We start from the raw sequence: 115,632 nt of genomic DNA, 5'->3' as shown, positions 1-115,632 counted from the left end.
TGACCAATTGCATGCTTAGATAGTAAAATACATGAGTGATGAGTCATGAGTATATGGCCATCCACTTTTATTTATTCGATTAAAAGCTTAATATGTGTGGGAGATTTAGGTTGAGGATAAAATTTCGGGCAATTATAAAATATTACAATTTTCCATCATAAATTAAAAAATGTCATCACTTATTTTTCAATTATAAAAAGGTTATCTCGTGCTCCTCTCTATGTGTCGGCGCCTCTCTCTCAAACCCTAGAAATTGTTGGTGTTGTTTGATCCTATCCGGCTGCGCCTCGATGCCGGCGATGGCCTCTGGCCTAGCCGGTGCAGAGTTGTGTGGCCGGATGGGCGTTTGTCGGCGTATCTCAGGTCGGGAGGATAAGGTCGAGTTCGGTTCCCTTTTTCTAGTTTAAGAGGATGGTCGGGGAGCCGTGGAGTGGGCGGAGAGAGATCAATGGAGATCGGAATATGGGTGGTGCTAGGGCTATGTTGTGTCGATGGGGTTTGTTTGTTGGCTCGGTTTCGTGATTGACAGCGACGCTCACTGGTGCAAGTTGGCTCTAATGGTGGATCTCCATTTTGGGGACCTAGGCCTCATGGCGTGCTTGAAGGTTGGGGTTGTCCTTGGGGGCGGTGCCTATTTGATGCCAGGGATGTTGTGGTTCCGTCGTTGTTGCGGTGGTCGGCTTGACTGAGTCTTGGGCAGCAAAGGGTGGTCATGGGCCAACCTTACTCTGTTGGGCCTGGATACTGCTTGATGGCCCGATCTGGGCTGGTGTCTTGGTTTGGGCTCTCATGTTGGGCCATGTTGTAATAAGTTTGTTGCTTTTTCATGTTTATTATATTTATCTAACTATTTTGTTGTGTTTTTTGTTTGTAATAAGCCCTTGTTTAGAGCGAGTCGGGTTGTGTGTCCGTCCGGCTGGGCACTATGTGTGTCTTGTTTGCTCTAGGTAGGCAGCGAGATCCTTGTTTTGTCAAATAGTCGTTGCCGCCTAGTGGCAGGGTGAAACTAAGTGTCGTCGGATTTATTTTCCGGCGGCAACATAGTTGGAGAGCTATTTTATTATACATTAGGATATGTAATTGTTGCTTCATCGTTAATTGGGTTACATATCGACTACTCTCTCCACCATGTCACCATTGTTCGAAAGCAAATAGAGTCGTCATTAGTATGGTACTCTTTACTAGTTGGTGTTGTGTTAGGTACTTGTTTGTAGGGATCTTTGATATTTTGTCAGGTCTTTGTAATCCGGGGTTTAGGCTTCACGTCTCTCCTTGTATTCAACGGTTTCATTAATGAATACTTGAGGGCAGTCGCACTAGCCCTTACATAAAAAAACGTTATCTCAAGTGATTATAAATTAGAAAATAGTTAATAAACTTGGAATAAAATTAAAAAATAGTCACTTTTAAAATATTTTCCGGACAATATTGTCATTTCCCTAACTATTCTTTTTCCTTTTTCTTCGAATTCCGACAATAACTTTGTCGTCTGGTGATAGATTTGAGCATAGTTGGCACCATTGAATATATATATATCTCTCTCTTCTTTCAATTGATACCATACACACTATGAACCGACCACCGTACAAGGCGCAGCAACCCTGACAAGGGACTACCGCCGTCCATGGTGGTACTCCAAGCTATTCCGGCGAAATCAGAGCTGAAAGCTCTCCAATTCTAGTTTTTCTCTTCATTATGAGCATACTCATACCAATCTCTTTTGAATTTTAACATCATTTCATATATTTAGACATTTTCTCTCGGCATGTCACATTCGTTGTTACATTACCTATCACACCTCTTGTCACATCTACTGTGACATCTTTTGTCATACTACCTGTCACAACCCCGCTGTCACACTTGCTGTCACACTTGCTGTTACAACCATTGTCACACCTACTGTCACAACCGCTGTCACACTACATGTCACACATGTTGTCACAACCGATGTCACACTACATGTCACACATGTTGTCATAACCGCTGTCACACTACATGTCACACTTGTTGTCACAACCGCTGTCACACTACATGTCACACATTTTGTCACAACCACTGTCACACCTGCTGTCACACTCGTTGTCACATTATTTTATGTGACTGTTGTGAGAAGAAGAAGAAGAAGAAGAAGAATAAAAACTGCTATGGGCACCTAGAAACTACTTTTGGGCACCCATGTCATCAACATCTTCTTTTTCTCCGACTGCTCAAACACATCTGCAATTCCATCTTTGCCTTCACATTGTCGCCGTCATCTACTATTGCTTCCAAGTCGAGGGATTTCTCATCCATGAGTCCAACTTGCATAAGAGTTGTCAGACCAGATTCAAATATAAGCATCAGTGGCACTCGTGTAAATATTGCTAGAAAAAACTGACTTTTTTTCTAATTTTACAATCTTGCTCTGACTATTTTCTAATTTCATGTGTCAAAATAGATTTTTTTATAAGAAGTCCTAAAATCTCAGGAAAAGTTTTCATTAAAGACCTTATAATAAGGACTTGGTGATGACTTTCAAATGGATGATTAAATGACACTACTTTTTTTTCAGAGCTTAAATATTTGTTATGGTAGTCTAATATGTAGGGTGGCTATGCAATTCGAGCTGGTGCATATGTACTTGTGTTTCTCGCGTTGTAAGATTGTCTAGCTTGAGAAGAGAGAAAAGAACATATCACCCCTTTTTAACCACATAATTGTATGCTATATCTAGAAGAGTGATCTAGCCTGCATATTGAAAAGTATGAATCAAGTTTTTGGCCAGAAAAAATTATAGGAAAAGCAGTGGCAAGAGTAATAAAAAGGACTCAAGATCGATGTTGATGTTCACTTTACACTTCACATATGTATATGGAACGAGGGTTTTGATCAGGAGCAGCTGTCGTGAACATTGAACGATCACATGGACATTGGACGCAGATCAGATCAGATAAGATCAACTCTATTCTCTCGCTGTTCAAGTTAATTTTTCAGAACAAGTTACAGCCAATTACCTAAGTATGTTCCCCCTTTCCTTCCCTCACCAGCCACAGTTCAAACTTTGTCTGCAAGAACCGTACAGAAACACCACCCGTTGTTCTGTGAGGTCTGTCTAATTCTTCATGCGTAATGCCCTTAGGGTTTCCATTGTTGCGAGCTACGTACTCTTCTTACTCACGTACCCCAACAATAATAGTATAATACCACGTTCATTTTCGTGATTTATGGGGAAGTAAGGTCATCTCCAAACCCATGGGCTATTGTACTACAATCGGGGAATTATAACACACTTCGTCTCCAACTTATAGACTAGTGTGCCACAAAAATATACCAAAAACAGCCCGAAAGGTAAAGTTGAAAAAAAAAATTGTGGTACACTAGCACACATGGGTCACTCTTAAAAAACTACATTTTTATCGTTGTTTTGGTAAATAATTTCATAAATACTAACATTGTTTAGTGGATATATATATTTCATTATTTGAAAAAGAAAATTGTATTTTTCTTTGTTGAAATAATATATTATAATACTAAATTCGAATTTGTTCCGGGAGAATTACTATTCTACCCTTGTATGTGTCTTAGCCTAATAGGTTTCCTGTTAGGAGATAGATTAGCATCTCCGTAATAGATTAGGACTCCGAATCCTACGGGATTGTGGTTTTGTAAATGCCTATATATAGGCCACCATATCATTCAATAATACACAATTTTTCATCCTGAAACACGTTATCAGCACGTTGCTCTAAAACCCTGAACTTTTAGAGCCCTAGAAATTTTTTCTCTTCTCCACCGCCGGCCACCGTCGTCTCCGGCCTCCGACATCTTCCCTTCGACGTTTCTCGTCGGTGCAGCCCCTGCTCGCCGTCGCTGCAGCCCCCCCCCCCCCCCGCTGCTACCTCTGCAGCCCCGCGCGCAGCCCCTGCATGCTGCCCCTGCAGCCCCTGCATGCTGCCCCCGCAGCCCCGCGCGCAGCCCCTGCATGCTACCCCCGCAGCCCCCGCAACGCAGCCCTGCACGCACGCAGCCCTGCTGCCCCCCGCATCGCAGCCGCATACAGCCCCGCACGCAGATTCTGCCCTGCGGCCCCTGCTGCCCTGCAGCCCCTGCGACCCCCCTGCTGCCCCTGCACGCAGCCTCCGCAGTCCTGCAGGGTATCCTCCGCATTCGCTCCGCAAAAACATCTTTTTACCCCGAAAAACCCCGCATCAGAGGATTCAAAATTGCTCCTCCCGCATATATACGCAATGAACGCGAACTGCACAAGCAAACTCTTCGCTCAAGAGAAGCTACTCCCGTCTTCTCTACCCTTTTGGGCCTTTAAACTATTTCTCTTTTTTCCTTTTTATTTTCCTATTGCTTATTAAATCGTTTATTTGCACGTTTTCGTTTTCTAACTATGTTTCACGTGCTTGCATAGGAAAAGTGATCACTCGTCGTACTATGGTGATGACATTCATGCCGAGATGGACGATACTTTTGTCATCTACATATGATTTTGATCGTATCCTCCCAAGATTTTTATGTCATCGGACGAAGATCGAAAAGGAATTCATCAAGCAACTTCATGCATGACAATCGATTTGCAGTGCAATTTAATTATATGCGGTCTATTTGGCAGACCAACAAGTATGTTTTTCTTAAAGTTGCTGCTTTTGAAGATATATATATAAATTATCTGGCACTATTAGCCTTTTTCATGTCTTCTTTTCCGGCCTTTCTTATAACACCGATGAGACCAAAGAGGGATATGATTCCCCTCTTGGTCGACGTTTTTCGTGTGACGGTCCTGGGGGAGTCACGTTATTATTTAAAAAGGAAGATATCGATTTCGTGTGGTCGCCTGAGTGCACCGCTGTTTTGGGTGCGATCATGAGAATCGCCGATATGCATCGATTATTTTGTGACCATATACATCACAACACTTCTAATTCCGGTTACATACTTGAATAGTTTCGATTATTCGAAACCTATACAACTCTCGTTTCTTATGGATGCGTCGTCATCGCGACTGTTATTTGAATGTTTGAGTTTCTTAAACTCATGTCTATAAACGATAATCTCAAGGTCTACGTACTCATTTATTTGAGTTGATTCATTACTCTGATGCAGCACTATTTGCTGACAAACAGATCCCAAAAATAACGAATTCTATGGGACACACTTAAAAGTGATTTAATGAACGTCTATGACGACATATTACCAGAGTTGACCTTGAAACATGCTCCACATCCGAGAAACACATGTCATTTATTGGCACCTGTATCTATTTCTCGAGGGAATTTTGGAGATGGAAACGTAACATTCTTGCATTCTCAAGTAAGCACATTTTTGAGCCTCAGGCTAAGGCTCTGCCCAATCAGATATACAAGATTTTGTTGCTACAGACTTTTGATTAGTCAATTTATTTTGACTATGTCTTCTGCTTACTATTTTTCAAGTATGACGTTGGCATTGCCATGATTATTGCTCGACTTTAGCTTAAGTCGTCTATTGGAATTGGAAGCTTGTTTTTGTTGTATTAAATATTGGCATATTCTATAAAATCTCTCGTATTTCTTGTTTACAAGATTGACTCGTGAGAATTTTATTTGCCTTGGCTTAGCATGCATGGTCAACGTTGCAACTAACGTGGTTTTTAAATTGGCCGCTTTTGGGTTACATGGGACCCCAATAGCAATACATTGTGATTTTGGACTTTGAAATTTGGAAAACGGACCTCGGAACGTCAAAATTGACACCGTTTTTCCCGGTTACTCTTCCGGCGTTTCCGGAACGTTTTTTGACGTTTTACCGGCGTATTCGCCGCATTCCGGCCATATTCCGGCGTTTCCGGCACCGCCATCCATTTCCGGACGGCGTTCCCTATCGGACCTGAAGTTATGGCCTCCATACCGGCCAGGTCCGGCCACTGCCGGCCGGATTTCCGGCAATCGGTGCCGCCGGCTTCCGACGAGTTTTTCTGACGTTTTTTTTTTCGTCGTTTCTCGTCATGTTTTCCGCATATTTCAGCAGTTCTTGCTGTCACGTTTTCCCAGTCCAAATTTCACCCGGTTTTGAGTTAATTTGACATGGTTTTCCGGTTAATTTTCCGGTTTTCTCCAAGTCGTTTCATAGCTCAAATGATTTTATTATTATTGGTGACCACCCGCACCAAATGGAAGGTTTTCCACCGTATTGTTTGGTATTCAACTGCTCCAATACCATGTTTTTCCAACTCTTGAGTTGAAGAATGTAGTTATATTGCCATATGATACATTCGATGGGATTGCCATTTGTTTCAATCCCCTCTCTTACAATATCCTACGGCGTATTGTGTAAAGAAGTTCACCGCGTTGTTGACTCTCTTAATCTTCATTTTGAGAATGTCCCGCCATGAAATCGAGTGTCTTGCTAATTGCGTAACCACCCACACTGTCCTACGGCGCAGGTAGTTGTTTTACGGATCTCGTACGGAGATTGTATTGTATATCTTCGTGCCTTGCTAAGTTTTAAAGGCCATTCATGCCAATGATGGATTTTCATCTTGATATTTGTGTTAAGAATGGAGAGGAATAAATCTATCTGATTTCATTGACAGTATCTTTTTCAAGCTTCGACAGTAGCTTTGTTAGCTTGTAGACATAGTTTTGCTTGCCTGCAGCGGTAGTTTATGTAACTCAAGATTCTTTGAATCATGGGTTCGGTTTTACTGTCTTCTCGGTTTTGACATGATCGTTTTTTGGTCATTTTGAACAAAATATGATGATTCGAGTTCTTTGAAATTCACATTATCATCTATTTTTCATGTTCACGAAGCGATTGGAGGACCACCTCACCCATGCTCCACACGGTGAGGCCGAGCCTGCCTATTTCGGCGGCTCCATGGCATTTAGGCCATCGGTGGCGGCATCCCATCCTTCACAGGAGCTTTGTGATGCCTCCCGTGTTTCCTAATGCCTCCATGGTGATCTCTGATGACCATCGCTCATTTTCCAAAGCTTGTTCTTTTGCTAGATTTCAAGGAAGTCCTTATTTGCTAAGGCTCCAACCGAGAACATTCCATTCTTACAAAGTATTTAAGGTGACATTAGTGGACCCTATCCAACCGAATACGGACATTTTTCGGTATTTTTATGGTATAGGTTAAGAGCATCGACGCGTTGGTCACACGTCGCTTTGCTTTCCACAAGAAACGCTGCATTCGCTAAAGTTTTTAGCTATGATCATCATACTAAGGGCTCACCACCCTCCCCATCCTCTCAAATCTATTTGATTGGATACCGTTGGATAGTTCACCTCCACGACTTTGATGATTTCGTTTTGCATATCTACTGGGATCGTCGTTGAACATAGTTCCTCATGTTCATTCACTGCACGATCTAGCAGAGCTCGGACTTGGTTATGTGTACTAACCTACCGATTTTTGCATGGGGATATGTAATGATGTTGCATGCAGCGACACTTATTCGTTTTAGACCCACAACTTGCCAAGCGTTTAGTGCGTACCAGATGGTTACTGGATACGATCCCAATGTTCTTTTCCTTAAACGCCTATTTGGTTAAAGTTGTTTATGTGCCTCTATTGTAGTTATCTCAATGGGTCTACTTGAAACGATTAAGTATTCTGGTTGGTTATGATTTATGAATCACCAACACTTGTCCGCTATTTCCAATCTACAATTGTTGATCTCTATCCTGCGATATTAGCAGACGGTCACTTTGATGAGACATACTTCCCGTCGTTAGGGGGAGATATGGAATGCTCCCATTCTGGTTTTAACGCCAGGAATTGACGTGGTGTGGCACTATGTCTCAATAAGATCCCGCACTACTCAAAGTGAGCAAATGTGCAACGCATTATCGACCTCCAAGATTCGATGCTCAATGACTTTACCGATATTGCGAAAGTGACGAGATCGCACATAAATGCTGTGATGTGCCGGTAAGGTTGGAGCTCTCAGAATATGAGAGAATTTCATATGACCTGGTCCTAGCACCGTTGCCACCATCCCTGATAGTGGGAAGGAGGCCGGCGATGGCACCATCGTACGTTGTGGTGTTGTCGGCGCCCGTGGCATTGCACCACAAAACAAGGGCGGCAAACGAAAAGATGGACTAGTAAGGGTCATAGCTTCGGTCTTGGCTCCTGCCTAGATGAGGGGGAGACCATTATTCTCTAGAATCAAATCTAGAAAGAAGCGAACTGCGTAGGCACAAGTATTTCGCCCATCATCAAGAGATATCCTCTAAACATGTGTATCAACTAAGTTTCTGTGGGACGCTACAGACTCCTTTTGTTGATGTTAGAGAAGAATATAAATCTCACGAATTGATCGTATACAGCGCGCGCGTGTGTTTAATGTATTGATCTCCCATGATTGATGATGTATTCGCTTATGCTCTTATTCTGTTGTAAAGCATCAATGATGAGCAACTTGACCGAAGTGGAAAGAATCAATACATGCTGAACTAGACTTGTTATGTTGGTCGTTGTTCGTAAGTGTAATGAGAAAGATGAAGTCATGCGATATACGCAGGACTTATTGCGCAAAGATTGTCTCATTATCCTAGTATTGAGTACGATGAGTTATATTCTCTCGTTATGGACATAATTGCTTTCCGCTACTTGATCAGTAGTAGTGTCCATGAAAACTGATTTGCAGCATATGATAGTGGTCATAGAATATCTGTAAAGGGATCTTGACGCAGATATGAGAGTGCCCGAGGGACTTTAAATTCCTCCAGACCACGGAGAGCTTATGTAATCAGATTGCGACGTTCGAGAGAACGTAGTACAATCGGTTGCAAGAACTCATACCCATATGTGTTCATATGAAGCTAATTCTTGATTCTCTATTCCGTCTAAGTATAGATGATGAAGAGATTCAATGAGCTATACATTCATACATGCTAGTGTTGTTGGGACACTATTGCTTTCATTATGATGTGATTAACTATGCGCCTATGCATTGTCATTGGACTTGCATTGCTTCTTTGACATGGGTTTAGTTCTACACTTAGTGAACCAACACAAATCCTATCCACACCAACGCCGCCAGCAGCTCCAGCAACATCAACGTACGCCTTGGTGTAGCAGTCGACATTGGTAGCGTAGAGGATGCATACGGTTCCGTCTTGGACCAAAATCAGTCATTCATTGGTCCATTCCCCCATTCTTTTTGCGAAAGACACATTGAATGTGACAAATCAGAATCTGTCCAGTTTCATAGGTCAACTTCAACGAGACTTACAAGACAGCTCGCTCGATGAAATATGGTGAAATATGTGTTTACTTTCCAGGGACATCAACCTTTCTTCATAGCTATCATATTGAGTGCGTTATGGCCGTTTTAGCAAAGTAGGACAGTCCTGTCCGGAAATTTGCAAGTCAGTCAACTTCGACAGAGCATTGTGAACTGGTCCGATCGGATGAGGTTGTGAACCTTATGTCACTGGAAAGCCACGGGTGTCTACTTTTCATAACATTTTACGGTTTGCTGATACCTATTTTGACGAAGAAGTTATGGCCGTTTAAGTGAGTGAAGGTCCTTCTACCCGAGAATCTGATTTTCATTGCAAACTCTTGTTTTGAGTTGTTATGCAATCTTGTTTCCTAAGATCTAAGTTTGGCTAAGTATAGCATGGATGATCTAAGGATGTGTGGCTAGATTAATGATTAATCATTAGCCCAAAACTACGTTTGAGAAGCATGTAATGAACGTTGTATACGTTGTTCTTTGTACTCCATGATTATGGTACTAATCAGGGGGAGTTGTTTCGTAGACTTCAGCGAGAGTCTACCTCACATGATGCTATCAAATGTAGACGGTGCGTTGTGCTCTTTTTCCCTTCGATCAAGCTTTTGTTTTTACCCAAGAGGTTTTTATTTTGCTTGACAAGGTTTTTTCCGAGGCAACGATGTGTGCACCATGCAACCTAGGCATGCGACACAAGGGGGAGTGTTCCGGGAGAATTACTATTCTACCCTTGTATGTGTCTTAGCCTAATAGGTTTCCTGTTAGGAGATAGATTAGCATCTCCGTAATAGATTAGGACTCCGAATCCTACGGGATTGTGGTTTTGTAAATGCCTATATATAGGCCACCATATCATTCAATAATACACAATTTTTCATCCTGAAACAGAATTAAACTTGTATTTTTTTTAGTGTAATAACCTATTAACCATTAAATATAATTTATGAAATTTAAATTAGTTAAGTTGTCATGTAATTTTAATTTTTATGAAATAAGATAAAAAGTAATAGTTTATTATAATATAATTTTTATTTTAATTAGTTAAATTTCATGTAATTTTAATTTTTCATACTATATTTAATTTTATAATTTATAAAAATAAAATTGTAATTAAATGATAGTATATAAATTAAAAAGTACATAACACATTAAAAATTATTAAAATGTTAGACTGTAACACACTTAATACTAATTTAGTGTGCTAAATATAGCTCAGGAATTATAAATAGCAATTTGAGTAGGAGATGACCACATAAGAAGATAAGATGAATGATACAAGCACATACAGAGAGCTAGTGATCGATAACTTTTGATTCTTTTCATAAATTTCGATAATAACCCATCTCGAAAATATATTCTATCCACAGCAAAACGAAAGCAACTTGATCGATAAATCTCTCTCGAAGGTCCTGGTGTGTACGGTGTGTACAAACTCAAGCATGCTTTATACTAAAAAGGATGGCAGGCGACTAAAAGAGGAGAGCACCCTATTCATCTATCTCTCACTCTTTTGAGGCTCTCTTTTGAAGGTCTGTTTCAACTGTTGTATATTGAATATGGGTGCTGATTTTGGCACACCTTATTTTACAAACGGCACACCCTTAGCTTTTTTAAATAATTTGTTATTCATTTGATATATTTATCTTCCAAAACTACTCATCTGTCTCTCTCTTTCTGGCTTCCTCCTCTCTGCAACTTCCTCTGCAAAATAGCACAGCCACAACCCTTACAGCTTCTTACAAGTTCCCTGATGCCAAAGACCAAACATCTCAACCATCACAACCCGAAACCCAAACCCGATATAAACAAAGAAGCCACTCCTCCACACAAAACCCTGTTGATTTCCCCCTGAAATATCACCAACAATCCCACGCCAACCCAAATTTTTCAATGAATCCAAAACGATGATTACGTTCATAACCACTCATCTTGTTTCCATTGGGATTGGATTTCAGTATAGAATGGAAATTAGATTGATCAATTTGTAGACCCTTTGCATTCGAGTGGAATTCTTCGAAAATAAAACGGATCTTTCCAATTAAAAGAATAATAGAAATTGGATGAGCAGAGAAGAGGGGATTCTGGAGAGGAGAGGCACGGGCCGTGGAAAAGGAAAATCTGGAAGAGAAGATTAGGGGTGTCATTGATTGGCGCTGATAGGGCGGTGAGGATAGAAAATTCAAAGGAGTGAGACATTGAGAGAAGGTGGTCGATCTAGTACGTACTCGATCTATATATTAAGCTTGAGTATCGATCATTACATACTAATGATACTATTCCTTTCTTCATCGTATTGGATTAGTGACATACAGATTATGTACACTGAAACTCGAATTGATCAAAATAAAAAATAGTTTAAGCCACGTACATTGTTACTTTTTTGGTCAAGTTTCTTAATTCTTGCCAGATTAATCAATATAGACTTACAGAAGGGATATTGTACACGCCGGAGATCGACTTGTTCGGACTTCAGACTTCTCTTTTGATCTTATTATTAGAACAGATGGTGGCTGTAAGGCTTATGGTGTTATGCCGATGAAATTTCGAGTCGTTTGAAGGTAATAACCAGAGGCGGATCTAAGTGGTAACTTGTCTGGGCTCAAGCCTAGATAGAATTTTTCTATATATAAATTTTTAAGTGTATTTGGATAAGAAATGTAGGCTTAGTTTAATTGATTAAGTGACTGATTCATCTTCCTCCGTGTGTGATTGAGGGAGGATTCTCCCTTCACTCATTTAGTTTTCATTTTTTTAAAGCTTTATTAACATGCAAGATTTTTTTCCTTTCTCATTTTCATAATTTTTTTCTTCCTTTAAAGATTTGACATGCAAGATTTTTTTTTCCTTCTCTTTTTCTTCATCTTCATTTAAAAAAAATTCACTTTCATTCGGTATCAACATTGAAAATAATTAGTTCATTATATTATTTTCTCTTTCTTAAATTTTTTTTAAATGACAATATCGTCAAGCTTTATACATATTTAGCTACTTAGCCAGCTCTTTTGGACTTGGCGGGGTCTTCTTGGACAATGCCAAAAGCAGCCTACCATGTTGATCGGTAATGATATTTTAGGTGAAAAGAATTATATGATGTTTTGGTATTTTGTGTATTGACTTGTCCTATCAAATTGAGTGTGTCCTCATTTTGTTGTCCCCGCAGCTAATCTGCCCTCAATTCTTTAATTATTGTAGGCTGTCAAAATTGTCTTCATCACATCAGTGTACTTAATCCAACATATATATGACAGATACATGTCAATATGAGTTCTTAATGATAATGCATTACTGCATTAGCATTCACATCCTTAATTTCATGCTTGGCCACAACTCCGACTTAATTTCATCCAGCAAATTATAACGCTTTGCTCGGCACATGCATCATGCATGCAATGAGACTATGAGAGGTCAGGCCAACAGCTAGTAAATTTGTTTCCTTTTCACGTTCTTGTATAATCCTGTCAAATTGTTTAACTAGAAAAACAAAACGAGATTGAGAGAAAAAGAGAATGTATAAACGATCAATATTGATATTCGATATATCCGTATGGCTAAAGTCCGCTAAACTATCCTTAAATTCCAAAATGAATGTTTCAAGGATTTCTGTTCAATTGTGATTACCAACAAACAGAAAACTTCAACTCAATGAACCAATATCACAAAGTGGGGATTAAGTCAAGCAACATGCATAAATTATTAGACTGAAAGGATGAGTACGTAGACGAGTAGTATTGACTATGACTTCCAAAAACCAAACCAATTGGTTAGAATGAATTTAAATTCGACTTTATAATATATTTTATCATGATTTTAAAACCAAACCAAGTAGTCTATGTCACTCTATCCTTTTTTTTTGTACGGGGAATTTATTGCATAGATTTAATACTTATAACCATTATCCCCAATGCTTACAATCGAAGCAAGAAAACGAATTAAGAACAAAAGTTCTCAATCGAGCACACTCGTATACAAATAAACAATCTCGTCTCCTACGAACTAATGGATCTAGATTAGCTACTTGTTTGGATTGGTTGGCGGCGGGGAATGGTGCGGTGTAGTCGAAGGCCGTCTGTGATTAACGATCTAATGGTGGTGTTGGATAACTCTGAGATTATGGTTTGGATCTAGATCAATTTTCCTCGATTCGATCTGGGGAAGGTCTGGATTTTCTTAAGAGTTCTTTCATGACACCATGAGGAGGGAGTGGTGGCAGCGGTCCACCAAGATCAGAGTGATGACACCGGCGGAGATTCGTTGGGGGCGGCAGGGGTTTCCGGCATACGGTCTTCTATGTTTTTACTGTTTTTATTATGTTATGTTAGTTGGGTTTACATTCTTGTTTTCAATAAAAGGAAGTGGGCTTTTTCCCGGTGTTTGCACTCTTTGTGTCTGGTTTATTTTAGGTAGGCTGTGAGTTCATTGTTTTGTCAAATGATCGCAGCCTCCTAGTGGTAAGATGAAACTTGTGTCACTGGTATTTTCTAGTAACAACATAGTAAGAAAGCTGATATACATGGTAATTTAGTGCTCGGCATGACCATTGCCTTTCTAGTATGTCGTCGAATTTATAAAACAATTGATTGTGCTAATGGTATACAACTTGCTAAAAGGTGCTTATTACAATGCATAGGTTATGTAGTGACGTCTGATATTATTTCGGGATGTTCTTACAGTATGGGGTTTAGGCATAATGACCCTTCTTGTATTCTGCGGTTTAATTAATAGATACAACATGAGGGCAGTCTATAGTCCATTAAAAAAACATGAACTAGTTTCATTTTGGCATAAATACATGATAATTTTTAAATTTTCATTAAAAGTGGAATCTGACGGGATTAAACATGACTTGAATTATTCGTCCTATATCCCATTTCACCATAATTAAACGGGACGGGATTGTGACGGAATTGACATTTTTAAATTTCAATTTAGTTCCACCCTGATAAATTTTCGGGTGGGATCAAGACGGGTTCGAGATTATGGTAATTTATTCCCACCCCTAAATACATTAGCTTGTAATTGCCATCGTTCTTCCATTCCCCAAATTGCAAGCTTCAATTTCGTAAATGAACATAGTTCTACTTTAGTCGCATGTTTACGTCACCGGAATAGAATTGTATTCCCCCATATTCGATTCCATTCTAGTGTTTACTTGCATAAAGGATGAGAATTGTGGTGGGGGCCACCTTTTAAATTTGGGATAAACCCGGATTTGTATTCCAGGTCAGAATCAGAAGGGGAATAGATTTGTGGTGGGGCCCATCTTCCAAACTCAAAAATATCCTCATATTTTTAACAAATTACAAACCTACCAAATCCCAAGGGTAATTTAGTATCAAGCTACATTTAATTTCAACTCCTTATTATAGATAAATAAAAACAATCGTAATTAGTTTCATTCTCATTCTTTCTATATTATTATATTCCGTCTCACATTCATTTTGATTTTATTTCAGATGACTTTTATTCTTAGTAAATAAAACGCGCTGTAAATTTTTATTTACTGTATGCGATTAAAATGATAATCTTAATCATGTCGATATTATTTTACAACGATGATGTAGCAAACTCAGTCGATAAAAACAAAAAATCACAACCATGTTTCAGGATGAAATAATTATGTATTATTGAATGATATGAGGGCCTATATATATGCATTACATCACCTGAATCCCGCAGGATTTGGAGTCATAATCTATTACAGAGATGTAAATCTATCTCTAACATGAAACCTAATAAGGCTAAGACACACACAAAGGTAGAGTAATAATTCTCCCGGAACACTCCCCCTTGTGTCGCATGCCTAGGTTGCATGGTGCACACATTGTTGCCTCGGTAAAAACCTTGTCAAGCAAAATAAAAACCTCTTGGGTAAAAACAAAAGCTTGATCGAAGGGAAAATGAGTACAACGCACCGTCTACATTTGATAGCATCATATGAGGTCTCCCCCTGAAGTCTACGAAACAACTCCATCTAATTAGTGCCATAATCATGGACTACAAAGAACAACGTATACAACGTTCATTATATGCTTTTCAAACGTAATCTTGGGTTAATCATTAATCATTAATATAACCACACATCCTTATATCATACATGTTATACTTAGTCAAACTTAGATCTAAGGAAACAAGATTGCATAACAACTCAAAACAAGAGTTTATAATGAAAATTCAGATTCTAGGGTAGAATGACCTTCACTCACTTAAATGGCCATAACTTCTTCGCCAAAATAGGTATCCGTGAACCGTAAAATGTTCTGGAAAGTAGACACCCGTGGCTTTCCAATGACATAAAGTTCATAATGTAATTCGATCAGAGCAGTTCACAATGCTATGTCGAAGTTGACTAACTTACAAATTTCCGGACAGAACTGTCCTACTTTGCTAAAATGGCCATAACTCACTCAATATGATAGCTATAAACAAATGGTTGGTGTCTCCGGAAAGTAGACACATAGACATTTCCAAAGGTACTAATTTCACCATATTTCATTGAGCGAGCTGTCTTGTAGGTCTTGTTAAAGTTGACATATGAAACTGGACAGATTCTGATTTGTCACATTCAATGTGTCTTTCACAAAAAGAATGAGGGAATGGACCAATGAAGGACTGATTTTGGTCCGAAGCGGAACCGTACGTATCCTTTACGCTACCAGTGTCGACTGCTACACCTAGGCGTACGTTGATATTGCTGGAGCTGCTGACGGCGTTGGTGTGGATAAGATTTGTGTTGGTTCAGTAAGTGTAGAACTAAACCCATGTCAAAGGAACAATACAAGTCCAATGACGATGCATAGGCATAGAGTTAATCACGTCATAATGAAAGCAATAGTGTCCCAACAACACTTACATATATGAATCTATAGCTCATTGAATCTCTTCATCATCTTTACTTAGACGGAATAGAGAATCAAGAATTATCTTTCATATGAACATTTATGGGTATGAGTTCTTGCAATCGATTGTACTACGTTCTCTCAAATGTCGCAATCTGATTACATAAGCTCTTTGTGGTCTGGAGGCATTTAAAGTCCATTTGACACTCTCAGATCTGCGTCAAGATGCATTTACAGATATTCTATGACCACTATCATATGCTGCAAATCAGTTTTCATGGACACTACTACTGATCAAGTAGCGAAAAGCAATTATGTCCATAACGAGAGAATATAACTCATCGTAGTCAATACTAGGATAATGAGACAATCTTTGCATCATAAGTCCTGCATATATTGCATGACTTCATCTTTCTCATTACACTTACGAACAACGACCAACCGGCTGGCGGCAGTCGGAGCTGGCCCGCAAGAAGGCCGGGGCTGTTGTCCGACAAGGGACGCCGGCAGGAACCGGATGGTGGCGCCGGAAACAATGTAAGTGGCCGGAAGGAGGCCAAAACGCCGGAAAACGTTCCGGAAATGCCGGAACAGTAACCGAGAAAAACGACGTCAATTTTGACATTCCGAGGTCCGTTTTCCAAATTTCAAAGTCCAAAATCACAATGTAGTGCTATTGGGGTCTCATGTAACCTAAAAGCGGCTAATTTAAAAACCACGTGAGTTGCAAACATTGACCATTCATGCTAGGTTTAAAGCAAATAAAATTCTCACGAGTTCATCTTGTAAACAAGAAATACGAGAAATTTTATTGAATATGCCAATATTTAATACAACACAAACATGTTTCTAATTCTAATAGACAACTTAAGCTAAAGTCGAGCAAGAATCATGGAAATGCCAACGTCATACTTGAAAAATAGTAAGCAGAAAACATAGTCAAAATAGATTGACTAATCAAAAGTCTGTAGCAACAAAATCTTGCATATCGGATCGGGCGGAGCCTTAACCTGAGGCTCAAAAAATTTGCTTACTTGAGAATGGAAGAATGTTACGTTTTCATCACCAAAGTTCCCTCAAGAAATAGAGACAAGTGCCAAAAAAATGGCATGTGTTTCCTGGATGCGGAGCATGCATCAAGGTGAACTCTGATAATACAACGTCACAGACGTTTATTGAATCATTTTAACTGTGTCCCATAGAATTCGTTATTTTTGGAATCTTTTGTCAGCAAATAGTGCTGCTTCAGAGTAATGAATTTCAACTCAAATAATTTAGTACGTAAACCTTGGGATTATCGTTTATTGACATGAGTTTAAGAAAACTCAAACATTCAAATAATAGTCGTGATGGCGACGCATCCATAAGAAACGAGGGTTGTATATGTTTCGAATAATCGAAACTATTCAAGTATGTAACATAAATTAGAAGAGTTGTGATGTATATGGTCACAAAATAATCGATGCATATCGGCGATTCTCAAGAACGCACCAAAAACAGCGGTGCACTCAGGTGACCACACGAAATCGATTTTTTCCTTTAAATAATAACGTGACTCCCCCATGACCGTCACACGAAAAACGTTGACTAAGAGGGGAATCATATCCCTCTTTGGTCTCATCAACGTTATAAGAAAGGCTGGAAAATAGACATGAATAAGGCTAATAGCGCCCGATAATTTATATATATATATATATATATATGTTCAAAAGCAGCAACTTTAAGAAAAACATACTTGTTGGTCTGCCAAATAAACAGTATATAATTAAATTGCTCTGCAAATTGATCGTCATGCAGGAAGTTGCTCTTGCGTGAATATGCGGGAAGAGCAATTTTGAATCGTTTGATGCGGGGTCTTGCGGGGCAAAAAGATGTTTTTTGCGGACCGAATGCAGAGGAGACCTTGTGGGGTTGCGTGCGAGGGCTGCAGGGAGGGGTTGTAGGGGCATCAAGGGGGTCGCAGGGGCTGCATGGCAGGAGTTGCATGTGCAGCAGGGGGGTTGCAGGGCAGAGTTGCAGGGGCAGCAGGGGGTCGCAAGGGCTGCAGGGGGTTTGCAGCGGCGCCGAGCAGGAGCAGCGGCCGACGGGAAGATGCCGGAGGCCGGAGACGAAGGCGTCCGGCGGTGGAGAGAAAAAAAAATTCTAGAACTCTAAAAGTTTAAGGTTTTACGGCAACGTGTGTGATAACGTGTTTCAGGATAAAATAATTATGTATTATTGAATGATATGAGGGTCTATATATAAGTATTACATCAATTGAATTCCATGATTCGGAGTTCTAATATATTACAGAAATATAAATCTTTAACAGAAAATCTAATAAAATTAAAACACATAAAAAAGTATAATAATAATTATCTCAGAAAAAATTACGTATTTTTAAATTTTAACTTGAAATCAGATGTCTGATCCGTTCAATCCGTCTCGATATCTTCAACCCCCTCAAAAAGGCAGTCATTAACGTGCCGTCAGATTTAGTTTCAAAAACCCAGGACATCAAAAGTTGTTTGTTGTAGATTACTGAAGTACCCCTCCAACTTACCGCAAACCTCAGTCCTTATACGAGAACAGGAGGCTAACTTGTTTAACAATGCGAAGGGTAGTACCGGAAGTACAGGTAAGTATGCAAAAGTCATTTCAACCAGTTTCACCTTTTTCTCTGTCTCTCCTTTGTTCTGTCTGAAAGAAGCTAATTAATGAAATGACCCCCGGAGTTACCTCCTCACGCGCCTTACAGGAGATTGCATGTAACTTTTTCCGTCGTTATACATATATTACATTGAAAGTTAAATTTCCTTTGATGTTTTCAGTAGGGTACTAAAGTGAAACTTATCAACATGCCATTTTTCTGCTGTATCATAGCAAATATTTAACTGTTTCTGTGTCGAATCATACAAATAGAACGGCTTTGTTATATAAAATATTCTCGATATGATGATAATATGATGTGTATTTCATTGAACGTTTGCGTTTTTCGACTTAAATCACTTTTTTCCTAACTAGTATAACTCTGCCGTTATTTGTAACTATTAACTCTCTCTTACGGATTTTGTTTATACGTCAGTCAAAATTTTCATCATTTGCTTGAAAATGACCCTCTCTTGGATATGAGTTGTGAAATCTTTGTTGACCTTGTCAAATTTTAGCATGACTGGTTTTTATTTTCCATTAAATGTGAACATTTTTTTTCCATATCATAATATCATTTGTGAAAATGAAACTTGGTGTTTAGCAAATGGAATTGGAGGTTGGAAATTACGTGGTGAGTTGGGAGAGTGGGATTGGATTTGACTGACAGTAACCCTAGATGAGAGAGATAACTACGTCTACAGACAAAAGCCACATAAAAGAAAATAAATAAAACCCTTTGATTTTGTTTTTTGAAAAACAAAAAGAAAGAGAGAGGAGAGAGAGAACTCACTTTACCACTTTTATATGTTGCACGCATCCACATAGCAGAAAACAGAAGGAAGACGAAGTACTTCTCAAAGGCAATTTCAGAACACAAAAGAAAGAAAGAAAACGTACCCAAAGCGCCTAAACCCATTTTCAAGCAATGAAGAAACAGAAGATGGTTCCAACTTTGATCCTTCAGCTTTGAGTTTGCATCCTCTTCCAAACTGAAGCAGCAGCACCCAATTGGATCCCAAGGTGTTTTGTTCTACTGAAATCTCGAACTCTTGAGCTGTGTATTGTGTGTTTAATTAGCCGAAGTGTTAAAATTTGGGTTGGGAACTTGTGGTTTAGAGAGTTGGAGCTCTAAAGTCTGTGTCTTTAGTTGTGTTGTAGCATTGTGGGGTGGTTGGTCTCTTTTTTTCTTTCTCAAGCTGAGATTTTGAAGTGAAGTCAGTTGTCTTTTGGGTCGTTCTTGTTCTTGAAAGCTGGAGGCTTTTGGGTTCTTGGGTTTGTGGGTATCTTTGTTAGTGGTGGTTTTGTTAGATGAAGGCCATGCCCCCACCCTTTGAGGAGTTTCAAGGGAAGGGGGTGTTAGATTTCACTTCTAGTTCTTCAGATTTGTTGGCTTCACAACCACCACAGGGCCACCATCAACAGCCACAAAAGTGGAAGAGCAATTGCTATGTGGGCAGCACTGAGCCCACTTCTGTTCTCGACACAAGAAGAAGCCCAAGCCCTCCTACATCCTCTTCAACCACTCTGTCTTCCTCCCACGGCAGCAGCGGCGGCGGGAGTGGGTCTACAGGCACCACCACTGTCACCGGCGTGGCGTCGGCTCCGGCGGAGAACAAGACATCTGAGGCAGCAGGAGGAGGTCTAGAGGAAGCGAAATGGGGACAACCACTTGGAATGGAGGATTGGGAGAGTGTGCTGTCTGAGTCACCAGGTCAAGAGCAGTCTATTTTGAGGTTGATTATGAGTGACATTGAAGACCCTTCTCTTGGATTGAACAAGCTGTTGCAGAGTGGAGGAGGTGGTTCTCATCATGATTTGGGGTTCAACTTTGGGGTGGAGGATGAAGGTTATGGCGCCTTTGAGGAACACAACAACAGTGGGAGTTTGAATTTGGGGATGAGCAGCATTGTTGACCCTTCACTACAAGCAACATCTTGTTCCGAGATGTCTTTTAATGGCGCAAATGCTACTGCTTTTTCGGCAAACAATATGTTCCAAGGTGCAATGCCTCCTGGTTTGTTTCAACAGCAACAACAATTGGTTGAACCTTTGGATGAGAAGCCGCAGATTTTCAATCCCCATATGGGGATGAATCAAAACCAAGCTCAATTTAATCAAAACCCTGCCATGTTTATGCCTCTGACGTATTCCCAAATGCAAGATCAGTATTTCATGTCCCCACCTCCGGCGAAAAGGCATAATTCCGGTGGCTTTGGACCCAGTTATCCGGTGCAGCGAATGCCATTTCTGAATCCAAATCAGGAGCTATTGGCTCGAGTACAACAGAAACATCATCATCAGCGGCTTCCAATGCTTCCACAACATCTCCAGCACAGGCCATTAATGTTAGCCACCAAGGATAAATTGATGAATAATCTGGAAGGGGATAAGGAATTGATGAACAACCACCAGCTTCAGCAGGCGATAATTGACCAGCTTGTCAATGCAGGAGAGCTGATCGAAACAGGCAATTCGTTACTCGCGCAAGGGATATTGGCGCGGCTCAATCACCAGCTCTCTCCTATTGGTAAGCCTTTTCAGAGGGCTGCTTTCTATTTCAAGGAGGCCTTGGATTTACTACTTAACAACTCTCACTCTTCTGCTAATTTGTCTCCGTTTAGCCTCATTTACAAGATTGCTGCATATAAATCATTCTCTGAAATTTCACCGGTTCTTCAATTTGCCAACTTTACTTGCAACCAAGCAATCCTTGAATCTGTAGAAGGCTTTAATCGTGTCCATGTTATTGATTTTGATATTGGCTATGGTGGGCAATGGGCCTCTTTCATGCAAGAGGTAGCTTTGAGAAATGGTGGTTCGCCCCCTTCTTTGAAAATCACTGCATTTGTATGCTCTTCGATGCACGATGAATTTGATCTGGCTTTCACTCAAGAAAACCTCAAGAACTTTGCTCGTGAGCTCAATTTGGCATTTGAACTTGAAATTGTAAGCATTGAGGTATTAAACTCTGGTTCTTGGCCTACACCACTTCATGGCTCAGAGGGTGTGGCAGTGGCTGTCAATCTCCCAATTGGTTCCTTCTCGAATTCTCCGTTATCACTTCCTTTGGTACTGCACTTTGTTAAGCAGCTTGCTCCCAAAATTGTGGTATCCTTGGAAAGGGGCAGTGATCGGCCTGATATTCCATTTCCCCACCAAATCATTCAAGCGCTGCACTCTTACTCAAGCCTTCTTGAATCACTAGATGCTGTAAATGCAAACCTAGATGCTCTGCAAAAGATTGAGAGGTACTTGCTCCAACCAAGCATCGAAAAGATTGTAATGGGTCGCCATCTTTCTCCTAAAAGGACACCGACACCTTCTTGGAGGACTCTGTTTTTGTCATCTGGGTTATCCCCATTGACATTCAGCAATTTCACTGAATCCCAAGCTGAGTGCTTGGTTCAACGGACTCCGGTTGGGGGTTTCCATGTTGAGAAGAGACAGTCTTCACTTGTTCTCTGTTGGCAGAGGAAGGATCTTGTGTCGGCCTCAGCGTGGCGGTGCTGAAGGACCAGCATTTTGACCTCGGTTCTACCTTTAGTTTTCCGTCTCCAAGGTGCTTCGTAACTTACTGCTAGTTTCGGATCCTTATGAGTTTTCTTGCTTCTATGCTAATTGTCTATGGTGCTGTAGGCCTATTTGTTTCTAATGAAGAAACCAGACATTCAAAAGTAACTCAATGGCTTTGTACAGTTTTTTTTTCTTGGCATTTCTAGTTTATAACTTGAATTTCAGTATTTCTATGGTTGCTGTTTGTCAGAGCTAGATTGTGAATGTTTGTTGTACACCATCTAACTAAGAAACTTATGTTTAACTGATCAAACTTTTGAACCTTCAAATACATTTATGACTGGAAACTGTATCTAAGTTGGTCAACTTTTCTTGCTTAACCATTACTCTTGTCCATATTGTTGCATCACTTGTATGCAATTCTTTTAGCCTGACCTGGAAAGAGCATTTGGAATGTTAATCATAATTGGCTTCAAACTTAATTGTGTTTTATGAATTATGATCATGGCACCAGTGGCACAAGTGCACAACCTCCACATTCCTTTTGTTTTGATTTTGAAGATTGTCTACAACATGGTTCTGTCTGCTGGCGTCTACATTAGATGTTACACTTTGCAGCTACAATATAGCAGTGCAAGTCATGAGATATTTATATTTAAAACTGTCAATACACTGTCTGAAATATGTTGCATTTCTTTTTATATCTGGCCAGAACACAGTTAAGTTAGGTATGCAGTTCAATCCAATATTTGAGAACCACACTATGGCTTCAATGCAGTAGGTTATGTACTTGGGTTGTTATTATTCAAATAGATTTGTGTATTTAGTTATGTTACTATCTTACTCTAGAACTTCCCCTGATTTAAAGGATCTCAAGAGGTTAATATGTTGCACCAAATCTTAAACCCCATCTCCACAGTACAACTAGATTAACTCCAAATCTTTATATATTAGGTTTGTTATCAATCATAGATTATTAACAATAAATTCTGGTAGGTACTCCATAAGTTGATGTATGACATCGTCTAGTTTAACAATTTTTAAAGGGTTTGAAGGATAGGATGTTGTCGTAAATTAGAAAATTGGCCCTAAATTAGCCTGAGCATTCATGCATTTGTTGGACTTGATCAATGCTTGTTATAATTTTTGTGCTGAATGTCAATCATGGTTGGTGTATTAGACACCTTTATATGCATTAATATAAATTTAAACACAATGTATCGTACACTAATGAATAATGCATGTATTGTCTGTTCTGTATTAATATAGATATGATAATTGCTTATGTTTGTGTGTTTAGTATTCTTTTTGTGAGCTTCCCCTAATGAAATCACATATTCACATGGGTTGTGTTCCTATTGTTCCCCTCACATGATTAGTTTAGACTCTTTCCTTTTAGCACCTTCGAAGGCCTTCATTAAACTAGGATTTTGTTTTATAGTCTAGCCTAATATTAAATCATTGAGATCATGATGCATGAATTGTTTCTCATATTAAGTATCCTCTACAAGTTTATACATTGCTCGACCAAAAGAAGAAGAAAAAAGTTTCATTATCACTTGGCTATGTTATGAAGAAACCAATACTTCCATACTGTTATAATTCTTATCGATTATGATCTAATTATTGTCACGATAAGGTATTAAGGTGTAGGTGTTAAACTATTAGATCATAGGGGGAATTCTCGAACTAATTTTTTTTTCTTTACCTTCTAAAATCAGGGAGTTATCCAAATTGGAGAGTAAATCACAATCATTACAAAATGGTCAAGCAGATTACTATCACATTCTACTTTCCTGTCACTAATCAACTCTTTGTAGTCTCAAAGCTACAACCTTCATCTGATTTAGTTTTGAAACAGTGCCACTTCCTCTGTGCCCAAATAAACAAGTGGTGCTTATTGCTTGTCACTCCCCCATAGCCGGTAGGATAAGCGATCATATTTGGCCACAACAACCGTGATTCCATGAACCACTCGGCAAGATCAATGATTAAAATTCGGCTGACAGAGATATATCAGTAATTGAAAAAGAGCAATATAAGAAATCAAACAAGGATTATGTGGAAAGAAAATGGGTGCAGACAATGAAAATTATATTGTAAGAGCATCTCTAAAATTGCTATTGTAATAAAAATGTCAAATCTAGCAACATTTTTGGAGTAACTATGGTCCAGCAGAATTGATTAAAAAAAAGATTAAATTTAACAATTGCTAAACCAAATTGACAAATTTGTCAATTCTCTCTCCTAATATATCTAACCTAAGCCAATTTTTTTTCAACGTTCATATTTTTAGTAATATATTTAGCAATCATTGCGGGGAGAGAGCTCATGTAAGGGATTGTAAAATTTGACTTTCAGTGAAATTTAACAAAAATTTTAACACTCAATGTTGGAGATGCTCTAAGATTTATTTTGGGAAATGAAATTTGTACTCGTCATCCTACAATGCACACTCAGTGTTTCTTTTTATAGTGATCTAACTTTCAGTTTTAGAGATGTGTTTTGGCTCCATATAAAATTTTAACTAAATATAGAAATGAAGAACGTAAATTGTAAAATGAAGGAGTAGGTGTGAATTATAATATGAGAAGAGCAAATTTCACTCCCTTTCATTTTAGTGAATTTACTATATAAATCAAACTTTAGTGACAAACATGATAGTACGTCATCCATATGTTTTGTAATTAGTGATGGGTCCGATATCACGGTGCTTGTAACCTCTGCTCAACTTATATTGTAGAGCTTGACATATGATGTAACGAGCATTCTAGCCATTATTTTAGCAATACAATTTATTGATTAAAAAATTCCATCTCTTTTGAGCAGTATGACTATTTTCTGTATAAGCATCAAATATGTAACAACTAACAACTGATTGATCGGTCATTTACCTCTCTGTTGTAGCCAATCTGATTACTACTTTTATGAGATCATTTGAAACCCTGCTGGACTATGTGCCTAAATTGATAGAATCACAACTCGAGCAACAACTAAAGCAACATATTGTAGAATTTTGAATGTTGTGGTGTAGACGTGTAGTGCTTGATCAGACCATGAACCCATATTATGCTTCTGAGTTCTGACAGCTGGATTCTGTTGATCTCTCTTCGTCTTCTTCATGATGTCTTGATTCACTTTGTTTCTTACTTTAATTGAAGTGAGCATGGAGCTCTTTCCCTCTGGTGACTCGCAGTTTATACTCATTTGAGTATTTTCTACTGAGTAGTGTCTCCTTTACATCATATCAGAGATTCCCAATTTCTTAACATGGGAAAGCTTCAAAGGAGTGCTGTTGGAGATTTGAAGTGTTTTGTGGTCCAAGCAATCGATTTTTCTTTCAACATTTTTCTAGCTGATGTCAGCTAATCTCTCGCTCTATTATTTGCTTCAGCGTACTAGGGTTTTTCTGGAGAGATTTTTTTAACCATACAAGCATGTCTTGCATAATAGCTTTCGGGCCGAGCTTTACGCACAAGTCGTATACGATAGGTTTTCTGTGAGTAAGTTAAACCCCAAACTACTACCAGTAACTGAAGAAGCAACGATTTTGGGGTCGCAAATGGAATTTTATTATCCACGATTCCATAAATAGGCATAAAAAAGGAAATGGAAAGGCATATTTCAATCTCAAGCAATTTACGTAGTATTTAGAGGAGTTGGAAAAATGGCCTCCACGAATTAAGTTCAACCCCACAAATGCCACAATGCATCAAAGCCAGGAGTAATTTTCAGTGTGCACATATAAAGAACTCTATGGACCAAACCCTAATAGAAACCATTTTCTCATCGTTTTTAAAACAGAAAAACAAACTTGGTGATGAAGATATAGAAATATTTACTAGTATGGTCCTTTGGGGGTCCTTAAGTAGGCCATTTGGTAGAGAAGATCTGAAAGGGAAATAACAGAAGCAATTTCAAGTGGAAAACAACCTTTCTTTTAGCCACATATAGAATTTTCAGAAACAAAACTAAATCTCAACCCCCTGTTGGACATGGACCTGCCTTCCAATATTGTTGCCTGTCACTTCCATATTTGAAAGCAGATTCTATGAAGAGGGAGAGACCAGTCTAATGAACTAATGAAGCATCTTCTCTTTAGATATGGAAGCCCATAAAAGCAGCAAAACTTTTTCAGAAGAAAATGAGAAAGAAAGAAATCAAAACTTCCTCGGAAAAGTATATATACTGATAAACAACTTTTATTAAGGAATTTTAGAGATTAACACTTTTGTCTTGAAGAAGCCTCCTCCTGGGAGTGAGGGATTCAATTATTTTGAAACAACAAAGATATGCTAAAGACATTTGACAGCTTTTGTCCTCTTCAAAGTTTCAACTAAAATCGGGTAGAACATTACATAAAGCATGAACTCTAATTCGCACAGGCCAGCCATGCATGCATTCTCAAACCAGATGCAAACCCACCACCCCACCATCATTATCAATCTTTCTTCACTAGAGGTTACAGAAAGCATATAGAAAAACAAACAGACCCCAGTTCTCGATCAATCACTTACTGATCTTCTTCTTCAAATCGGATAGAAACTGGTCAATTTTTGCAAGTGTGAGATATTGATCATGAAAGTAAAAGGGGATAGGAAACAATTATTTAGGAGAATCACATTCCAAAACCTGTAGAGTTTGCCACATCGATCATGTAACAGCTCAAACGATCGATCTTGTTCTCTCTTTCATTATGCATATCCCCCTGATCTTTCTGCATCAATCATTTCATGCACGGCTCTCTTTAAATCTTTATACATCGATTCTTCTCATCATCAAATTGATGTTTCCTTAGTAGCAAAGAAATGAACTGGGCCATGAATTCAATATGCAAGTAAAATAGGTAGTACAGAAAGAAAAGAAATGACAATTATTTTCCAGGGATTTTATTTTCCTTCCCTTTAAATATCAATAAGAGAGAACCAAGAAGAAGCAAAGGCAAAACCATGTGAGCATCCAAGGGAAAAATGGGCAAGAAAAGTGACAAAAAAAAAAAGCAGTATGAGGTGTAAGATGGAGTGGGGTTTCAGAAATCTACATGTTTGTGTGTTTTAGGGTTTTTGTAATCAGTCAATCTTATTAGCTCCTATCTATCTTTCTGTCACCTTTTACAGATGCTTGCCCATCATGCATATCTTCCAAGACACTCAGCTCTCTTTTCTCTTCATTGTTATTGTTTTTTTTGTTTCACATATTTTCTCTCTTTCTTTTCTGCTTCCATTATCTCTTTCTATTTTCTTAATTTTTAGTCAGCTGCTTAGATAGAACGCGTTGTTTGCATCCCACACATTTTCATTTATGCAAAGGCCTTAGAAAAGTTAGCACTCATATGATTGTCAAAACTCAAAAGCCAATCTCATGCATGGTAGGCCACTCTTTAAGAAACAAAATTGACACTACTACTCTCACCAGTCACAATCATATTACCCAGGAGTAATTATCCCTTAGTTTCTCAGTACACAGAATTGGTGGTTTTGTGGCTCCACTACTAGGGCTTTACATGGAGGAGTTGACTGCAAACATCCATTTCCAGGCAGCTGTCTTCTTTTTAACCAATGAGGTTCGATCATTCTCCATCTCTCTAGTTGTATGGAAATCTCATTGAGCTAGGTCAACTCCTAACATTCACTAGCTTCTGATGTCTCGTTCATGCTTTGCTATATTTATATCTAAGGATAAAATTGCATAGAGTTATTCATGTGCTTCATGCTTTGATATATTTTGATCTATCAGTAACGACCTAAACTTACATGTGTCGATATTCTTTTCTAACTCCATATGTCAAGTAGGGATTTGTTTTTTGCCGAAACAAAAAAAAAGTTTTGTTTGGATTATGAACACAATGCCCGTATTTTCCCTCAGTTAAAACGACTTCATATATATTTGCTTAAGAGAGCTGCAATAATGCACTATTTTGCGTTCTAGCAAACTAGCCAACACTATCTACAGCAGTTCTCGTCAGTCTTATGGTGAATAAAGACGCGAAAGAAGTTGCGATACAAATTAAGAAAACACTTGCATATTAGTAAATTGCTAGGATGCATGAAATCGGGTGCGGGTACGGGGAAGCGAAACGTTTGGAAACGCGGAAGCGATTTTTTTCAAAAATTAAGAAAGCGGGTACATTTTAAAAGCGTTTTTAAAATAATATATATATCATATACTATTTTTATCTTTTATTTTTTAATTATTTTATCAAGTTTTAAAATAATTTGATAATTATTAATAACTTCTTTTTTTAACCATGATTATCCTTGGTTATAGCAATATTAAAGTTTCATTTCAATATTCAAACAAAAGAAGGTCCAGTATAGTGTGAAGGTGTTTGGCACGTGCAAGTCAAAGAGACATCACTGAATGAAATTGAATAAAAAAAGGTTCGTCTTCTCTCTGTCTCGTTTAGATTTTCTTCATATCTCTCCCCAACTCTTTCTCTTTTCTCTGACACATATTAGATCAATTGATGATATTCATCTTTAATCGCTTGAAGAATTGAAAGAAGATGAGACGACAAGAAGAGACTCAAAACATTGATTGATGAAATAGAGGAATGGAAGGAATCGCGCTTCCAATTTGGAAGCCAACGCTTCCGCCGCACTCCCAAACTCTCTTTTTTTGGAATCGCGCTTCCGTCGCGTTTCCCCGCGCTTCCGCTCCCGCTTCCGCTTCCGAAGCGGGAATTGGTCATCAAGGAAACTTCCGTGCTATGTAGGTAAATTGTCGATGTTTACACCTACTGCAAGTACACCGAATAAACAATGACCATGTTCACTCGTTCAATGAATTTTCTGCTCATTTTGGCATACATGTCATTGATATAGTTGAAAGTTATGTACTTTCCTCATCATTCTATAGCATTAGATCGATGTGCATCCCAATATAGTTCAATGAAACTAAACAAGAAATTTATTTGAATATGTGAAAGGTGAATGTGACCGACTCTATTCTCCTCCCCAAAACTTGAAATGCAAGAAACAACTTGAGTAAACAAATCGGGGAGCTTATTCCAAGCACCAAGGTCCACTTGTACCACCCATATGCAAATCACGTGCTCTAACAAATCTGCACCATACGTTTAGTTCGTAACTTTGGAAAAAAAAATTCCACAGTATGAAACCCAGAATTGCTGGCCCCAAACTAGAGGTGGCAAATTGGCCCAAAAGCCCGCCCTTTTTAGCCTTGAACGGTCCGGACACGATAAATTCATGGGCCAGCCCGTTAAACACATACTTTTATATTATTTATATAAGTATTTAAACAATTATCATTATTAGACTTAAATATTAGACTTTTTAAATTAAAATCTCTTGATTATTTCATTATTTTAACTACAATATTTCACAAATATTATCAAAGTTGTGAAAAAAACGTCAGTTTTTGACATACGTAATGTTTTAGAAAAAGATTATGAAATATGTTGTAGTATTTTATTTATTTTATTATTCTAAATAGTTATATTGTTGGGTTTTCAACCCATGTGTTTTTTCTAAGATGATTTTTTAGAGTATGGTGTTCCGTAAGGATAGAGAATCCTTATTGGTGATGATTTACCTAGAAAAAGAGGATGCTTTACAACCTACCACTATTAGCTATATAAGGAGGGATTATGCTCTAGGTTTAGACATCGCAGAGACAAAGAGCATAGTGTGTTTCATTCTCGGTTAGTGGGTGAGAAAGGGCAGAGAGGAGAAAGATAGGAAGAGAATAGTCCTTGTTTTTCTTAATCTTTCTTGTGTACCCATTATTAATATAGTGGAAGTGTGTGTTTATGTCCGGTGGATGTAGGTAAAGCTATTTGTTGAACCACCTTAAATCTGTGTTCTTATGTTCTTTTCTTTGTGGTTGTTTCTCTTGACTTGTTGTGCTTATTCTGTTTCTCTGACTAACTTGTTGACTGAACAAGTGGTACCAGAGCCTGGTTAAAGGTTGGGTTCGACTGAAATCGATGTTGTCAGAATGGATGATGATGTGAAAGGCACAATGATCAAACTCACCCACAAGAATTGGGTGATGTGGAAGCCAAGAATGGAGGATATCATGTATTGTAGGGATATGCATGAGGCCATAGAGGGTGTGGCTGCAAAGCCAACCAATATGAGGTGGCGAAAGTTGCACCGGAAAGCAGTTTGTACGATAAGGCAATGGGTTGATGATAACGTCTTTCACCATGTGTCGAAAAAAACTGATGCGGAAGTACTCTGGAAGATATTGGAGTCGCTCTTTGAGAGACCGCTGCGAAGAAATCATTCCTTATCAAAGAGATGGTCAACATGGAGTTTGATGATGATACTAGTGTGGATGTGCACTTGAATAATTTCCACAATGTGACCAACCAGTTGTCGACTAATGGGTATGAAGGTAGATGATGAGCTACTCGCATTGCTGCTGCTAGGAACTTTGCCAGATAATTGGGAAACTTCGGTGGTGACCTTGAGTCTGCGTCTAATGGTGTGTTGTCTATGGATACCGTTAAGGATAACATGCTTAACGGAAAAAAAAAGTGTTGGCACAGATAATGAGCACGCAAGAGCCCTTTATGTGAAGGGTAAAGGCAAGAATTCGGGTCAAAAGTTTAGTGGTGATTGTCAATATTGTGGTGAGAAGGTACACATGAAGCGGATGTGTCGAAAGTGGAAGCAAAACAAGAAGAAAGGTAAGTACCAAAATGGTGAAGATAATGGACATACTGCTTGTATTTCAAATGTTTCGGATGAGCTTCTTACTTTACAAGAATGTCTATATGTGGGTGACAAGGGTCATGATTGGTTCGCGGGTACGGGTGCAAGTTGTCATGTTAATTCCAATTTGGAGCTCTTTTCTACATATAAGGCAGGTGGCTTTAGGATGTTAAAGATTGGCAATACAAGCTACTCCAAGATTTCGAGAATATGAGATATTTGCATCAAGACTAATCTGGGTTACCATATGGCATTGAAGGATGTGAGACACGTTCTTGATCTACGTGTCAACATATTGTCTGCAAGTGCTCTTGACAGGCAAGGTTTCCACCAGTTTATTGGTGATAGGAAGTGGAAGCTTACGAATCGATCGTTGGACGTTGCTAGTGGAGAGTTTTGTCGTTCTTTGGACAAGACACATAGCTTGGTGTATAAAGATGACTTGAGTGCATTGGGTGATACTTCTTCGGACATACGGTGTCATGGTGACGGCCATATAAGGAAGAAAGACGTTCTAGAAAAGTGGTCCCCAAATGTCCTTTTCCAATGGGTTTTATGTCCAGGGTGAAGATGATCAAGAGTTGTTCCACCAACAGGGACATGGTGATGAGTTGTTCGATCAGGGGGAGTTGCATGCTCTAACCACATAGTTTTGCATCAAGTCAGCTTGGGCGGACTCTTGGTGATGGAGCCGCACCGGTGTACCTCGCTCATAGTCTGGAGGGGGAGATTGTTGGGTTTTCAGCTCATGTGTTTTTCCTAAGATGATTTCTTAGAATATAGTGTTCTGGTAAGGATATGGAATCTTTATTGATGATGGTTTACCTGTAGAAGGAGGAGGCTTTACAACCAACCACTATTAGGAATATAATTCATATTTGGTGAGGAAACATGTTTGTGCTTATGGCTATATAAGGAGGGGTTATGCTCTAGGTGTAGGCATCACAGAGACAAAGAGCATAGTGTGTTCAATTCTCGGTTAGAGGATGAGAGAGGGCAGAGAGGAGAAAGATAGGAAGAGAAGAGTCCTTATTTTTCTTAGTCTTTCTTGTGTACCCATTATTAATATAGTGAAAGTGTGTGTTTTTGTCCGGTGGATGTAGATAAAGTTATTTGTTGAACCACCTTAAATCTGTGTTCTTGTGTTCTTTTCTTTGTGATTGTTTCTCTTAGCTTATTGTGCTTGTTCTGTTTCTCTGACTAACTTGTTGACTGGTTCACAAAAAGTTGAATTCATAGTGACACCCTAAGCATCCTCCCTCTCAGTCAATGGAAGTCCAAAGAACCAAATTCCCTCATGAGACCTTCCTATCTGCTTCTCAAGGACGAACCCATATCCCAAACCCCATCTTTCCATAGCCACGAGGCCATTTCACCTTCTTCCCAATTCATCGTGTTCGTCGTCGTCATCAATGGGGCTAAGCAGACCCTCCATCCACAACTCCAACGTGTTCGGTCTCCTCTCTACCTCCCTCTCTTACCTCCTCCTTATTTCAATTTCAATCCGATAAGATTCAGTCATTCATATGTGGAACAAGGATGATGAACAAATTGGTTGTTATTAAATTGAGTATAAGAGGCAGTCTGCGTAGAGAGAAAGAAGAGAGATTATATGATGTTTGACCAATTTTCTTTTTTTCAACATTCCTAACTCTTTTAGCATCGGTGTAGGGATGGCAAAAATACCCAGCGGGTAGGATACCCACGGGTATTCGACCCTAATGGGGGAGTGTTTCGAGTAAAATCGGGTAACGGATACGGAGATTCCCGCTATTCGAATAGCGAAAAAGGGTAAGAGGTGGGGATGATATTTCGATCCCCATCCCCATACCCACTCATTAATATATTATATTTTTAATATAATTAATTAATATATATTCACTCAAATCAATTAATAAACAAATTAAATAAATATCAAAATATATTTTGTGATTATTTACACGTACAACAATTTTATACGTAAGGAGATATTTTTATCATGATATTTGATTTTTTATTTCAGTATTATATTTCATGTACTTTATTAGAATTTTTAAATATTAAAATAAATTACTATTAACAGGTATTGAGACGGATATGGAAACTTAATCCCTTAAGGGTATGGATACAGGGAATACCCAATATCCTATTACAGAGATCAGAACGGGTACAGATATGTAAACGGACTTAGGTATGGGTATGGTTTTTCAATCCTCTAACCTTACCATCCCCATTGTCATCCCTACATCGGTGTTAGTGCCCTAAAAAGCAAGATTAATTGTATGGCTGAGATTGGATTAATTGCTGTTGGTTCAATAACACCATGGTGCCCTGAATAATTTGTTATGCCTGGAGAGGTATTAGACGTTTTTGATTTATTGTACGGTTCTGTGAAGCACCAACATTATCATGATCATTTGTTTACAAACTGCAAACGACTAAACTCTCAGAATCAAGTTGAAATTGGACAACTACCCATTTTCAACTGGCATAGTATATGAAGGAAGAATAATTATTGGGAAAAAAGAATTAAATTAACAGAATCCATTACCAATCAGAAAAGCGTCTTTCACAGTACATGTATTGAAGAAAAAACCCAGAGAGAGGATATGGGTTTCCAAAAAATGATGTGACTAATTTAACATTGAATCATTTACTTATTATTTATTACAACAGCAGATTGTAGACGCTTCAAAGTAATATTTCCCCACATTATATCAATCACAAGCAGGGATTGGCGTCATCTAACAAACATGGATACAAATAAATGATAACACTAAGTGTATAAAGGAGCACACGGAGAGAACTAGTGATAATGGCTTAAAGCAGCTTTTACTGCAGATATCAACAATCAATAACCAAAGTTGCTTCGACTATATGTAGCTAGTTTGAAGAATTCACCAAGAAAAACAAGTAGATCTCTTGAACATGTAAATGATATCAGTACCTGGTGAGTCGGGCCGTCAGGAAATGCAGTCTGAAGATCATTAGGTTGAGGGGCACCTTCTCTAGCTTGCAATTAGTAGATTAAATTAAACAGAAATTCTCAAGAAACTCCATCTCTGACACAAGCAAACAAAAGTGTCTGCCTCTCCAACAATATTGCAGCTGATCATGTAAATTCATGCGTCTCCTTAGGAAATTCACTTTGTAATGACCATTAATTTCTTCTCTGATCTCATTAAGAGTCCAAATATGCGCATCATACTCCATAGAGTGGCAAGAAGGTTTTGACAAAAGAGTAGGCAAGTGCACCCGTGAATATGTAACTGTCCACTCTATCCAGTATTCCACCTGCATTAATGTCAATTGATATTATTGAAATCAGTTACACAGATGAAATAAGACAACTTATTAAGTGAGGGCAGCATACTTGTATGAACCAAAGAACTACGGAAACTGGGGCGAAACTATTAGATTTTGAAGAACATAGGCTAAAATGGGCTTTTTTTTTTTTACTAGAAAACATGAATTAAACCAACTTGAGTGAGGGGAGAAGCACATACTGGGCCCTATGTAGGCCAGCCAGTGGGTAATATCAGCATGCAGTTCGTATGTAACTCAGTCATCTAATTTCATCAGGAAACTACAGTTTATAATCCCAAGAATAAACTGAAAGCCGCTTCATCAAAACATTCAAAAAGGCCGATATTTAACACAAGATGCAATATGTGGAAAGTATTATTACCATGTCCTGGTATTAGAGATCCAGAGTCTTTTACGCCCGCATCACGTTTGATCATTGATTCAGTAAGATCACCAAAGACAGACCCAAAGAAGTTCAGAATGCCAAAAGCCATGGCACTGACAACACAAAAAAAAATACTTACATTAAATATCTGTCAAAAGAGCTGTAATAATATTGAGAAAGAAGCTCATACGATGTAGTGAAATTTCATTTTAAAGCAAAGGGGACCTCCAATTGGTATAAACATGATGAAACAATAATAATTGTAAGTCATACAGTACCAGGTAAGCAATCCTAAAAACTAATTACATGCATGAGTCCATCACGTAATGATATTGTCACACAATATAAGCAACACCTCTATATCTTTTACGTCATTTTTAACGGGCATATACAATAAAGAATCATGTTACTTTCCTAATTACTATTCAATCTGCTACCCTCATGTGTGTAGTAGGTCCCTGGCCGATAAAATCATAAAAGAAACTACTTTTGTGTTCCACATTTATCCTCTTAAGATCCCTAGAAATAAATTGAAGACCTATTGACTTTTTTGACATGGAATATATCAAGAAAACCAGTATCACGTCACTGCTTAATCAAGATATAAGATTTCAGTTACTGTAAAGATTGCATGCAGGAAAACTGATACCTTAACAAAGATTTTGGCCAGCAAAAAATATTTGATAGTACTACAGTAGTGGCAATACAACCACATAGGCCTGCAATTGTTCCTTCCCATGTCTTCTTTGGACTAACACTAGTAAGCGGTGTCCTACCAAAAGCCTGTATCAGAGGACAGATCTCAGAGCTTTATCACAAGCATGAGGCCAACAAAAATTAAGGAAATCCTTCACAATTGCATCAATTTAACTAAATAATCAAACTAAAAGCAAACAAGAATTCCACTTTGACACACACAAACTATCATCTTATAAATTGAGAAGCTAAGCTGCTAAAGTAGAATAGATACAATCAAGGCTTTCAGAAACAAATTAACACCCCAAGGATGTGGTAAATGGAACATACTAAACTAGTCAACCCTAGCTAAATCTGATTCAAGATAGAATGTATCCAGTCTTCAAATTTTTGAAATACAGATAAGAAAGCTTTTAGCGCATCTATAAGTCACAAAGGAATCTATTGTTATCAAAGGCAAAATTAACAACATTATCCTTCTCATGATCCTTTGTGTGGAATTTATTGGAAAACTTGGATTGTATACCAATAGAAGTGAAATGATCTATTAAGTCTTAGGTAGCTAGTCTGAGTCCCAAGTGACCAGAGCAGTCACCCCTCTGGGGAAAGGAAGGGTAAAAAGGAGTCCACCTCTGATCATGATATCCATATTTCAACTATACTAGTCTAATCTGTGCCAGTCCGTCATAAGTGCTGAAGGAAGCCCACTCCTAAACGCAATTGTGTGACATGTTTCATAAAAATTCAGACTTAAATAAACTAAACTTAAAATAACTAAATGAACAACCATAGTCTACCTAAAATTCCATTGTGAATGTACTGCAGAGCATTTTCAAGAGTCAAGATACCTTGCCACCAATAAAAGCAAAAGTGTCGGCTGCAATAATGCTGCTGAATGAAATCAAGGTTGCAACAAGACCAACAGTCCACTGAGCTTGTCCACCAAGAACGATGGGCCAAGATGCCCCAATTCCTGCCAAAGAAGAAAACTAATTAGGATTCAAAGCTTAATGAGGGCTTTCAATACATGAACCTTTCATAATAATGGATGGCAGTGATTCTAATGGTAAATGAAGGATATATCAGAGCTCATTTGGGAAATGATCAGCCTGTGCCTAAATTTTTGCTCAACTTCTTACCAGTGTTTAAGGCTGGGGCTGCTAAACCACATCGAAGCTTAACCCAAAAGCAAGGAAGATATCCACAATAAAATAGCCCAAACAAGGTACTACTGAGCTGTGCAAAGCGAGGATTCCCTCTCTGTAAATGCAATGCCATAGCAACAATAAAGGCAGCAGATGCTACAGAAACATCAATCTGACCGCGATACCTGCACATCAGAAGCTGTAATTAGAAATCAACATTTATCTAATATACATAACCAAGTAATTTGACAAAATGGGGGGGCAAAAGCACTGATGCATATCACCAAGAGAGAGTAAATACCAGTGTAGTAACACGATATCAGAAGACAATTACTTTTTCCCAGATTGATTATTTCAAAAAAATCGACAAAGAAATATCAGCATAGACACTAATAGAGCAATGAGTAGATTTTGGGCACCAATCGATACACATCCACAGAACAACAATTTTTTGAAGCATCATGGAATTACAATAAAAAAGAGAATAGCTCAACCATGAAAAGGGGATTTAATCGATTTTATACATAGAATATGTCAACGGTGTCATTACAATACCCACTACACTGTATGTACAAGAAATTGGAAAGTAAGAATACTGAATTCAAATGGATGTGTCATTACTCCAGTCACTCCACTATCATAACCACTATCATACAGATGAAAACCTATCTCAACACAAGAAAAATTGTTTCATCTCTCTCTTTTCCTGAACAAGGATGCAACGATACAATTGAAACTTCAAGAGAAAAACACCTATAAAGATATAATGCAACTGCACCAACCCATATTTCTACATCAAGGACACTGATAATAAAATTTCTTATGCAAGCATCTCTGACAAATAAATAAATGTAACAAAATGTCATTCATAACTTACAAAGCAATCTTACAAGGTAAGCAAGGGCATGAGAGCACAAATAACAGAGCAAACTCGTGAGACGTATCTTGGTGGAGGTGTCATTCCTGCAGTAATTCCACGACTCCTGACTAATTCAAAATACTCACGTGCACCAACAAATACGGCTGCTGCTACAACCGTTGTGAATATCCATCCTCCAGCCAACACAACAACTCCAACAGATAGTCCAATACCAAGTCCAAAAACAATCCTTTTTTTCAACTGACTCGCCTTCTCTTGCTTCTCTGAGACAGCATCTTCACTAACTGACAGTTCATGGCCATTCTGGACTTCCTACAACATATTTATTTCAGTTTTCACCGTCAAGGAATTTTTACAACCTAACAAATACACGAGGTGCAGATAAATTTTAACTTAACAGAACTCTAGTGGTTCAATACGAAACTCGAACAAACATCTCTGATAAACCAGTAAATGACATGTACATCACAAAGTTACAGGCTTAACCCAAAAAAAAAACCCTTTTGCAAACCCTACAAAGTTCACATTGTTATAATTCCTTCGCATGCATAGCCTTAATAGCACTAACTATTTCAAAAAGTCAAACTATGTCCTCGAATTATCGTAGTGAAGCAAGTTTCTCGTTATCCCCATCTGTTATATCTCAATACTCATTAAAGCAAGTTCCTTTCAGCTCTAAACTCACAATAAACATTCACCAACTTCACCAAAATGTCACCCAGTCACTCTCAATCACACCAAAACCAATTAAAGAACAACCACTGTGGTAAATTCTCAACAAGCATTGCCTTCACACAATTAACTTTCCCCCAGGTAAATTTACGCTCTAAAATTTCAAAGTTAAAAAGTTAAAAAATAAAAATAAAAATTCATGTTTTGTTTTACCTCCAAGTACCTGTTTGGCATTGCCGTCGCCGAGATGGTCCGGCTCGGCCCGAGCCACGGCGGCGATTAGACGTCGGCGGCCCAAGCCTCTAATTGGGCCGAGGCCAACAACAGGCAGCCTAGTTCCATCTAGACGAGCGCCCAATTTGGCGCGCCAACGAGGGAGAGTAACGGTGGAGGGAAGGCAGGGACAAGCGGAGAGAGAGGAGAGAAACGGCGGGAGAGGCCTGCAGCGGCTGAGGTCCAAATACGACGTCGTTGCCATGCTTAGATTATTAGGGATTGGAAGAGTGAGCATGTCGAGATTGTTGCTGCCGATTGTGGTGGCGGTTGTTTTGATATACTCTGTGTTTCTTTCCATTTTTGTTTTCAATCAATGTCCTTTTCCGTCTTTTCACTTGCATTTTCGTTTTGCGTACCCTTTTTTTAGTAGGACCGGAACCGGTATGGTTTTCGGTTCGGATTCGAATTCGAATTCGGCATATATTTATACCGATTTTGATATTTTATTTAGTTTATGTTTAATTTGGGATCGTAAATTTTAAATATTGATATCAAACTGAATATGTATACATCTATTCGGATGAGTTTGGTATAAATTAAGACACATAAATATGCACATTTATATGTATTTTTATCTATTTATAATTATTAACTAGTGTAATTTAATATTGTAAGTCTATAAAAGTGCAATGAAGACCTCAAAAGCTATATAAAATATTAAAAATGCATAGATTTAATATATTTGATACATTCGGTGGTATGAATTACACGTATACCGAACTGAACCGTATACAAATTTTTTCGGTATTAAGCTCAGTATTTGACAAAGAAAATTTACCAATTTGTCCTGATCCGCCAGTATTCAACACTGGATGGTCGATTTCAGTACCAATTTTTTTGTACCAACTCCCATCTTTAGCTACAAGTTAAAGACTAAAACGAACTACATAGAAGATCATCTAGGATACCTCGTGTTGAAGAGGTCAAAATTTACGACAACATCTACACTAGGAGGACTCCAGACCAAATAACAAGAACTGTGACTCAGGCAAGCTAAGGCATTTGCCACAAAGTTGGCCTCGCGCAAGACCTAGGTTCAGTTTAGGGTATCTTTTGGACCAAAAATGCTTTTAGCATTGAATGAGAATGTTTGGTAAGCTCAATATTTTGGCTTTTGGGTAGAAGTGATGTTGCCAATAACAGGAAATCAAAAGTTGTTATAAGGTAGCTTTTGGAAACGGCTTTGCGTAACCGGATGAAAAACACAGAGGTTGATTAAATGATCATTTTCAACTATCTATTTTCTCCTTGTTTTATTTAAAAATTAAATTGGACCTAAAAAATTCTAATTAGTTATTTGAGACTTTAAATTGGCCCATTCACACATAATTCAAACCACACTCATCCATTAATTCATTGATCCAACCTCCATCTTCTTCCACCTATCTCTCCCCCTTTTTGAATATGCAGTTTCATCCAATCCTTTCCTAGAAGAAAACAAAGCCAAATCTTAACGGGTAAAGGAATACACCATGCAATTCCAATTATCTAATAGTTATTTGCAATAGATCATAACATGGATGGAAATAAAAATGGGATTGAACTTGGGGATGGATCTCGACAAAAAAGGAGATAAGAGAAAAAATATATGTTAAAGAATTATCTTTAACAATTGATATAAATGAAAATTAACTATACAAAGAGGTGCATTAAACAAGAGAAATAGTTTTTTTTCAATAATAAGCAAAGAGAAATAGTGTTTGAATGTATAATAGTTTTTTTTTTGGAAATGAATGCATAATCGTTGGAAACTTGAAAATTACATTATAATTTATCATCCATGTCTTATTTAGTTAGGGGTAGGCACGGGACGGGATGGGACGGGACATAGCTCATCCCACGTCCCACCCCACTTTTTTGAATCGGGACGAGATCGGGACGGGACGAGGGTTTTTAAGAATGCATCCCACTCGGGATCAATCCCGGTTGGGACAAGACGGGATCGGGACGGGACAGGACAAATCCCACCTTCCTATGAAGTTAAATAAAAACCTATATTTTTACTTTTTCATTAACAAAGTAACATTCAATAATGAAATTTTAACCCAAAAAATGCATATTATGTTCAAAATATTATAATTTACCATTACTATTTGAGTTGATATACTTTTGAAGTTATTAAAAACATAAATTAGTTTCATTTTGATACAGATATATAAGAATTTGTAAGTTTTCATTAAAGGTGGGACGGGACAAGACGAATCGGGATAGAAATTATTCGTCCCACGTCCCGTCCCAATATTATGAAACGGGATCGGGACGGGATCAGATTTTATGTTTTTTTATGCCCACCCCTATATTTAGTCATTATGTATTCTAATAGTACTTTCGGAAAACTGTTTACCAAACATCTTAACTATTTCCTCTCATAATCGATTCAAAAATCATTTTACTCATAGCAGCTTCAAAAGTCATTTTGCTCACAGTACAACTGTGCAAACTGGGTCATGGTTAAAATATTCTCTTTTAAAACTAAGCCGCAAAGTTCTTGATGTCGTTGATGATCAGAATGAGCCTCCAAGTAATGTTGAGATTTTTCGTCACACAATAAATGACCAGGGAGGAGTCTCCTTCAATGCAAACTTTCGTCACAAGTTTATACATGTCGATACATGTAGAGGTCTGTTTAGAAGTAGACCGAATAGACCGGTCAGTTTGCTATGAACCGAACCGTTTAAAGAAAGTTTCAGTTCGTTACTCCCCCGAAGACTCTAGTCACTTTACAGTTGACACTTCTGTGAATTCGACTCCTTCGACTTGGGAGTTGGGATATGGGAAGGTGAAGATGTTGTCACAACCCCAAAACCCACCTTTGAATCCCAAAATGCCTAAACGCTCTGACACCTCAGACGAAGAAACCTCGAGCTCAGGCTCAGAGTACGAGAAGCAGAGGCAAGCGAGAATTGCACAGAACAGGGCAAGCCAGGCTCTGGGTCTTCCCCAAATGGCCTCCTCTCTAAAGGGTTCGGCCCAGAATGCGGCGAAGAGGAGCAGGAAGGGGAAAGCGGTCTTGGAGGAGGACGATGATGAGGAGTATAGGCCTGAAGAGGAGGGGGCTGGTTCTTCTAGTGAAAAGGAGGCTAATGATGATGATGATTTTGAGGATGAAGAGTTGTCTGGTTCACGTAAGAGAAAGGTGAATTTACTGGTTCTTTGTGTCTGTGGAGAATTTACTATTCTGTTTAGATTGATATATTACTGGGGAGTGTCAAGAAAGATTGTTGCTTTTGATACTTGGGATGAAAGATAGGAAGAAAGTGAACCAGGACCTAGTTGGAATTTTTTTTTTTTTTGATGTTGGTAGTACTAATAAACCCTTTTAACCAGTTTAGTGTATTTAACTATTTATCGACTTAGGAGAGTATAACCAAAGTTGCTCAGTGATAGTGAGGTTGGAGTATGGAGTATGCATAGTTGGGTTTAGATGGGTATAGAGTTTTGTTGAGGATGCTGCGCTAGAATTGTGCGATAGTAATCATAGTATTGTTGATGTGGTTGTAAACAGGGCTTTAAGCCTTTCAACATAAATTTGTACACGATCAGATGTGTAAAGTTGAATGCCTGGTTTAGCTGGAATTTCTTAGTTTGTTTTTATGGGCATGAAAGGTGCGCAGTGGCATGAGCTGGACTGTTGGCTGACTTTTTTTTTGTTTTTGTTTTTGCTTTTGTTGGTCTCGATCTTGTGAAGAATAAAGTTGCAAAACGTAAAAATGCTTGTTCGAAGAGTAGTTCAAGCAACTCAGACTACCTTGATGATGATGAAGCATTGAAGCAAGTGAGTATCAGTATCATGTTAAACCCTAATGACTTGGCGTCGCTTGCATAAATTGTTGTGCCATTAGTTGCTGCTATGATGCTGGTCCTTGGAGGTATACTGACTAATTTGTATCTAAATGCAGGCAATTGCTCTTTCATTACAAGATTCTGCTGTGACAGGTGTGTCAAAAGCTAAGGTTAATGATAGACAAGGAGAGAATCAAATTCAGAAAGATACAGGGAGGACGAGGAAAAACTCGGTTAGTTATCTCAAATGCAAGATGCTTCACCTGTTTTCATTTTCCGTCCTTGTCTAATGGGGCATCTGCGGTTTTCTTTGATTTGCATCCAACAGTTTACTAGTCGGCTGCAGATGACAGAGGATGAGTTGGTTTTGCACTTCTATCAGCTTGATGGTAAGTTATATCATCTGTCTTCTGTGCCACAGTAGTCAGGTCTTTATCACTTGAAGTGGGTAGTTTAAGGAGAGACAATGATTAGTTGCCATCATCCCTTTTTATGTTTTGTAAAGATAAAACTTAAAAAAGAAGCGAAAAAGCACTGGTTAACCTATCCCACTTCAATGCCAAAACAATGTCATGGCTTCAGAACATAAGAACTTCTCTCTCTTGGTCTATGAACGCCAATTGTAGAAATAAGTATTGAAAATAATACACAGAGGTGTAGTCCAAATGATTGATATTAGTTAGTTTCTTAATAATATGTAGACTAGTAATTAGCTGTATGACTGAAAATTTGTAACTGCAGATGGGAGGTTCTTTTGCATGACTGCATCAGCATTGTTGGTGGTGTCATGGTTTCACGTTCTTATTTCTATATGCTTCTTGTTGCACAAACTCTTTGTGGATTTTGTTCACTATGAGATTAATAGATATGATTAGTGTACTACTGTAGTTTCAGTAGTTTGTGAATAATTACTTAGCAGGCCGCATGTATACACTAGTTTAACTAGCTAAAAAACTACGTGCCTTTTAATTCTTGAGGTTGATGTGGAACTCCTGACATGCAGAAAGCTGCAATGGGGGAATTTCTGCTGGAGACCTTGAAAAAGCAGATATTGTTCACGATTTTACTTGGACTGGTAAGGAGGTGGCTGACATGATTCATCTCTTTGATAGTGATGGAGATGCAAAGGTCAGTACCTGCTGTCTTCACTGTTTCTTTCGATGGTCCCTCATACTTGATCAAATCTCTCTTTGCAACCACTGGTATACTGATTATTGAAGTAAATTTTAACTTTTCCTTTTTACCAATGAGAATTGCAGCTAAGTCTTGAAGATTTTCGGAAGATTGTTGTCCGTTGCAACATGATAAAAGCACCTGAAAATGTATGATTGGTTCATATAGAGCTGATGCAGCCATGGAGTATAGCTGTACAGGGCATGTGACCTTTCCCCAATTCCAAGATGACTTTGAGTTGAGATTTTGGACTCCAACTAAGGATCTTGAGAGAATTAATATGTACAAGTCACCTATATGTAAAGACAGAAAGCAAAAGATGTGTATGAACTCGAGTTGTAAAAAGTCTACTCAGTTAATTTTCTGAGCACTGTATTGATCATTCTTCTTTATGTATCCACCTTGCTATTTACATGAACTGACGCACAAGAGACCGAAGATATACATCTCTCACATGCATGAAAGATGGGAGTTCTGACCTAAATAATTCCATCCTCATAACCTTTCTTCAATCGACTCATTTATTAAGTTTTCATCATCAACTCATGGTTTTCTTTCAGTTGTTTAGGACATACTGAGTTACTGACAGAGTTAATTAGTTAAGCATTCATGATATTTAAGTTCCATCCACAATTGCCAATTTAGACAAACGGATATACAGCAGTCACCACACAGAAAATAATTAATTTCTCTAAAAATTCAAAAGTACAACTACAAACCCATTTAGACAACACTTGCTAATACAACAACAAAAAGCTTCATCTAAATGTCTCACAATTCGCATATTTCTAGCGTCAATAAAGATTGTTAAAACAAATAACCAAAATCACAGCTAATCAATCACTATTCGAATTTTTGAACTTTTTTCTTTTTACACTTCGTTGTCAAGCAAATGTAGTCTCTGCAGGTCATGTCTTCTTCAGAAGGTACCCCAAAATAATGCCAATTATACCCACTATAACAACATATATAAATGCAATACCACCACGGCGTGCGTTGGCCTCTCGCCTCAAAAGATCCTGCAGAGCATAACATTGCTTAGCTACATCACTAAAGGGTTGAATTGAATATCAAACTACTCAACAAGCAGGTAAGAATCCCCTTAATTTATACAAAAGAAATTCAAGTATATAACTAGTAGACTAGAACTAGTAACAACTGAACTATAAACTTGGCTTACAATTTATACATAATGCTAATTTAGAGTAGTGGCAACATAACACAAAAAATTAGGGACATTGTAGAAATTGGTAAGGTCAGCATATTGAACTATGACAATATAACCAAAAGAATCAAGATAAAAATATTAGAGGATGACTAAAGGTGGTTTCAACTATAATTTTTGCTAGAATATGGGAGGTTTTAGCTGTTACACTCCAAAATGAGAAAGCCTATTGGCAAAATGTGTAACTAATCTAGATCTTACCCTAATCCAACCGTTCACTTACAGCGTCAAATGAATTGGGATCATGGGTGGTTGGAGAAAACTAGGATGAATCACTGCTACTGTTCAAAGGTTTAAGTAAAGAGGAAACCATTAAGCCAGTCATATTGCAAATTTAAACTTCTTCTCACACTTCAATCCACGAGTATAGCAAATCATTGGTGGAGCTTTATTATTGAACGTCCAAACTTTTGCCAATGATAATAGTTTATTTGTCGGAATGGACTAAAGTGATAACAAATAAGAAATTAGGGATGTTTCCATTTACTTAGAGAACTCGGGCAAAACTATTTTTTTAAGGGTAAAGTGTAGGGATTAACAAGTATTCAGTCCTAAATGTTAATCACTATAATCAACTGAAACCTTCTTATATGACTAGCTAGCCTATCATTACTCTCAGCAACTTTTTCTTTTTGGTGTAAAGACATTCCTTTCATAAAACCAAACCAAACCAAAGTTACAGAGCAAGTAGGGCAGAAAAAAACCTGACAGCAGACAACCTATTAACGAAATTATGTGATCTTGTCATCACCTTTATCAAAAAGACTCATTGCTACTTGAACTTATTGTTGCTAAGCAAAACGCTGTAGACAAGACATACAGCTTGACTTGACTGTGAAAAGTTGTTTTCGATAATCTTATCATAAGTGATTGGTTTCTCTGAATTTCTATTGCCAATTAAGTTCGACAAAAACAGCTAGGACAAAAGATAATATGATCTTTAGGTTTGCATCAAAACTTTATACATCTAGCTAGACATCATATTACGAATGCAACGTAGGCATACAAAATTTTAGCATGGTGTTAACTTACAACAATGATGCTTTTCTTAAAATCAAATAAAACAAACCACTGAGAACTTTAATAATCCAACTCAATTAACTTAAAGGAACAATTTCCGCGAGCATGAAATTCCAAAACTTTTGAAATCTTTAGCTCAATGAAGAAAATCATACCAAGAAAAGAGTCTGGAAAGAGAGGGTGAACAAAGTGGAAACGTATAGAACTACATATGGGTCTCCCATGAGCCCACTAATATCTATTAGAAAATAATGAAAAATGGACAAAACATTCTTACCAATTCTTGTTGAAGCCTGTTGTTTTGCTGAATAGCAGAATTTTTCTCCTCAGTCAGGTTTGCAATAAGACTTTTAGCCTGAAAATACAGATATTACTCACAAAGTTAACATCCAACATATACTTGGCAGGCTTATACCATTGTAAAGTATGCAATGCAATACTTGAGCTAGTGTTTAATATACTGGATGATGAACATACAAATTCTCTACAAGAGATCAGAACGACTCTAAACGGGAAACTTGAAATAACTGCTCCGGTTAAGATAATGTTTGAGCTCATTATAAAGTGACAAAAGCACATCAGTCAAAGAACTTTCAGACTTAAAATGCAAGGCTCGGACACTATATTGTCTCATACTCTACATTTCCTAATGGTAAGATTAACAAAGAATGGTTACTGTGAGGATAATGTCTGTAGGAAGAAGGAATCTAATAGATTCAAGCCAGGAACCCTGAATGGGACCTCTGTTCCTATAACTGCACAATGTTTGAAATAACTTCACAAATATAGCAAACTCAGGCTTTTAGCCAACACAGGTAAAGCACACGACACAGTCATGATCTGAACATAAAATGTAATAGGTTCAAGTTTTCGAGGTCATCAAGATGCTTTACCACAATAAATGGCAGTTTTTATTTCTGAAACTAGGATTCCTGGAACTGTTCAACCTCTAACAGATGGTTAGAACTCGGATAGTTTTACATCTCATGCCCCATGGATATATTGATAACTGCTGTATTATTGGTTATATTGTACTAAGTACTAACTACTAAATCCAAACAAAATCAGGAATCATCCATCCTAATCAATTTATATTATTCACAGTTTCCTCAAACAAGCTGCAAGTCCAATCCATATTAAGTCCCTTAATTTCAAAATCCAATATATCTTACAACAATGGTTTAAATTAAAACAACATACCTCATGGTTATCTTGAGGCTCTTGTCTCTCGCCAAAAGCTCTTGAAGCCTAAAATTAAAGCATTGCAAGATGATCATTTAAAGTGAAAACCGAAATACAAAGATCAAATTAAAATGTCTAACTCTTGGCGAGTCCACGAAGTACTCACAGCTTTGAACTCATTATCATTTGAGTTCCCATTGTCCACTGAAGCCCTAGGCGATGAGCCTTCCTCTGAACCTTCCCGGACAGGAGATGGCGGCCTAGGCGGGTCAACATAGTTAACTTTCAACTTACACTCTTCAACACTATGCCCCGACTCCTTGTTGAACTACACAACCACAGAAACAAATACGTATATATCAGCTGCTAATACAATCTAATTGAATCTCAAAAACTAACATACTAAGACCAAATCTAACTACCATCTCTGGAGTGATATCCTTGGTGGTAGCCCCGGCGCTGGTGACTACACTCTGAAGAAGAAACTTATCCTTGCATTGCATATCCGACGGCTTCTCCTTCTGTGCTTGCATGGTCACTACTCTCATACAACAAACCATGTTACTCTAGGGGGATACCACATCACTAATTAAGCAAAATTTCTCAACGAAAAACGAAACTAATGAAGCTCGAAACACATATTCACCTATAACATCACATGTAGACCTTGGCAACACAACCCCAGTGTTGGGTCTAACACAATATTTTTTGGGATTTGTTGTCTTCACCTAGAACACCAAAAACAGCCAGGTTCATAAAACATCATGAGATTTAGCAGAAACTAATGAAGTGGGAAAATCAAGGTTACCTTAAAAGCCACATAGTCATCTGTCTTGTTGGAGAGTTGCAGAGAGCACGAGATCTGCTTCTTCAGTTCAACTATGGTTTTGTCACAAAAAAACAGGAGTGAAATCAGACAACAGTGGAAACATAGTAATACAAGAACACTTGGATCTGAAAGAGATAAGAGTTAAAGAGGTTGAGCGTACAAGGGAACTGGAGTTCTTGGGGTTCGATGTTGAGAAGCTCGCCGGTGCTCATGTTGGAAGCGAACGGAGTGAGGACTGGTTTTCCGGCAGAGGGGGCGGTTGTCCGGTGGGATTTGAATGATTGAAGAGTGGGGCCCAGAAATCGAGGGGGAGAGAGATGCAGAGTCGAAACAGCAGCAGGAACAACGCGGGACTCAGTTTCTTGCGTCTCTTCTCTTCTATTCTCTTCCTTTCAACTCTCGGGTCTACCGGTTCCACCGGGTTCGGAACGAGCGGTTTAATTTACGAAAATTGAAAAGAGTAAAAAAAACAATTTGGGTAATTTATGATTTTTACCAACATTTGTGTACGTGCCTCCGGAAAGAGGTTATCATTTCCTAGTTTTAAATTATGGCATGTTTACTTACCCGGAATAGAGTTGTATTCTTCCGGAATCGATTTCATTCTGATGTTTACTTGTAAAGAGGAATGAGATTTGTGGTGGGGTCCACCTCTAAACTTGGAATGAATTTCGGAAGAGACCCTGAATTGTAATAACAAAGGGAGATGTCGGAATGGGAGGGAATGAAAATTTCTTCAAAAATATCCTCATGAAATAGTACTCAATCCTAGTACCCGCAGCCATCTCTCATTCACGACAAGAGAAGAAACGAGAAACGAATGAAGAACGCGAAACGAAGAACAATGTTGCTAGGTTCGATCTCATCCTCTGTACTTCGATGTCATACTCTCTTTTTTTTTCTCTTTACTACATCACAAATTTGGCATGATCTTGTTGAAATCTTCACAAGGTTTAGCTTCGTCCTTTTTTTTACTGGAAAATCTATCCAAGAATTTGATACCCATTGTTTAGCTTGTGAGGAAATTGGGCATGCCTCAGTCTGGGTAATACCCATTTGATGATTGCTTATACTAATATTATGATGATTGCTTATGCTAAAGTATTTGATCATCTTCTATGCTATGCAATGTCACTTCAGCTGCCTTTTTCATACTTCGGTTTTCAACATTTGCGTTGTGATAAACCACCATCAATGTTGTTGTTGTTGTGCTTTCTTTTTATATTTTGATCTTGTGCTGATATGATGTTCGTGAATTGTTTATCAATTTCATTTTAATTCTTATGTGGATTTATGTTCATTCTGAAGCAAGAGTGGGTGATATCAAATAGAAATGATGCATCACAAATCTTTCATGAAGAACAAACGGTATCAAAGATTTTTAAGATAACAAATGGATTTGGTTTTCGTGGCTACTAAATTTCTTTTGTTGCTACGAGAGTACATCAAATAGCTTTAACATATGAGTATGACATTCAAGATCACAGTTTGGAATCAATAATGTTTATGTTGTATTAACTTTGTAATTTAATTATGAAAATCGAGTTGGCTGGAGAATGCGAAACGAATGATTTGCAGATATCTTACTGACTTTATGCTAGTTATTGATGTGAAAGCCTTCATGCTTTTATCTGATTCTTGTCCCTCTCGATTTGGTTGGATTTCAGTTCAAATATCAGGTTTGACCATTCTGTAAGCATTCTTCAAATGCCAGACCAAATTACTTCCAGTGAATAAGGCTCTTGATGAATTGCATTGAAGTTTGATTAGCTTATGTGTTGATTTATCGTTCTCTTCTTAATACAGTGAAGCAAAAAGTATAGCAAGACACTAATATTTGTTTACCAAAATGATAGTGTTTTAGGACTTGGTACATATCAAAGACAAATTGCTTTTCACCAATAATTGAACAGAGTCTTGAAATGAGCTTGTGTGAACGTTACATGTCTGTTGCATATTTTGATTAAGTGTTGCAAATGAAACACTTTTATGTGAGAGCTTTATCCGATTTGTAAAACGGTATTTTGGTAATTAACTTAAATTTAATTCTAATTCTTTATCGTAAGTAAACAACAACAATCGTAATTAGTTTCATTCATATTCCTCCGTATTAATCCATTCCGTTTCACATTCCTTCTGATTCCTATTCCATATTAATTCCATTCCGAATAAGTAAATGTGTCATAGAGCTGACATGTCTCTGAACGACTAAGTATCAAAATTTTCAATGTGTTCGGAAGGGTTGCGCGCGTGCGCCTATGTAGATGGTAATCTCTTTTTCGCTTCAACAAAGAAGATTGGTCTACCTAAGTAGCTATTGGGTAGGTCTGTCAATTTCGACACGACTCAAAACCCATAGGAATTAAAGCGGGCCAGCGGTGGGTTAACCCGTTATAACCCATTTAATAATCGGGTCAATCCGCTAACACAAAATGAACCTACATGACACGATTAATATAAAATCAAGCAAAATTATATATAAAATAACATGTACACGACAAATTTATGAAAGTAGCATCATCTGTAATAAGGATTTAATAAATATTTACTCCTCTAAGATAATAAGATAAATCATTTTGCTATTTTATTTAAATCCTTGTTTTAATTTTTTATTTTATGTAAAAATTGCAATATATATATATATATTAGTTAAACGAGTTAACCGTTTAATAAGTAGGTTGAGTTTGAGTTTAAATTTTTGACACAAATATTAAATGAGTTGGGTTTGAGTTTATATTTTATGACACTCAAAACACTTTGACCAGACACGACCCATTAATAGCCCTACTATTGTGATTGTCGCTGAAGCTACTGCTCTTTTGTTCTTCTAAACCACCACACTTTTTTATGGGTCAAAGGTGATTCAAAGCTCCTGATTAATTGTAAGCTCCATAAGATTCTTCTGCTTTGGAGAATCAAGATGTTAGTTGAAGACATTAGATTTTTCTTTTGCCAGTTTCACTTTATATGTTTCGGCATATCTACAGTGAGGTAAATTTTGTAGCTGAACATTTGGTTAACCTTGGTCAGAATCATGCTACTCATGTTGTTTTATTTAATTATTAGAGAGAATTCAACAAGCAGTACCCCAATTATTACTCATTTTAATTTTTAGTACCTCACATGTGAAAATTATGCATTAGTACCTCAACTTTCTATTTCAGCCTAATTTTAGTCAATTCTGTTAATTAACACTGTTAGTACTTAGTAGCTTCATTTCTCACCAATTTTCAAGGGCATTTTCGTCACTTCATTTTCCTCAGATCTCATCTTTCATTTCTTCTAATTTTAACTTCTATTTAAAAAAAAACAAGTTAGTCAATACATATCATTTCATTACAAAATTAATAAACATCATTCATTTACTACCACTATTACAAACAAGAAATTCGCAATTACAAAATAAACAAGCATATTTCATATTAATATGTTCATCAACCAACAACCATATGAAATCGGAGGAAAATGAAATGACAAATATGCCCCTGAAAATTAGTGGGAGATGAAGCTATTCACGGTATTAATTGACAGAATGAACTAAAATTAGGTTGAAATAGAAACTTAAGGTACTAATGTGATACTTTTCAAATATGAGATACTAAAAGTTAGAATGGGCAATAGTTGAAGTATTGTTTGTTGAATTCTCCCTAATTATTAATGTTCCATTCGGATCAGTTGAGGACCACCAAAGTTGTTCTCGTAGAGGAATTTTTCAGTCCTCCCAGAGAACCATGTGGCAATGTCCAGTGGTCCTCCATTCTAATTACAATTTGACACGTATGATTTCAAAAGAAAAATCATATTTAAGCTATTTTATCAAAGACTATTTTGGGTTTCTTTCTAAAACTCTACACCCTACCCTCTAATACCCTAAACCCTAAAACCCTAAATGTTATGACCCGGATCTTTTTTGCCTTTCTCATATTGAGAGTTATACCAAGTGTAGCGACTCTAAAAGTTGACTTTTCGATGCGTAAGTTTTTCTAGAAAACTTCATTCACAAAAGTTTTTGAGCTCGTCGATACGAGTTTGTAGACATGCGGCACGCCTAAATCGGAGTTCGTATAAAAAAGTTACGAATCAAAAAGGTATTTGGGCATTTTAGAAAATAGTATAAACATGGGATTTAAAGAGAAAAAGGGAGAGAAAATCAGAAAATATCTGGATCGGGTATTGTTCACATGAGAAACCCATAAAATTTCTGACCGGTCGATCTTTGCCGTCCGGCCACCGATCCCATTCGCTTCATCTCGTCATTCTCCTTCGATTTACACCGATGTTGCACCGCGCTGATCATCGTGCGAGGAGCAGCAAGGGCCGCAAGTTTTTGCAGAAATCAGCGGCGCCGTGCAAGCCTTTTCCGTCAACTCTGCAGTTCAGGGCTGCCTCTAAATGGTAATCATCTTCCCTCTGCAAGTATTTTAATAGGTTTTGGATTGATTTTCGAGTGGTTGCACGATTTTGATTTCGGGGTATTGTTTCGACTTGGGAGCAGTGTTTTCCGGCCGATTTGAACTTCGCCTTGTTATGAAAGATACTTGTTTTCGTGTGATCTACAACTTTCATATTAGGGTCGAGTGATTTTGGAGAGGTTGGGGAGTGGTGGCGCGTGGGGCAGCTTGTGTGGTGGTTTTTGGAGCAGTGAGTTGCTCCATCGAGTAATATACGTTGATACGAACTTATCGACGTCTTAATTATTGAATTTGGTTATCGTATGAAATTGTTGATCTAGATTATCATTGGTAGGAATAATGTGTTATTTTCGTATGCATTGGGTTCATTTAATGTTGGTTGTTAAGTATGCTGTATCGATTGATGGTGAATATGATGTTGAATATTTATGTCGGATTTGGGGTTTATTGTTGCATACTTGTGGTAGGGTTGTGATATTAATTGACTAATCGATATGTTGATTATTTGTTTGTTCTCCATTAAGCCCTATCAACTCGGTTATTCAATTGGATTCAATGAGGTATAGGCAAGTCCTATCAACTTGGTTATTCCATTAGAATCCACGAGGCATAGGCATGGGAACGGGAATTCTAGATCTCATGATATGATATTTTGATGCCATATATTGATGATGATGATGATGGTGATGATGCTAGCATGTATATACAATGATGTCGGTGGCTACCCCCAAGTAGTGCACCCAAGTCCTTTCCGTCTGGGAGGCAATGTGGTATGCCGGTAATGTCACGAGAGCCTGTTACCCTCTATGTTAGCACGTTCTCCGTTAGCACGACGTGACGGTTTCGAAGTATGTGAGTACATGTTTATTTTGTCTGAGAGGCACATTGTATGGCGGTGAGATGTTATTTTGATTAGGGGGCTAGTTCATTTATTTGAACCAGAAGAGAGGGGATGAACTGGTAGTGTGCAAATATTGTTAGGTTGCTAGAAGAAATGGGATATGCTACATGGGTGTGTACGTATGGGAGTGAGCCTGAGATAGGTTGTTTTTAGCGTGTTATGTTATTTGTTAGCCTGGAAGATTTATTTATTCTATGCGGTGTCGATGATGAGATTTTATCGTTATTACTATCTAGCGGGGCTAGTCTCATTTATAGATGTTTGATCTAAATTAATATATTATTTGAGATTATAAATTGATAACGACTCCTGAATTCTTAAAGAGAGATGAGTGGTTGTAGTTTAAGATGAGCTGCAAGCTTCAGGGGTCAATTGACGTTATGTGTCCTAATAGAGGGTGATAGACGTCTTTGTGAATTTTATATGTTCTAATTATCGTTCTCATGATTCTCTTAAAGCTTTTTTTTTCATCAAAAAGAAGAAAAAACCTGTCCCCTTTGGCTACTAATGAATGTGTGAAACCACTGTTAAGTTGGGAAAACTTAGTCTGTTAATAGCAAAATAGGGAAAATAGCTACCTAAATTCAAGCACCCAATAAAATCCATTACAAATATTCTACTCAAAAGAAAATTGCAAAGTTGTCGAGTATGATGTCCATGCTAAAGAGCATATAAGAATCCGATCTTTTTAGTTCTGGTCGATAGGATTCGGATCCTCACCTCATGAAAAATACCTTATTATATTGTCTCATCTCCTTATGGGGATCACAATAGTAATGCACGATGCATTAGGCAACTGGAGGCATCTTCTGATCTCCGGCGAAGGGAGGATCCGAACCCGAATCCGTCATGATGGTTTGTAGAGTGGTAACCTTGAGACAGCTCAGAAGCCACATGAAAGCCATTTGCACATGCATGAAGCCAGGTGACAAACAACTCCAGTTGCTTCAGGTTCATGAAACCTGGTACTGGGCTATACATCAAGCCATCAACACAAGTTTGAGAACTTTGCGATGTCATCAAACCAATCTACTCATATCATGTCAAGATCCAAGTGTAGTTATCCATTCTTCATACAATAAAATAACACCTTGAAAGAGTCTCTTCCTTCCTACCAAGGTACAGCTGCAATAAATTTATAAACCTATTTACATGACTGAACCAAAGAGAAAGATGATTACTATAATGTATTACACAAGATGACATCTCTGTTCCTAGATAGCTCGGAGATAAAATGTTCATGTACATTCATAACTTCAGCAAAGAATAGGGTTATTAAACCACATATTTCTTCACCTACAAAAAAAAAATTACATTCAAAGCCACAAAAGTGCTAATTATCACCAGCAGGGGAAGGTCGAAATCGACTAGCGAAGCCTGCAAACCAAGCAACCCTCATTAGCTGCATACCAAGGATTAGAACCCACCAAGACACCAGTCCTCTAATTGTATGCATTATCCAAGCTGGTGCCATGATTTCAGTTCCAAGCTTCAATCCTCTCATCAGCTGCAACAAACGGTAACCCTCATAAACGACAGGGGTTGCCAGCCAAACTGGTGACTGCCAATGCCAAGTCAGCATCTCAGTAAGAATCTGAACTGCGATAAGCAGAAGGTAGGGACCCAATAGTACGGCAAATGAGATGGGAGGCAACTGGGGTTGGATGAAACCCTGTTGGGATCCAAAAGCCATCATCAGGGGAATGATAAATCCAGTCACAGTTGCAACAATATTCCAAAACTTGTAGCTAAAGGGAGGCTTGCTTCTACAGGCTTGTGATGACTGTTTAGGCCGGGCTATTGAATCAGCCATTAGGAGAAAAAGCGTTGCACCAAGATTAAAAATGCAATCAAGTCCGACCAAAGAAAGCAAGCTTGCTATGTTGGGGCCAATAAATATGGAAGATATCGGTAGCCACAGTGTTGGCAACATGCCAGTCAGGAGGAGAAGAGAAGGGCCAAGAAGCCACATTGGCCATTTAAGGACCTGAAGCTCTGTTCCTGTCTGATCACTTGCGCCATCAAGCTTCTCACTGTTGGTACCTAGTGCTTGAGCAGTACTAGCAGATGAAAGGTTTTCAAAAATGTTGGAGGTTTTATTCAAAACGTTATCACTGGCACTGTCCGTGGGGGCATATGTGTCAGATGAGGGATCCCAGGAAGACAGTTTAGTGCAGCAAACAAGTGGACGGTTTATCTGAATGCGAGGGAAACTGCAGAAATGTACTGAGCTCGAGCTTTTAAACAAGTTCTGGGTTCGGAAATGGAGCCTGGGAATAGTATTGGTAGATATCATGAACGGAGGGCGACCTAAAGATGCCATTCTCTGGCTCATTTTCCAATATAAACTTTGATCAAGGCCAACACTTATCACTGAAACATGTAAACATACGAATCAATAATTTATAGGAATATAAATAGTAGAAAAGCGCGACAATCAGATGAATTCTCAAGTACAAACTAAATTGTCCACGACTTCATCTGAATTACTCCTAGGTGTCCTAGCAGGTAAATAAAGCAGCCGGAAAAAAAAAACTATAAACTTCAGACAGTCTCATCTGAATTACTCCTAGCAGGTAAATATTGTGAAGCGGCCTACCTTTCAAAACAAAACAAAAATTCTTTGAACGCCTCAAAATGGTGGCTCTACCTCAAATTCACAATCTCATCCTAGTTTGGGATGCAAGATTCTTAACAAAAGACTTATTTCATCATCCCTAGAAGATCAACATGCGCCTTCTAGTATGGCAAATGAACCCTAATCTAATTCACTATATTCCTTAAGACCAGCTAGAGCCCTGTTGGTGATGCTAAACTAACAAAAATGACAAAGCACCACATCCCCCAATCTCTTTGGGAACTTAACTTCAACCTTAACTAAAAGTATCAGAAATCAGATTCATTCAACCGAGAATGACAACATAACATAATATATATTCAGGCCAACAATAAGAATTAGAACCGGTAATCAGAACTGCTAGTATTGCCGGAAATTAGAACAAGAAGTTAAAACTAAATAAATGAAAATATAAGAGAACACAGAGAAACCACGAAGAGGGAAGTCAAAATCAGGGGCGATGAATTGGGTTTACCTAGTTCTTATTGTTGTTGTTGTTGTTGAAGAGTGAAACTGAGAGTGAATCGCATGGTCGACGAAGGATGACGGAGACGGTTGAGGTTATGTTTCTGAAGTTTCAGAGAGTAGAGATATTTCGGTGACCGCTGACACATTTATTTGGCATTTGGGCCTTACGGTATCACTTGTCCAATGATTTTATTTGTATTTCTTTTTTTCATAATTTACATTTTATTTATGTTTCTACTTTGCAGTAAATAATAATCTCTAGATCTATAATTATTGTTCCAGCCCAGAACCATTTGGCATAAATTTATCTTCATAAGTGAGAGGTCAGACTCGTCGAGTAATTATTTTGTGTACCCGCCACACCATGTGTCACTGTCATGTCGTATACCCGGCTAAATATTACGTCATGGTATAATTAATGCACGTGGTAAAAATGATAAATGTTTATTTACATATAAGAATCAATCAGAAATAATCATAGTAAAAAATAAACCAATAACATTTAGAGTGTACGTCACGTGAGATATGTGACGGGTATATATAATAATTTCTCCTCGTAACATATCAATTGTTGTATTTGATAAAAATAAATATTATTCTATTGTATTTCTACCATGAAGCAACTGCGAAACACCATGTTTGCACTTTTTCAATGTCTGGTTGGCCTTTATGTATATCTTGAAGGTTTGATACATTGGCATCTCTTTGTCCGACCATATATAATGAACCAAACCAACTTATTGACCAATATTACATTAATCACTCTGATCTTATGATTCTTATATATAACTAAAATACTAATTACTAAACACTAACACAGAACTCTTCTCCTTTTGTATATTAAGATACATGCCAGTAGTCTGTACTCTGTAGCTAGTTTTTTGAGACTAATACATAAGAATCTGATCACACGATCATTCTCCAGTTCCTATGCTATCCTGTATGTATATATGAACTTCTCCTGTCTTGTCTGCTTAACTCTAGCTAGTAGCTCTCATACTAGACTATTGCTATCGGAGGGTTGAGTTGGACTAACTGGATGAGATCCGAGTCCGCAGGCAAGTTGATTGGTGGTAGAGAATACTGACTGTAAGTAGAGCTTCCGCTTCTGATTTCTTGCATTGTCAATAGAGCTGCAACTGTGTTTCTAAATATTCCTTCGCCGGCAACTGTTATTGCTTCCTTTACTTCTCTTTTCCTCTTATCTTCTTCGTCCGCCAGGAACACTGCATCAATGGTGCCTTCACATTCCTTGACAAGCTTTGAGATAAGATCAGTGGTGAAGAAGGGCTGCTCCAGTATTTTTTGGATGAATGGCAAGCGCAGCAGAGCTCCTGTTCTCTTGTCATACTTCTTCAGTATTTTGGCCAATCCTACACATAGCAAAAGTTGTTTATAAGCATTGTGGTGATCAATGCTTCACAAGGTCGTTTATAATTTTATAAACCAAGGCTTCCAAGATCAAACCAACATTCATAAGTTAACTAGCAATTGTAACTAGCTGTTCGTGGATGATTGATGTTTGACGTTTGCCGCTAGATACTATTGTTCATCTGTTAGGGAAGTAGAACAAGACTTGCTCGGGTAAAAGGGAATGAATCAGTGACACTTATTAAGCTAAAAACCATGAAAAGGTCACTTCTTGAACTTCTGTTGTAAGAAAAAATTGAAGTGAGCTACCTAGCCTCATGAAACATGGCCAAGAAATACTACTACCTGTGTAATTGATATTGCTGTAGTTGACCAAGAGCACCATTTCACCGTGGAAGTCAACAATGTCTTTTCTTATTTTTCCGACTTCATCTTGATATATAGTCTTTGAAGGCTGGCTACCATTTGGTCCCCACGTATCAGTTACCTTCTTTATTCTCTGCAGTAATTCCTTCATTCACAGATCGAACATAATTAAGTTGCAGTCAGATTTTTCTGAATACAAATTATACATATTCATCGGTACATTTCCTAAAGGGTGGCAGGGTGTAGGATTGGCCTTTTTCACAAGAGACAAATGCTTTTAAGCAAACAATTTCCCAAAAATCATGAAATCATTGAAATGTTCTTGGTGCTGTCGATATTTGTAAAAGAAAGTAACCTTGAACTATATATCCCAATTGTAAGGGCAAGATACCATTTTATTGATTTTTGAATCAGTACGTGATTACAAAAGAAAGAACAGATTTTGTTTGTTTTAAAATGATGATGGTGAAGACAGATATCGATCTATGTATACGAAATTTTTTTTTATACTCATTCACATATATTTATAAGTATGCCAAACTATACTTTAGCAACGGAATAGATCAACCTTCGACAAAGTTTTGTGGTCTACAGAGTCAACTCTAACCAAAACCAGGAAAAGAATGTAAGAAATAATCAGGGGGAGTCATGAGAAACGATGACATATCATGTTGATCGGCCAAGAGCAACAAGTAATGCTGCTGGTCTATTTAAACTCGGAAGAACCTTAACTATACAATATTTTTTTCTTGTTTTGGGGTCTGTAACTATAAATGTGATGTGATCAATAACACAGAACGTCACTAACCTTATTCCGGATAATGAAATCCTCCTCCTGCTCCATGAAAAAGACATTGAGCTTGTCGATCTCATTGTTCAACAGGTACACAAAGTCCGCCTCCGCCTTCCCGGACTTCCCATTCAACACCGCCGGAGCCGAAGAAATCAGCTTCACAAGCTTCTTCAAATCCTTGTACGAAAGAAACTTGTCACGCCAGCTTGGCAACGTCTCCTGCATTTGGTGCTTCAGCCTCTTCCCAAACTTCATCTAGTACGTACTGCAGGTTTCCGAAACCTAGCCTAGAATCGGAGTGGGAAGAAAGCTAAGTGAAGGGGTTTGGCGATGATGGTAGTGAGGGAGAAGAAGTGTGGGGAGGGTGCAGGTTTTATAAGGGAAGAAGGAGAAGGGTAGAATATTTGGAACTTAGGGGGCATATGCTTGGCGTGACGAAGTGGGTGTTGGAAAAGCTATTAAATGAGTCGTCTAAGGAAAGAGAATTGTTGGGCATATTCGGTTACTGTGTGGAGTCATGGTACAGTACTCTTATTTGTCACCAACGAACTTTTGACTCCATGGATTGTGCCATAAGATGCCTCTTTGTGACGTAATTATTGGAAGCTAAAACGAGCATAAAGGGGAAGACTCGCGCTAGATAGCTCACCCTGCCTTGTGTTTATTGTGAGATAAAGTCGGAGAAATTCCTATATATGTGCAAGTTTTCTTGTCGCGTCTTTGATATGTAAGATCAACCGGTTGTTAACAATTGACCAATGGGATACTAACAATGATCGAGCTGAATCTCGTCTCCGGCGTAAAAACTTAAATTGGGGTTACAAGCCGGAGAAGGACCGTGTAGACTGGTTCGTATTTTTTTGGTCTGAGACTGGTTCGTATTTTTATTTTATTTTTGGTCTGAGACTAGTTCGTATTGTTATGTGGAAAATGGCGTGTGAGAGAGGGGTATGATTCTGAGGAATCTACCAAGGATCCATCACGGTAGTGGGGAAAAGAAAATAGTATTGTAAAATTGTAGAAATGTGACTTTCAAGAAGAGAACAACGAATGGAATATGGTGTCTTTTGAGAGTCATGGTCATTTTTCATGGTCGACTATGACTATGTCAACTTGGTAGAGTTTGGGGTGAAAAGAGCACGGTTTACCTCGTAAAAATTTACCAATATATTCACTCCAAGTCGACTTGTTTAGTTGACAGCACATTGATCGAGATATAATAGGATGACTTTGAACAAGGTATGGGATAGACATGGTTGTAGTGCTTGCTTAATTAATTAATGGGATGGCGGCATGCACGCAATCATCTCGGTACTGTTTAGTGAACTGATTGAAGTAAGTAGGAGTTCGTGACTTCGGTGGTGACTGGTGAGAGCTCGTTCAACGGTACCAAGTTTCAGTTGGTCATCATCATCATCATCATCATTAGACCCGAAGGTTCTAATCAGATCTAAAGACGTATCATGCATGAACCGAAGGTCGGAGATATTTAGTTTCCGGCGACGACGCTTAAAGTATCGTAATTGAGCCGGTTGAAAGCACAGTATAATTAAATGTTAACATTTACGTTTAGGTGTATGTATGTAGGTATTGGCCGGTGAAAGCTTTGCACTACGTACTAGAAGAAGTTCTTATGGTATCAAACAATTCAAGTACGTACGTAGAACCCGGTATGGTACATATGTATATAACCACTTAATTATCTAGAGAAAATTAGGCTAAACCCTTTTTAGAGCCCTTTTGAAGTTAACCCCATACCCAAATTGTTTTTTAAATCTACACCCAAATGAATTATTTTAACATTTCCTATAGGTTTTATTATTTTTTTCATTTTAGTTGGGAGAAATTTTAAATACACACCATAAAACTCTTAATACACATCCATACTTATTACACAACCATTTAAATTCTAATTCAAATATGTTTACTAAATACACCGCATAAAGTACCTAAAATACATTTGAATTAAAATCACAAAATACTTCATTATTTGGCTATATAAGGCTACTTTTTAGTGTGTGTGTGTGTGTGTATTATATATATTGATATCTTATAAATGTTCATGCCGTTTATTGTTTGTTCTTACGGATCAATATAGATCGCAATTTTCTTTTCAAATTCTTTAAACATGAAAATAAAAAAACAAAATGAAGAATATATGTATACGAAAAACTGAAGAAGTTGAAATAATTTCTTTTTCAAGAACATAAGAAGACGAAATTTAAGACTTGAGGGCAGTCGCACTAGCCTTTACATAAAAAAAAGAAAATGAAATTTAATGAAATGAAAATGAAAATTTCTTTTCATTTATTACCTTGTTTGAGACTCTAAAAATAGAAATAATATATTTTTTCGGTGAAGATTAAGAAATGAGTTGATTGCTTGAATTTCACACTTCATTTGCCATCAAAATATATGCTAATTTAAATTTTCCTGTAAATTTTCGTATTTTAATTGTTTTCAAAAATAAATTCTCCAATTTTGATAATTTAATTTATTTTTTATTTTCTTCATTATTACATGTACCTATTTTGGTCATTTAATATACATGTAAAATCTAATTTTAATTATTGAATAATAGGGGTGTGTATTAAGTGTTTATGGGTGTATATTTAAAACTTCTCTTTGGTTGGCTTCACTATTTTGTCATTCTGGTTGAAAAATGAAAACATCTCCTAGAGAAGTAGTTATGACTAATCAATTTTTATTTCCTTATATAATCTTTATTTTATGTTACTGACATGAATACACATTTTATATATATGCTCATTTCATTTCTAATACAAATATGTAGTTCTTATCTTTCTTATATGTAGGTATAGTCTCTTTTGAAAGAATTTCTTACATATTTTTCTCAATGAGACCAAATGTTACTGCATAATATTGAGAACGAGAGATGCAAGACAAGGGCAATTGTGAGCCCCTTAAATTTTTTGTCATTTTTCCGATATATAAAACACACTAACCGACATTTTTTTGCGATATCAAATTTATAGTTTAATATTATTTTATTAAGTTACACGTCGACACAAACGGGTGAGTATTCATGGAATATTTATCCAACGCTTGGTTTATTTTCTACGAAATTTCAAAGTTTTAAGTGTCTTGAGATTATTTTCAGAAAATCTTTTATTCCCTATTTTTAAATCTCGGTCATTGGTTATAGATCGTAAAATATGGGTTGTCCACCCTATTCAATTTGAGGCCCAAGGCCTCATTCTCTCTCTCTCTCTCTCTCTCTCTCTCTCTCTCTCTCTCTCTCTCTCTCTCTCCGATGCTCTCATCTCTGTCCGGCCAAACTGGGCTAGCGCACCACCACCAAAATGCTCATCTCCCTTCCCTTTGCAAAACCCCTCAATTACATGTTGGATTCGTGCCATCATTCGTTAAGATCGACACTGAGACAGTGAGACGCCATTGAATTTCCCAAGCTTTTCCGGTGAGGTTCAGAGCTCTGGTCGCACACCCACATCGTTCTCGGTAATTTCCAATTCCTTCTCTCTATTTTGAATTCCTTTTTGCTCTTCGATTTGTCAAGGGACAAGCCCTAATTCCATTCCTCTCTATTTTGGGTTTTGTCGAGAAACTACCATCTCCGGCAAGTCTCTTCTCACTCCAGGCAGCGACATGAGCTTGGGAACAACCTAGAGACTTCTAGGCAGCATCAGAGCGCTAGGGGAGTGGAGTTGCAGCTATGGTGACATAGTGTGAGGCAGAGAGGATCACAACAACGCTAGAGTCGATGTTCACTTCGATTGAGGTAATAAATCGTCATCCTTGATGTTAAGATTATGTTAGATATTGGGTTATGTTGCTTTTTGAGGTTGTGGTGTTGTTGCATGTTGAATTGGAAGGGTGTAGATGCCGGATTTCTGGCCGGTTTGTGATCATAGGTACAAGGGTGAAAACCCTGGTTTTACCGAGAGAAAAGTTATCCTTTCACCATTTTACTGCTATGGGAAATGATGATTTTACCTCTATAGTGTTTGGTATTTACTGTTCTACCTTTGGTTACCATTTTACTCTTTTCAGAGTTATTGTTTATGATTTTATCATTTCCTATGACTTTAGAAAATTACCTTATGAATCTATAAATTGATTTGTAGTTTTAGTTTTAAAACCTAGAGTTGTTTTACGTTGCTACATTTGAGGTTTTACATTTGCTCTTGGTCGTTTTGTGATAAATAAATTAAAATATGACAACATAAATAGTAACGTTAATTTACGATTATTCACTAACCTCGGTTCTCACCCGGATCGAGGATCGAGAACACACTTAACTTAGAATTTTCAGAAATAATAAAGTAAATCATCAATACGTTATTAAGTGCCTTAATCTCCTAGAGTGTAGCTAGTATCATTCAGTAACCTAAATCAACAGTTTTCGAGTATACTGAGGTTTGGCCAATTCGGTGGACTTGGTCAATACCAAGGTCAACCTTTGACCTTTTCTAGTCAAACTAGGGAATGGATATTTGACCATGACATTTATCATACTATATATCTCTAACTTTCGTGTCATTTGGTTGTTGACGGGATTTTGGAGTTTACACCTATACTTAGAGCACAAGTATCGAGACTAGGAGCACGTGGACTACGGCTTCGACATACTAGGTAAGGGGTGAGTTGCCCGCTAGGATGAGCCGTTACTTTTCCAGGTTACTGATATTTTTTTAATTGTGTAATGCTCAACTTTATTTAATTTATTTTTTCGTTATCGTATTTATCGTTATTCGTGCATTTTTTAGTCGACTTCTCGAGCACTTCACTCGAGTTAGATAGTAAATTTATCGAGATACTTTATAAAACGGTGAATCCAGCCTATGTCTCGAGCCCCCACTCGAGACTAGATAATATAATTATTAATTTAATATATATTTATGAGTGGTACACGTTGTCCTGATTTCCGGTACTGTTACTCATACTTAACTACTAGTTAGTACTATATTTATCCACATACGATATTTATCTATATAATACATCGGTGATTCCATTGTCTTGATGTCAAGCACCAATTATACTTTATATATGGTGATTTTGTTGTTCTGATATCCGGCACCATGCTTTGTTATCAGTGATTCAGTTGTCCTGATATCCGGCACCATGTCTTATTTAGTATTGGTGATCCTGTTGTCCTAATGTCCGGCACCATACTATATTATCGGTGATACCGTCATCTTAATATCTGGTACCGACTATGTGTATTTACAGTGATTTCGTTGTTTTGATATCCGACATTGTATACTTTATAGTGAGTCATACCGTTGTCTTGATTTCCGGTATCGTGACTTATGAATATGTAGTACTAGACGCTTAGTTCACCCGAAGGTGAGCTGAGGCCCCGATCACCAAGGATGTCGATATTCCTGTGGTTTTCTTTATTATATCATCCAACCGTGGTGTTAGCTCCATTTTGTGCATATGGATATCTTCATTCCTATTAATAACCAAACGTCGTTTTGGTTATTCCTTCACTCCATTTTCTCACTTCCTACTTGAGTGCTCATTTATATGTTCTTACATTTGAGCATTGCACCCTTATCATATTTTCTTTCATTTTCAAACCCTACCTCGGTAGGGTATCAATCATAAAACGGGTTAGCGAGACTGAGTGCTCACCCCTTGTTTTGCAGGTATCTAGCGGTGTTGGTCTGGAGGCTAGTAGTTTGATAACATTCGAGGCTCGTTGGTTACTGTCCAGCCTCGAGGATCTTACTTCACAGTGTTTAGCTTTTCGATCTCGAGTTGGATCCAGTTGACGCAATTGGCATCCTCTAATATACCTCATCTTCCGACATGGTATTTTACCTTCTTGTCTGACCGAGTTGGTCATTGAGACTTAGACATGTTCTTTAATTGATGTTTGAGTCTAACATTGCTACCTTTCGTGTCTATTTATTTTCATTTATAATTCATTTACTCCTCATGTCTTATCGTCGGTTTATTTTTATTTCTATTCATAGCCTTGTAGTTTTGGGTTGATAGGTAGTCGACACGTCGGGTTTAACGTGTCAGTTGTTTATTAATTCGGGGCTACGCTGAATACTGTTGCATTCCAGTCCTGGAAATGACCCCGAGATGTGACAATAATCATGCATGGTACTTATCGCCTAATCTCCTAGTCATGATTGAAGAAAGATTATTGAAAGAGAAGAAATAATTGGGAGATATGAGATCAAGAAATATAAAATGTCCTGGTATGTACTTTATATATTATGCTAAAAGTTCCTCATTGTAAGATACTCATATTTTTCATAGATAATATTGTCTTCGTTATAGGTATATTTAAAAAAGACAATGATGTCTTCCTTCTAGGTATATATATTTTTTATCCTAAAAGTTCTTCATCGTAAGGTACCCATCATTTTCCTAGATAATGTTGCATGTCTTATATTTTCTTATTTTTAACATGACAATGTTGTCTTCCGTGTAGGTAAGTCTGTAAAATGGGCAGGGCAGGGCAGGGCCGACCCGACCCTAAGATATGAAGACCCACATACTACCCGGCCCATGCCTTTTTCATCCCTAAGTGTAAAATGGGTAGGGCATGGTTGGCCCTATCAAAATATGTGAAGCCTGAGCCCGCCATTTGGGCGGATAAAGGTTGGGCTTAAAAAACCCGCCCATGGCCCGACCTACATTTGACTCGTGATTTTTAGATAATAAAATATTTTTAACTTTCATTTGAAAAATTTAATTGAGATAAGAGTTGAACTCATAAACATCTTCTTATAAAAATAACACATTTGCCAATTGAACTAACATAATTTATTGGTTATATCAATTACTCATAAATTAATAATAAAATTTGACATTAAGAATGTGTCAGGCTACGGGTTGGCCCTATAATATACTATATGGGCATGGCTTTGGGTCGGCCGAGGGCTTGAAAAGTATTGTCCATACCTTACCTATGTAGCACGGACACGATTCGATACGTAGACACGGCATATATAAATTTTTTTGGACACGGACACGTGGTGGACACGTCAATTAAAATTATTTTAATATATATATATATATTAAAAAATTAATTAAAAGTTTTAAAAGTATTTAGATGTATATATATTAAAGTGTGCATAAATATAATAAAAATTGAATCCGTTGGAATTGTTGAGGATTTGTTGGGTTTTTTGGATGACTAAGGTTCGAATCCCACCACAAGCATTCTTATTTTTATCATGAGTTTCTCTCCTTATATATATATATATATATTAAAGTGTGCATAAATATAACAAAAACTGAATCTGTTGGAATGGTTGAGGAGTTGTCGGGTGCCTTGGATGACCAAGGTTCGATTCTCACCATAAGCAATTTCACTTTTATTATGAGTTGATGCGTGTCCAATTTAGACACTCGAGTGTTCGGGCCGTGTGCAAATTGAGTTCGCGTGTCCGTGTCGGACACGCAATACGGACCCTAAAAGACGTGTCCGTGCTTCATAGTAACCTTACCCATTCTAAAACGGGCCGAGTAAAGCCCGCCTATTAATTTGGGCCGAGCCGGCCCGCAACTCAATTTTTTGGACTAAGTTTGGGTATACCCGTCAGCCTTTGGCTTAATTTACATACCTACTTGTAGGTAGATTTTCTTATGATAATTCATAATCATAAAATACTCATCTTTTTCCTAGATAACATTTTATTTGTATGTATCTAAAGAAATATACCTTTTAATGAGGTATTTAAAAAACTCATATACAAAATTAAAGTGTTTTATGTAAATTTTTATGTTAAGTATTTTACTTAACTCCTAGAGATTAAGTATATCATTAAATGACTTATATTAGTTAGATATATTATAATAAGTTTGATGGACTCAAATAAATATTTATGTAATTTTGGTAATAATAAATTACCTATAATTAAGATAACAATAAATTGAGCTTTAATCTTGAAATATCTCAACCAATTTCGGTTAGGATGGGGTAAATTAACATGGAATAAGGATCGTGGTTTTTAATTTGGGTTCATGGCATGTTCATTAACTATTTATAAAATTAGCCTCTGTTATCCATGTCCAAATTTTTTTTTTAAAATTAATCATCAACCTAACAAATAGAGTTTGGTATAAATTTAAGATGTTGTTCTGAGAGAATTATTATTCTACTTTTTGTGTGTCTTACCCTATTTAGGTTTCATGTTAGAGATAGATTTACATCTTTGTAATAGATTAAAATTCTAGATCGTAAAAGATTTAAGCACATGTAATGCATATATATAGGTACCTTATAATTCAATAAAGTTACATTTAATATTTGAATTATTCTCGCATCTATCATACTCGATCATAGATGAGTTTAATATAAAACATGTCTATCTTTTTTGGTGTATATCTAAATGCCCTCAGTATCAAACAACTTAAACAGATAAAACCCATATTCTACACTCACAATACAAAATAGATTGAGGACAAAGGCGAATAATACCTATCGACTTGCATGAAAACATAACTACGTACGTACGCACATGTTCCTAGCATGCCTGGGCCTAGGGTACGTACCCTATTCTTTATCTTGTTGAACAGAAGAGTATGATCATAGAGTTAGAAGAATATTATATATGAGTTTGGAAAATTTATATGAGTTTGGAAAATTTCTAGGTAGCTCCATTATTGCTAATCCCTAGCCTTGGTGAATGTTGAAATTGGAAAGCTCGATCATATAAATACAGTATGATGAGAGTAAATTTTAATGTGCATAATTCTACGATTTCTACGTACTTTCATAGGGATGTATACATAGAAAGTTACAGACTAAAGCATACGTACGTATATGCATCTTTAATCATATCTATCGACGTGCATCGTAGCTAATTAACCCATTAATTCTTTTTTAGTAATGCAAACCTTTGATTCTAATTTACGTTCGTAAAAAGTTCAAAAATTAAATATTTTGTTGGAACAATTCGAATCGATCTGCCTTCCATCTGTAGAAGTTCAGGGATGTACATGCATGTACACATGCAGGGATCTTAATCATATATATTTTAGTAATGTACATATTATATATATATATATATATGTATCAATTTGCATCCCAAATTTGATTATAATTGTCATTTTACTTCCCCACCTAGCTACTCTAGGTTGGGGGTAGGCCTAAGTGGGGAAATTGCAGACAACTTTCCATACTTTGTGTCTGGAGTACTTCACTTAATTTCCTCTGCAGTATTGAGCTTTGACGTTATTTATCATGCACTTTTGGGACCCGAGACACTTGAAGTTACACCCCGAACTTACATTTGAGTCAAATTATCTCCTAAATTTGGTAAAAATTGCCGATGTGCACTTCATCCGTTAAATTTAATATTTTTCATCCAATTTTAAATCACATGTCATGCATTTGAGGAACATTATTGTCATTATATATTTATTCATATTTAATAATGAAATAAATTAATAAAATTACTTAAGAGGAACACTTGCTACTATGTTTTTTTAATTTTTTTCGTAAGATGTTATTGATTTATATATTTATTATTTTACTTAATATAGTATGTTAAAAGATATTAAAAATATATAAATAAATACATAAAAATTAAAAATAAATAAATATGTACATATAAAATATATATATATATATATATAAAACGCACTATATTTGAATGTGTGGGTAAGTTGAATACATAATTCGAAGTAGGATTAAATATGTACAAAAAAATGTAAATAAATAATTTGATTAAAAAAATAATCCTCATTTTAAAGAATATATATATATATTTTTAAGAAAAATATAAATAAAAAATGACATCATTATCCATCATGTGACGCAAAATTGGAATGAATCAGTTAAATTTAACGGATGTGGTGCACATCGGTAATTTTTACCACGTTAAGGAGGTAAATTGACTCAAATACAAGTTTGAGGTGCAAATTGATAATTTCAGCTAAATTTGTGGTGTATTTTGGCAAGTTTGCCTATATGACAATACGTAAATGGATGTTGTGACACATTCCGGTCTTGAAGACTTGAAGTAGTGCTATATATGTATATATCCTGAATAAATAAACGATATGTATGATGCTATATGTATATCTCCAGTCTGTCACTCTGTTTGCTTAACAACTCGCTAGAATTATAGCTAGCTCTCATAAGATTATTGATATCGGAGGGTTGAGTTGGACGACTAGCTGGATGAGATTGAAGTCTGCAGGCAAGTTGATCGGTGGTAGAGAATGATGACTGTAAGTAGAGCTTGTTCTTCTGATTTCTTGCAATGTCAATAGAGCAACAACTGTGTTTCTATATATTCCATCCCCGGCGGCAACTGCTGTCCCTTCATTTACTTCTCTGTTTCTCTCTTCTTCTTCCCCCATCAGGAATACCGCATTAATGGTTCCTTCACATTCCTTGACAAGCTTTGAGATCAGATCAGTGGTGAAGAAGGGCTGCTCTAGTATTTCTTGGATGAATGGCAAGCGCAGCAGAGCTCCTGTTTGCTTGTCATACTTCTTCAGTATTTTGGCCAGTCCTACACAATTCAAAAGTTTGAATTTAAGTATACTTATCGGATCATGATGATTTTTCTCAAGAATTGTTTTTGGATAGATCAAGTCTTCCAGGAACAATTGTTCCTTTTTTCCACTCATGAACAAATGTACGTCTAGCAATAAGAAAATGATGTAACTTGCTTACATGAACTTCTGCTGTAAAAAATGAAAAGAAAATTGAAGTGTGCTATCTAGCCTCATCGGCCATGGCCATTGATCATAGTACTACCTGTGTAATTAACATTGCTGTAGTTGACCAAGAGCACCATTTCACCGTGTAAATCAACAATGTCTTTTCTAAGCTTTCTCACTTCATTTTCATATATAATCTTTGAAGGATGACAACCATTCGGTCCCCATGTATCACTTACTCTTTTAATTCTCTTCTGCAGTTCCTTCATTTCAGAAAACATAAGCTACAGTCAGTTTTAACTATACAAGGACCCATTTCCATTCATTTATAGTTTTATACAAATATGGCATCAATCCTAAATAAGTCTGATTTACGCTTAACCACATTAGTGTCGTACATTTGTACTTTGCAGTTAAACCATATAATTCAAGAACAAATATCCAGTTTAAGATCGGTGATTAAAAGAGAAAGAACAAATCTAAAGAAGACGCGCTTGTATAAGTCTAATGCAATCAAGAACTAAAACACAAACCTCGTTCCGGATAATGAAGTCCTCCTCCCGTTCCATGAAGAAGGTGTTGAACTTGTCGATCTCATTGTTCAATAGGTACAGAAACTGCGCCTTCGCCTTACCGGACTTCCCAGTCAACACCGCCGGAGCCGCAGAAATCAGCCTCACAAGCTTCTTCAAGTGATCGTATGACAAGAACTTGTCACGCCAGCTCGGCAACGTCTCCTGCATTTGCTGCCTGAGCCACTTCCCGAACTTCATCTAGTAGTACTGCAGGTCTCCGGTTACAGAAATCAGAGTGGGAAGAAAGTGAAGCCTGAAGAGGGTTTCCTGATCAGAATAAGAATTGTAGGCGGGCGCATGCCAGGGGTTTTATTAGGAAAGAAAGGGTATAATATTAGGAGTATATACTTGTTGGGCATATCGTTTACTATGTTGGAAAGGGATTAGGGACCAATGGACTTCGACTCTACGGAATTATGCCATAATATGCTCATATGCTGTGTTGTAATCATCGATCGGTAATTAAGAATATCAAGTTGGAGCTTAATTAACGTTGTAAATTTGGTGTACAACATACCATCAAGTCATGTAGCTAAATTAACTAATAGAATATAAGTCAAGTCCATGACTTCAAAATTTACACAAAATTTCCTTGGAGACGGCCAACACTTCAGAAAATGATTCAAAGATAACTTCTGGACTTTGAAAGGCAACATAAAGGCAAAGAGCGAACAAATAATTTCAACTACTAGTTAGTTAGAAGGGATTTTGAGCCAAACGGAAGAATTCCGATTCTTATGACCTTAGGCCATCTCAAGTAAAGGAGTCTAAAATGTCATATCTTAAATTATGGCTCTATTTTGATATCCAACAACAAAAGTGAAAGTGAAAGTGAATTCTTATCCAAAAAAAAAAACAACAAAAGTGAAAAATGACTAAAGTGCTATAGAAGGGCCAAACTTAGTCATTTGGCTAGCCCATGCCAAACCAATTAGTGATCCCAAATTGGATTAAAAAATAAAACTTGTTCATGTGGGTTGTGTATATAATTTTTTTACAATAGTAAAAAAAGTTATTAATGACCCAAACCTTCATTGTTTCCACTTACAACAAATTACAAATTAATGATATAACATTACAAGTATACATAATTGAATGTATAGCTAGGATTTTGAATATGACAATTTTACGTTCATGTTGTTATTTTTTTAAGTCTAAAACCAAATAGTTACTACATAGATCATAATGATCAATTATTATTTGTAGTATGATGATGATTGGTTATATCATGTCAAAATTATCAATGAAACCATATAGGTATATCCAACCAAACGCACACCTTAAAAATAGTTTAACTCAAATTCAATGTGATTTGAATTAAATTATTTTATGATAAGTTTACAAATTCGTAAATATTTGACGTGGCTAAAATTTAGCTCTCCCTTAGAGATGGTAAACTGGTTTCTGAATAAAATATAATATTTTAGGAGGCTAAAATATAATTATGGCCCCGTATAACTCTCTCTTACCGAAGATGATCTTAATTAATTATAAGCTTGCCCTTGAATACTTTTCATTGTTTAGAAAGGCATGGCAATGCAAGGTGTCGTTCAACTCGAATATATATGTTAATACTGAGGATTCTAACGACAATATATACGACATTCTATACTTGAGTACGTAGAAGATGGTATACAACTAACTGTTAAACTGTAGGATTCCTAGCGCATATGTGTTTGGTAAAACGTAATAAAACAGCCTATTTAAAAAGTCACATAATTACAACTCAAAAGTTGGTAATTAAATTCGGCCAAACTTATAAATTGCTTATGATCTAAGTTAGGCCATATACCAAACTTAGCAACTAGATTATACACAACTAGTGAGATTTAAAAGCTTTAATCGTACTCTTGAAGATTCTAACACCACGATCACTAGACCGCATAATTTAAGGGTAAATTTCTCTTATGGTACCTGATATTTGGCTACTTGGACAATTTGGTACCTGATGTATGAAAGCGGACAATTTGGTACTTAAAGTTCTCAAATTTAGGTCATTTTGGTACCTCTATCAATTTTGACCATATTTCCAGGGTTATTTCCGTCATTCTAGTCCTAAATTCATTAAATTCACATTTTTTTTCATTTCTTCCTATAATTGTCTCTCTTTGGAGATAATTAAATTGATATATCTACTCCACTTAGCATCTACTTCGCATATATCGAAAATAATTTTTTTTTCTTAATATACTTATTGTATCATAATTATTTTCTGCAAAGGAAATAAATTGTCTTTATGCAATTGTAATTTTTATCAATTTTTTTTAAATTACTTATAATTAAAATTAATTTAGATTGAGAGCTACATTATGAAAACTTATATACGTAAATCATCACAGATACTAAGTGGATGCGTTATCAAATTTTTAGTGATAACTTAGAGACAATTTGGAGGTATTATAAAAAAATGAAGTAAAGTTGAGATAAGATGACAGAAATAACCCTGAAAATATGGTCAAAATTGACATAAGTACCAAAATGGCCTAAATTTGAGAACTTTAGGTACCAAATTGTCCGCTTTCATACATCAGGTACCAAATTGTCCAAATAGCCAAACATCAGGTATCATAGGAGGAATTTACCCTTTCCAAATAAGGGCTTCGGAAGAAAAAAAGTAACTTCAAGCAGTTAAAAAGCACCCAGCGCCGTAATTTCGGAGGGTGTAAAATTCAAAACATGCACCGGCGAGTGCCACCTCACCACACCAAACCCGGACCTGTGTTGAGTCTCTCTGCCTGAGACTGAGAACAACCAATAGAGCCTGAACCGGTGCCTCATTTCTCTCGCCGCTTCTCCTCCGCTGTGTCCCAATGTCGAAACCAAACCCTAATTCCCTTTACAATTCTCGCGTCACTCAAAACCAACTCATCGACTCACTCACCTCCCACATCTCCCTCTACAATTCCCACTCCCACTCCTCTTCCTCTAGCCCTAACCCTAACCCTAGGTCCTCCATCCTCAAGTGGCTCGCCTCCCTCCCCCTCCACCACCGCCAGTCCCACCTCACCGCCGTCGACTCCAGCTTCGTCCGCCTCCTCCTCCAAATGCTCCGCAAGCTCCGCTCCCACGGCCACGGCTCCTTCATCATCCTCCCCGACCTCCCCTCCGGCGACCTCCCCTCCCTCTGCTTCCGATCCTCCGCCGGACTGCTGTCCAGGATCGCCGAGTCGGACGAATCGGAGAGGACGATCGCCGAGTCGACTCGGCTGTTCTCGTCGCGGGAGGGAGAGAAGGTGGAGGAGTGTTCGTGCTCGGCGAGGGAGATCGATACGGTGACGGTGAGTGAGGATTTGGTTAGGGATTTGGATAGGTTTGTGGAGGTTATGGATGAGATATCGAATGGTGGATTCTTGAGAGGGGAGGAGAGTGATTTGGGGTTGGATTGGGTGGAGTTGAAGTGGCTGAAGGAGAAAGGCTACTACAGTATGGAAGCTTTCGTGGCGAATCGGCTGGAGGTTGCTTTGAGGCTTGCGTGGCTGAATTCGAGTAATGTGAGGAGGAGAGGGGTGAAGTTGAAGGAGAAGATCAGCGCGGCGGGGGTGGCGGCCAATGTGTATTGGAGGAAGAAGAGGTGTGTGGACTGGTGGTGGAATTTGGACGCCGAGACAAGGAGCAATGTGGTGGCTTCTGTGTTGGGGAAGGCTGCGAAACCGTTGGTACATTTTTGGAAACTGTATAATTTTGTAGAGTTTTTTTTTTCAGTGATGTTGTGCTGCAATCTAGTAGCTGTATTAGGTGGAGAATGCAAGAAGGGTTATGATTTTATTTTTTAATATATATATTGTTGGAGGTATTCTGATAGCACATTAGTGATAAAAAACTAATTCTAGTGAATGCTGGATTTATTTGCATAGAGAGGAGACTCAGTAGAGGTTGTAGATAGTAATTGTGTAGAGATATTTGGAAATGCTAAGATCGATTCAATTTAATGAAATTACTATTCTCTCCTAAATTGCAATGCATATCTGAGCACAGCAAGTGTTGGTCCTCCACTTTAAGTATTATATGAAGTACTATATGTATAGCAGTACTCATGTATGAAAGAAACTAAGGTTTTTATGTAGTTCATATTCGGCGGGGGGGGGGGGGGGGGTAAATTATAAAGTGTTAATTTTACGAGATTCTTGTTGCTAATGTACCATAAGTTTATCACTAGAAAAATAACATAGCTTTCTTTGATCATTTTAAACTTCAGATTCATGAGATTCTGAAGGGGACAAGTAGTGGGGTAGAGGATGAAATGTGGCTCGTCAACACAGGAATGGAGAAACCTTTGAGGTACAACCATATTGTATCTATGCGCAAGACTGTTCCAAAACTTGTGGCTGACACAGAATTTGGGTCAAGCATTATCCCAGTGTCTCTTTCTGGGAAACCTGCTTCCTTAGCCGACGCTTTTAATAATCTCGTTGTGCTTCAGGATATTATAAAGATGATATCATTATGTCGCGATAATGAATATGATAAAGGGAAATTCTTCTATAGCACATTGAGTTCAATTTCTACCATTTCTGATTTTATACTAAGAAAATTACGAGGATTTCTCATGGTTCTTTTGCTTGACTGCACTAAACTTGAACTTTTAGCAGAGGGGAATGAAAAATGCTTATCTAAGAAATCCAAAGCAAAGCCTAATGCTTCTAACCGTAAAAGTAAAGGGAAGGCCTGCAATTTGAATAGGCCAAATCCTGTTCCAATGTCATGTACAGACGATGTTCTATGTGAAACGTCAGCCAAGGTACTCTTTCAGTTTGCTGATGTTCCACTGGATGCTGAACACATTTTGGAGATAGTCTTAATTGCTTCAATCTTATGCCAGGATCTTAGTGTGTTGGCTCATAAAGAGAAGACAGATTTGTTGGAGTCCAAGAAGATGCATGATCAGGAGGCGGAGAGTTTCAAAGAGTTGTCATCATCCAAAGATGAAATGGTTATACTACTTTTTATTTTGAAGCACATTTCTCATTGGTGATTTAAATGGTTTGTAACCGGTAGCTTGTCACCAGGAACATGAACATGCATTGGCTGTTGCAATAGTTCAGACACCAGCGAGGAAGGGTAGGAAAAGAAAAGGAAAAAAGAAAATAACTGGCTTGAGGAATGCTGATGATACGGAGAATTCTGATAGATCAGTCATGGAAGCTGCGTCTTCTTTGATCATTGGTGAAGATAACAAGTCTGATCAGTTTTATGGTGATACAGGCTTCCAAGACATCAGATGTGATAATTCAACTAGTTGTAACATTCCTTTGTCAAATTCAATTCCTTGTGGTTCTGCGAATGGACCTCTTAAAAATGAAGATGCTACCAAAAGCAATCCAGAGAATGATGGTATTGGTTCTAGTGCCAATTGCTGTCATAAAATTCCGAAATGTGTGCAGTCTTTAATTACTAATTTGGAAATCCAAACAAAATCTTCAGGATCAGAAACCGAAGCCTGTAAGGTAGATGGGGAAAACTTGATACAGTCTTCAATGCCTGAGGTAGATGATAAAGTTTCCCATCAGAAAGATATTGACTTGCAGGGCAAGCATGCTGTTAAGTCTGGTGTGAAAGAAGTTTTGCCAGAGAAAGAAACAAAAGCTTTTGATGTAAAGGAGGAAGCTGCTCTGTTGCAGGACCAAGAGAATGGAAATAATGTATATCATACTAGGACTCCAAGTTCTTTTGAATGCCCTCCATATGAGTGGCCGGGTGTAGCTTGTGCCTATTTTCCTCCTGTCAACTCGCATCTCCCACCTGCCACTGATCGGTTGCATCTTGAAGTTGGTCATAACTGGCAGAATCACTGCCAGTCATTTCTACCAACAATACATCAAGTCAGGCACTCGGCAATTGAAGGTAGATGTAATCCAGTTCTGACTCGACCGTTGCCAATGAGTATAGATTGGCCCCCAATGGTTCGAAGTGCTCGTAGAGTGGCTCCGTACAGGACCTGTAATTATGATTCTGGCTTTGTATCAAAAAAGCAGTTTACTTTTCCACAAGGTTTTACACACACTGTCCAAATAAATGCAACAACCATGGATGATGAAAGGAAGTATTCTTGGGATTGTGCAGACCTACCTGATCCGACAAAGGCATATGAACTAGTGGATGAATGTGACAGCCACTGGATATCTGAGGATGAAGTTGAGGTGCAAGCATTTTCTGGAGCAGATTATAATCAATACTTTGGTGGTGGCGTGATGTACTGGAATCCTTCTGATCATACCGGGGCAGTTTTCTCTCGCCCTCCTTCCCTTAGTTCTGATGATAGCTCATGGGCTTGGCGTGAGGCTGACATAAATAGAGCTGTTGATGATATGGTTGCATTTCCTTCTCCTTACAGTACAAATGGTTTGACTTCACCTACTGCTTCCTTCTGTTCTCCTTTTGATCCTTTGGGATCAGGAAACCAGCCTCTTGGATATGTTATGTCAGGAAATGAAGTACCAGGCAAGGTGCTGCATCCCTCATCAACAATGGGAGACACGGTTGTAGATGAGGAATCCTCTGGATCTTTGGCTGATGTAACTGGTGATATTGAAGAGAAGACAGGTGATTCATTGCCTTACCCCATTTTGCGGCCAATCATCATATCAAGATCAAGAGACTTTAAGCGTAGCCATGATCATAAAAGCCCATGTGTTCCTCCTACTATGCGTGATCGACCTCGGATAAAGCGACCACCCTCACCGGTAGTGCTTTCTGTTCCACGGGCTCCACGACCACCTCCACCATCTCCTGTGAGTGACTCAAGGAAACACAGGGGATTTCCAACTGTTCGATCTGGGAGCTCTAGCCCAAGGCACTGGGGTATGAGAGGTTGGTTCCATGATGGAGCTAACTTGGACGAAGCTTGTTTATGCATGGATGGTGCTGAAGTTGTTTGGCCCTTTAGAAATAATAATATTTCAGGCCGCCCATTAATTCAGCCTCTTCCTGCACCTCTGTTGCAAGATCGACTCATTGCTATTTCTCAACTAGCACGTGATCAAGAACATGTAAGTTAAGCATTAATCTTTACAACCTTAACAATACGACTGAGCCTGATGGCATTTTTAATGAACAGCCAGATGTTGCATTTCCCCTTCAAACGCTTGAGTTGCATAACTGTCCAACACGGAAGGCATCTCTCTCTCTGATGCACAGCCTTTTACATGATGAGATTGATTTTTTCTGCAAGAAGGTACAACCATGGATAGATCATCATAATCATTATATCATCCCTGGTTTGCCGTCACTATTTCCCTTTTTTTTTTTTCGCCGTGAAATTCTTCAATCAGAATGTTTGTCAAACATTTGTAGCTTTCATCGTCTTATGTGTTGTTACACTCTACTGAATGTTTGATATGATGGATTCAAGGTTGCTACAGAGAATATGGCTCGGAAGCCCTACATCAATTGGGCTGTCAAACGAGTCACACGGTCTCTCCAGGTGCTTTGGCCCAGATCTAGGACAAATATATTTGGTTCAGTTGCAAATGGTTTGTCTCTTCCAACTAGTGATGTGGACCTTGTGGTTTGTCTACCTCCTGTTAGGAATTTGGTAAAATATTTCTCCATCTAATTTTTCACTTAGATTGAATTCTTTTCCAGTACTTGCCTAAAAAATATAACCTGCTGACATATTTCTAGGAACCCATTAAAGAAGCTGGGATATTGGAGGGCCGAAATGGTATTAAAGAGACATGCCTCCAGGTATGTCGAGGCATTATTATACATCACTGTTTGAGCGTAACACCGATGGCAGTTTATTTTATATACATTTTGTTTATTGGTCGATATATCAGTGCTGAGATTGCGTGGGTGTTTCAATAAATCAATGGAGCTGTTTTGGACACTGGCTGATCAATGTTTCAAACCAATGGATGAACAATGTTTTTCTTTAAATAAGTTTTGGGAGATTTAAGAGGGCCTACATGCATTGATACATTAATGTAGACTGGTTCCATGTGGTGATAGATGAGCTCTATAGAAATGGTCAACACACTAGCTCCCCCTGGTCTACCACTGGATGCAACTAGCCTAGCTCTATTTGAGTTGGTGTGCATTAATCTATCGATGCATTAATGTACCTAAGAAGCACCTGCTGTTTATGTTGTTCATTGAAAGGGGCTGATAAGTAACACAAGTGACTTCTTCTGTTGAACCATTTGCAATTTTGCCTCCCTGATTAGTTAAACTATTTATATTGCACTTCTTCAAAGAAGTCATCCTTGATGATATCCCATTCCTTCCCTGCCTGATTTTGTTCTGTTCCTTCGAGTTATGGGGTTGCAAACCCACCCCTTGCAGTAATATCTTGATTATTTTTCCTGTTATTTGTTGATTGATGTTGTGTTTATTGGTCTTCCAGCATGCTGCCAGGTATCTCGTCAATCAGGATTGGGTTAAAAATGATTCCCTGAAGACCGTGGAAAATACAGCTGTAACTCCTCTTCTCAACTTTCTCATTTTCTTATATTAAGCTTCTCTCATTTTCATACTTTTTCTTATTTTTCTGTTGTTGCTCTTAGATTCCGATTATAATGCTTGTGGTGGAAGTTCCCAACGATCTAATTGCCTCTTCTGCCTCTAATGTGCAATCACCAAAAGAAGAGGCACCTTGCGTTACTGGTGAACCAGACACTAATGTGCACTCCAGTGTGGTTGTTTTAGAAGAACCTACTATGCCCAAGTGTCCACAGATAACTTATGATGCTACAAAGGATTCAGTATCAATTCGCATTGACATAAGTTTCAAATCTCCATCTCATACAGGGTTTCAAACTACACAGCTGGTAATTTCTCTCTCTCTCTCTCTCTCTCTCACACACACACACACACACACAGGTGTGATACATAATTGAGGGGCTGTTACTTGTGAACTTAGTTTTTGCAAATTTTTGCTGGTAATCCTAATACTAACGGATCATATTGTGATCAATAGACTACTATAATTAGAGTTTTTTGTTTTTTTTGAAATAATTTAGGATTCTTAAGCATTCTGTACAGAATGTAGAGTCGTTTTGATCTCTGGGAGCCTCTCTTTGTTGAGTTCCATAACAGCCTTGGGCTCTCCTGCTGTGAATAAAAGTGAAGCCTAAATAAATCAATTTGTTCTCAGAGTTTGTTTAGAAACTTGTTTTAAGAGAGCGATTTTGGATTTGCATATTCTCTGGAATGGGCTCTTGTACATTTGATACTATTAGGATCTCCCAGTTGGTTTTCTAATATGTGAACTCTTTAACTACTACTAATGGAAATGGTCATATATCCAAGTGCTCAGGAGAAAGATACCATTCTCCTCGTAGGAGCTGGTTTCTGGCTTTTAGTCGTGTTTTAAGTTAATCGTTTTCTTTCATATCTTCTTGCCTCCAATATACACATTTCCATTCATATGGAAGAATTACATATTCTACCATACTCCTACTATATATTCACTGGATCTTTTTAGTATATATTTCTTGAGACACTTTTGTTGACATTTATACTTGAACCTTAAAGACTACATTCTCAATGTTTATTTTTATATGTTTTTAAACTGTAGATAGTCATTTGCAGGTTAAAGATCTAACTGAGCAGTTTCCAGCCGCTACTCCCCTTGCATTGGTATTGAAACAGTTCTTGGCAGATCGTAGTCTGGATCAGTCTTATTCTGGTGGCCTGAGTTCGTACTGTTTGGTGAGTAATACTGGGAACACATCTTGTCAGGCTTAGGCAAATTTAATTTAATTGATGCATAGTTTTTGAATTTAACCAGATTTCATTAGGGACAAAAATGGTATCAAAGGAGACATAGAGTTTTAAATATCAGGAACTTTATGCTTCATCAAAGTTTACTATTCTTTTCTTAGCTTCTATAATTCTAATTTTTTGCTGGTTAGTAGTGGACTTAAATCATCAACTCATACAATTAGATAAAATGCTGCCAAAAAATGGTACAAAATCATTGAGGAGCTGCCTAGCTGCAGGACTAATAGTGGAAGTGATATATCAACTCACACAATTAGATGTGTAATGTTGCCAAAAAAAAGGGTCCAAATCATTGTGGGTTTTTATCAGCAAGGGATACCTCAGTGATTGTAGCTTTATGATCAGTCATAGAGATATGGTGATGATTCGTTAATCACCAATTTTTCACAAAGTTGAGCTAGCTAGTCTATTGGCAACTTTTGTGGTTGCAAAGAGTGAGATGACACTGCAGCTTGATTACTAATTTAGTCTGGTATCTCTATAATTCTGACTGAAAATGGGCTTGCAAAGTTCTGTTCACTTTTGGGTTGTTTTGGAATGTCAGGATCCAGGAACATAGTGAACTACATTGCTGAAAAGTGCTTCTTTATGGAACAGATAACCAATTTGACTTGGATGTTATATGACTTATATCACAAATTTGGGCAGGACATAGCCATTGTCTTTATGATACCTACCTATTCAGTTGGGAATAGGATGTAAGTCAACACATTCTTGTTGAAAAGCAAATGTAATTTTGGTAGATGATGACAAAAATTGAAGTAAGATGGGTGTATGTGCTGAATTGGAGAGTTTTTGTGGAGCATTGCATGAGATAGTTCTACTTTTTGAATGTTTGTTGCTTATTTTAGACAGATTTTCTGGTAAGAAAATGCAAGTAATTCAACAGGTACTCTATGTTTATTAACATTCTGTTGCACTCTTATTATAGGTACTACTAATTGTGCGTTTTCTCCAGCATGAGTATCATCTTGGCCGACCTCTCAACCAAGTAAATCCATCTTCTGTTATTTTGTTTTCTTAGTATGCTCTGGTTTCCCTTGGATGAAATTAATAAGATTGCTTAACCACTATACTAATGATCTTGCAGAACTTTGGAAGTCTTCTGATGAATTTTCTTTATTTTTTTGGGTAAGTCAATTGTTGATATGATTTCTTCTGTTTTAATTATTAGTTCATCTCTATTGTTTTTATCATTCATTTATAGTGCTTCTTGGATTTAGCTTTACACTAATGATAAGCCTATTCTTTTGATTTTATTTCTTCCTAGGAATGTTTTTGATCCTCGGCAAATGCGTATTTCAGTACAGGGAAGTGGTGTTTATATAAAGAGGGAAAGAGGTTGCAGGTAATGATGCCATCCTTTGCTTTCTTATCTGTGCTAGACCTATGCATTTCTTGGCCTCCACTACTTATATCTTGTTTGTATACTCTATGCAGCATCGACCCCATACACATTGATGATCCCCTATTTCCAACTAATAATGTGGGACGCAATTGCTTCCGGATACATCAGTGTATCAAGGTATTCTATGTTATTATTTTGTTGGGCAATCATGATATTTGCTGATCAGTACCAGATTAATTTGTGTGATAACCTGATGTTCGGCGAGAGAAAGTCAAGAAACTGCTTGAATAAACAGTTGCATTTGTCATTGGTCATTACTCATTACTGATGAAGTATACTTAACACAAGTCCACATGTTTAACTGGTTTATATTTCAAATTAACAATAATTAGGTGTTTTGGCCACTGTTTGTGCATGGTAGAGCTAAAACCTGTATCAGTAGGGTTGCCAATAACTTGATGTCATCTCTCTTGTACTGTCATAATGGGGTGATTTGTACCCTGACTCTTTCGAAGTGTACAACTAGGAGTTTTATATTTCTTTGACTCAGTATCCAGAATGGGGAGGCATACCCTGTCTGGGGAGTGACCCAATTCATATAAAACACACACACACACACACACATATATGATCATTACTACCTTCTAAAGAAATCCAAGTCTACACTACAAATGGCTGCCTTTTCATTTCTCCGTCTCATATTTGATATATCGGAACTTAAAAGGTATTATTGGCTGCTGTAGGCATTTTCAGAAGCTTATGCCATTTTGGAGACTGAGCTTGCTTCCCTTCCTAATGATGATGATGCTGAATCAAGTCCTCCATATAGACTGCTTCCCAAAATCATCCCAAGTATTGATATATCATAAGCATGCTCTTTCGTATGGAGGTCATATGTAGTGGAAGGTAATCTATGATAGCAAAGATTCTTTTCCTTCTCATTCGTAGTTTTTTTTCTCTTTCCCTCCTGCTCCAGCAGATGGGTGGGAAGTTGACAAAAGTTACCTAATTGTGCTATATTGAGGAAAGTCTACTTCTTTCATCAAGCTGGGTTTTACTGGTGGAAAGGGGAAGTGGCATTATCGTAGGTAGTCTGGTTATGATTTATGCTCTCATCTATCTCTTCTATCTTCTACTTACTTTCTTTTGTATGTACATATGTCTTGCTAGCGATATCAATTTGCACCAATATTGACTCTTATTTTTCCAATTTAGAAGTTAAATACAATCTTTATGTTGAACCTGTTACCACAGACTTTCTTCAATATGCAAAATGACTTTCCCATGAGATCCAGAAAGGACTTCGATGTTTGTTTTGGATCTATATTGCAGAATAAAGTTTATATATATAATGAGTTGAAAATAAATGAAATCCCCCAAGTGGAATCCTTTATAAAATAGAAACTTTCAATGAGACAAAAGTACTATAATTTATTTCTAGTTACAACAAGGGTGTTGTTATTAACACACCTAAATTTCTATTTGCACACCCTTTCAAATGTTTTAACCCTTAAAAATGGTGTGTTAATAACATTATTCTTCATTATAGAGATACATGGGGTGTTTCAATAGAAAAGGTACATATGAATACCATGCAAGTTTCCGTACTCTCTAGTTTGGTAACTTAACATAATAACAGTTTTAAGATATAACAGGGAGCAATCATCATGGTCAGCATACACTGTTAATGTCTGCATGGTTCGCTTGGTTATTTTTCTTCTTTGGAGAGTAACTTAACCCAAATTCATATGCCACTAGGTCTGACATTTTCTACCCAATTTCTCCGAAATGGTGTGAAATTGGAGATCTGTTGCTGTGAAAAAGCACTGAACTATTTACAAAAAGTAGATTTTCGTTTTTAACTCTTCATTCTCATCAGGCTTGGACTGTAGCTATGGTTGCAAATGAATTTCTCTTCTCTCTCGTTACATTGAGTAGCTTTCGTTCAGATGAAAATAAAAGTGGGCCTTTTCTGACAAATGTGGCAAGAGAATGTTTTCACGTCTCTTTCAACACTAGAGGATTTGGGTCAAGAGACCATTATTATGCCTTGATCATATTTTTTCTTATTTTTTTGTGATTTTATTTTCAGTTGAGATGGGAGCTTGCCAGTTGCATTGTGTACATCTTTGAGTCTGGTTTATACTTGCTCCATTTAAGGACTTAAAGTTAAAGACAAGCCAAGTAAACTTTTTTAGATTCGCTCAGATAAATAAAGTAATGGGAAAGGGCACTTATGTACTGTTCTCCGGGTTTGACATCTCCACTAGCACAATTGTGGCTGAATCAGCTCTGGAACCATTTATTGGAGGCTGCGTAAATGCTTATGGTACTTCTTATTTGAATCTCCACGCTTTTCCTATTGTGCTGACCTTTTAGGTTCTCATGTTTGTGCTATATTTTGGGGTGACAGTCAAGTCATATCGAAATTTATGTTGTGTTTACGTGGTGTCATTGAGTTCTGGTTAATTAGCTGCTAACTAATCTTGTTACATAAATTTTAAAACCTGAATTCATAAACTGGAGATCCATTATTTCTTTACCATTTCCGCCATAATTCTCATCAATTTTCCACATGCACGAAAAGCCAAGAAAATAAACATGTTTTACCTATATATCAGTTAGAAAATGTAATAATCTTAGTTAGAAAATAAACATTTTTAACTGCAGTACTCTCAAAATTAAATTAGTTCATCTTGTTCGTGGAAGTCAGTGTGTAACACCACCAATTCAAATTTTTATTTGTAGACAACAATTTTCTTAACTCTTTCTGTGTAATTTGTGTATTAAGTTCTTTCTTTTTATAGGAATGGGAGATTGAGCCATAATCTTTATGTTCAAGAGCGGTATGTTGCCTCACCAAGTCTTAGTACACTGTGAACTAAGTTCATATGGTTCTGCTACAGAAGTCGGTAAAGGAAAGCAAGGTTGGTCAACTGATTGTGCATCCTATAGTATTCTTGAACCTTTTCTGCACTTTAGGATGATAGTGTAACTAACCATTCTGTACCTTTTTTTGCTTGCAGGTTAGGTACAGTGATGTAGTTAAAAATGGATGTAGTGTGGTAAATCAAAAGCTCAAATTTCTGCCATCCTGTTACAAAAAGTGAAGTTCACATTCATAGTGGAATTTATTGCTCAAATTACTACGTAGTGTTCTCAGATTTTTTTTTCTTCACATTCTACAGAATGATAGAGGATGGTCTAAATGTTGGCAGACAGCAGGTTCACATCACTTTATGGTTTTCAGAACCGTTCTTTGGAGGTCACATATTGAATACCATCCATTTAGGGCTTTCTTCATGAAATAGTGTTGTATACATATATGTCAATATTAGGCTAAATGCTGATAAGAAAACGTTTTCTATACTGTAATGAAAACTTTAGATTTGTGTAGCCAAGTCTGTTTCTCCAACAGTGTAGGTAGTTTAGTGGCCTGATTAGATTTTAATGACGTGATGAGGTTGTAAATCATTGTATCGAAAAGCATTGTATCTTGTAAATCCAATATATTTGATGTTCAAATTATTAATGATTTTGTTTTCTATCTATACCTTCAATATAAGTTGCTGCATATAAAAATACCAAACGGTTGTCTGTTTCGATACCCTGCAACAACCTTAAAAGAGGGTTTTTTTTTTCAAAAGTTTGATGCAACTAAAAACTTTCATATTACTATGTGAATTGACTTTGTGAAATGATGATGGTTGATGCAGAATGACAATTTTGTTTAATATGCATAAGTAAAATTACTATATATGATTGATCGTTGCATTCTTTATCAAATTACAGAAATGGAAACTATGCATCATCATGTCCATTCCTCCTCATTACTATGTATCATCCAGAAATGGAAGCTATGGAGGTCTCATACTGAATGCCACCAATTTAGTGTTTTCTTCTAGTAGTGTTGCCTATGTCAATACTAGGCTGAACTGAACGCCGATAAACAAAATGTTTCATATGCTGAAATTAATACTCAGAGATTTTACGTAGACGAGTGTATGAAAATCCCTACCAACTATATAGTCGTACAAACACAAGAAATGCTGCAAGGGGGGTTTACATATCTGCTCAGGTAAAGGAAGGCGTCCTATTGTTGCCCAGGAATCATAACACTTGAACGGCTAGGAGATACATAGAAAGGCCACAACCAGCCTTGCTTTCCATCAAGAACTGCTGCACCATGAGAGGACAAGTTTGTTTCCATGCTCGCAATCAGACGCAATCACGCAAACACCCTTGAGCAGGCGGAGTCGAGCTCGAGCCTCGAAAAGATCTGTGCTATTTCCTCCAGCCACATAAATCATCCTATCAGTTACTACTTGCAAAAAGACCTACATCTGGTTTCTTCTGCATTTCATATTTCATGATCAAATCCAGCGGACAATCCACATCAGAGACCATACCACCACAAACAAATGGACACGTCTGAACCCATGGGGGCGAACTTTGTCTTTGCAAGGCATGGCAAGGATTGTATGCCACGAGAGCTGTGTGGCTTTCCACCGGAAGCCGAAGGAGATGCAACACCATCAAGTAGACCAGAAATGAGGGGTTCTCCCCAAAGTGACAACTCTAGTCATTGACATTTCAACAAAGACAGCGTAACGGCTAGGGCCTAAACTTTGGGGATAATGTGTTCTGAGAATCCCCTAGCATGAGTATAGGTGCCTTCGTCTCAACAGAACGGAACTCGTTGCATCCTTCTCTTTTCGAGCATACAAAGGCCCTTCTGATAAAACCTCACTCTGAATGTAATCTATTGCCTATGTTACACCATCAAATACTCTCACCAAGAATTTTAGCAGGGCCAAAACAGTGAAAATGGCCAGCAATGTATTAATTACTACAGTGGCGAGATTAATATTTACATCTACTTTTTGATATTTGCATACTGCTCAACTAATTACTGCTACTGTTTTCTTGCAACTGCGGCACATCCAAGTGATTGCCTCTTTGAGCTAACATGGTGGAATTGGGAGATCACTATCCTCCCTCATGACCCCAAGGGGTATATGATGTAGGAAAGCATGCCTTTTCTGTCACCCAACTACTGCTAATCAGGTTTTTTTTTCTTTCAAAAATTAGACAATTTACTGGAAACAGCCAACTATCTTTTGTACCGCAAGAAACAGAGTTTCAATAAGCAAAAGAAAAGACTCCTTGAAACCTGGTTCGTAAAACGATTGCCACTTCTCTCTTGTATATGCTCCTTTTGACTGAAAACGCCAAAGATATTTGAAAGACTCGGTGTTTTACAGTTACAGTGAATAGTCAATCCTCATCGTCTTCAGAGAAATAGTCAACGTCTTTAGGTGGACCTCTTCTAAGTTTTTCTTGCAGATCCAAATTCTTGGGCAGCACAAGCTCTGTTCCTTCACCTGACATGGAAAAATATCGCTCCAGCACCATCTGCAAACCAGAGAGGGATTAAAACAAATTATCAAGTATATACTGCATGTCTGCATGGCTTATTATATATGCATTATGGATCAGAAAATTTACTTGGCCAAAATTACTTATCATACAACATAGGATACCAGAGAAAGTAGGTTTTACTGCATACCATGGCAGCGTAGGCATCAATTTGGCTTTGACGATCAGACCTGCTGAGGCCCCTGGAAAGAGAATAGAGCATGTTATACCCAGGTGTAAGGAGGTATTCATTGGACGCATCATGTTTGATGTCAAATATTCATTCTCATGCCATAGAATAAACCATTCGATGCAGTTCCCCTATTAAACATGTTTTTCATGACTAGGCATGTCAAACTAGAAACCACTTACTAAATGGCAACAGACGCTCTCATTTGTGCATAGATTGATTAGAAGTCTAAGCACTATCTAAGTATATGCAATACTCCCACCCAACAATCTCCTCAATTTAAATGAAGCCTTCCAACTTGCAAACTGAAGCAGACTGATCCTGATGCAACAGACTTAGTGGTTGACCTAATGGTTTATCTGAAGTTTAAATAACAATATAAAATCCATGACAACTTACATGAAGAAAATGACCAATATGTTAAATCCTAATGAGTTGGTAATGCTATTTAGCTTTATTTCCACTCAAATTTGAAACACCCCTTTAAGGTTACATATGATGAAAAAAAAAAACCAAGATGAAACTCCAAAACCATTGTCAAGCTATGCAAAGAAATACTCAATCATTAGAAAAAGGCGGTTTGGAATAAGGAATTACATGTTAATCATTCGATCCATCGCTTCAATGGATGTCCCATTTTCATCCTGCAGGTACACTCTCCAACCCCTGAAATCAAACAATTCCATCAACATTCCATTTTTTAACTAAAAACATGCCCCATCGTCCTTATAAGCAAATACAAACCAAGGCACTCTCTCATATCGAAATAAATCGCATAACATATAAACTTCTGTTTCATGCAATCAAATGCAACCTAAAGACAATGTACATAAACATAAACATATACAAGAATTCAGCAACCATAATGCAAGTAAAAAAATGGTGAAATGTAACAAAAAACCACCATTAGAATTTCTTTAAAGCGAAACTACTCACACCAACTTAAACAACTGTCCAGATTATTTTCTTCCACTGATTCTCATTCACAAACTAAATAACCAAAATGAAAGATATATTATCAGCACTAAAACCTCTCAGCAGCACTAGCAGCAAGCCTCCCCGCGACACTCCGGACTTTGTTAGACTGAGGTGTCTCTTTCCCATCACTCGATCTCGGAAGCCCGATTATAAACTCATCTGCCTCCTACACTATTATCCAATTCCACATTACCAAAAATCCAAACAAAAAAAAAATCAAACTTTAAACACTTTCTCAGTACCTGTTGCTTTGCAATCTCCAGAAGCTGAACCTCAAGCTTCTGCCCTCTCAAATTCAACACCTGGCATCCATAAAAATCATATCTTTAGTAATAAAAATCGAGTCTTTAGAATTTCGAAGATTTGGGGGGAACAAATTTGGCGGGAAAATTACGGTGAGGGGGCGGACGGAGAAGCCTTTGCTGAGGGCGAGGCCGGTGCGGGACAATCCCAAGTCTACCCCTACGCTGAAGCCTCCTCTCCAGTTGGAGTCTTGCTTCCGGCGGAGGGCATTTGGGGGAATTTCATCTATGGTGACCGCCCTTATTGCACGGCGGGGTTTACGGGTTTGGGTGAGAGAGAGGTGAAGAGAGGCGGGGGCGGCTTGGAGTTTGAAAACGGCGGCGTTTTTGATCGGAAAGTGGAATTGGGTTTTCGCCGGTAGAGCTACCTGAGTGGACATTTCTGATGTGGACTCGAGTGCAAGTGTGTCAGTTGTTTCAGGAATTTGGGGGCATATCTTATCATATTAACTATTAAGATTGTCACATACTTAAAGTGCACACTTATTTTATTAGGCAACTATGAGATAGTGAGGAATCGACAATTTGAGAGATATGTGTTAAATATTAGAGATGCTACATAGCACGGAAGCTTACCTTGACGACCGATTCCCGCTTCGGAAGTGGAAGCGGGAGCGGAAGCGCCGGGAAGCGCGAGGAAGCGCGACGGAAGCGTGATTCTAGAAAAGGAGGGTTTGGGAGCGCGGCAGAAGCGTTGGCTTCCAAACTGGAAGCGCGGTGGAAGCGTTGGCTTCCTAATTGGAAGCGCGGTAGAAGCGTTGGCTTCCAAATTGGAAGAGCGATTCCTTTCCTTCCACTATTTCATCAATCAATGTCTTGACAGAGATGTCACTAAAAGTCTAAAACGAAGAGTGTGAAAGATACGTCATTTGCTCTCTGTGGCCACTGACCAACTTCTTGAATAAGTCCCAGGAGGGATAGCATTCATAGCATATTTAATTTAAATTATAAAGCATGAAATTATCAATATAGATCATGCAACTTTATTTGACTATGGTCAGTGGCGGATCTATGCTACGGCGCTCCCAGCGGCTGCTGGGAGAAAATTTTGGAGATTGGGCTTAATATGTTATAACCGCATGGCAGATTTTGACAAATGACTGTCTCAGTTCTGGGTAGCTAAAAACGTGTGATCTTGGATGTTGACTGTGCTCTTGAGGGGTTTCAAACCAATGTTCTCCACTTAAAGACATACAAGCAGAAGTTGGTTGTCTTCCCAAGGCGTGCTGGCAAATTTAAGGCTGTTGTTTCCACAGCTGAGGAGCTAGCAAATGCAACCCAGCTCCAAGGTCCTCTCTTGGCAATTCAACAAGAGAAACCAGTCACCGAACTCGTGAAGGTCACTGCAGATATGAAGAAAGTCAATGCATATGACAAGCTTCATATTAACCTGATATTGGCTGATCTTCGTTCTAAGAGCATGCTTTATGTAACCAACAGGCCAAAGGAGGGGAAAAAGTGTATCACTGAGGTTTCACCAGGGATTCATGTATTGACAAATGATGCAATGCTTGATTTTGCTTGGCCTAAGGTAATAACTAAATGTCAAGTAGTCTTGGCATGTAAGAATCAAATTTATCACATATTCAGCTTGTTCTTCCCTGCATTGTTGGTTTGGTGACATTTACATTATAATTTTGTCCTTTATATCTTTCAATTGGATTCTTCTCTCGCACTTGGCAATAGTTTCAAAGAGATGCTAAACAAGTACGGAGATGATGAAGCTTCGTTAAATGAAATGGCTCTACAACTAATGACAGACACAACTCGAGACGACAAAAGCCTGCTACCTTGCATTTATTCTTCAGAACTAGAATATAAACGAAGTTCCATATTTATTGATCATTTCCGCCATGAATTGGTAAGCCAATTACTTATCTTCCTATATAGTCGTGTCCCTGCTTAATTCATTTTATGAAGATTTTCTTTTCAATGTCACATAGGGGAAATATGGTACTAGAAGCACTGATGCAATGTCTGTCAACACAAATGGGGAAGTCACCATTTATGAGAGATATATAGCATGGGATTGGTATGAAAAGACCGAGACCTTCCAGATTAAACAGACTACTGAATAGTAAGCATATGGTTCAGTAAATCTCAATTTATCAGAAAAATCCAGGAATCGTCATAAGCCATCTCTATTTGGAATTTGTAGACGAGTGCCGTAATAATGTAATATACTAACCTTAGTTCAGAAACTTAGTCTTTCTTTGTGTCTTTTGGTAGGACGTATAATGATCCATGCTTGAGTAATTGTTTTCAGCATGAGTTCTCGGATCACCCCTGAAATAAGTAAAATGCTTGTTCTCCATGAGTTAAATGTTTTACAAGGATTTGTTAAGTCTTGCCAGATTTTGCTAATCAGCTTTGAACTATTTTCCTGGACATCTTCTGCATCAAGAATATTAGATTTTGTAATTCACTCGAGTATGCGGAGTTTAAGAATTTAATGCCTTTTTGTTAGTCTTTCAAAAAACAAATTGTGCTCTTTATAAAATTTAATATATATTAAAAATACCTTCAATTGTTCTTCAGATTAATTTTATTTGATTCTTAGTGATATAAGTTTTTATTGATGAGTAGTTTGTAAAATTATTTTTTTTACCTTATTAAGAGTTTACATTACGAATTTTTTTCCGCTCGGGTAATTTTTGAACCTTAGATCCGCCACTGACTATGGTTTTTGGGTTTCTTACATCATTGATCTCCTTAAGATTGATATGGTATATTTCTAACTATCATTGACTTTATTATTTGACTAGAAAGTTTAGCTTGAGCTCCAATGAGCCTTGCTCAAGCTCGATCATGTTCCACAACTAAGCCATGCCATCGACACGAAACCAAATCAAGCCGAGCATAGCTCGACCCCAGAAGAAAGTCATTTGAGATTTAGCAGGCCTCGAGCTTCAGAAAAACCATCTATGGGGTGCTTGATAAGAATGATATTTGCCTCAATTCGCGAGTCTCGATAATATGCAAGTTGTTCCATAACAATGCGCTACATCAAAATAGTTGCCACAGGACTTCTTACAAGCCTGTAAGAACGCAGAACGTATCCAATTTACAAAAGCTAATTATTGCAGCCAATATAAAACTCTACTATGGCTGAAACAAATGCATCTCAGGTCATTGAAAGGCCTAGCTTACAACCACTCTAGCTCAGATACCTACAAGAAAAAGATATGGAACTGGATCTATTAAGTTGGCTATTCTTTCTTAGACTCTGGCTCTTGCATTTGGTTTACAGGCTGCTGCTGAACTGGAGCTGAAGCGACAACATTGCATTCTTTATTTGATGCTTCTTCAGAAACTTGCTTGCTTGGGCCTGCGCTCTCTGCTGACACCACAACTGAATCATTTATACGACAACTTGCCTCCTTTGCGTGAATCTGCAAAGTTTGATTCCTAGTGTTTGTGTCTGTGTTTCCAGCTGCTGGGGCTCCAGAATTCACAAAGCCAGATTGCTGCTGATTTTGGGCGCCTACTATAGCACTTTGGATCCCATTTTGACATATCGCTAGTAATCCTTGAATATGCGATTGCAGTTGATTTTGAGTTTCAATGTTAGTTCCTGGAGCTGTTGCCACGGACGATGTAGACCCTCCTTGTGCCTGGGTTTTAGAGAGCATATACGATACCAATAGTTTCCCCAACAGGACCTCAGGATCATTGCCACCTTGCTGGACTTGGGCCAAGAAGGCATGAGGATCAATGATACCTTGCTGTACATGAGGAGGGTTGACTTGCTGGACATGAGGGGGCACTTGCTGTACATGAGGAGAGGGTACTTGCTGTATATGAGGAAGGGGGACTTGCTCTACAGGAGGGGCAACTGAAGTTGAAGCAGCAGTTAAGTTAGGTGGGTAAAGTGCTTGGAGTCCCTGTTCTCCATACATAGCACGGTGGACTTGAAACCTCTTGAGGGCCGCTAGGTGCTTTTTACCACTCACATGACTATCAAAAACCACCTGTGACTCGCACTTCACACTGCACAGTTCACATATGAGAAGATTCACTTTGGGTTTAGGAGGCTCAACTACTCTTCTTGATCCTTCATGTGTCCTCAAATACTTACCCCCTCGACCCCCTCGCATTCTACGCTTGGATCCACGTCCCCGAGCTGCAAACTGATCATTTGACTTGTTCTCAGGTTCTTCAGAAGCTTCAGAGTTTCCCACCATTTTTCTCCGATCTGTTTCATTTCTATTATCATCAGTAACTACTTCAGAGGTTAAGTTTCCTTCTGAGGGTTGCTTTTCCTCAGATCCCTCAACTTTCTCAGTCTGACCAACTACTGATTTTAATTCAGTGTTGGGGATTTGCACAATCTGCTTTTCAGTATTGACTTTGTTGGCTTTCTGCAACTCCTCATGAACCTGCAGAATTTTTTTATGCCGCTTTCCATTTTTATGCTGCTCAAGGGTTTCAAGAGTGTTGCAGTCAACCCTACAAAGTTCACACCAAGCCATACGGGGAGGTCGCCAGAATGAAGCAGAAGACACTTGTGTCGGTACAGGTAATGGTGCCTGCAAAGAGACCAATGCTGAAGGCTGCTGCTTAAAAGAAGCTACACCTTCAGCTGGTACAGATGCTGAATTTGGATTGCTCAATGCAGTACCATACAGTTGAAAGTGCCTACCACCACCCTGGCCACGTCCCCTACCATGGAAGGGTGGTGCCGAGCCATCTGGTCCATGACCATGGTAACCCAAATGACCCCGACCACCCCCTCGGAAGGGCCTATTGCCCCTCCTTCCTCCACCTCTATATAGAGTTTGCCCAGTCTGCAGAATAGGATTTAAGGATAAAGCAATCCATGGAATGATATTATTACTAATGGTTTCATGATGAGGAACAATGAACTGAACAGTGACATTTAGATGAAATGCTCAAAAATAAAAAATAAAACAAAGAGATCAAGATCATGTAAAATCACAATATGACTTTATTAAAGACTGAAGGGCAACATGTAGAGGAAATTAAGTCAAACAATCTGACTATAGATCTTCAAAAGTACTTTAAGGAGACAACATGCAGATTCAATTTTAAAATGTAGAACCATTTCAACAGCGAATCAAAACAATAAGCTACTAAAAATGCCTCAGAATCATAAAGCATTGAAAGAGAAGGATTTCTTCAATTATTAAATAAAAAGAAACAAAATAGGTATCGACCATTATGCCTTGGGTCTGGTAAAACCGCATAAGTCATTTGTCCTAAAGAATTTCCCCCAAAATGAAAAATAAAGAACAGAATCTTGATTAAAACATCAGCATTGTGTATACACACTTCAAAATATGGAAAGATGAAATACTGTCACATGAGTTAGATTAGCACAGGGTGTCAAATATCAAACAACATAAAACTTCAGAACTTCAGGCCGGTGTCCGAAGTTAGATCAGCGTTCTGGCTGGCAAGCTAGATTGTATATCAACCAAACCAAACCAAATCTTTGCAAGTTCCAATATGCATACCTAAAGGTAATAGAGTACCAAACTATGGTTGTGCCAATAATTTTATGGTTATTTATTTTAGGAAAAATCACGTGTGTTGTACACAAATCTAATTCATGCTTAGGTTGTTGTTCAGGCTAAGAAACAAGCTTGTGAGTGAAACAAGCTGAGCTCGGGAGATTGTTAATTCACTACCCTGATCACTGTGATGTAATATATGGTACTCTTGTCCCATGTTCTTATTATTTTTCTTTTCAACATAAAATTTATGATAGTGTATTGTCAAATATCACTATTCCAAAAGAAAAATACATCTCCTAACAAGAAAAATATAGTATACAATTAAGCACACAGCAGTCCATGCTCGTCTTCACTAATTATATAAAAGCATAGCACATACACACAATTGATTAGACAAAATCTTTTTGAATAGCAAAATCAAACTAGCAAATTTTCAAGTCAAAACCCCATCTTCTAGAACAGCACAGCCTCTATTATTTCATTGCCACCTGTAGAAGTTAAATGCTAATCCTCCATGTAATCCAATTATACCAAAAAAAATGTCATTAGTATCTCAACATGTACTTCATGCTTCTGAGAATCCCACACACTATAACTGCCTAAGTTTCATAACTAGAATTTTCTTGTTAAAACTTAAAAAGGTAACTGACAATAAAGAAGCTCTGGATATCAAATCAACATCAAACTGATATAAAGTAACCACTTTTAAAACTCAATGCAAAACCCCAAGATTGCAACTTTCACATTCTTAACAACAATGACATCACCAAAACAAAAAAAACAAAACTTGAATTCCAATCAAAAAGGCCTTACCTTAACTTGCGCCACCTCCACCTGAACGGGAAGCTGGGTTACCTCCGAACCCGCAGCCTGACCCGACCCAGAACCCGAATCGGCAGGCTGGAGCTGATTATTCTCCACAGCACCATGTCCATAATACGCATTCTGCAAATGGGCAGTCTCGGAAATCGGCGCCGGAATGGGGACGCCGGGAGGGTGAATCGAAGTGGGTTGTTGATAGAATTGGGAGTTAGTGGTGTAATCTTGGTAGTATTGGTAGGGTTGGTTTGGATCAAAGGAGGGGTAGTAGTAAGTGTTGGGATCATGGGGTTGGATTGTTGAAGGGTCATATGGCAGTTGTGGTTGGGGTTGAGACTGGTGGTGGTATTGGTTAGGGTCAGGTTGAGGAGTTTGTGTATAGGAGGAGGAAGGATCCATGGTTTTCCTTGTGTGTTGGTTATGAAGGTTTGTAGTTTCTGGATCAGCTATTGTTAGTTCGGGACTTATGAGATGGGCATACTCGTGTTGTGTTTAAGGGAGGAGTTTTTTCCATGGTTCACTTTCTCAGTTATAAAGTTGATAATTGTCGAATATAAACATTCATTTGAAAGAAGAAAAAATAAACACAAATCCGGAGACATCTGATAAAAACATGAAAACCCTCTTGTCTAGTATTTGAGTATTAGCCCTCACCAGCTTACTACGAGTTGATAGAACCTTCAAGTTCGTGTGTGCTTGTAGTCTTTAGCTTTGATGGGGTCGTGGATTTGACAATGTCAGTATTTAATGTAATACGTATTACTAACTCGTTAATGTAACTAACGTGGCTTGCTACCCGGTTCTCAATCCAAAAAGTACAACCGAGTTAATATCAAAGTATCGGTCTGTTGGAGCCCATACAGTCAAAATCCAGTTTGGCTCTAAAAATTCCGATTAAAAGCATACCGAAAGCCTATTTATTTTTTAAATTAATAATTTTATATGTATTTATTTGTTATATAATTACTTAAATAATTTAATTATATTTTTTATTTTTTATACTATATTTAGTTAAATAATTACCATATCCTATTTTTTTCTTCATTTTTTTTTATAAAAATATATATTACACATAAATATAATAAGTCCGGCCCAACCCATTTAAAAAACTCGACCCGGTCTGAAAAAGCCCGTAAGACCCGTGGGCCTCGCTTTTATAAGTAAACTCGGCCCAGCCCATTGCCGACCCTTACATGACATTGACTTGTTTGTGACAATATTGGAAGAACCTGCCTATAGGATGAGAGTTTTCAATTTGGTCTTATAAGGTTTAGTAAATTTTTTTAGTAGCAAGCCATGGAATGGGGATCCATCCCCATAATCATTAGCGTTCAACTATTTCCTTTTCTTTTGGTTATATATACCATTTTTTGTCCATGAAAATCAGAAATGGAGGTAACTACCCAGAAGAATTAAGAAACCAAACTAGCCAACAGTCCAGCACCAGTGCACCACTGGCGCCATTCCAGACACTCCCATGGCTTTGGACTATGAGATAAACAGTAAGAAATTTTCCAACTCGTTTTTAAATAATTCGCTTTGACAAAATTCTGAACTAGAACTGTAAATGAGATAAATGGTATAACTTATATTTGCAAATTTCCCTGGAGACATTGGTACAAAAGCTGCTTGCTTGGCTTATAGCCTTCAGGACCCCCTCTGTTTTTTTACTTGGGGTAATCTGTTGGCCTGTACATGAATGCCATCACAACCTTTCTGCTTTCAGAGAACAAGCTCCGTCCGCTGAAAAGCGAAATTGGTCATCCAAACTAACTGTTGGATTTTGGGTATACAAGTAAAAGTCGTCTAATGGGATTAAAGGGGGCATCCCTGATGCAATGCTCTATATATTTATGAACTAGTCCCTAATAACTTATAGTTCAACTTCTTGAAGGTCATCCCCAAAACTACCACTGCTTCTTTGAAACTGCATTGGTGGAGTAACACTAGGCATATACGACAATGGGGACATACCTACTGCTGTTGGTTTTGTTTCACCCCTTATCGAAGGATTGCTTGCTTCACTAAGGCTGCCACTCCATGATGCCACACGACGAGATTCAGGTGGAACAAAGCTACTGCCATTTGCCAATTCTCCTCCTCTCTTTTGTACAATGTGATCCATGCTAGGAAACCGTTGCATGGTCATCAACGATGGTGTTGTGGCTGGCAGGGTAGAGAATGTATCTAAAGATTTCGTAGCACTGATCATTGATGACGGTGTTGAGGCTGGCGGGGTAGAGAACGTGTCTACTGAATTTGGAGGATTGTTGTTGGTCACAAAAGATTCTTGTGTGCTTTCTCCAGTTGTTTGAACTGATTCCTGATAGGAAGTTACTGGACTCGGGATGAAAAACTTGGGATTGGAACCACTCCCTGGTTTAGCAGCTGGAAGAGATGGCGGCTGAAATAAGTTACCTGGGGTCGCACCGCCTTTGTTGAATGTATCAACATACCTAAGAAATTGAAAACATCGTAGATTACAGAACTGGGATTGCACTTCTTAGCAATAGCTATAGAGCAAAGCAATGAGGAGATACAGAAATAGAGAATCTAGTGACTACCTCGAGCGAACACCCGTACGCCCACGCGAAGAGAACTGGTTTGAACCGGGTGCAACTGGTGGTCCCCCTGAACTCAAAGATGCAGGGCTTTTAATTTCCGGCCCGCCACCTGCAGGGAAACTAGTGCTTTTCAGCGCATCATTCACATTGTAATCTTGCATCCTATTCTGGATAGCTGCAGTTGTTGGCGGAGGTGATGGTAAGGCTGCTTCCTCGGCTGGAGGTTCAGCACCTTCTTCAACCCAACGCTTGAGTTTTTCATCATAGTAAAACTTATTTGTTTCACCCAATTTAGCCTTCAGAAGAACATAAAACATGAAAACTTGTGAGGTTGAAGTAAGAACAGAGAGAGAAAGAGAGGGGGGTGGGGGTACGCTTATTAAAATTTTCAAACATATAACAAAGATAACTACCTGCTTATCTGTCCGGGATCTTATGACCAGTCCTAGAGTCTTTTGAAATATCTGTGACCCAAAACCAAAACGTGATCTGCCGGATGCTGATGTTTTTTGTGGGGTTTTAGAGGAGTCCACTGTCTTGGAAGAATCAACCTGATTGAACACAAAAATGACCGCTGTAAAATTTCATCCCACCTCTCTGTCAGTGAACCTCAGGTGAACTTTTGAATCCAATTTTTTCCTCAAATATCAAAGGATCAAAGGTGCTCCCAAGTTGATGTTTTTAAATCACTTTTAATATTCCATCTCCTCAGAGCACTTGCCAATTACCCAAAACTTGGAAGTCTTGTGCACTTGACCCTCAAAGAATCAATTAAATTCTATTTTGCATCTTTATTTTATGTATCCATAAAATATATGTGACACATGTTTTCCCTCACTTTCTTCAGATTACAGCACAAAAGGATTAGTCACAGAAAAAGAAAAGGAAAAACACTTCCCCAGTTGTACACGTAAAATTAATTAAAACCTGCAGATGGAAACTAACCATTTATGATGACATAAAAAAAAATAAAAATAAACATTCCCATTCCAACTACCCCCAGGTAAAAACTCCGCTGAAAGAGTGTTCAAATATTACCAAATGGGTTAAAAGATGAATACTGCTAGAACCGGGAACAAAAGTTGGAAAATCTACTAACTTTGTTGACTTTAACGGGTCTAAGGAAGTTCCATTTCAAAAAATGGTAGAAGTTCAAGTGTTGAACAACAAAAGGAAAATATAACACTGCTGGCTAAAATAAATATCTACCTTACTAGGGCTTTTACCAAAGTCTGGCTCTGAAATGCTTCTGTTGGGCATATTCAGTTGGTTGCTCTCAGAAGTCCTTTCGCTTATTGGCTCCATTGATGCTGAAGGCATTAACGAAGGCATAACCATTGTTGATGGACTGGTGGTTACATTTGGATATACTGGCATTGATGCTGAAGGCATAACCATTGTTGATGGACTGGTGGTTAGATTTGGATATACTGGCTTTGATGCTGAAGGCATAACCATTGTTGACGGACTGGTGGCTACATTTGGATATACTGGTTGATGAGCATGTTCATTAAGCTGAGCAAAGCCCGGTGCTGTTGCTGGTACTGGTGGAGGTAGGCCTCCAACAACACGATGAGCAGTAGTATCAATGAATGTACGCAATTTACCCATCAATTTGGTTGGAGCCAAATTTATGCTATAACCACTCTGTACATAATGTGTCTGTAAGAAATAGTAAACAGGGAAACACCAATGAAAAGAACTGAAAAAAGGAGAAATACCTGCTGGTGGGCTCTTATCCGCTCTTCCAGAGACGACACTAACTCTCTCCATATGTCCACCTCAGCTGTTCGACCAGTTTTTAAAGTCTTTGAAATTGCTTGGCAATATCTGAAAAAAACACATCGTGTACATAAGCTAAAGGAAATCAGAATATACCATCTAGATGAATAATAGTTATACTTACTTCAACGCATCAGCAAGTTTGCCTACTTCAGCCAGCATGTGGGCATAAATAAGCTTATACGGCTGAAATGGTAGTAGAAGAAACTGAGGATTTCCAACTACCTTTGAATATTCATACAGCTCTGTCCTCTGTCAACATATACAACAAGTTTGTCCAGTAAAAATCTGTTGTAGACCATATTTAATATTCTCGCAAGTGATACATTTTCTGTTTTCTACAAATGTTTTGTGGGGGGATGTTTTCAAAGTATAAACTACATCACACCAGAATCTACAAGCGGAATGCTACATTTCTGAATACTTGAAGAAAACTATAAAGACGACATTTTATAAGCACTGGAAATGAGGCCTGGAGCAATATAAAGCTAGAAGTTTTATTCTACAGACTAATGAATGACATGTACCAAAACTTTATTCTAGACCTCATAGAGAGTGTTTATGATAGCCTCTGATGCCCTGACTAAAGAATTGTATCATTTCCAGTGTTTTGGAAGCACTAGACATTTAAAGCTACAAGTGCTAAATATTCCATTCAAACTTTAAGCAGTGTATCAATCATGGGAATCAGATTATCAAAATACAATGTAGAGAACCTGAATAGCCTCCGGACTGGCATATGTTCGTGGAAACTTCCAATGATCAGCACCAATAAGACACAGTCTTGAACTGTTTGAATATTGCTCAAGGCTGGCTTCTGCAACTAAATAACATATGTGTGCAGCAGTTATCTGCACAGATGCTTTTAGTCAGAATAAAATTACAGATGACTATATAATTTTGAAGGTGCAAAAATCGATATATAGAGAAGACATAGGCATACCTGTCCCCTATCCTTCCATAAAGAATCTCCAAGATGGATGATAACAAGCTCGTCATCCTTCGTTCTATTTGCAGTTAAGATGGCCAGATTTTCTTCCCAGTCATCTAACATGTAATTAGCTCCAACCTGTAGCGAAAAATTAATCAAATTGCTTTACAAAAAGACATACAACAAACTACAAAACAGAGAATCATAACTTAACAGCTAGCACATATATGCACAATTTCTATCTGAGTGTAGTACTGTTTACTTAGAAAGCAGATGATAGATTTAATTACTACAACAGTAGTTGGAAAACCAGCCAATACCCACACATTCCAATTAACTTGGATCATCTTGTTTTTCTGTTGCTTGTTTTGCTTGCAATTTACCAAATTGTATAAATCACCTGTTCATGCTGATGCAACACATTTTTGATAATAGGAAAACTGCTATTTGCAGTAGCATCGGAAAACACATCTGCCGGCTGCCTGGCAATTAGCAAGCACAACGTTCGCAATGGTGATCCGGCTACCAACTGGGTTAGAGCCATATGCTTCACAGTATCACAATAAAACTGCCGCAGCACCGAAACAAAATAAAACAAAGCATCAGCATCAAATATAAATTATATCTGACATCCTAAGTTTATTAGTGAACAAAAAGAATCAACCCAATTAGTGAACACTTTATTGTGGAAATATGATACAAGAACCTGATCACCAAGTTGAGATGCAATAACAAGTGCTGGTCCCCACAATTGACCTTCTTGTGCGTATTGTAAAGCCTCATGCTTTCTCCCAGCGACAAGAAGCTTTTGCACTTCAAGAGCAGTAGCCTAAAGCAATAAAATAGATCTGTTATGGAATTATGGATGATGTAGCCAAAAAAGGCAACACATGATTTCAATGAGAGAGAGAGAGAGAGAGAGAGAGAGAGAGAGAATATGGCAGACCTGAACCTGTGCTTCAGAAGGCAAATTATGCATGCACCGTGTAAGAGTACCATACTCATTACTACTTTTAGCAGACGCAAAAAGTTTAGCAAGAGCTGATTCTGGACTATCAATTTCCTAAGTATATATAACACAAGAAGTTAGTAATAATTCCAACAGGAGAACAGGAAACTCTGGAATGACAAAAAAGGAGGAGCTCTGAAACTTCAAAATTCACTGAGGACATACGGTTTAACCGTCTAACCATGAGCAAAATATTTTGGTCTAAAGAAAACAACAACAACAACAAAAACAATAAACTTGCAGTTTACAGAATATTACCAGATGCACAGGTAGTAGGAAGAGCACAGTAATGCCGAAAGATTAAAACCTGATAAAAGGCTATATACACATGCCATCAATGAAGCAAGTCGCAGTAGAACACCTGACTATGACAATACTAGATAAGACCGGAAACTGTAAATCTATGTGGTTGCAGGGTTGTACTTTCCATACAAAGGTATCAAATCAAAATCCAGCAACTGACCATGCCCATTGACAAAGCTAGAAGCTTAGCCTAACTAATTGATAGAATAAATTCGTTGAACTCGTGAAATGCATTTAGATATTTAAACCGTAAGATAGAAATCCAGTGAAATTTTGACACATCTAAAGGGATCGAAACAAAACAAGTCACTCACAAACCAAACATGAAATTACCTTCAATCTTTGATCACTACCAAAGGGAGATCGAAGTTTTCCATAAAATTGCCAAGATATTTTCAGTACAGAGAAAAGCAATCTCAAATGCTCCCCTTCCTTGAAATCCAAGTGAGGAGTTCCACAATTTGCAATTTTTTCATCAATCCATTTGTTTAATTCCTTATTTCCGACATTCCCACCAACTAAAGGTCCAGGAAAAGATTGCTGGCACAAGGCACTGAAATAATCACAACCATCAGTTCCAAAGTTTGCAGCCTCATTTTTCTCCTTGACAACATCCATCAGATTGAGAACGTTAATGACACCTTCTGCAGACCCCTTCACATTAAACGGGAATCAAGAATTAAGGATATTACAGTATCATGCCAAAATCACGATGTTTAGTTATTTACGCATGCAGTATTCCGTCTCATGAAATGAAAAACAGAAAGTAAAAGGCTTTACCTGGCTTCCATACGTCTGGTTTGCATGAAATGAACTATGATTTTTCATTACTATAAGTTTCCCACCAAATCCAAATGTAACCAGAGCATGTGCAGGTCGTCCAGCAGATGACCTCCCGTCTCTAACCTCGTGTGAATACAGAGGTCCATTCTGTAGTGGCTGCTGAAAAAATGGTGCTGGTGTCTGACTAACAAAGTTAGCGGGTGAGAAATGCATCACTTGGTTTGGCACCTTGGCTTGATCCTGAGGCTGAGAAAAGTTGGCAGGATCAAAGCCACTAATCGCACTACTAATATCATTGCCCTGACTTAGGTCTTGATGAAGAGCAATAGATCCAGAAGGATTGAACCCTGTTTGTCGATTCACAGAATTAAATGCATGCTCAGTTGAAATTTTCCGGTCCAAGTATGGCAGTTTCTCAGTATTGTGCTGAGCATGCCATAGACTCGTATTTTGCTGATCAGAGGCTGTCATAGATCCATCCCAGTTTGGAACACTTGGTTGAACGTTCGAACTCTGTGATCCATGGTTGTCAGCATCTGTATTGTTATATTGCTGTTTCTCAGTAAAACCAATAGTGTCACTCTTGGCAACATTCTCAGCATGCCAGGTACTCGTATTTTGCTGATCATAAAAGCTAGTAGCTATATCCCAATTTGGATTCTGTGATCCATGATTCTCTACATTTGTATCATGATATTGCTGATTATGAACCACAGTTGTTGATTGATCAATTGCTGGAACATAAGATTCCAACTCCCTCCATTGTTGGATATTTGTGTCATAGTAATAGCCAGGGTAATTGGGATCAAAAACCATATGTGCAGGGTATTCTGGGTTCCCATGAGAATGCTGATTCCAATTAACAACTGTGCCAGTTTCAGATGCCTCAACCACACTTTTGGAAACAGTCTGCACTGCTTGCTGGAAATAAGAAGCATCTACAGACTGAGAATTTACGTTAATACTCTTCTGAGCATTTGCATTGTTGTTCACATCTGCAATTCCACTTACATTCATATCATTACCCTCCAATGGATACCACTGCTCAGTATTTGGATCATACCTCCATCCGGGATAGAGGTTTTCCCAATTCTGACTAGTATTTAATTCTTGCCCGTCTAAGTTTTGATTTTCAGAAGCCCCATAGAATTGACCTTCTTGATGCTGCCCATAGCCAGAAGTACCGTAACCAGAAACTGAGCTCTCCGGAACACCATTACCCACATAATATTCAGTGCCAGACTGGTCTATGTTACCCAAATTTGCAAATGGATCTTCTTGATGCTTCCCATAGATAGAAGCATCCAAACCAGAAACCAAGTTTTGCTGAACACCATTAGTCATTGCAGGTTTGGCCCCTGTTTGGTTTACATTACCCAAAATTGCAAATGGGTCTTCATGATGCTGGCCATAGCTAGACGTTTGGAAACCAGAAACAGTATTTTCCAGAACACCATTAGTCAAAACAGATGTGGCCCCAAATTCACCTGCATTGCCCAAATTTGCAAATGGATCTTCTTGATGCTGCCCATAGCTAGAATGACCGAATGCAGAAACTGAGTTTACCAAAACACCATTAACTTGGTCAGTATTACCCAAATTCGCAAATGGGTCTTCTGAATTATCGGCAACTTCACTGAAAAAATCCGAGTACGACCCAAATCCACCACCACTAGAAGGATCTGAGTTAAACGAACTCCATTGAACTACTTTGACCCCTGTACCCTCTGGCACCACACTCTTACTAACCGTACCATCTACTGCACTTTCCTCCCCTTCACCCTCCAATGCACTAGCCACATTACTAGCTTTATCCTCCACTGCCTCATCACTATTTAACAGCACCGATAACTTTCTTCCTTCACCGACCACAGGATCCTGGTGCTGTTCCAACGACGCTATCACAACCTCATTGCCGCGCCCCAATTGACCATTACTCCCATCCACAGGACCCAATTCACTATCAACCGATACAACACTCGTACTCACTCTACCATCCACTACACCTTCCTCCCCTTTGGCCACCAATGCACTAGTCAAAGAGTCCTCCTTTGGATCCGATGGCTCCAACACACTGCCGTCTTTCCCACCCAACTCACCACCACCCTGAGAACCAATGCTGCCACTAGAACCAGCATCCGTAACACTCAACTTGGAAACCTCTTTCACCACATTAAGCTCAACTTTTGTTGCTACAGAGCTCTTCCCATAGGCCGAAAAATCAATGTCCTCATCATCAATCAACTTGTCAAAGAAATCCTCATCCGTCTGATCATCCAACTCAAACGCAGAACTCGCCATCTAACACCCTAAAACCCCCCCACCAAACTCAAACCCCCAATTCCCAATTTACAAATTTCAGTTACTCCCCACACGAAAACTCACACAATCGAAATTCCAACAACCCAAAACCCTAAATTCAAAGAACAAATAAAAATCAGAACACTAGGACTTCAGCAAGATCTTCAAAATCCCACCTTGACTTTTTTCTTCTTCTCTTAAATCGTTGAATTTGAAAAATAGTAAAATACTAAGGAAATTAACATGATTAGTAAACTCGATGAGAAGACGAGTGAGATTAAGGTTTACCTGTGAAACCCTAATGAATTGAGTGAGAGAATCAGAGTTTGAGAGAGAAAGTTTGGATCTTTTACATCACAGTAGAAAAACCAACAACATTGAAGCACCGCATCATCACCCACCCGGGAAAGTTTGCATGTTTTTATGGGAGTTTCAGGCGCACGTGACAGTTGTGTACAATGTCACGTGACGAGTATTGGTCCGGTGAGGACAGGACACTGGTCTGGTAGGTGGAGGTTGAATCGGATTTGGATTGAGAAAGATTTGGGACTCCTTTTGGGTTGACTGGCTTCTTTTGGATAATTTCTTTTTGTTTCTTGGAATGAGAGGGTGTGATTCATTTTGTGAACGATGTGAGGTTAGACATAGCATCATTCATACCAAGTGTGGACTGTGGAGGATGCAAGTTTGAGTGGTACAGTATGAAGGTATGAAAGAGTAATGAAACATGGTTAAATTGTGAGTAATTTAGAATTTGACTCTTTTAAATTGATAGATTGACTATTTTGATCGAGTTTTTTTAGGGATAATTTATAGGCAAAATTATCAAAATACACCCCAAACTTGGTCTTAATTGTCAATTTGCACTCCGAACTTGCATTTGAGTCAATTTACCTCTTAAACTTGGTAAAAATTGCCGATTTACACCACAAACTTGTATTTGAGTCAATTTACCTCCTAAACTTGGTAAAAATTGCCGATTTGCACCTCATCCGTTAAATTTAACTGTTTCTATCCAATTTTGTGTCACATGTCATACACATGAGGGGTAATGTTGTCATTTTTTATTTATATTTTTCTTAAAAACAAATAAAAATATTCTTTAAAATGAGGATTATGTTGTTAATTAAATTATTATTTACATCTTTTTTTCTACATACTTAACCCTACTCTGAATTATATATTCAACATATCCACCCATTCAAATATAGTGTGTTGTGTATAAATATATTTTTATATGTACACATTGTTGGAGAAGGAACAAAACGAGAATAATAACGACGTAATAGAACAGAACGTAACCGTTTATTGATTGATAATGAGGTAATATATAGGCATTACATAACCACAATCCCGTAGGATTCAGGTCCTAATTTATTACAGAGATGCGAATCTATCTCTAACAGGAAACCTAATAATGCTAAGACACACACAATTGTAGAATAGTAATTCTCTCGGAAAACACATTTATTTTTAATTTTCAATATATTTATTTATTTATATTTTTCTAATATCTTTTAACATACTATATCACATAAAATAATAAATATATAAATCAATAACATGTTTCGAAAAAACAAACATTGTAGCAAGTGTTCCTCTTAAGTAATTTTATTAATTTATTTCATTATTAAATATGAATAAATATATAATGACAATACTACCCCTTAAATGCATGACATGTGACTTAAAATTGGATTGAAAACATTAAATTTAACGGATATGTTGCAAATCAGTAATTTTTACCAAGTTTATGAGGTAAATTGACTCAAATGCAAGTTCGGGGTGTAAATCGGTAATTTTTACCAAGTTTAGGAGGTAAATTGACTCAAATGCAAGTTCGGGGTGCAAATTGACAATTAAGACCAAGTTTAGGGTGCAAATCGGCATTTTTGCCTAATTTATAAGTTGAATTAGGGGGTATATTGTATATAGATTTGTGTGGACTTATTTTAATTAACAGAATTTTTAGAAATTCCACGAACTCTTTAAAAAGTACACAGACTTTCATAACCACAGACTTTAGGCTGATATCTACAGACTTTTATTGATTCATGAAATCCAGATAATTGAAATTGATCGACTCTCATAGATTTCTCAGTACTCAAAAAAAATTGAAACTACTTTTTTTTGTTAGTTATGAAAATAATGCATGGTAACTGAATAATATGCATACTATGTCTCTAAACTACAAGTTCATGGTTCCGTGACAATTTGCTTCATTCTCAGGTGTCCGGGTGCGTCCTAAGTATCTAGGTTGGCCCTATGGGTTCTCTGACGCCTCGTTGGTGCTATTGGACGGAAATTAATGCGTCATAAAAACATTTATACGAAATAATTTTTTTTCTAAGTAAATTTATTGGTTGTGTATTACAAAAATACAAAACCATTAGAGAATCTCAATTATTTAAGAAAATTAAAAAATTCTACAAAATTAATCTATCAACAAATAGATACTAAAAAAATGGAAGTAAATAAATTGTTTAGAAAATTTCAAACTTAAGAAGTCATTGTTCATGACACATTGATTTGATTATTATTCTATTTTCTTCTTACGTACTTCTTTTATCGTCATTATTTTTATTGTTAACATTGAACATGTGTTCACATATGAGAATGAGGTTTTAATAAGTGTAAAAATACAAGGTAAGAACATAACATAAAGAAGAATAAAAACAAGGGTGCGGCTATTGCCACCCCACAGTCTACTCTGTTTACTCCATAAATTATTGAATTATTGAAATACCAATATGTCCTGATATAAAATTACCCTAAAAGACAATAAGTTGTTAAAAATTACAATCTTTTTCTTTACACTATCTTTTATTTTGCATAAGATGCAGTTAAACCTAAAGATTAATTACATTAGATTTTCTTTTAGCCGTTATAACAACTATATTCACGATTCATTCATCTTCTACTATTTTCGAAATAATAATAATAATAATAATAAAATATTCTACCAGTATCACTAATACGTCTAATTAGTATGTCCAACGTTAAATTCAACTTATACATGTGTGATGTGCCACATGTCTCTTTTTTTGTTTTGATGTCTGGTTTGGAGCCTTAAATCGTTTTATTATTCTATGGTTTAATTGAATGATTAACTGATAATGAATGTGTACTTCAATTTAACACAGTTGAGTTAGCTTCATTCGTCTGGTGTAAAACATTAAGACCGAAGTCAAGTCACTAGCTCATGATCTTTTCTTAGTAGTGATTATTAAAATAAATATGAAATGAAAAAAAATGGCAAATGGATTGACAAAGTAAGTTTAAAGTCAAAAACAATTATGTAGGGTGAAAAAAGTATGGTATTTTAGGTAGTGAAATGGGGTGAACAAACTAAATCTGATGGAAAAAAATAAGATTGGGGTGTAAAGAGAATGTGGGATGAACAAAGTAAACTGTGGGTGGTAATAGCTGCATCCAAAAACAATCATGGCATCATAGGAATAAACATGGACATAAACATGTTAGGTTGTAGAAAAAATCGGTAAAGAAAAGATAAAAAGAAAATAAAGAAAAATAGTGGAGAATGAACGTTTTTAAATACAATGATGAAGTCCATGAGAAAGTCCATGAAAATCTTTAGTTTAGAGGCTAGACAATTTTTGGATTGTGGTGTGTATAATTAACACTACAAAGTCAATGAGATTTCATGAGTTTATAATTCCATAAGTATGAATGATATTTTGAATACCTACAGAATTCTATTCATTTTTAAAAGTCCGGATTGAATACCCCCAGATTTTCATGGATTCCATAATGACTTTAAAAAATCCTAATTGAATACACCTAAACTTGTATTGATAATTAAAAGTCTATATTGAATATATCTAGACTTTTGGATTTCATAGATTTCTTTAAAACTCTCACTATACAATACACCCCCGTTAATTTTACACAGTCAATGTTATAAATCTCGTTTCGTTGACTTCAAGATTTCGAAAGTTCTCTCCCTGTTGATTCAACCACTTCATGTTCCTTTATTATTTAGAAAATATTCTTCATTTAATAGTGTAGACTTTTGGTATTATTCTAAGCTCATTTTATCCATTTAGGAGTAGTCTCTGGTTTCTTCATTCATTTAGGACTAAAAATAGGTTTTTAGGACCATGGCGTTGGTCGATTCAGGACCATGGCGACGAAGGGATTGGCAAAGGCTGCGCTGGGTTCTTGGGCATGTCGCACATTGAGGTGGTGCACAAGGCTGGGAGGACAAGGACGATGTCGATGGGCTGGGATGCACAAAGAAGAGGATGGGTTCCCAAAGAAGATTTTTGAGAGCCCATAGCATATTCGTTTATGATTTTTCATCTTTCTTTCTTTTTCAACATCAGATTGTAAGAGTCTATCTATTTTTCGGTGATGCCAAGAAAATGTGGTTGTTGGAAAAAGGATTTCAGGGCTAGGGTTAATTTTTCTGGTGGCCTCGTCGCTCAGACACTTTATAACAAAGTCAATAATAACGTGATCGAGTGTGATAGAAACGAGAATAATAACAACGTAATGGAACATAACCGAACACTTTATTGATTGATAATTGGGCATATATATAGGCATTACATACGAAGTATCCCGAAGTATCAGTGATTCATATCTATTACATTAAAACATAATCTACTCTAATAATGAAACCTAAATAGGCTAAGACACACAATAGTAAAATAATAATTCTTCTGAAACAGTTTTCTTATTCTGGTATGACTCGTCATGAATTACAAATAAGGTTTCTAGCAACACTTATCGTAGGTAAGAGATCATCATGTGTTCAAGAACGAGCTCTAACAAAAAGCCGTGTTGTAGAGACATGGCTTTTACCATCAGCAACAACAACAACAACAACACTAGTAAATGGGAAAATATTCCAGGAGACCTTCATTATTTGATTTTAGATAAGTTGTTGGATCCGTTTGATCATCTTCGTTGTCATATAGTTTGCAAAGGTTGGCAATCGGTGGTAGATCCAAGATTAAAATATCACCTTAGATAATTTAGATAGACAAAATATTTGCTCGATGGTAAAAAATTTTTTGACAAATAAACAAACCCAAATAGACAAATACTCAATCTTTTATTCAGCCATTCTCTAACATACGACTAATTTGGTTTAGGAAGGTTTAAATGTTAGACGGTCCAAAAAATTAATAATTTCCTGCCATATTTATCTTGCTTAAGAATCACACAAAAAAAAATAGTGTATTGTACCATAACAAACATAAGATGCATATCTCTAAGTACATTCCACAATGTTACATGAACAACCAATGAAATATGTATATATAGTGAAAAGACGAACACAATTACAAACATAATTGACACCACAATAAGCAGTATCCTAAAACAATCACCCTACATGTTAGCACGAGTAATACAAGAGTGCTTGAAAAGAATAAAGGATTCAAAGCAATAAACATTCTTCATTGCATGTTAATTAGTTGTTATTTGGTATATGAAATCATGATAATGAAAAAAAGGGATTGACATATTGAGATGGTTTAGGGCCCTAATAAAAACAGTGAAACTAAAATATGGAGCATGATATCCCCTCTGAACTACAATACAAGTTCACGAATCATTCTTTCTACAAATTCCACAATATGGCATAGCAAGCGCAATTTGAAAACCATGACATACAATCCACACTAGTCTCCACAGTCAGAAACCATGCATTTAAGAATCATTCCATCAGAGATATAATGATAGATCCACTAACACTATTACAGTCGAAGTTAACATATTAATCTTCCATATAAAATTTTCTCTAGTTTTACGATTCGGTTACAAAGAGTACACTATATATCTATTAATCTATAATATTCTTCTGATCCAAAACTTGAGATGACACTTATGTTGTACTCTTAATCCTAATGTATGACATTTAAACACAAATGAATTTAGATACGATTCTTCAGAGTCCAAAGTTCCAATCATTCTAAATGATAGTTAAACTAATAAACACATATACCCAGTTTGTATAACCTCCAATTCTCTAACCTAGCTACCAAATTTTAGATTCCAATCATTCCATAATCTATAATTTGATTTGATTTTTAAAGAAAAAGCTTAGGGCTAAACCTGTAGATGGGAGATTCGGCAGCGCGGCGGAGCGGGGGAGTGGCGATGGTGAGAGGCCGGAGTGGTGACGGCCGACGAGCTTGAACTGAAGGAGACGAGAAGAAGACACGGAGTCGAGAAGAAGATGAGAAGAAAGAGTGAAAGACAGAGAAGTGATAAACTAAGAAAGGGTTCGGTGTGCGCTCTCTATTTCCCTTCCTACCTTTTTTTAAATATATATAGTAGGTTTTTTTTTGGCTTTAAGTTCACTTCGGCTGGATCGGCCCCTGGGCATCATGCTGCTGCAAACTGTTATAATATCTCAACGCATCAATGGCACAATAAGGCACTTCCCATGCTCCTCATTCCCCCTTTAACTTTCTTGACACTCGATTGCATAAGATCGATAAAGACCACCCACTGCACTCGAACAGTATACAAAAACGTATTTTTTTCCATCTCATGATTCTTATGATAGATTGATAATAAAGTGTAGTTGCTCTGGCAGTGATGCATGGTTGGCTCGCCTTAACATATATATTATGGCGATGATAAGAAATGGCTCATGAACATTTTTAGAAAATCAATGGCCCCCCATTTTACAATTTGGAAGAAAGGTACGTCTCAAATTACTTCATTCGTAGAGAGAGAATTTCTCATTTGAATCCGGGGACAAGTCTGGCATGGCTTTGACTAAAGGAGGACAAACTTTTTGGACTCACATTGTGTCAAAGTATGAATTTCAAGGTGAGGCTATAATTTATAAACTTTTTGGACCAACATTACACCATTTACACCTGCTTCGATTTACGGGATACCTATGTTTTGGACGATACCACCTTTTAATGGACTATATTAGCCCTTAAACCGCTTATCGAACTTTTGTATGTTTTTGAATTTACATGTATCATGTTAGGCCTTGCCGGAGTCGAAATTTCTATGCCAGAGTACTTGAGGTATATTAATGGGTCGGGCTGGGTGAGGTATATTAACCCATGGATCGGGCTCGGCATGGTTCGGGCACGATAATTCATGGGCCGGCCCGTTAAACACATAATTTTATATTATTTATATAATTTTTAAAATAATTATAATAATGAGAATTTAATAATAGACCTTTTAAATCAAAATATTTTGATTATTTCATTATTTTAACATCATTATTTTACAAATATTATCAAAATAGTGAAGAAAAACATCATTGTTTTGACATATGTAACATTTTAGAAATAAGATTATGAAATATGTTGTAGTATTTTATTTATTTTACTATTCTAAATAGTTATATCAGATAAATATTTTAATACATAATATTTTTATTCTAATAAATCATTATAATGAAAATGGGTCGGGCCGACCTTTTTTTTCCGGCCTGACATGAACTTGGGCCGTGGGCTGGGCTAGGCCTAATATCTAAACCAATTGTCCGGCCTGAGCCCGGCACGATAAATAAATGGACCGGCCCGAGCATGACATGAGCACGGTTTTGACCAGCATAAAATGGGTTGGGCTGGCCTGACCCAGGCTGTTTGCCACCTCTAGGCGAGAGCAATAACAACAGTGTTATTGGTCACTGTCGTGATGTCGGTCACGACGGCGAATCCAACACGATCCATGCGGAGCGGTGTAGCAGTTTTATTGGGATTGGTGGCCTCATCAAGTTCTTTTTGGGCTTTGTGGGTTCTGAGTTGGATTGCTGCTGGGACAGACTTCTTTTTGGGCTCGAGAGAATCTGGTCTTCGACTCAGTGTGTCTGGTATTGGGTTTCTACTTTGATTGGTGCTGATAGTAATTTAGTTTGGGTTCCTTTTCTAGTGTGGACTTGGTTGGATTGGGTCTTTATGGCCCATCGTCAGATCTAATCTTGGATCAGGGGCATACTATGCTCACGTGGTTATGACATTTTAATTTCTTCTTCTACGTGAGTTTTAGTCTGTAAAATAAAAGTGTTATACACTTTATTCAGAATGTAGATGTACTTTTGGTTGTTGGGATCCTAGGTGCAGCTAGGTGTTCCAGTAATCATAGGGAGTAACTCTTATTATCAGCCCACATGTGTGTTTTATTCCTTGTACTGTTTGCTGAATTATAAAAGTAATTTGACCATTAATTCAAAAAACAAATATATCCATGCCAAACCCCTATATATACATATCAGACGAAACAACATACATGAGTATAGTTTCCGCCATGCATGCCGCCCTCTTATTTTGGCCAAGTTATGGTCAATACTAGGCCAATAAACCCTTCAGACAGTAGTGACTGCCGTCTAAGTCGGTGCTATGTAATCACACGACATCATATTTATTTATATATGATGTCTGAGTCATCTCCAATTCTCCCAGAATTAAGAGAAAGATAGTTTATGCTTTGCAATACCATATGTAATAGGGGTGACACGCAGTTCACTCGGCTCGGTTTGGACCCAAACTGAAAACTGAACTGAATTTAAACTTTAGTTCAGTGCAGTTCAGTTTACAATTTTCTAATAACTGAAACTGAAAACTGAACTGAAAAGTTTAGTTCGGTTGTTTCCACTTTTTTTTTCTGATTTTTTAATCTCTGTTAATAAAAGCAACAAACATAACTATTACAAATAAGGATTATAAGCTTCCAAGTTCAAAGTTAAATGGTAGCACAATCAGAGTACTAGTAGAGGTTGTTTTCCCCTTCAATTTCTTCACTATGCATTCGTCTTCAAATAGTGTCGGAATATCTTATCTTGCAAACAAAAGCTAGGGCCATAACAAACCAAACAGAGCCTTTGCATTTTTACAACAAAAGCTCATCACCTATAAATAAGCACAGAAACATTCAATGCTTAAACTAACAAATATCCAGAAAACAAAACCATTTATTTCACTGACTCTCACATACAAAGCTCCATAAATGAGACTTAAACGTATTTTGGGAAAGCTCAAAGAAGAAGAAACATATACAAACTCAAAGAAGTAAAGACAAATAAACACCCAGTTGAAGAAAGAATCACAACACAAAAGCCAACTTAAAAGTTAAAACAAACAGAAACAACATACGGAATGGTAATAGTCCCATTCTCTGGGTCGGGTTTGATGCATATTTGTAGCTCACCAGCATCTCCAAGCAACGAGAGCTCGGTCACACTCAAAAACCTCAACGTGTCCAAAGCATCACTTGCATTACTGAAACACCATAACAAAACAAACTCAGCATATAAGCACATAACATAATGCACATAATTGTCTCATTCTCTGGGTTGGATTTGAATTCTATTATATATTGTACTTACCTAACCAGCTCCCTAAGGAACACCTCCTTGTGGATGTAGAGACTTTTCACTATGCCTACATACCAGTAATAAGTTCCAAAAGCCCTCCTCAACTTTTAGTTCACAAACCAAAACCCAATTATGAGAATGAAAACTTTAAACACCCCAAACTATTAACAAAGTAAAAGCCCTAGATTTCAGAAATCCAAACAACACCACATATCACATAAAGCTTTGAAATTTATGATCAAACCAAAACTATAAACAGTCCCAACTACGAAGAAAGGCCCAAAATTTAAACCCAATGCCTCCAATTTCATTACTCCATACAACACAAAAACCAATAGTCATCACAAACTCTACAAACTTCAGAACCCAATTGAGTAAAACTTAAAAAGATCCAAACTTTAGTACAAACAGAGAGAAACCACCTCGGCTTGGTACTCAAATTCCTCACCGGGCGCATTGACGATCTCTTTCTTGGCAACCGCAACATCACATCGAACAATGATCTGTCTATTATTGGTCGCAAGCCTCCATTTCAATTCACCACAACTCCACAAGTGAAACCCTTTCTTAATTCTGCCAATTGATATGGAATCAAAAAAAGCAAGACTCAAATTGATATATATATATATATATAATGTAATATTTCTTTACAAACCAAATAACAATTGATCAACTAAGAGAAGAGAAAAAGCTTACAGAGATTGAAAGACTGGCCTTTTGCTACAACTATTACCTTCTTCTGCTTGTTCTTCGTTGTAGTTTTTTTATGGCTGTGAGGGTGCGATGCCGAAGTCCGGCGGCACATAGATGATCCGTCGTGGGTTGCAGATCAAGGTGGCATCGACAGGGAGTAGATAATGTCGGCACCGTCAGGGGCAAATCTGGGTTCGACGTCGTCGGGAAGTAGAGCTCGGAGGTGTCAAGGAATAGAGGTTAGTGGCGTTGGGCAATAGATAGCTTGGCGTTGAATTCGGTTTCGGGGAGATGGGGATTGAGAGAATGAGAGAGGAGAGCCGAAGAGCGGAAGAGGACTGCGAGTCTGAGCAAGGTTAGGGTTTTTTGGGTGATATATACTACACAAGACGACGCCGTATTCATTTATTTCAGTTCGGTTCGGTTGGACCACTAAACTGAAAACTGAACTTAATATTTTTCGGTTTTCTCAAATTTTTTGTCAGTTCAGTTTTTTTCGGGTTAGGCTCAATTTTTTCGGCTCGGTTCTCGGTTTCAGTTCGGAAGTGCCACCCTAATATGTAATAGCATATGTGTTGTCTGAATAATTATGTAACAACATATATGATGATTTCAAATTTCTGTCGTCTAAAAATCTTTTCAATAACACGTGTATGCTATCTGAATCAGAGTAATCTAGTTTTTGATATTCCTCTCATGCTAATAAAAAAATATTTAAATCCATATTATATGCTTATAGTATCCTCTAAACCATATAAATCACACACATGTCCAGAAAATCATCAAGAATTCAATTGACATTATATCAAAATCAAAAGTACATGAGTTCATATATGTCTTCGAGCAAACCAAAACACAATAGTTTAGCTCGATATATACCTAAATTTAAGACCTACAACATTGTAGTAGAAAAAGCAACTACATAAGTATTTGTTCATAATAACATGTTATTGAGTCTTCACTTCATCTAAGCTTGTAGTATCCATGCAATGTTATTATATAGCGGCCTTTGAAACATCCAAACCCAGTTGGTAGGCCTTCATCGAAGTTGTCCTTAATATCCTCTGCCACATAGGACAAACCAATATTCTTAATTATAACTAGCAATAACAAACTGAGAAAATGTATATAGAAAATTTGCATGTGCGAATGCTTCTCCTTATATAAAATTTTGACATAAAAACTTCTAGTGATATATGTATTAAGTTATACATGTCTTGAAGCCTATAATAAGCAAGTGACAAGACACATGAGATTTTATCAACAACAAACGTAGAGAAAACAACTAGTAATCACCTTGTTCATGTAAATTATTTGGGTGAGCACACAAGTAATTACAAATAAAGTGAGGACCCAAGTGTTAAGAATGGATCGACTAGTAGATTCATTGCAAATAAAGAAAACTTCAGAGAATTTCCAAGTGGTTTAACACTTATGACCTGTCAAATGACTCTTTTAGATAAAACTAAAAACAAACACGAATTATTAAGGGGTGAGAGGGAGAGGAAGGTTTCTGAGGAGATGAATGCTTCCTTAGACAAACCTTTTTCTAGAATTGAGATTGGGGAAGCTCTTAAGCAAATGAGTCCAGATAAGGTGCCGAGAGATGACAGTTTTTCAGCTAGGTTCTTCCAGACCTATTAGGAAGTAATTGGTGATGAGGTTTGTCAATTTTGTTTGCATTTTTTGATTGAGGTGGCTGAGTTAGGAGTGGTTAATCACACATTATTGACACTCATTCCGAAAGTCGACAATCCACAACATGTTGTTGACTTTCGGCCCATCAGCTTATGTAAAGTTATTTATAAGATAATCTCAAAGGCTATGGTCAATCGTATGAAAACTATACTGTTGAAAGTGATTTCTAGATTCCAAATTGCTTTTGTCCCAGGGCGGTGTATTCATGATAATGTGATCACAGCCTTTGAAGTCGTACACTCCATTCGAACCAAGCAAACAGGTGATGACCCATACTGTGTGTTGAAGTTAGATATCAGCAAAGCCTATGACAAAGTTGAATGGGTTTTCCTTCACAATATCATGAGCAAATTGGGTTTTAGTGATCACTGGATCTCGTTGGTGATGAGACGTGTTGAATCTGTGTCTTTTAGTATTTGTGGAATGGTAATGCATTGGGGC

At 37.6% G+C, this 115,632-nt stretch overlaps 13 protein-coding genes across 17 annotated transcripts; 4 read left to right on the top strand and 9 right to left on the bottom strand.

The window, feature by feature from the left end:
• The first annotated feature begins 19,505 nt into the window (after positions 1 to 19,505).
• Positions 19,506 to 22,506, top strand: LOC126803347 (scarecrow-like protein 22). The gene has a single exon (XM_050531153.1). The coding sequence runs from the start codon at positions 19,994 to 19,996 to the stop codon at positions 22,193 to 22,195; it is 2,202 nt and encodes a 733-aa protein (XP_050387110.1). The 5' UTR covers positions 19,506 to 19,993; the 3' UTR covers positions 22,196 to 22,506.
• A 10,919-nt stretch (positions 22,507 to 33,425) lies between these two features.
• Positions 33,426 to 38,469, bottom strand: LOC126803354 (phosphatidate cytidylyltransferase 4, chloroplastic). Of its 2 annotated transcripts, none has more exons than XM_050531159.1 (7): positions 38,166 to 38,469; positions 37,281 to 37,582; positions 36,385 to 36,575; positions 36,094 to 36,218; positions 35,199 to 35,332; positions 34,547 to 34,662; positions 33,426 to 34,152 (listed from the first exon to the last, which is right to left on the bottom strand). In XM_050531159.1, exons 1-7 carry the CDS (start codon positions 38,451 to 38,453, stop codon positions 34,061 to 34,063), a joined length of 1,248 nt encoding a protein of 415 aa, XP_050387116.1. In that variant the 5' UTR covers positions 38,454 to 38,469; the 3' UTR covers positions 33,426 to 34,060. The 2 variants fall into 2 exon arrangements, with proteins under 2 accessions (XP_050387116.1, XP_050387118.1); XM_050531161.1 differs by having other exon boundaries at positions 37,281 to 37,573.
• A 2,300-nt stretch (positions 38,470 to 40,769) lies between these two features.
• On the top strand, positions 40,770 to 43,544 carry LOC126803587 (uncharacterized). The gene is made up of 6 exons (XM_050531372.1): positions 40,770 to 41,354; positions 41,907 to 41,993; positions 42,118 to 42,234; positions 42,330 to 42,390; positions 43,005 to 43,129; positions 43,261 to 43,544. Exons 1-6 carry the CDS (start codon positions 40,770 to 40,772, stop codon positions 43,327 to 43,329), a joined length of 1,044 nt encoding a protein of 347 aa, XP_050387329.1. The 3' UTR covers positions 43,330 to 43,544.
• A 306-nt stretch (positions 43,545 to 43,850) lies between these two features.
• LOC126803363 (vesicle-associated protein 1-2-like) lies at positions 43,851 to 47,780 on the bottom strand. Its single transcript, XM_050531170.1, has 8 exons — positions 47,591 to 47,780; positions 47,410 to 47,480; positions 47,248 to 47,329; positions 47,024 to 47,139; positions 46,768 to 46,929; positions 46,620 to 46,667; positions 45,697 to 45,774; positions 43,851 to 44,193 (listed from the first exon to the last, which is right to left on the bottom strand). The coding sequence occupies exons 1-8, from the start codon at positions 47,640 to 47,642 to the stop codon at positions 44,083 to 44,085; spliced, it is 720 nt and encodes a 239-aa protein (XP_050387127.1). The 5' UTR covers positions 47,643 to 47,780; the 3' UTR covers positions 43,851 to 44,082.
• Positions 47,781 to 53,900: 6,120 nt separating this feature from the next.
• Positions 53,901 to 55,962, bottom strand: LOC126803357 (uncharacterized). Its single transcript, XM_050531164.1, has 2 exons — positions 55,836 to 55,962; positions 53,901 to 55,116 (listed from the first exon to the last, which is right to left on the bottom strand). Exon 2 carries the CDS (start codon positions 55,076 to 55,078, stop codon positions 54,077 to 54,079), a length of 1,002 nt encoding a protein of 333 aa, XP_050387121.1. The 5' UTR covers positions 55,079 to 55,116; positions 55,836 to 55,962; the 3' UTR covers positions 53,901 to 54,076.
• A 574-nt stretch (positions 55,963 to 56,536) lies between these two features.
• Positions 56,537 to 58,684, bottom strand: LOC126803360 (SPX domain-containing protein 3). Its single transcript, XM_050531168.1, has 3 exons — positions 58,374 to 58,684; positions 57,545 to 57,710; positions 56,537 to 57,201 (listed from the first exon to the last, which is right to left on the bottom strand). The coding sequence occupies exons 1-3, from the start codon at positions 58,611 to 58,613 to the stop codon at positions 56,828 to 56,830; spliced, it is 780 nt and encodes a 259-aa protein (XP_050387125.1). The 5' UTR covers positions 58,614 to 58,684; the 3' UTR covers positions 56,537 to 56,827.
• Positions 58,685 to 68,283: 9,599 nt separating this feature from the next.
• Positions 68,284 to 69,808, bottom strand: LOC126803359 (SPX domain-containing protein 3-like). Its single transcript, XM_050531167.1, has 3 exons — positions 69,515 to 69,808; positions 69,079 to 69,244; positions 68,284 to 68,830 (listed from the first exon to the last, which is right to left on the bottom strand). Exons 1-3 carry the CDS (start codon positions 69,752 to 69,754, stop codon positions 68,448 to 68,450), a joined length of 789 nt encoding a protein of 262 aa, XP_050387124.1. The 5' UTR covers positions 69,755 to 69,808; the 3' UTR covers positions 68,284 to 68,447.
• A 2,478-nt stretch (positions 69,809 to 72,286) lies between these two features.
• LOC126803343 (uncharacterized) lies at positions 72,287 to 84,089 on the top strand. 4 transcript variants are annotated; one of them, XM_050531147.1, is made up of 19 exons: positions 72,287 to 73,212; positions 73,752 to 74,294; positions 74,376 to 74,486; positions 74,563 to 74,887; positions 74,978 to 76,542; positions 76,611 to 76,727; positions 76,905 to 77,087; positions 77,177 to 77,239; positions 77,898 to 77,969; positions 78,058 to 78,321; positions 79,085 to 79,204; positions 80,208 to 80,267; positions 80,367 to 80,407; positions 80,547 to 80,624; positions 80,717 to 80,801; positions 81,368 to 81,530; positions 82,717 to 82,953; positions 83,432 to 83,551; positions 83,651 to 84,089. In XM_050531147.1, exons 1-16 carry the CDS (start codon positions 72,367 to 72,369, stop codon positions 81,491 to 81,493), a joined length of 4,599 nt encoding a protein of 1,532 aa, XP_050387104.1. In that variant the 5' UTR covers positions 72,287 to 72,366; the 3' UTR covers positions 81,494 to 81,530; positions 82,717 to 82,953; positions 83,432 to 83,551; positions 83,651 to 84,089. The 4 variants fall into 4 exon arrangements, with proteins under 4 accessions (XP_050387104.1, XP_050387103.1, XP_050387102.1 ...); XM_050531146.1 differs by having other exon boundaries at positions 74,563 to 76,542; positions 83,651 to 83,730; positions 83,813 to 84,089; XM_050531145.1 differs by having other exon boundaries at positions 74,563 to 76,542.
• Positions 84,090 to 84,456: 367 nt separating this feature from the next.
• Positions 84,457 to 87,909, bottom strand: LOC126803365 (uncharacterized). The gene is made up of 6 exons (XM_050531172.1): positions 87,605 to 87,909; positions 87,453 to 87,512; positions 87,264 to 87,376; positions 86,830 to 86,898; positions 86,194 to 86,245; positions 84,457 to 86,039 (listed from the first exon to the last, which is right to left on the bottom strand). Exons 1-6 carry the CDS (start codon positions 87,890 to 87,892, stop codon positions 85,902 to 85,904), a joined length of 720 nt encoding a protein of 239 aa, XP_050387129.1. The 5' UTR covers positions 87,893 to 87,909; the 3' UTR covers positions 84,457 to 85,901.
• Positions 87,910 to 88,487: 578 nt separating this feature from the next.
• Positions 88,488 to 89,732, top strand: LOC126803586 (uncharacterized). The gene is made up of 4 exons (XM_050531371.1): positions 88,488 to 88,508; positions 88,672 to 89,043; positions 89,179 to 89,373; positions 89,456 to 89,732. Exons 1-4 carry the CDS (start codon positions 88,488 to 88,490, stop codon positions 89,588 to 89,590), a joined length of 723 nt encoding a protein of 240 aa, XP_050387328.1. The 3' UTR covers positions 89,591 to 89,732.
• A 739-nt stretch (positions 89,733 to 90,471) lies between these two features.
• Positions 90,472 to 94,310, bottom strand: LOC126803348 (uncharacterized). The gene is made up of 2 exons (XM_050531154.1): positions 93,803 to 94,310; positions 90,472 to 92,299 (listed from the first exon to the last, which is right to left on the bottom strand). Exons 1-2 carry the CDS (start codon positions 94,205 to 94,207, stop codon positions 90,722 to 90,724), a joined length of 1,983 nt encoding a protein of 660 aa, XP_050387111.1. The 5' UTR covers positions 94,208 to 94,310; the 3' UTR covers positions 90,472 to 90,721.
• A 1,054-nt stretch (positions 94,311 to 95,364) lies between these two features.
• On the bottom strand, positions 95,365 to 103,914 carry LOC126801562 (protein transport protein SEC16B homolog). The gene is made up of 14 exons (XM_050528949.1): positions 103,770 to 103,914; positions 101,178 to 103,593; positions 100,731 to 101,051; positions 100,032 to 100,148; positions 99,792 to 99,914; positions 99,486 to 99,653; positions 99,098 to 99,223; positions 98,871 to 99,005; positions 98,279 to 98,406; positions 98,094 to 98,202; positions 97,582 to 98,019; positions 96,786 to 96,923; positions 96,373 to 96,668; positions 95,365 to 96,264 (listed from the first exon to the last, which is right to left on the bottom strand). The coding sequence occupies exons 2-14, from the start codon at positions 103,479 to 103,481 to the stop codon at positions 95,682 to 95,684; spliced, it is 4,986 nt and encodes a 1,661-aa protein (XP_050384906.1). The 5' UTR covers positions 103,482 to 103,593; positions 103,770 to 103,914; the 3' UTR covers positions 95,365 to 95,681.
• An 8,365-nt stretch (positions 103,915 to 112,279) lies between these two features.
• On the bottom strand, positions 112,280 to 113,605 carry LOC126803585 (heat shock protein 90-5, chloroplastic-like). The gene is made up of 5 exons (XM_050531370.1): positions 113,511 to 113,605; positions 113,210 to 113,373; positions 112,813 to 112,867; positions 112,567 to 112,705; positions 112,280 to 112,336 (listed from the first exon to the last, which is right to left on the bottom strand). The coding sequence occupies exons 1-5, from the start codon at positions 113,603 to 113,605 to the stop codon at positions 112,280 to 112,282; spliced, it is 510 nt and encodes a 169-aa protein (XP_050387327.1).
• Positions 113,606 to 115,632: the final 2,027 nt, after the last annotated feature.

This window comes from Argentina anserina, chromosome 7, assembly GCF_933775445.1.
Source record: "Argentina anserina chromosome 7, drPotAnse1.1, whole genome shotgun sequence".
Lineage (NCBI taxonomy): Eukaryota > Viridiplantae > Streptophyta > Magnoliopsida > Rosales > Rosaceae > Argentina > Argentina anserina.
This window is presented reverse-complemented; position numbering and strand designations above follow the sequence as displayed.

Bases quoted from the DNA above. Each gene is read 5' to 3' on its own strand.
- LOC126803347 (XM_050531153.1), top strand. From the start codon at position 19,994: ATGAAGGCCATGCCCCCACCCTTTGAGGAGTTTCAAGGGAAGGGGGTG.
- LOC126803354 (XM_050531159.1), bottom strand. From the start codon at position 38,453: ATGCTCACTCTTCCAATCCCTAATAATCTAAGCATGGCAACGACGTCG. The intron at 37,583-38,165 runs GTACTTGGAGGT...AATATGTTGTAG, and splicing joins GCGACGGCAATGCCAAACAG to GAAGTCCAGAATGGCCATGA. The intron at 36,219-36,384 runs GTAAGAAGTTGA...CTTCTTTGGCAG, and splicing joins AGCCCCAGCCTTAAACACTG to GAATTGGGGCATCTTGGCCC.
- LOC126803587 (XM_050531372.1), top strand. From the start codon at position 40,770: ATGACCAGGGAGGAGTCTCCTTCAATGCAAACTTTCGTCACAAGTTTA. The intron at 41,994-42,117 runs GTGAGTATCAGT...ATCTAAATGCAG, and splicing joins ATGATGAAGCATTGAAGCAA to GCAATTGCTCTTTCATTACA. The intron at 42,235-42,329 runs GTTAGTTATCTC...TGCATCCAACAG, and splicing joins GGAGGACGAGGAAAAACTCG to TTTACTAGTCGGCTGCAGAT.
- LOC126803363 (XM_050531170.1), bottom strand. From the start codon at position 47,642: ATGAGCACCGGCGAGCTTCTCAACATCGAACCCCAAGAACTCCAGTTC. The intron at 47,481-47,590 runs GTACGCTCAACC...ACAAAACCATAG, and splicing joins CCAAGAACTCCAGTTCCCTT to TTGAACTGAAGAAGCAGATC. The intron at 46,668-46,767 runs GTGAGTACTTCG...CTTTAATTTTAG, and splicing joins ATGATAATGAGTTCAAAGCT to GCTTCAAGAGCTTTTGGCGA.
- LOC126803357 (XM_050531164.1), bottom strand. From the start codon at position 55,078: ATGAGCCAGAGAATGGCATCTTTAGGTCGCCCTCCGTTCATGATATCT.
- LOC126803360 (XM_050531168.1), bottom strand. From the start codon at position 58,613: ATGAAGTTTGGGAAGAGGCTGAAGCACCAAATGCAGGAGACGTTGCCA. The intron at 57,711-58,373 runs GTTAGTGACGTT...CTGTGAATGAAG, and splicing joins ATTTCATTATCCGGAATAAG to GAATTACTGCAGAGAATAAA. The intron at 57,202-57,544 runs GTAGTAGTATTT...TGCTATGTGTAG, and splicing joins CAGCAATATCAATTACACAG to GATTGGCCAAAATACTGAAG.
- LOC126803359 (XM_050531167.1), bottom strand. From the start codon at position 69,754: ATGAAGTTCGGGAAGTGGCTCAGGCAGCAAATGCAGGAGACGTTGCCG. The intron at 69,245-69,514 runs GTTTGTGTTTTA...TCTGAAATGAAG, and splicing joins ACTTCATTATCCGGAACGAG to GAACTGCAGAAGAGAATTAA. The intron at 68,831-69,078 runs GTAGTACTATGA...TGAATTGTGTAG, and splicing joins CAGCAATGTTAATTACACAG to GACTGGCCAAAATACTGAAG.
- LOC126803343 (XM_050531146.1), top strand. From the start codon at position 72,367: ATGTCGAAACCAAACCCTAATTCCCTTTACAATTCTCGCGTCACTCAA. The intron at 77,088-77,176 runs GTAAAATATTTC...ACATATTTCTAG, and splicing joins TACCTCCTGTTAGGAATTTG to GAACCCATTAAAGAAGCTGG. The intron at 78,322-79,084 runs GTAATTTCTCTC...AGTCATTTGCAG, and splicing joins GGTTTCAAACTACACAGCTG to GTTAAAGATCTAACTGAGCA.
- LOC126803365 (XM_050531172.1), bottom strand. From the start codon at position 87,892: ATGTCCACTCAGGTAGCTCTACCGGCGAAAACCCAATTCCACTTTCCG. The intron at 87,513-87,604 runs GTAATTTTCCCG...TATGGATGCCAG, and splicing joins TCTCCGTCCGCCCCCTCACC to GTGTTGAATTTGAGAGGGCA. The intron at 86,246-86,829 runs GTAATTCCTTAT...TTCTCTTTCCAG, and splicing joins ATGGATCGAATGATTAACAT to GGGCCTCAGCAGGTCTGATC.
- LOC126803586 (XM_050531371.1), top strand. From the start codon at position 88,488: ATGCAACTTTATTTGACTATG. The intron at 88,509-88,671 runs GTCAGTGGCGGA...TGTGCTCTTGAG, and splicing joins TGCAACTTTATTTGACTATG to GGGTTTCAAACCAATGTTCT. The intron at 89,374-89,455 runs GTAAGCCAATTA...AATGTCACATAG, and splicing joins ATCATTTCCGCCATGAATTG to GGGAAATATGGTACTAGAAG.
- LOC126803348 (XM_050531154.1), bottom strand. From the start codon at position 94,207: ATGGATCCTTCCTCCTCCTATACACAAACTCCTCAACCTGACCCTAAC. The intron at 92,300-93,802 runs GTAAGGCCTTTT...CCTATTCTGCAG, and splicing joins TGGAGGTGGCGCAAGTTAAG to ACTGGGCAAACTCTATATAG.
- LOC126801562 (XM_050528949.1), bottom strand. From the start codon at position 103,481: ATGGCGAGTTCTGCGTTTGAGTTGGATGATCAGACGGATGAGGATTTC. The intron at 98,203-98,278 runs GTAAGTATAACT...TGTTTTTTTCAG, and splicing joins AAACTTGCTGATGCGTTGAA to ATATTGCCAAGCAATTTCAA. The intron at 96,669-96,785 runs GTAGTTATCTTT...GTTCTTCTGAAG, and splicing joins GATCCCGGACAGATAAGCAG to GCTAAATTGGGTGAAACAAA.
- LOC126803585 (XM_050531370.1), bottom strand. From the start codon at position 113,605: ATGTGCCGCCGGACTTCGGCATCGCACCCTCACAGCCATAAAAAAACT. The intron at 112,868-113,209 runs GTTTGTACTAAA...ACTGGTATGTAG, and splicing joins AGCCGAGGTGGTTTCTCTCT to GCATAGTGAAAAGTCTCTAC. The intron at 112,337-112,566 runs GTTTGTTTTAAC...GCTTATTTATAG, and splicing joins CCATTCCGTATGTTGTTTCT to GTGATGAGCTTTTGTTGTAA.